The following is a 144179-nucleotide window of genomic DNA, read 5'->3' on the forward strand; positions in this document are numbered from 1 at the left end:
TGTAATGAGGCCCACTGTCTCTTAGTTGTAGTCACAGTCTCTAAGGCCCTTATCAGGGGTTGGGCGGAGCAGTAAAAATGCAGCTGTAATGCTATAACTGCTACATTACCGCTCCACATGATCCGGTGTTTGGCCGGAAAGTGGGAGGTTTACCTCCACGTTCTACCCATTTTCGGCGCTATTAGTGCAACACTAATTGCGCCGGCGCTAATAGTGCCATTACTGTCCTATGGACTGTACAAAAAGAGGGGAGTAACAGCCTTACTGCAACTCGAGATCCGGCGCTAATAGTGCCATTACTGTCCTATGGACTGTACAAAAAGAGGGGAGTAACAGCCTTACTGCAACTCGGGATCCGGCGGTAATAGTGCCATTACTGTCCTATGGACTGTACAAAAAGAGGGGAGTAACATCCTTACTGCAACTCGGGATCCAGCGCTAATAGTGCCATTACTGTCCTATGGACTGTACAAAAAGAGGGGAGTAACAGCCTGCAACTCAGGATCCGGTGCTAATAGTGCCATTACTGTCCTATGGACTATGGACTGTACAAAAAGAGGGGAGTAACAGCCTTACTGCAACTCGGGATCCGGCGCTAATAGTGCCATTACTGTCCTATGGACTGTACAAAAAGAGGGGAGTAACAGCCTTACTGAAACTCAGGATCCAGCGCTAATAGTGCCATTACTGTCCTATGGACTATGGACTGTACAAAAAAAAGGGAGTAACAGCCTTACTGCAACTCGGGATCCAGCGCTAATAGTGCCATTACTGTCCTATGGACTGTACAAAAAGAGTGGAGTAACAGCCTTACTGCAACTCGGGATCCGGCGCTAATAGTGCCATTACTGTCCTATGGACTGTACAAAAAGAGGGGAGTACCAGCCTTACTGCAACTCGGGATCCGGTGCTAATAGTGCCAATCTGAGTTGCAGTAATGCTATCTGCATTGGTGGTATCCCGGCGCAATTACCACCGGGATACCGCCAAGGCTGTGATGATGCCGTAAAAGTGCTAGTCATAGTCTCTCGGTCTGCATCACAGTCTCTCAGTCCTAGTCATAGTCGCTCAGTCCTACTCAATATCTCTGCCCCCTAATCATAGTCTCTGACTCCTATGCAACGTCTCTCAGTCCTTGTCACAATCTCTCAATCCCTCATTCCTAGTCTTAATCCCAGTCTCTCAGTTTTAGCCAAAGTCCCATTCTCTCAGTCACAGTCACAGTCCCTCCGCCCTAGACTAGTCAAAGTCTCTCAGCCCACGTCCTAGTCACAGTCCCTCAGTCCTAGTTACTCTCAGTCCTAGTCACAGTCCCAAAGCCTGAGAGTAGTCACAGTCTTTCAGCCCTAGCGCTAGTCACAGTGTCTCATCCATAGCCACACTCACAGTCCTAGTAAGACTCCAGTACTAGTCAAAGTCTCTCAGTGCTTCTTCCAGTCACTCTTTCAGTTTGATCCCTGGTCGCATCTTTTCAATTCCAGTCTTAGCCTCAGTCTCAGCCCTAGTCGTAGCCGCTCAGTCCTAATTAGTGTCTCAGACTTAGTTATAGTCACTGGGTCTCATTACAAGTTTGCCGGTCCGGAAATAACGTGCTGGTAATAATGTTAACCAGCGTGCATCTGAAGTGGTAACTGTGGGTGGCCAGATTTAACTGTACGTCTGACACCCCACCAGCTATAATTGCCTGTATTACCGGCACTGGTAATACAGGTAATGCACTGGGGCTACTGGTGCCGATAATACTGGCAATTCACCCCATGCAGTCCTAGGGGACTCCATAGAATGGTGATTTACCGTCCTCGCCGGCACCTATAATCTGCAAGCAATCCTGGCAGACCAAGTGCCGGTAACGGTATTACTTGTTTAGTCGGATCCAACCTGATTTACCGGCAGGATACCACCAAACTTGTATTGAGGCCCAGTTACTCTGTCCGTTATCTCTAGTCATAATCACAGTCAGGCCACCCTAGGCTTAGTCACAGTCTTTCTCAGTATTATTTCTAGTCAATGTTACTCAGCCCTAGTAACAGTCACAGGCATTCAGCCCTAGTCGCTGTATCTCAGTTCTAGTCACAGGCCTCTATCATAACCGTGGCAGTATCCCCGCAGTAAATCTGCGGGGATACCATAAACGGCAATTGCATTACCGCAACTCGGTCTGGCGCAATTAGTGCTGGATACCGAGTTGTGGCGGGTAAGTCCCCATTCCCATTGGGTTCATTGGACTCAATGGGTTAGTCGGAGTGCAATTAGCGCAGCGGTAATAGTGCCACAAATGGGCGGAAAGTGCCAATATTAATATCCAGCAGAAAGCTGGAGGTAAATCTCCCACTTTCCATCTAAACTTGGCATTTGGCTGAGTGGTAATGCAGAGGTAATAGCATTATCACCACATTTTCGCTGCTCTGGCCAACCTGTGATGACCCAGACAGTCTCTTAAACCTAGTTCAAGTCACTGGGCCCCATTACGAGGAGCAAGGTAAAAACGGGGTCATTACCGGCATGGAGGAACTAGCGGGTCCGTGCTCGTATGACGCCACTAATAGCGGGTGATTACGAGTGCGCAAGCATGCGTAAGCCCCCATGCCGGTAATGGCCATACCGGCATGCCGCTAAAGGCCCGCCAACCCCCCGATAGCGCAATCACGGGACCCGCCGATACTGCCTCCGCCTAGGAGGAACCCCGTAATACTGACCCGGTAATAACAGCATGCAAATACCGGGCTAGTAATACCGGACCAGGAAGTAACATCATCACGTCGGAATGGGAAATGCACCGGCAGCCATCTTTCAAAACACAATCCATTGCAATCCTCCCAAACCACCAGTTGTGTTCAGGAGAGACCAGTGCCAATCCCTTCACCATGTCAAAGGCTACCCGGAAAACAACCCCCCGCCTGCTCAAAAAGCATTTTTCAGATGAAGAACTTAACATGCTGGCAGACACCCTTGCCGCACATGCAGACGAGATCAACCTGCAGAACCTGAAGAGGGAGGTGCAGCAGCGCAAATAGGAGATCTGGGAGGACGTAGCCCGCAAGGTCTCGGCAGTCGGCACCACCCCACGGAGAGTGAAGGACTGCAAACAGAAGTGGGATGACCTCCGCCTCCGGGTTCGGAATATCCTGGCCAGCAACAGGAGGGAGGCCATGGCTACAGACGGGGGTCCCCACTCACCTGCCAAACTGTCACGCTGGGAGGAGACTGCAAGCACGTTTATTCAGATGGAGTCCATCGAGGGATTTGGGGAGATTGAGATGGGTGCCGCTACATCTGCAGATGGAGGTGAGTGACCCTGCATATCCCTGTAGGGGAATCCATGACGTAGCACAAGTGATGTGGAAGAGAGTCTAGACAAGGCAATGCATGTGCCAACACACACACCAACATATCCTTATGCAGATGGAGGGCCAAACCCCGCCACACTGAAATGCATGCTGAGTGCCAATCCCATTACCAACACACAGCCATCACACACGGACCGTGCCCATGTAATGCATCACACAAACCCCAAAACAACGGCATGCCACCTGCTATGCATCAAACGCCAAAATGCCCCCTTCATACCACCCTGTGTGACACACCTGTAAGATATGAATGCATGATAAATTAAATACTGCACAGCACCATATGATGCATCTAGCATGTAACACCATCACTGATGGCCTGCATCTCTTCTACCCCCCCAGGCACCGATGGAGAAGATGCCAGCGAGGATCCAACCGCAAGGGCATCCACGTCCTGGCCAAAGACAACGGCCACCGACAACACCACCTCCGGGGCAGCCTTGCAGCCCACACCAACACCAAGGCCGTCTGACACCGTGGACACTGAGCTGCATACACCAGTGGAAGGCGAAGCTGTTGACCCACGGAGCAACACTAATACCACTGAGGAGTATGTGGACCAGGATGGACTGACCCATGTGCCATGTCCACCCCCAACCCCACACTCAGCTCTCACCCACCTGCAGCAGTGTGGATCCCTTGCTGCATGACTTTGACCTCAGCAGCCTCCCCAAGCACAGCACTGCCATTGCAGGCCCGGTCACAGCACCCTCGACCACTGCTGCTCCCACCAACAACTTTGAGGAACGGCTAGCGACGGTGGAGGCCAGACAGGACTCTATGTTGGACCTTCTCAGACAATATGTCACCAATGGGGAGGACACGAGGCGTGCGATAGCCCAGGCCATAGCGGGGACCACAGCCGCCATAGCGGCAAACACTGCCGCCATCAATGCCTCGGCATCGTTAATGAGAGACAGTCTGGGGGCCATCACCCAGGTCCTCACTTCCATCCTGCTGCACATGCAGCAGCCACAACCCGCACCAGCCGTGGAAATCCTCACGGCTTCCACCCCATCCACCACACCCGCTTCCTCTGCCCCCACTTCCTCTGCAGCCTCCAGCCCTGTGCGTCTAACAAGACGTAGTGCCAGGCACTCTGAAATGCTGCCCCCGGACATCAAGCAAGAAATCCAGGAAATAGTGTGGGAGAACTATGGGAGTGGCTCAGGTGGTGTTGACAGTGAATGGGTGAATTAGGAGGAGTTCACTGGGGGGTTTTGGGAGTACACTGGGGTTTTTAGGAGTTCACTGCGGGGTTTTGGGAGTACATTGGGGGAGTGGGGAGGGGGATTGAACATTTCTGCTGCTCATATCAATACACCCATTGTGTGAAAAATCATTCAATGCCTGGACATTGTTCATTTCGTGTGTATGCTTTTAATTAATGACGGTGCACAGTGCCCAACTCCCCACATTCCCTGTGTGCATGTCCACATGGACCCAGTGTACTATGTGTCACTGACACATATCTATCGACGTCCCTGTGGGTCAGAAGTATTTGTCAATCAGTGATTGGCGTACTGCATGGCCATCCTGTGCATCATGTACTGGCAGGGGTGCTGCTTCCCCTCCATCTTCATCCTCATTATACTCACCCGGTGCATGCATGTCAATGTCCGGTGGCAGTGGTACATTTCTCTGTACGCACATGTTGTGCAGCATGACACAGGCCATGGTGATCTTTGCAACCTTCTCAGGTGCATAAAGGAGTGCTCCACCAGACCTGCTCAGGCAGCGGAATCGCGCCTTCAACAGGCCAAAGGTCTGCTCAATCACGACACCCCCCCTTTCCCACCCAGGTGGAGTATGCATCCCCCCATTCCCACCCAGATGCAGTAGATGCTACTGAAGTGGTGTGGGTCTAAGGTCTGTTATTTGAGAAGTGGGAGCACCCAGGAATGTTTTAAATTGGCTGGGATAGTGCCGGATGTGAAGGAGGCATTGATTAATTTAGAAATAAATGGTGAGAGGTCTCTGGCAGCATCTTTTATTAACTGTGCTGGGCAAGTATCGCCCTTGCAGTTAGATGGTTTGAGTGAAAGAATGATTTTTTCTACTTCTAGTGGGGATGTTTTGGAGAAGTGAAATTTGTTGTTTGCCTCTGGTGGGATACTATGTGTAGAGGTATTAGGTGAGTGCTGAAGGTTGAGCATATCTTTTTTTTGTTGTATTTTGGTTTGAAGTGTATTAATTTTATTTGCTAGCGCATTTTGAATATCTGTGCACCAAGTCTTATCCTTGGTAACTAAGTCTGATGTGGCTATTGGTGACTCTAATTCCTTCAGTATGGCGAAGAGTTCTCTCATGCTGGAATTAGAGTTGGTGATACGTTCATCATAGGAATTCTTTTTGGCAAGGTTTACTTCTTTTTTAAAGTGAGAGGAGATGGAGGATAGTTTTGCTTTATTTTCGATAGAGGGACATAGTCTCCAGGAATGTTCACTTTTTCTTTTTAGGAGTCGTAAGTCTCTCAATTGGGGAGTGAACCATTTGTTAAGGTGTGCTTTAGGTTTGCTTTTTCTAAGTTTGAGCGGGGCGATTTTGTCCAGTGTGTTGAGCATAATCTTGTTATATTCTTCAACTAGAGTACTAGGGTCTAGATTGTCAGATAGAGCGTTTAACGTGGGTAGGATGGCGGGGATGACTTTTTCCGCTGTAATACTCTTTTTGTTTCTGGTTAGACAAGGCGGTGCTAACAATGGGACCGTCGGAGAGGGTCTGGCTGTAGATAGGTTAAAGGTTACGAGAGAGTGATCTGTCCATGATTGGGGAGAGATGGAAGTGATAGAGGCTGTGCAGTTGTAATCTGCTATCCAGTCTAGTGTTCTCCCTTTGGAGTGAGTGGGTCTGTTGACTTTCTGAAACAGGCCTGATGCATTGATGGTATTGGCTATGTCCAAGGCTTGTTTGTCCATAGGGTCATTAAAGCCAAGGTTAAAATCTCCTAATAATAGAAGCTGGGAGGTAGGTTTAAGGTTGTTGGTAATCAGGCTATGCAAGTCCTCGTCGAAGGTACCGAGAGGACGTGGGGGTCTATAAATTAGGTGGATGGTGAGGGTTTGTATGTTATTTATCTGGAATTTGACCGAGATATTTTCACAGGATTGTAGGTTTTGAGGAGGGGATGTTCTGAGAGAGAGGCTCAATTTGGAGATGATGGCAATTCCACCACCTCGTGTGCCATCCCTATCTTGTCTTGTTATAGTGTAGCCTTCTGGAATGGCTAGCATTAGCGATGGTCCAGCTGCGTTATGTAGCCAGGTCTCGGTTACTGCCAGGAAGTCCAGATTGTGTTCTGTAATGAGGTCGGCTATGTCAAGGGCATGGGCGACAAGGGATCTCGCATTAAGGAGTGCTCCTTTGAGTACTAGCGTCTCTTTGGGCATGTTTGCTAGGCTAAGGGTAGTTAAGTTGTTATCTGAGGTCTTGAACTTTTGTGTTTTGATTGCAGTGACATTTGTTGTTGCTGTCTGGTGTGGTTTATGTGGGTAATTTGTTTTTAGGTTGGTTGATGGTAAGGTTCTTCTAGGTGGTTCATAAAGTTGTGTGAGTCTTGCGCGAAGTTTAAGATTTCTGTCTAGTAAGGTGCGTGGGAGGGAGGTGAAGGTTTCACCTCTGGTACTAATGTTATTTGGTGGAGAGTTGGTAGGGTTATTAGTCGCTATGTTGGGCAACTTATGTAGGGCCGGGTCTGATATCGAGGCAGGAGATGCCGTAAGGTGTTCTTGGGTCATGGTGATAAATCTTAGAGTAACAGCTATAATGCTGTAGTGTAATAATGGATGCAGCATTTTTAGTGAGTCCAGATATGTGCACGTGGGTGCTTAGGACTATAGGCAGGGTGGGGCGTTCACTAACAAGGCACAAATGGATGTTCAGTGGCAAGGTGCATTTGGGCGTTCAGTAGCGAGACACATATAGGCTGGGTGGGGCGTTCACTAACAAGGCACAAATGGGCAATTCAGTAGCAAGGCACAACTGGGCTAGGTGAGGCATTCACTAACAAGGCACAAATGGGCAATTCGGTAGCAAGGCACAACTGGGCTAGGTGAGACATTCACTAACAAGGCATATGTAGGTTAGGTGACGCATTCACTAGTAAAGCATACCTAGGGCGCAACAAGGTCCAACACAAGGCTCAGCATAGGTTAAATGTGGTCGAATGGCGACCATAGGGCACAACACAGGGCTCGGCATAGGGCACAACACAAGGCTCAGCAAAGGTTAAATGTGGTCGAATGGCGACCATAGGGCACAACACAGGGCTCAGCATAGGGCACAACACAAGGCTCAGCAAAGGTTAAATGTGGTCGAATGGCGACCATAGGGCACAACACAGGGCTCAGCATAGGGCACAACACAGGGCTCAGCAAAGGTTAAATGTGGTCGAATGGCGACCATGGGGCACAACACAGGGCTCAGCAAAGGTTAAATGTGGTCGAATGGCGACCATAGGGCACAACACAGGGCTCAGCAAAGGTTAAATGTGGTTGAATGGCGACCATAGGGCACAACACAGGGCTCAGCATAGGGCACAACACAGGGCTCAGCAAAGGTTAAATGTGGTTGAATGGCGACCATAGGGCACAACACAGGGCTCAGCAAAGGTTAAATGTGGTCGAATGGCGACCATAGGGCACAACACAGGGCTCAGCAAAGGTTAAATGTGGTTGAATGGCGACCATAGGGCACAACACAGGGCTCAGCATAGGGCACAACACAGGGCTCAGCATAGGTCAAAGGGAGACTGGACCTGACCATGGGGCACAATATGTGATACTATGGAAGAGCAGATCACTTAGAGAAATCACAGTAGCAGAAATGCAGTGCGTCAGCCGATGGGTGGGGTGTACTATGGAAGTTGTGAAATTAGTCTTGGGCGGGGATGCAGGGACAATCAGGCAGCTCATGCAAGGATACTATTGAACGTTTGCTTATAAGTTTACCTTCGTGCTGTGAGCCTTATTTGCAGGTGTTTGCAGATGCATGCTCCGAGACTGGATGGTAAAAGCAGCGAGGGCATGCGGAGAACGGGCGGTTTGAGTTCCTGATGCGATTCTAGTTCTGTCTATAGGTGTTTTCTGGGGACGCTCAATACCGCTCCAGGCCACTAACAGGCGCAAACAGGGCCTTTATACGGCCTTCATGCAGGCCGCCGGCTCATCCACCTGCCGGCGGAAGCCCAATGCAAAATAAGGGCCAGATCGAGGCTGGCCCAAGTGAACTCCTCCTAATTCACCCATTCACCGCCAACACCATCTGAGCCACTCCCATAGTTCTCCAACACTATTTCCTGGACTTCTTGATGTCCGGGGTCAGCATTTCAGAGTGCCTGGCACTACGTCTTGTTAGACTCACAGGGCTGGAGGGTGCAGAGGAAGTGGGGGCAGAGGAAGTGGGTGTGGTGGATGGGGTGGAAGCCGTGGGGATTTCCACGGCTGGTGCGGGTTGTGGCTGCTGCATGTGCAGCAGGATGGAAGTGAGGACCTGCGTGATGGCCCCCAGACTGTCTATCATCAACGATGCCGAGGCATTGACGGCGGCATTGTGTGCCGCTATGGCGGCGTGGTACCCGCTATGGCCTGGGCTATCACACGCCTCGTGTCCTCCCCATCGGCGACATATTGTCTGAGCAGGTCCAACATAGAGTCCTGTCTGGCCTCCACCGTCACTAGCCGTGCCTCAAGGTTGTTGGTGGGAGCAGAGGTGGTCAAGGGTGCTGTGATAGGGCCTGCAATGGCAGTGCTCTGCTCGGGGAGGCTGCTGAGGTCAGAGTCATGCAGCAAGGGATCCGCACTGATGCAGGTGGGTGAGGGCTGAGTGTGGGGTTTGTGGGGTGGACACGGGGCTTGGGGAGTGTGGACATAGCACATGGGTCAGTCCATCCTGGTCCACATACTCCTCCTCTGTGGTATTAGTGTTGCTCAGTGGGTCAACAGCTTCGCCTTCCACTGGTGTAGGCAGTTCAGTGTCCACGGTGTCAGGCGGCCTGGGTGTTGGTGTGGGCTGCAAGGCTGCCCCGGAGGTGGTGTTGTCGGTGGCCGTTGTCTTTGGCCGGGACGTGGATGCCCTTGCGGTTGGATCCTCGCTGGCATCTTCTCCATCGGTGCCTGGGGGGGTAGAAGAGATGCAGGCCATCAGTTATGGTGTTACATGCTAGATGCATCATATGGTGCTATGGAGTATTTAATTTATCATGCATTCATATCTTACAGGTGTGTCACACAGGGTGGTATGAAGGGGGCATTTTGGCGTTTGATGCATAGCAGGTGGCATGCCGTTGTGTTGGGGTTTGTGTGATGCATTACATGGGCACGGTCCGTGTGTGTTAGCTGTGTGTTGGTAATGGGATTGGCACTCAGCATGCATTTCAGTGTGACAGGGTTTGGCCCTCCATCTGCATAAGGATATGTTGATGTGTGTGTTGGCACATGCATTGCCTTGCCTAGACTCTCTTCCACATCACTTATGCTATGTCATGGATTCCCCTACAGGGATATGCAGGGTCACTCACCTCCATCTGCAGATGTAGCAGCACCCGTCTCCATCTCCCCAAATCCCTTGATGGACTCCATCTGAATAAACGTGCTTGCAGTCTCCTCCCAGAGTGACAGTTTGGCAGGTGAGTGGGGACCCCCGCCTGTAGCCATAGCCTCCCTCCTGTTGCTGGCCAGGATATTCCGAACCCTGAGGCCGAGGTCATCTCTCCTCTTTTTGCAGTCCTTCACTGTCCGTGGGGTGGTGCCGACTGCCGACACCTTGCAGGCTACCTCCTCCCAGAACTCCTTTTTGCGCTTCTGCACCTCCATCTTCAGGTTCTGCAGGTTGATCTCATCTGCATGTGCGGCAAGGGTGTCTGCCAGCATGTTAAGTTCTTCATCTGAAAAACCCTTTTGGGGGGATTGCAATGGATTGTGTTTTTAAAGATGGCCGCCGGTGCATTTCCCGTTCTGACGCGATGACGTTATTTCCGGGTCTGGTATTATGAGCCTGGTATTTGCATGCTGTTATTACCAGGTCAGTATTAAGGGGTTCCTCCTAGGCGGAGGCGGTATCGGTGGGTCCCGTGATGGCGCTATTGGGAGGTTGGTGGGCCTTTACCGGCATGCCGGTATGGCCATTACCGGCATGGGGGTTCGCGCATGCTCGCACCCTGGTAATCACTCGCTATTAGCGGCGTTATACGAGCACGGACCCGCTAGTTCCTCCATGCCAGTAACGACCCCGTTTTTACTGCGCTCCTCGTAATGAGGCTCACAGTCTCTAAACCCTTGTCTTAGTCACGGTCTCTAGGTCCTAGTCACAGTCTCTCAGTCTTAGTCACATTTTAACAGACTCTTAGTTTTTGTCAGAGACTTGCAGTCCTAGTCCTCGCCACAGTCTCTCTGTCTATGTGGATGAAAATGGCCAGACACACGAATGAGGTCAGCGGTGTTAAAATGATTCTGGGGGCATAACAACTCAGTTGAATGAAAAGGATATGAGCAATGTAGGTAATGAGGGGACAAAGTGGATGTGTGTTGCTGGGCTTCGGCTTTGGCACTGGATGATGGAAGTAGGCCTTAGATCAACTAACGGCAGAATTAGGGAAGATATTTGTTATAATGGCGCGTGTTGTGCGTGACTCTGTGAGGTCACAGTGGCCCTGGTGGAACGCGTGTGTATTCAGAGTGCGTGGAGTAATGGTTGGGAGTTGATGGTGAGAGGTGGCCTCAAGTGGTGTCGGGAACACGGTGTTTGTGACTGTCTCGTGTCCTACCCGTCCTACCCTGTGAACCCGGGTGATTACCGAGCCAAGGGGCAATAAAGCTTACCTTACAACTTAGCTTACGGAGGACCCTTCTTCTTCCATTACGACACTTGCGATGAGGATTTTTAAAGGACGGTCCAGAAGTCATCGCTGCTGTGGGGGGTGCAGCTAATTCTGGACACCGCCCGCTGTGAGTTCCTCACACCCAGGAAAAGGAACAGAGAGGTGGCCAAGGAAAAAGTAGAGGAGGCTAGGGAAAAGTAGAGGAGGCCTAGGAAGAGGAGAGGAGGCCAAAGATAAGGAGGGTACAGGCATTCCCATCTGTGGTGGTATGGCATGGCCAAGAAGAGAGGTGCGGAAAAGTTAGTGCGCAGGCCATGGAGACCCGGTGGTTTGCTCGCCACGCAGTGGGGGAACAAGAATGTGAGCAGTATGGGAGAGTGCGACATGGTGCTGGAAGTATCCACTGGAGGTGCATTGTCCTTTTCTCATGCTTTGGGGCGTATGGAGGGGTGTTCCTCACCACCAATGGATGACCTGCATGTCCCTACAGAGCAGTTTGGAGAACTGGTGATGTCAGCGACGGGGAAGGCAACAACGTTAGCCCACGTGAATGGCCGTTGGTGCATCGGCTGCCGTTACCCTACACACAGCGCAGTGGAGGTGACGGCACACAGAGTTCCGTGTTCCGGTGGGCATGTTGGTCAGAGCGACGGAGAGTGCATTTTGGTTTCAAATGTTCATGCTCAGAGGTGCCCTACGGGAGGCAAAATGTTCCGTGCCCGGAGTTGACGTAAATTATAATAATGACTTGGAGAGGTAGGTGGCTGTTGGGCCTGTTTAATTTCTGTTTGTCTATGTCTGTTTGTGGCCCGTAGCATGTGTGTTTAGGATTGCCGTTACCCGGGTGGGGGAGCTGTTGAGAGGCCATTGTGGTGTTTCCTGTGGTGTGTGTGTGTGTTGTGGCCTCATCTTTCTAGGTCCTAGGTTTGATTGTGTATTTAATGAGGTTGCAGGTTTTCAGCAAAATAGGCTTAATTGGGTGGACATGGGGGTCGGGTTATGCCTTGTTTTGGGCATAACATTAAGGTCAGGGTTCTGAAAATGAAACTGTGGGCGGAAAATTAAGGTCGGGGTTCCAAAAATGATATTTCGGAGGAACATTAAGGTCGGGGTTCCGAAAATGACATTTGGGCGGAACTTTAAGGTCGGGGTTTCGAAAACGGAATGTGACGTGGACATGTGGGTTGAAAAGTCTCACGTGTGGGGTGACATGGACATGAAGGTTCCTATTAGGAATGTATTGTGGACATCATTTGATGAATATTCATGTTCCTGTGCAGACAAACTTTATGTTTAGAATGCTCATCTTTACAGTGAACGTAGTGTGGGTTACTGTGTTATGCTATTATTTGCATCCTGCTTACGCAAAATTTGTTGAGTGCGTAGTGTGCAGCATTTTGGTGGGAGGTGTGTCAAGGACTGCGGCTATTATGTAGTGTTCCGAGCACCGCCCAAGGGTCAACATTTAAGTTGTGTAGAGTGCAGTGAACGCATTGTTGTGAGTTAGATCACTAATTAAGAGGTAATTAGTGTTGTGAGGTTTGGGGTTATTTATGCTGGGTTCAATAGGTGCATTTGCTTTCATGGGACCAATTGAATTGTCAGGTCAAGTCATGAGCAACAGTTGGTTATGCATGCTGTGGTCAGCAGGTGCATAGTAGAGACCGGTTAGGGGCCGGGTCTTTTGCCAACTTGGAGCTGGTGTTATGCATGATGGGGTCAGCAAGTGCATGGTGCAGACCGGTGGGTGGCCGGCGTCTTTTGGCAATCAGAGTGTTGTTGGCATTTAGGCATTTGTTTTGCATATGTTTTAAAAGGGAATTTTGCGGTTTGGAAATTAGTTGTACGTATTATGCATTTGTTCTCCACTGTAGTGGAGGTGTGTCAACAGGTTATTTCCTTTCAAGGTGCATGGGATATACCAATGAGTTGTGTGGTGTTTGGGGTGTGTGGTGTGGAGTGTGTTACTAATATGCCAGGGAGTTTTGCGGATGTTGTGACTTGTGCTGTTGGTTGGTTTTGAGTTGTGACTTGCGTTGTTGGGGGGTTTTGGGCCGATGGTTTGATTGTGCTGTGTGTGCTCATGGCGAGCGAGTTAGTGCTTGGGCGTGGCAGACCCAAGGCCTTGGGGGGCAGCCCAGGGTGGAAGGAGTTGGGTGCTCTGTTGGTCTGGTTGGTTAGGTACGTTTGCTCGTAGTGGGTTGCGGAACGCTCAGGTGTGGCGGGCCTGGGATCTTGAGGGGCAGCTCAAGACAGGTGGTTGTGCATTTTTTGGGTTTCTTGTCGATCCGGGGTTGATTGTTGTGAATTTATTGGACACTTTTTCCATGTCAGTGGGTGCGTCCTAGTTGTTTTCTATGTGGTGTGTAGGATGGGTGTGGGGTTCGCAGTTGAACATTGTTTGTGGTGTTAGGTTTCCGTTTGTAGCCAAATATAGGTAGTCTTAGATCTACCATGTTGTGGGGTTCCTGGCAGTTTGTGTGGTCCGGTTTTGGTTTGGGGAAGGATGTATTTGTACTTCCCTTTGTACTTCAGCTTTACCTACGTAGTTGGCCACTAGGTGGTAGGGTTGGAATGTTAGTCCTGTGATTATGAATGCAGCTTTGCGGGTCATAGCTTCATTTTTGGTGTTGTGTATAATGTGTAACAGAGGGGGAAGTGATATAATGGCACATGTTGTGTGTGGGTCTGCGAGGTCACAGTGGCCCTGGTGGAACGCAATGTGTATTCAGAGTGCGTAGAGTGACAGTTGGGACTTGTTGGTGAGAGGTGGCCACAAGGTGTGTGGGGAACCCACTGTCTGGTGTTTGTGACTGTCTCGTGTCCTCCCCGTCCTACCCCGTGAACTTGAGTGACTACCGAGCCAAGAGACAATAAAGCTTACCTTACAACTTACCTTACGTTACAACTTACCTTACGGAGGACGCTTCTTCTTCCATTATGACAATATTCCGTGTGTGATTACTTTTAGAAGCACAAGAGGGAGTTCAACCCTAGACTACTTTCTTGTATCCGTTAACATGTTAAGTCTGGTTAAGAATTTTCAATTAAGGGAAGAGTTATATAGTGACCATTATGCTCTCGAGTTGCTAATTTAAAAGGTTACCAATTTGACACATTACAGAGACTGTTTGTGAAGGGGTAATACTACCGAAAGACTGCGATGGAACGATTCAACAAGAGCCATGGTGGGGAGAAATATTATGAAAGATCATATGGCTCTCTTCGAGGCATTGTTGAATCCTGTTACTAACCCAGTGGTAACAGTTCAAACTTTTTTACGCAGCTGATCGGAAATAGCCGAGATGGATTTATGGGGTGACATTTGTCCAAGGCTTCGCTCTGACCTGTAACTATGAGCCTCGAGGCATTACCTGACTTGGTAATGCCCCCTCGGTTCTGGGATTATTGCTTAATGCTAGTCCTAATACCTCATTGTGTGTGGTGACTGCAATGAGATCTTACATCCCCTTCCTGTCAAAAATTCCAATGTATGTTTTAAAACAACTAGGTCCCATCTGCAGTTTGCCAACTTTGTATCCAAACTAAGCCTGATTGACAGTTGGCGCATAGGTCATCCCTTTGACCTGGATTATGCATTTCCTTCTCTGCCTCATAATTCCTTTTCAAGAATTGATAATATTTTTATATCCAAATCCTTGACTATTTGCCTTTTGGATGCCAAAATAAAACCCATTACCCTGTCTGATCATGCTCCAGTTCACATTCAACTTTCTAATCTACACGACGATAATAAACGTAACAGATGTAGATTTAATTCAACACTCCTAAAAGACAATCATTTCACTAAATTTATTCGGCAGCAACATTCTCATTTCTTCTGTGAAAATATTAGTATAGATAGATCTATAGATAATAACTGGTATTGTTATAAAGCGGAATAAAGAGGACATATTGTATCATTTACTGCTAATAAAAGGACAAAAATTAAACAAGAAACAGATGATATTATGAAATCAATTAAGTCTTCAGAATATGAGTACATACGCTCCATCTCTATCCCTACCTTTCATAAAATCACTAAAGAATGCAATATAATAATTTGGCCACACAATTCTCATGTACCAACCTCTCAGAGTACAAATCTGAAATCTATCAATTCTCAAATAAATCTAGTAAGTCACTAGCATCTTACCTTAAATTGAAAAGAGATAAGGCTAAGATCACTCATTAAAGACCACAATGGCAATAGAACTTTTAACGATAAAGAAATGTTAAATGTCTTCTCAAATTTCTATAAAAAATTATAATCTTCTGATACTATGCCCAATAATACTCATGCATCTGATTTTTTAGGACATATACATCATAGCTCATATGTTAATACCAATCGTCAGACACTAAATGCTCCCATGACGGCAGGTCAAATATATAAAGCCATTAAATACCTCAATAAAGGGAAAGCTCCTATCCCAGGTGGTCTTACAATCAGCTTGTTTGCCCACTTTAAAGATCTGCTGGTACCTAACCTTAATGACCTGTATTCTTCCTCTACTTCAAATGGGAAAACAAAACGGTCCTTTACGGAAGCAAAGCTTATTGTCTTCCCTAAAACCAATAAAGAGGCCGAATTGGGTCAAAATGACAGACCCATTGCCTTTATTAATACTGATGGCAAAATGTTTGACAAAATTGGTGCTAATAGACTCATCCCCTTTCTCCCAGATCTGATAAAAAATGACCAGGTAGGTTATGTCAGTGGATGATTGTCATTAGCCAATATTCGATTCTTTACTAACATTCTTAATCTCATTCAGAAATCTGCGAATCCATATCCTGCTATTGCAAGTGACCCCGAAAAGGATTTCGAGAGTGTTGAGTGGAATTACATGTTTGAAGCTCTGAAGTGATATGACATTCCTGATCCTTTTATAAGTATGATCAAAGTACTGCACTCTAATCCAAAAACGTTTGTTTTTATTTATGGTCATGTGTCATCCTTCTTCTCTCTTCATAGAGGAACCCGGCAGGGATGTCCCCTTTCTCTCCTTTTTATTTTGGCACTAGAACCCTTCCTTGAAGCAATTAGACAAGATGATAATATAACTGCAATTCACTTTGGAGGCATTAAAATTCAAACTGCTGCATTTGCTGATGACGTATTACTGCTGTTGCACATAACAGATATGTGTCTACACCAGTTGCTCCTTATTGTCACACAATTCTCCCTTGCATCAGGCTACAAACTTAACACAGATAAATCACAAACACTACCACTTAACATACACTGCACCAAACAGCATATCTCAGGCTCCTGAATGAAGTGGTGTCCTGCAGGCATTAAATATCTGGGTATCCATATAAGATCTTCTATCAAACGTATACCCAAATATAACACAGCAAATATCCTAAGTAGAGATAAGGAGCTTACTAACTCATGGTCCCTCCTCCTCTTATCTTTGTGGGGTAGACTTGAATCTATTAAAATGATGATTTCTGCGATTATACTTTATTTTCTATATATACTTTCCATTCCCTTTCCTGGCTCATTTTTTAAATAGCGAGACTCCTGCATTCTCAAATTCCTTTGGGGGAAAAGTCGATGTCAAATCTCGCTAAGCAAGCTTAACAAGCTTAGAATTGAGGGAGGTGTAGGGTTACAAGACTTCAGGGAATGCCATATGGCCTTTGTTTTGAGACAATCACAATTGTGATTTTTTCCTGCCAATCCTTGTGTGCCTAATTGGCCTCCTATAGAGAGAGCGATGGTTCCTCCCATTCTCTTGTAGAGTGCCTTTAACAGTACAAGAATTAATGTTTCTATTATGTATCTGAGGTCCCATTGATTACTAAAATATATCAGTTTACCTCACAATATATATGGTTGAACCTCCTTAAGATTAATAAGAGAATTTTGTGTTGGAAACCTTGGCTCTCTTGTGGTATTAAATATGTGGGACAGATGTTTAATTAAGGAACTCCTCTTACCTTTGATGAGACAATTGTCAAATACCATGTTTCGATGTCACTTATGCAATAATACTTAGGTTTGATTAATACTATTATGGAAAACTTTGCTTTATTAACATGTAATGTGGAGGATTGCCATGCTGAAAGAGCCAAACACCTGCCCAACCCAATGTTTACAGCCTCTTGGCTCTATAAGATATGTTTATCCATTCCAACAATTGTTCATCCATTTAATTGCCTAATTGCTTGGAAACTAGAGTGTTCCCTGGCTGACTCTCTAACAGCATGACCATCTGTTAAGCGGAAACCTGTGCAGTTCCCTCTGGGACCACTGCAAAAGATTTAGGCCTACAGGTGTTTGGCAGTAAACCCACGTGGTAGCTGTCTGTACCACACAGATTCACCTGGTAGCTGTGGCTGAGCAGTCAGACTTCTCTCAAGAAAAGTTAGGCAGTATGTGGAGTATACAAAATAGGGCAATATACACAGTAGAACAAGCAAACACGGAACAGAGCTTGAGTGTAAAGATATACAGGTATTTATTTATAACAACACATCTATAGAAAACACTCTGGCACTAATACGGCAAACAACTTCAATTACAATTACTATGAGTAAATCAATCCCCCTAACAATAGTTCGACAAGTCTAGGTTCAACGGCACTACTTATTTGCAGACAGAGGTGAATGCTTTAACCTAGATGGCACTCTAGTATTCGTTAGGACGGGAGAGAAAAGGCAGGGTATGAAATGAACTCGATACCAACACTTTTACGAACAAATGCAAGGTAAGTAAGGCAGGGTCTACTGTAGATCGCAAAGTTCAGAGGCCAGGCCCAGTCGGAGAGAGGCAAGGCGATGTGTCCCAAAAAGTATCACAGTGGAAATGCACTTCGAGTCTTTGGCGCAAATTGTCACAGAAAGATTGGACCAGTTCAGAACAGAAAGTTAAGAAGGCTTGGAGGCGACCCAATGGAGAGGCGAGGATTAAGACACCTCACGCTAACCGACACAAGGGAAACCAGGCGGACACGTACCTTGTATGTGGAGAGGCAGCTCCGGCGGGGGCAGTTGTTCCTGGTGTTGGATGCACGTCGGGCTTTGCCAAGAGAAGAGATGATCTCGTTGTCGAAGGAAAGTTGAAGATCGTTGCACCACCAGGGAAGAGACCGGCCGCGGAGTGCTCGTCACAAGGCACCACCTTTTGGTTGCGGTACGGGCTAGTGGCTATCCGGTTGCCGGGGTGCTCAGCACAGGCAATTCGACCACTACGCCCTGGAAGCGAAGAAAAAGCAAAGGGGACTGGTTGTTCACACCAGTCAGGGGAAGAAGACTCTCCAGCCAGGAGATCTCCTCTGTCGTTGGGAAGTGGTGAGTCGGGTTAGCAGGGCTCCACCAGAGGGCTCATCTTTACCCTCGTTGGATTCTTAGGTCCTGTGGCGACTTATGAAGATCCAGTCCCAAAAGCCCTGCTTTTATGCAGAAAACCCACATTCATTCAGCCTAGCTGTCAATCAAAACACGCTAAGTGGTGAGCGGGGTGGCTCAGTTGGCAAGGCAACTCAGTCCAGGGTGCCTAAACCCCCTCCCACACCCCCTGTGGTACCCAGACAGAATGGCACCACTTTGGAGGGCCTCTGTGCAGAAGCCCGCCAAAAGTGGAACAAAGGGCTCAACCTTTGGTTTAGGAGTCACAGAGACGAACACAGATGCCATTTTAAAAACACGAGTTCTGGCAGAAAATACCAACCGATAGATTTATTTAAGATAAATAAACCGGTGGTATGTTAGAGATTAACGAGAAAAAGTATTAACCTCCAACAATGGGAAGAATCCCATAGGAATATATTCGGGGTCGAATATAACAAGTAGTTTCCACTGCCACCAGCCAAAACTCGACGAGGGGGGACGGGACAGTGCCCCCTCGAATAACAGCCCCAGGGGTAATCGAATTACCCCTACTAGTACGTCCACAATAGGAAGGTTTGTACTAGTTCTGTTAGTAAATTTAGGTCTAGTAAAGCCAATGGTGACTTTACATGCCCTGGGAGACAGTAGTCAGTCCCAGGGTACGGAGTCTATGGTGGGGATCCTCTAGGACGCCCCAGTGTTACGGCACGGAGGGTGTGGTGTAACACACATAGAAAAACATATGAGACCCTATGGAGTAAAAGACCCCATAGCCCATAGAACACATTGGCCCTCATTACGACCCTGGCGGAAATCGAAAAACGATGGCGGAAATGCAATACCGCCATCGAATAGCGCTCGGTGCGACTATGACCCGTCACCGCAAAGTACGATGCCATTAGCGACACCGTAGTGAACGCCAACGCTAACTGCACCAAGTACGCGCGCGCGCGCCATGCCAAACCGTAAATACCACCATGGCGCAAGGGTACGCGAATTCCGACCCTAGCGGACATGTACCTAACGCCATCAAGCACGGCGGAAAGTACCATTCCGCCATGGTGAGAAGTACGGCATCGCGAATCAACCGTAAACGGCCCCACTGAGTGCCTGTACACCGCTCCCTGCCCACATAGTACAACTCCCCGTAGGTGCAATGAAGTCACAATGCAACCAGTGAAATGTACAAGTCACCCATGCATGCCAACGAACAAAAGAATCTCAAGAGGGGCCAATGGGAGCCGCAGGGCACAGATGGCACGAATACAGAAGCCATTCCAATGGACATGACCACAGTCCCCCACCAAGAAACGCACGCAAACACAGGCACCTGTGACCAGCAATATTCCGAAAATCACATAATTCCACCAGTCCACCTGGCTGACCGGCATCTGTTACACAAAACCTAATCCCCCGCCCCTGAGCATGACATCATTCAAACAGTCATATTGGCAGCCCTCATCCCTGACCTCACTGGGCTGCGTAGGCAAACGCGCCCAGCACAGTACCACGCAACTATACTCCGAAGCTGGAACCCAATGCAGATCTCCTCACAATACATCGCTCCCCAAATAGGAATATGCCACATCACTTGCAAAGAAGAACGCTACACGGCCCACATCAGAATAGAAAGTTAATGCACAACAAATTCACCAAGCCCATACAGCCATTAGGCCATGAACTCCAAAACACATTTCACCATTGTGGGCTGCATCCGCAAGAAATGACCAGCTACTTCTTGTGTGACGCCCTGTTCCTTCATGGTACACAGAGCCACATTCACGTACGAAAAGGCAACATGGAAGCGCACAGAACCGCAGGTCGTCCCATCGCTTTCTGCATTGCTGTGGGTTGCGGGGTGCGGTCCCCACCGCACTTACCCGCTGTGCCACCAGGGCCCATATGGCCTTCTTGTTCGCAAGTGCCGTCCTGGTCATTTGCGTGGAGAAGACGGCGGCGGCATTCTCCTGGAGGGTCTCTGTAAGCACGGTGAGTTCCTCACGGGAGAAGTGGACCTGCCGCTTGCGGTCGCACGCTTTCTTCGCTGCTTTTCCCATTTTTCTTGGTTTCGCTAGGGTGGATGACGGGTTGGGATGTGTCTCAGGGTAGTGTTTTTAGTGGTTGTGTGGATTTTGTGGTTTTATAGGTGTACGGCGTGTTGTTTCCCGTTCCGGGCCCATGTTTTTACTTCCGTTTCCGTATATTTCCGGTCACCGTACTTTCCGGTTGGCGCTCACTGCGGTGTCCGCTAAGATGGGTGGCGGTATTGCACCTAGGGCGCCGTACGGCGGCGGTGTGGGCCGTTTTGGGGTCATTTCCGCCATCGCGGACTTTGCACTTCCGCCATGCCGTGGTGCTCGTGCCCGATGGGTCGGAATGGGCCGCACTTTGCTCCATCGTGCAATGGCGGAAACGCTATTTACGCTGTGGCGGTCCGGTCAGTCACTTTCCGCCAGGGTCGTAATGAGGGCCATTGACATTCAAAGGAATTAACCACATTCATGTCCAAGAGTGGGAGAAAAAGAGTCTCACTCTTGGCAGGATGGAAAAAAACAAACTCCAGAAAGCCAGCAAAGCTGCTGGGGGACTCACTAGGTTAGGAAATTCAGCCTAAACAGAGAATTCTCCCTAACACTCGCCCCCCCAGACTAAGGGACAGGAGGATTTAATCCACTCCTGGATGAATCTCATACCTCTAGTCGATGACATACATCCTAGAGATACCATCAGCATTTTGGTGGTGACACCCTGACCTGTGCTCAATGGTGAAATCAAACCCTTGCAGGCAGATCGACCATCTCAGTAGTTTTGGGTTTTCCCCTTTCCTTTTCATTAACCATCTCAAGGGTTGGTGGTCAGTCTGAATGACAAAAGTAGAACCATACAAGTATGGCCTAAACTTCTTCAGAGGCCACACGATAGCAAAGCATTCTCTTTCGATTGTTGCCCACCTTGTTTCAGGTACCTTCAGCTTGCGGCTGATGAAGCAAACGGGGTGCTCCCTACCTTTCCCATCCAGTTGACTGAGTACGGCACCTATTCCTACATTTGAAGCATCTGTCTGCACAATGAAAGTTTGGTGGTAATCAGGAGCTCTGAGTACTGGGGCTTGGCAAAGAGCCTTTTTCAGGTTTTGAAAAGCCTGATTGCACTCCTCGTTCCGTCTAACCTTTTTAGGAAATTTGGGAGAGGAGATGACATTCAGTGGAGAAGCTATGGTCCCATAGTTCTCAATGAAATTCCTGTAATACCCAGTGAGGCCTAGGAAGGCTCTCTCTTGGGTCTGAGTAGTAGGTGTTGTCCAATTTTGCACAGCTTCAATCTTACTGAGCAAAGGCCTTATTTCTCCACCTCCTACCTCATGTCCAAGATAGACGACCTTACTCTGTCCAATTTGGCATTTACTCGCCTTTATGGTCAGATTGGCTCGTCCAAGAGCCTGCAAAACATCTCTCAGGTGGGTTACATGTTCTTCCCAGGAATTGCTGAACACTGCAATGTCATCCAAGTTTGCCATGCAGAAGTCCTCCATCCCATTCAGAACCTGGTTTACCATCCGTTGAAATGTAGCAGGTGCATTCTTCAATCCGAAAGGCATTACTTTAAACTGGTATAAGCCAACGGGGGTAGAAAATGCAGTTTTCTCCTTGGCATGGTCTGTCAGGGCTATTTGCCAATAGCCTGACGTCAAGTTAAATGTGCTGAGGAACTGGGCGGCGCCAAGTTTATCCACCAACTCATCTGTTCTTGGCAAAGGGTGGCTATCAGTCTTGGTGACTGCATTAAGAGCTCTATAATCCACACAGAATCTAAGTTCTTTAGATCCGGCCTTTGGTACTAACACAACTGGGCTAGACCATGGACTAGTAGAGGGCTCTATTACCACGAGATCAAGCATCTTGCTGACCTCACCTTTGATGTGGGTTTGTACGTTTTCTGACATTTGGTATCCTCTGCTTTTGACTGGCAGACAGTCACCAGTGAGTATGTCATGCTGGCCCCAAGGGGTCAAGCCTGGTGAGAACGAGAACAGAGAAGCAAACTGATTCAACATAGATTTGCACTCTTTTTGTTGCTCGGGTGTCAGATTTGAAGAGAGATTTACTCCTTCAATTTTTTCGTTTAAAGGTAAGCCTCTGAGGAGATCCGGAAGAGCTTCACTCTCTTCTTCTTCCTCTGATGATGCTAGAAGCAACGCTCCTACATCAGGTCTCGAGACATACGCTTTGAGTCGGTAGGTGTGGAAGATTGTCGGAGCCTCCTGGGGATTGCCCAAGTCCACCAGATAGTTGACCTCTCCGAGTTTACCCACAACTCTGAAGGGTCCCATCCATTTGTCTTGCAAGGCCCTCTGCCTTGTTGGGATCATAACGAGAACGAGCTGGTCTTGAGCGAACTCAACCATGTTAGCCTTTTGATCGTGCCAGTGCTTGACCAATGCTTGTCCAGCTTTCAAGTTATCGCTTGATTCCGTCATCATGTGCGACATTCTCCTCCGGAGACCTATCACGTAGTCAGTCACTCTGACTGGCTTGGGGGAAGGAGCACTCTCCAACCCCTCCTTAATCAGGGCCAATGGACCTCTGACGGGATGACCATAGAGAAGCTCGAAGGGAGAGTAACCTACTCCCTCCTGAGGGACTTCTCTATAAGCAAAGAGAAGGCATGGCAATAGAAGGTCCCACTTACGCTTAAGGGGTTCTTCTAAAGCACCTATCATGCTCTTCATGGTTCGGATGAACCGTTCTACCAACCCATTGGTTTGGGGGTGGTAGACTGTTGAGAACTTGTAAGTAACTCCACGGGTTTTCCACATGGCTTTCATGTAGTGGGACATGCAGTTTGACCCCCTGTCAGAGATTACTTCCTTAGGAAACCCGACCCCAGTAAAAATACCAAGGAGGGCCTTAGCCACAGCCGGAGCTGTAACAGTCCTCATAGGAATTGCCTCAGGATACCTAGTAGCATGGTCTACTACAACAAGTATAAACCTGTTGCCTGAGGAGGTTGGAGGATCAAGGGGACCAACAATGTCAATCCCTATTCTCTCAAATGGGACTCCCAAAACTGGGAGAGGCACTAAAGGTGCCACATTCTTGGAGCCAACCTTACCAGAGGTCTGGCAGGTGTGGCAGCTCCTGCAGTGTTTTTCTACTTCGGCCCCCATCTTTGGCCAATAAAAGTAGAGAGAGAGCCTTTCCTTAGTCTTCTTGAAACTCAAGTGACCAGCCAAAGGAATCTTGTGGGCTAACTGCAAGAACTGTGGTCTGTTCTCTTGGAGTAATACAAGTTGTTTGTAGTCTCCAGGTGCAGACTCGGTCGGTTCACTGTAGAAGAGGCCATCTTCCCAGTGCAACGTGTATTTCCCAGGCTCTTGCCCTTCAGCCTGAGCTTCTGCCTGTGGCGAAGACCTTCCAGAGTTGGACATTCTCTCTGTCCCTTACTGAAGTCTGCCCTGCTGGGTCCACCTTCTGCCAGTAAAGACTGCAGCTCAGGATGGTCAACAGGATCCAGATCTCCAATGAGTTCCTGGCCTTCCATTAGCTCTTCTTCAGAGTCTAATTCTACCACACAGGGTTGTACCTCCCTCTCAGCCTCAGATGGAGGGGGAGTTACGGGTGTAACTTTGGACAACCGCAGGGAAGTCCTTGTGGGCTGCACTGAAATGCTGGCTGCTGGTTTCGGTATAGAAGTCTTAGGTTTCCCTTTCGCTTCTGATTTCTTGGAGACAGCAGCTGACAATTCCAGTGGAGCAGGAGTGATTTTTTTCTTCATCATCTCCTGGAGAGTAACTCGCATGGTTCTCTCCCTTGCAGGTCTGGTTAGCTCCTGTAACCGTTTACTAGGAGGTCTGGGGGTATGAGACACAACTCAGAGAGTTTTTAAATCGTTACCCAACAGAACTCGTACCTCACTTTGTATGCTGACAGGTATCTTCACAGTCATGTCATTACACTGGATGAGAACTGGTAATTGGGGAAGCATCTGCACAGGCCCTCCAGCTAACTTCGTGAGGCGTTTGGGTGCCTTAGCAACATCCTCAGCCTGAAAAAAAGATTTATCCACCACAGTTATGCTGGCTCCAGTGTCCCTAATGGCAGGAGTCTCCTGGCCATTCACCTGGACACTGTCCTTATAATACTATTTAGTATTATCTGGGATAGAATTATAGACATCTAAATTCTGTTGTTCCCACAAACCCAGAGACACTAAAGAAACACTGGCTGAGACTCCAATGGGTTCATCAGCCAGCAGTAGAAAGTTTCCACTTGCCATTTGGACTTCCTCCTCTGGAGCGAAGGCTAAGGAGACAAGCTGGACCCCTGAAGGTTTGCCCTTGCATCTGGGATCTCCTTTCACATGGTCAGTAGAGCCACAAACAAAGCATTTTCCAAATGCTTTCTGGAATGGTGGCTTGTTCTGGACTCCCTCTGGTTTGGCACCAGAAGGTACACTATTCTGCTGTGGTTTTCCTTGTGGCTTACCCTTATGGTTTTGTTTGGGGCCCTCTTTGGAATTCGAGTTATTAAAATTCTCTTTTGAGTCTTTTTTAGGCTGTTTTCCCTCATCCTTTTTCTGAGTTGCCCCAGAATCCTTATGAGTAGCCCTGTTGGCAACCCACAAGTCAGCAGCCTTAGCTAGCTTCCTGGAATCCAATTCCTTCGAATCAGCCATGTGCTGTCTGAGCTCAGGAGAACAGGCATCATAAATAGACTCCAACATAAAAAGATTCTTCATACCCTCATAAGTGTTCACCTTGTAACCCTTAATCCATCCCTCTAAGTTTTTCAACCCTTCACTCACCCAGGTAGCCCAAGTGGTACCATCATGCTTTTTGCGGGATCTAAACCTCTTAAGATACTGGGAAGGGGTCTTCCCAAATCTAGCTATCAAAGCTAGTTTCACACTTTCATACTCTTTCCTATCCTCCTCCCCCAACTCCATTACCACATCAGTTGCAACAGGGGGAGCCTAGAGAACAACCAGGTAAGTAGCTCATTACCTATGATGTTCTGGAGCCCATGATTGTACTCAAACAAACTCAGCCAATCCAACACATCCAACTTTGGTTCATACATACCAATTAATTCCTTAGGCATCCGGGGTCTTTCGGGACTGGAACTTCTAGAGGAGCCAGAGACAGAAGCAGTTTCGACAGACAACTTTTTCATTTCTAACTCATGCTTGAACTCCATTTCTCTGAGCCTAAGAATTTGTTGCATTTCTTGGTGTTTCTGTTCAGTTTGAGCAGTAATCCTTCTGAATTCCAAGTCTATTTTCATTTTTTCTTGTTCAAGGACTTGAGGACTCAGTGTGGGACCTGCTATAGGCCCAGTAGGTACAGCTTTTAAGGCAGACAGAGGAGCAGGGGAGACAGTTTCATTAGCCTCTCCTTCCTCTTCAGCCTCTTTATCACTATCATCAGAACTTTGATTTAGATCAACACCATTACTGTTATCTACATTTGCTGGAGAAGTTGGTTCCTCTGAACCAGTACCCAGACTTTGGTTTTCCAGCAATCTTGCTATTAGTTCTATTTTCTTGCCTTTTACAGAAAGATTCTCTTGTCTACAGCGAGCTCTCAAACTCTCAGTATTTTCACCTGACAAGGACTCTTGACTGTAAACTTCCATAGCAGACATGTTTTTAGAAAGTTACTTTTTAGTGCTAAGCTTTGTGGTTAGTTATCCTAAAGTGTTGAAAAGCACTCTAAACTGTATACTCGATATGAATCCCACCGCTGTACACCAGTGTTAGGCAGAAACCTGTGCAGTTGCCTCTGGGACCACTGCAAAAAGTTTAAGTCTACAGGAGTTAGCAGTAAACCCAATTGGTAGCAGTCTGCACCACCCAGATTTACTTGGTAGCTGTGGCTGAGCAGTCAGACTTCTCTCAAGACGAGTTAGGCCGTATTTGGAGTATACAGGATAGGGCAATTTACACAGTAGAACAAGCAGACACTGATCATAGCTTGGGTGTAAAGATATATAATTATTTATTTAAAAACACATCTATGGAAAACACACTGGCACTAATATGGCAAGCAACTTCAATCACAGTTACTATAAGTATATATCACTCCCATAACAATATTTCGACAAGTCTAGGTTCAACGTCACCACTTATTTGCAGACAGAGGTGAATGCTTTAACCTAGATGGCACTCTAGTATTCGTTAGAAAGGGATAGAAAAAGGCAGGGTATGAAACCAACTCAGTACCAACACTTTTACAAAACAAATGCAAGGCAAGCAAGGCAGGGTCTACTGTAAATCACAAAGTTCAGAGGCCAGGCCCACTCGGAGAGAGGCAAGGCTGTATTTCCCAAAAGTACCACAGTGGAAATGCACTTCAAGTCTTTGTAGCAAAATGTCATAGAAAGGTTGGACCAGTTTAGAACAAAAGTTTAAGAAGATCTGGAGGCGACCCAATGGAAAGGTAAGGATTTAAGACACCTCACGCTAACCGTTTCAAGGGAAGCCAGGCGGACACAGTACCTTGAGAGTGAAGAGGCAGCTCCGACAGGGGCAGTTGTTCCTGGTGGTGGATGCAAGTCGGGGCATTTGCCAGAAGATGAGACGATCTCGTCATCGAGGAAAGTTGAAGATCGTTGCACCACCAGGGAAGAGACCAGCCGCGGAGTGCTCAATCACAAGGCACCACCTTTTGGTCGCGGTACAGTGGTTAGTGGCTATCCGGTTGCCAGGGTGCTCAGCACGGGCAATTCGACCACTAGACGTCCTGGAAGCGAAGAAAAAGCAAGGGACTGGTTGTTCCCACCAGTCAGGGGAAGAAGACTCTCCAGCAGGGAGATCTCCTCTGTCGCTGGGAAATGGTGAGTCGGTTCAGCAGGGCTCCACCGGAGGTGTCATTGTTGCAGGTCAGCTCAGCTTTACCCTCGTCGGATTCTTAGGTCCTGTGGCGACTTCTGAAGATCCAGTCCCAAAAGCCCTGCTTTTATGCAAAAACCCCCATTCATTCAGCCTAGCTGTCAATCAAACATGCTAAGTGGTGAACGGGGCGGCTCACCACTCGGGCCAATCACACCAGAGTGCGACTTGAGTTGGCAAGGCAACTCAGTCCAAGGTGCCTAATCCCCCTCCCACACCCCTTGTGGTACCCAGACAGAATGGCACCACTCTGGAGGGCTTCTGTGCAGAAGCCCGCCAAAAGTGGAACAAAGGGCTCAACCTTTGGTTCGGAGTTACAGAGGCGAACACATACGCCATTTTAAAAACCGAGTTCTGGCAGAAAATACCAACCGGTGGATTTATTTAAGACAAATAAACCGGCGGTATGTTAGAGACTAATGGGAAAAAGTATTAGCCTCGAACAATGGGACAAATCCCATAGGAATATATTTGTGGTCGAATATAAAAAGTAGTATCCACTGCCACCAGCCAAAACTCGACGAAGGGACGGGACAGTGCCCCCTCGAACAACAGACCCAGGGGTAATCGAATTACCCCTACCAGTACGTCCACAATAGGATGGTTTGTACTCGTTCTGTTAGTAAATTTAGGTCTAGTAAAGCCAATGGGGATTTTACATGCCCTGGGAGACAGTAGTCAGTCCCAGGGTATGGAGTCTATGGTGGGGATCCTCTAGGACACCCCAGTGTTACGGCACGGAGGATGCGGTGTGTAACACACATAGCAAAACATATGAGGCCCTATGGAGTAAAAGACCCCATAGCCCATAGAACACATTGATATTCAAAGAAATTAACCACAATCATGTCCAAGAGTGGGAGGAAAAGAGTCTCACTCTTGGCAGGATGAAAAAACAAACTCCAGAAATCCAGCAAAGCTGCTGGGGGACTCACTAGGTTAGGAAATTCAGCCTAAACAGAGAATTCTCCCTAACATGCACCACCATGCACCAACAGGGAGGCCCTGTCCCAGGCCCGTCCGCAGGTAGGGGAGAGTGCCATATCACCTGCCCCTCCACTACCTGCGGGCGAGGGGTCCCGCGACTGTATGGGATCCATCCTTTGGGTGTCGCGTTGCGCACAAGTGACATTTGTGATAACGTGCATGCTTCCTGGGGAGACCACGTACGCCATCACGAAGAGCTGCGTGGCAACGTGGCACAGTTGGGAGGGGCCATGGTCGGTGGGTTCCTACATGTGTCGCGCACTCTGGCGGCATTCTCCTCCTCTGTGGAGACTATGCGCCAGTCCTTCTCCCTGCCGTCTTCCGGCCCAGATTCCACCAGGGCCCCGTGTGGACCTGGCCTGACCAACACAGCCAGCTTGGTGGAGATTCCATCCCTGCCACAGTCGGGAGTCGGCGGTCCAGCAGGGGTGGATACCCCAACAACTGGAGACCAGCAGATGGAGGATGTACAGGCACCATCGGACAGGGCACATGGACAGCAGCAGCAGGAGCAGGCTCTAGGTGGGAGCAATGATGGCTCAGGGCCATCGACATCAGGGGGGCAGGCATCAGCCAGAGCGCAGGAGGACCCTGGAATGGATGTGTCTTCCATGTGGCTGCCGTTGGGCCAGCGTATAGATGCGGAGCGGCGGCGGTCGGATGAGGCGTGGCTCACCATGGTCAGGGCGGAATTCTCCATGCGTCGGGCGTTGAGGCGGGCAGAGTGCCTCGAGGCGACTCGCAGGGAGTTGGAACAGGCCATGAGTGCCTCCCTACGAGACCTCGGGGCCAGGGCAGCGGCCTGCCTCCGGGACATCGACATTGAGTTCGATGATGCCCTGGCCCGGGACACCACAGAGTGAGCCGCTGTACTTGCCCGCCGCCATTGTATATAGTTAGATAGTTAGTGTTAGGTTTCCTTTCCTTTTTTTGGTTGCGCTTGGACAATTCACCACATTTTTGTATATAGTTTTTTATTAGGTAGTATTTTTGGTAGGTTTCATTTCATCAGTTGGGCTCATGGACCCTGGATTGTTCATCTGTACATAGTTCACCATTGGATTATTCTCATTTTTTTTTTCACCATGGAGCAATGGTTTTCACTTTCTTTTTTCCCTTGGATTTGCTTTGTTGGACTGTGACTTTGGACACCATTTCTTTTGGATTTCTTTGGATTATGATTTCTTGTTTTTTATTCTATTACGGACATGCAGCCTTTCTTTAATTATTCCCATTGTTGTGTGTTTTCTTTTGATTACATTCATGTTGTGTTTAATACATTTTTTTCTTCATACTTCGATGTGTGGTATTATTACATTGGTTTCATGCATGTCATGATATGAGTTTTCACTTTCACTTGCACCCATTGTGTGTGTGACAGACGTGTTCAGTAACATACTTGCCTTTGGGGTTGTATCATGTAATTACCTTTTCTATGTGGGTGGATGCAATACTTGGTTGGGTCTTTGGGCTGCGGAGGCTGGCCATAAGGGCCATGATTGAGGATCGTCATGACGTGGGGGCAGCGGGACATGAGTGGGACATGAGTGGGGGCCTGCTGGCAGGTGCCCTGCACTGCTGGGGGGTGGGAGTGCAGGGGGACATGAGTGGGGGCCTGCTGGCAGGTGCCCTGAACTGCTGGGGGGTGGGGGTGCAGGTGGACATGAGTGGGACATGAGTGGGGGCCTGCTGGCAGGTGCCCCGCACTGCTGGGGGGTGGGGTGGAGGGGGACATGAGTGGGACATGAGTGGGGGCCTGCTGGCAGGTGCCCCGCACTGCTGGGGGGTGGAGGTGCAGGGGGACATGAGTGGGGGCCTGCTGGCAGGTGACCCGCACTTCTGGGGGGTGGGGGTGCAGGGGGACATGAGTGGGACATGACTGGGGGCCTGCTGGCAACTGCCCCTGACTCTGGGGGTGGGGGTGCAGGGGGACATGAGTGGGACATGAGTGGGGGCCTGCTGGCAGGTGCCCCGCAATGCTGGGGGGTGGGGGTGCTGTGGGACATGAGTTGGTGATCAGTAGTGCAAGCTGACATGTGGCTTGGCTGGGGGGCATGCCCATGGTGGATGGGCTGCCTGCGGGACATGACCATGGGTGCAGGGTAGTCCCCTGTGGTGTGGGCTGCCTGCAGGGCCGTGGAGGGTGTAGAGGGAACACCTAGGAGGACCCACACTGCCAATTCACGTGTAGGACTCCCCGCTCACCCCAATAATACACGTACCCCACTCGCACAGGGCCAATCGCATGTGAAACTTCCCACGCACCCCTGTAATACACGTACCCCACTCGCACAGGGCCAATCGCGTGTGAAACTTCCCGCGCACCCCAGTAATACACGTACCCCACTCGCACAGGCCCTTTCCCGTGTGAAACTTCCCGCGAACCCCATAATACACGTACCCCACTCGCACAGGGCCAATCGCGTGTGAAACTTCCCGCGAACCCCAGTAATACACGTACCCCACTCGCACAGGCCCTTTCGTGTGTGAAACTTACCGCGAACCCCAGTAATACACATACCCTACTCGCACAGGCCCTTTCGTGTGTGAAACTTCCCGCGCACCCCAGTAATACACGTACCCCACTCGCACAGGCCCTTTCGCGTGTGAAGCTTCCCGCGCACCCAAGTATTACACGTACCCCACTCACACAGGGCCAATCATGTGTGAAACTTCCCGCGCACCCCAGTAATACACGTACCCCACTCGCACAGGCCCTTTCGCATGTGAAACTTCCTGCGAACCCCAGTAATACACGTACCCCACTCGCACAGGCCCTTTCGCGTGTGAAACTTCCCGCGCACCCTAGTAATACACGTATCCCACTCGCACAGGCCCTTTCGCGTGTGAAACTTCCCGCGAACCCCAGTAATACACGTACTCCACTCGCACAGGCCCTTTCGCGTGTGAAACTTCCCACGCACCCTAGTAATACACGTTCCCCGCTTGCCGTGCTGGTACAGGGTTAGCGCAGCCCTTTGCGCTGGATTGGGGATTTTGATGGCTTTTCCCTGCACGAGGGGCGTTCTTGGGGGCATAACTGGCGCTGCTGTAGGGTCGCTGCACCACTGTGCGCCACGGCTGGTTTTGGTAGCTAAAATCCATGAATACGCTGTGCGCGGAAATGGATTTTAGCGTACGTGGCTGGCGCAGAGATTTGCACGCACACACTGTGCGCCGGCCATGTGCGCCACTTGTGCGCTTAATTTTATGAATTACCCCCTTATTCTCTTCAAAAGTGGACTCTCAAAATGACAATTGTTGGAGTTGTTTATGCGCTCAAGGTTCTTTCAAACTTTGGGAAATGGTTTGGAAAACTCTTAAAGGTATTTTTCACATACAACAAGTGCTTTTCCTTCATCTTCCTTGGGAGCACCATTGTACAACCTATGATGCTTAACACTAATTGTTACCTGCTTGACCTCCTAATTGTAAAAGCTATCCAAACAATGACATCTAACTGGAAAAATGTCAAGCGTCTACATTGTAAAATATGGTGGAACTCGGTATGTAACATCCATAGAATGGAAAAATGCAATGCTACGTCTCCACTTTTATTATTAAATCATGTGTCAAAATGGCAGTCATTTGTGGGATACTCAAAAAATGCTTCTGTTAATTGATAGGAAGAAACTATAACCTATCGTCTTCCTAGTTCCTGGATAGCATCATCCCCTTATCCTGTGTTTATGTTTGTCCTGTGTGTCTTTGTCTGTGTAAAATCTATATTATGTCATTTATATATCTATTTATTTTCAATTGCATTTTATGCATTAGGATATATCATATATGTGACGTCATATAAAGCTCTCATAATGTTAAAACATGTTTTGGGTGTATTGCTCATCTGTATTAATTATATACTAGTTGTGTGTTCATATATTCATTGTACAAGTCTTGTATGCCTACTGATGTTAATAAAAAATATTTTAAAAAAAGAAATTTCAACTAAGCTGCAGTGCGCTGGAAAAACGTGTATAGTCAGTCAAGACCAAATATCCAAAGGCAGAAGTTGCATTAAATAAATACTGTTGTTAAACCTGTTATCAGTGTTGTATACCAGCCAAGAAAAGCGAACACATTTAATTAATGACATGTCTGGAGAGCGGGAGTGGTCCTCCCAGTGCTTCATGGATACTTTCTGCTGCACGTAGTTTCCTGGAAGGAGAAGGTTGGGTGTGTTTAGTCACCGTCTGAAGGGCATGGCTGTGGAAGCTCTTGCTGGTCTTGACTAATGGCAATGGAACTTTTCCCATAAAACTTCCCTGTCCCCTTCCATGTAATGCTTGAAGAGGACACGCAGTCCATATGACGACTAAAGTTATTGGCTGGCCTCTGGGCTGAGGAATTGCGTTCAGGATGGAACCGCCTAAACCAGGGGTCTGCAGCCATCGGCTCTCCAGATGTTTTGGACTACAACTCCCACCAAATATAGCTAAGGGTCCTAAATTCATAGAACTTCCCATACACATGGCATTATTAGGTGGTTACGGTCAAAACGCATTGTGATTAATCCTGGAGTACCAGCATGATAGGGATGCAAATGGTCAGGGCGGCAGAGCAAGAGCGAGGAGTTCATGGGCAAAAGGCCCAGGAGTCGTTTGAGCTAGCATCAGTGGCGTAGTCAGAAAGGCAAGCCAACACCCCCCTATTTGGTGCCCAGTAAAACCCTCCCAGCCTCCCGCCGGTGCCCTATTATCTGCCCCACCCCCCCCTGCCGACACCAAAAGCTGCCTCTGCCAATGGCTGCCATACAGGGGCTGTTCTGTCTCGAAACCGCCTCTGGGTCTCATTACGAGTAGGGCAGTAAGGGATACCGGGTACCGGTAAGGAGACCGGTACCGGTAATTCCTTACTGCCCTACTACGAGTTCCCTTAGCGGGTCCCTCCTTTGACGCCTGGTCTGACCAAGCGTTATGGACGGGACCCGTTAAGGGACGTTAGAGCCAATAACGGTACCGCAAATTGCGGTACCGTTATTAGCTACTTCCCCATTCCCATTGAGCCCTATGAGGACTCAAATGGGAATGGGGAATGGTTTTTTCAATGGACACTTACCAGTCCCGCAAAGGTCAGACTACAACGGTAAATCCCCATTGAACGAGACCGGTGCCGGTACCGTTATTGGCAAATAGCGCCATGACTACCTCCAATCTCGGAATGAGGCCTTCTGTGTGGGTAAATGCTGGCTGACTACTGGATATTGATCCCAGATATCGAAAAATGCACTAAAATGAGAGTTCATGAGAATATTTATACAATGTACTGGGGACAAGGGCAAAAAGACAACCCAGCCTCTATTCTTATTTATCGAGCAGGAATAGACAGCTGTTGCTATTATAACTGCGATAATAGAGAAGATTATTATGAAAATATATCTAATACCTAAGGTTAGGTTAGTTTAGTTTAGTTTATTTATTTGTAAAGCGCACCAAGCCCAAAGGCATCTGAGCGCTATGGTTACAAGTTACAGAAGATACAAAACATGGAATACAGCAGTATGTTACATAAGAGTTACAAATATACAAGAAACATCAATAGAATGATACAGAGTATGTACATCAGACAAGTATTTATATAGATTTGTGCATATCTAGTAATGGTTATACGACCGAATTGAAGTCTTGCACATGGAGGCATACTTTGACCTTTTTCCGGAATTGGAGGTAGGGGGAGAACATTCCATTTCTTAGCCGCGAGGACAGGGAAGCTAACCCCCCCCGCTCGTTGTTGCTTCAAGCGTGGGATGTTGACGCAGTGCGTCTGGACTGTTCTGGTAGGCCGTGTTGTAGTGTGACGGGAGATAGTATTGGACAATTAAATGGGAGCCTGGTTAGATAAGCACTTATGGGTGAGGGACAAGGTTTTGAGTGCCATTATTTGATTAATATCAAGCCATTTTATTGTGTGTCTGGTTTCAGTGATATGTTGTTTCCTTGGGATGTTCAGGGCCGCTCTAATAGCGTTGTTTTGCATAACTTGCATTTTGTTGGGTTTCTTTTGTGAGGTGCCAAGATAGAGTGCATTACAATAGTCGAGCTTAGAGAGGACAAGGGCTCTTGCTATTGTGATGCAGTTGGCTGTAGTCAGGTAGGGTCGGCAGGCCGTGATGAGCTTGCAAGTGTGGGCGGAGGAGGAAGCCATGGCGTGCTTCGTCTTGTTGAGGTTAGTACGGAATCAATGTAGATTCCTAATGTTTTCACAACATTAGCGACTTTAATTATATTACCGTCAATATTGAATGAGGTGTATAGAACATCTAATTTGTTCAAGTTGGCAGGCAAGCCCCATCAGGAACAGCTCTGTCTTATCGTCCTTAAGACAGAGCCCAAGCTTCGCCATCCGGGCTTGTATAATGAGGTAAATGTCATTAAGCATCTTACTCTCTGCAATATAGTCACCAGTGAAGGGGATGACTATCTGGGTGTCATCCGCATAGTTGGTGTAAGTGACACCCAGATATTCCAGCTCATCAAAAGGAGGTTTGGTGAACACATGGTGAAACAAACAAACATTGTAGAGAGTAGGAGACACGCAAGCCCCTTGAGGAACCCTGCATGTAACTGGAGTAGGTGTGGCAGAGGCTGAGGGTGCAGAGACCCTCATGGATCTGTTGTTGAGGAAACACTCAATCCAAGCATTCGCTTGGTCAGAGAAGTGTGCAGCAGATGAGAGGTGTTTACATAAGATTGTATGGTTCACCAGATCAAATGCCGCTGATAAGTCTAGTAAGAGAAGTAAGGCCAGTTTTCCCTTGTCTTTCAATGTCTGGATTTGAGACTTAAGGTTGGTTAGCGCTGTTTCTGTCCCATGTCTGGGTCTGAATCCTGATTGTCTAAGGCCTAGCAAACTGTTGGATTCAAGGTACTGATGTATCTGCAGATAGGCTGCTCGGTCCAGTAGTTTTAACAGAAATGGAACTGTCAAAATGGGTCTTTAGTTAGATGGATTGTTAGGGTCTAATGTTTTTTTTTTTTAACCTGTAGTCCCCAGATGTTAGGTCTTGCATGTACTTTGAGACAACTTGCAAGAAATGTATGAAACTCCTTTGTGGTTTTTGTACATATCACAGTGCTTCAGCAGCAACTTGCTTGCAGAGACGAGAGATAAGAGAAGGGGTGATGAGAAGCAGAACATTTTGAATAGCTATGGGCACCGCTTGTGGCATGCATGCATGGCAGTATCACAGATTTCTGTTTATCTTTTTTTTTGTCGTATTAGCTAATGAGGAGCTGTTTCATTAAACGGGTGCAAATCAGGCACAGGAAGCAGTCAAGTTATTTCTTCCTGCCACTCACTCACAAAGTAACAGACATGGTTTCTCTGGACTAGTCCTAGTAACTGTCTCTCAGTCATAGTCACAGTCTCTCAATCCTAGTCACAGTCTGTCAGTCCTTGTTACTGTCTCTTAGTTATAGTCACAGTCACAGGGGGTCACTACAACCCTGGCAGTAGGGGGTTAACGGGGCCGGTTAAGCTGCCGGCCCTGTTAACCCCCTACCGCCTCATTACGAGTACAAAACAAAACAGCAAATAGCGGCATGGGTACCTCCAAGGTTGTAATTACTTCCCCAGTCTCTAAGGCCCTCATCAGGGGTTGGGTGGAGCAGTAAAAATGCAGCGGTAACACTATTACTGCTGCATTACTGCTCCACCTAATCCCGAGTTTGGCCCGAAAGTGGGAGGTTTGCCTCCCCTTTCTGCCCATTTTTGGCGCTATTAGTGCAACACTAATTGTACCAGTGCTAATAGTGCCATACCTATCCTTTGGACTCTAATAAAAGATTGGAGTAAGAGCCTTACCGCAGCTCGATTTTTTACACTAACAGTGCCGTTCCGAGTTGCAGTAACGCTATCTGCATTGGTGGCATCCCTGCGCAATTACCGCAAAATGCCCCCAAATACAATTGCATGATCGCAACTCGGTCCATTGCAATTAGCGCTGGAGAACGAGTTGCAGGGGGGTGCTAAGTCCCCATTCCCATTGCGTCCATGCAGAACAGGAGCAACTCCACAGAATCGAAAAGGGACAACCTTATGTTAGGAAGAATCCTGTACAGTACCCTTAGGGACCACTACACACAATTAACAGGCCGATTCATGGAAATAATGTGCGCGGAAAAACCGGCGCACGCGTGCGAAAACGTGCGATTCGCAGTGGCACAGAAAAAATCGCAGAAAATCGCACAGAAAACAGCGCACATCCATTCATGGAAGCACGGGCACGCGCGAAATGTGGGATGTGCGCTGAGAAAGTGCGCGGCGCACGCTGGCGCACGCTGGCGCATAGGTCATCGAACGCTGTGCGATAAGGCCACAGCGAATTCGCACATAGCGCGGCGCACAGAACAAAAGTAGGCGTAACACGGGGCGTCACCCGCAGAATGGGGAACAACTCGTGAAAATGTGGGCGTCACGGGGGAAGTACAGGAGGCAAGTGCGCAGAACGCCCACACGCTCGCCTACAACACGTATTCATGGAATCGAATAGGGAAAAACAGCGCACGGCCAAAGACGCGCACAGGCCCATAGATGTCCGCCACACGAAAGCAGGCGGTAGCGTCCCTGCGCAGGAAAAAAATGTGCGCCACTGTCAGGAATTGGAGGCTGTGGAAGCGCTGGAAGCTTTGATCACGCTCCAGTCCTCACCCAAGATGGCCGCCGATCGATCACTCTCCAGTCCTCACCCAAGATGGCCGCCGATCTCACCCAAGATGGCCGCCGATCTCACCCAAGATGGCCGCCGACCCTTTATAGGCTGACTCCTCCCACAAACCGACGCGTTGTATCTGTTTACCAGCGCTCGGTTCGTGTGGAGATTCTCTCGTGAAATTCATCCGTTCCGGCTTCCTATTTTCGCCTTCTGTGTGATTCCCTTCTGTATTCCTCAGCCCAAATTCTACTGCACTATACGCGGTATCGGCTTGCTTTGGGCCGTGCCGTGCTTACTTACTCTTGCCTTTATTCTTTGAGCACTTTTGGTCTTTTCAATTCTTGTAGGTACCGGGGGTATATTGCTACCGGTGCCGTCACTCTGTTTTTGCGAGCTAGCCTTGCTCACTGGGACCTTAAGGAGCATTTCTAAACTGGTGAGTGGGTTTCTTTCTATACTTCTTCCTTCTTCCTAATGGTTCGTCTTCGCGGTCTGCTTTGTATGGGTTCTTTCATTCTTTACCTACTTATCCTTTCTAATACTTTTCTCTGTCATTCTGTTTAGTCTTAACCACTGGTTCTAGTAGCTTCTTATATCTCCTGTTCTATTATTCCACTTCTCCTGGATACACTGAGCATTCATCAGCGGAGGAGTTTGTTCTCAAGTCTATCGGACTTCCTTGCCTGCTGCAAATGGAACTTTCATAATTGGAAGAGAGGAGTTCTAATTGCCACCCAGCAGAACCCAATTGGGAACAGGGTTTTTTCTGCCTTAGTGCTTTTTCCCTGAATCTAGGACTGGCCCCCTGGGGATCCCCGCGGTCAGGGATTATCTCTGCCAAGGTGGCCTCCGGAGGGGACAGACCCTATCTGTACGATAAAAAGGCCCGAGCACCAAAGGACAAGACTCCCACAAGGAAGAGGGATCAGAAGAGATCAGAGGCTACTCTTACAGAACCCATTCCGGAAGAAACAGGTGAGGAGTTGGGGGAGGAAGCTTCGGTATCTGACAGAATACAACGCCCAAGATCCTTCATGGCGTCGCTCGAGCAGTATCAGGAGTTGGTGGCTGCTCTGCAGAACCTTACTATGGAGGTGCAGGCCCTGCGAACAGAGAACGTAGCCCTCCGACAGCAAGTGGTGCTACATCGGGATGATCGCGGGGACCTGCCTACGATGCCCTTTTCCTTTGGCAAATACAACGGACATCCAGGAGATCTGAAGGAATTCCTTGACGCTTGCAGGGTGTATTTCGCCTTCCGACCTCACGCCTTTGAGACAGCCAGATCAAAGGTTGGGTTCATTATAGCCAATCTTACCGGAAATGCTCTTTCATGGGCTACACCCATTGTCACCCGAAACGATCCCCTTCTGAGTGATTATGACCGTTTTACGGAACTTTTCAGTGAAAGGTTTGATAGGCCAGAAATATTCTATTCATCCTTGGAAGCAATCCTAGACATCAAACAAGGAAATACAGACGTCCAAACCTATTTAACTCGCTTCCAGAGGCTAGCAGCCAAGGCAGATTGGCCTGATTCCGCCCAGCAAACCATCTACAGAAGAGGTCTCCAGGACGAGATCAAAGATGAACTAGCCAGAGCAGCCCGTCCTGCATCTTTTCAGGAGCTAGTGACATTGTCCCTTCAGATTGAATCTCGTCTGCAAGAAAGAAGATCTGAGAGAAGAAGAAACCGAAGCTTCTCACAACCTAACCCTACTCCTCCACCTAGGGCCAACCCTGCTATAGATGAGCCTATGCAGATTGGAGCTGCCCGTGGTCCTCTGACGCCAGAAGAAAGAAGAAGGAGGAGAGAGGCAGGTCTATGCATGTACTGTGGCTCTTCGACACATTTGTTGAGAGAATGCACTGAAGTCCCTCCTCGTCGACAGGGAAACTTCCGCCCCCGATCTTTAGCAAGGGAAGTCTCGGGGGAGGTAACAAGCACCCTTGCAGCTACACAAGAGCAGTGAATACCCCGGAAGATAACAGTTTAATGGTGTTCAGAGTGGACCTATGGTTAACAGAAGAAGCTCCCACAGAGGTGTTCGCCATGTTGGATTGTGGAGCAGCGGGAAACTTCATCGACTCCAAGTGGGCTACAGAGCACTTGGTACCCGCCAAAACCAAGATCACCCCGATTCCGGTAGAAGGGGTTGATGGTAGACCCTTGTCTTCCGGACCCATCACATTGGAAACTGTTCCATTAAGGGTGAGGTTAGGTCAACATGAAGAGTTCCTGGTGTTTGATCAGATCCGAGCTGCTCATTTTCCATTGGTATTAGGGATTCCTTGGTTAAGAAGACACAACCCTCACATAGATTGGACTGCAAACCGAGTTTCTTTCAATTCTAAGTTCTGTGAAAAACACTGTATGACCTTGTGTAACGCTCCCCACACCATAGACCGCAGGAGAAGTATCCAGAAGCCAGTCACAGTGGCCTCAGTACCCTTACATTACCAGGACTTTTCAGAGGTATTCATGGACATAATTCCTAGACAACTACCACCCCATAGAACAGAGGATTGCTGTATCGATCTAATACCGGAAGCAGTAGTACCGTTCGGAAGAATGTACCCTTTGTCACTACCGGAAAGGAAGGCGTTAAGAGAGTATCTAGATGCAAATTTGCAGAACGGACTCATTCAAGAATCCAAATCTTCATGTGGGGCCTCCCTTTTCTTCATTCCAAAAAAGGACTCGACAGAACTTCGTCCTTGTATAGACTACAGGGGTCTCAACAAGGTCACTGTCCGGGATAGATATCCCATGCCCTTGATTCGGGACGTCTTGGAGGCTGTACAAGGGGCTGAGTACTTCACGAAGCTTGACCTGAGAGGCGCCTATCACCTCTTGCGAATCAGACAAGGAGACGAGTGGAAGACGGCTTTTCGCACCCCATTCGGGCTCTATGAATATTGTGTGATGCCCTTTGGCCTAGTAAACGCACCAGCCGTCTTCCAAAGGTACATGGACAAGGTTTTCGCTGACATGCTGTTTGTGTCGGTAGTGGTGTACCTGGACGACATCCTGATCTACTCCAAGTCCTTGTCTGAGCACAGATCATTGGTCCGACTAGTTTTACAACGTTTGCAGTCTCACTATCTGCTAGTAAAACCAGAGAAGTGTTCATTTGAATCCAAGAGGGTGTCCTACTTGGGTTTCGTATTGTCCAAGGAAGGCGTTGAAATGGATGCTAATAAGGTAAAGGCCATAAGAAACTGGAAAGATCCTACCAACATCAAGGAACTGCAAGGGTTTCTAGGCTTGGCAAATTTTTATAGGAGGTTCATTCCCAATTATTCCAAAAAAGTACTCCCTCTGACCTCCTTGTTGAAGAAGGGTGTTAGATTTGCTTTTGACGGCGAACCTCGAAAAGCATTCGACTTTTTAAAGGATTGCTTTTCTACAGCACCCATCTTGGTTCAACCAGATCAGACTAAGCCCTTTATTCTGGAAACTGATGCTTCTACGGGGGCAGTAGGGGCAGTATTACTTCAAGAGGCAGAAGACAGCTATGAACATCCGATCGCATACTATTCCAAGACTTTAACTAGTAGTGAGCGAAACTACTCGGTTATCGAAAAGGAACTTTTGGCAATAAAGCTGGCCTGCCAAGAATGGAGACACCTCCTGCAAGGAGCCACACATCCTTTCACTATTCGAACTGACCACCGCAACCTACGGGTCTTACAACAATTGGAATGTTCCAACGCCAGACATGCCAGATGGGCGTATTTTTTCCTACAATACGACTTCATGATGACTTACATACCAGGCACAGAAAACAAGAAGGCAGACGCCTTATCTAGAAGCCTAGGAGATCCATCCGGATCCTATATAGGACATGAACTGGTTTTACCACATCTCACTGTGTTGGCTTCTACGGTTTCGTTTCTTCAAGATCTAATCCCTCATTATCAGACGTGTGCGGAATTTCCGCTATCTACTAAACAGGAAAAGGACGGGTTGTTTTATCATGAAGGAGCCCTCTATATCCCCACAAAGAAGCTGCAAGAACAGATACTTTCTTGGTGTCATGACACCCCCCTGACAGGGCATTCTGGTATTAGGAAGACTTTTGATTTGGTCCGGAGAGGATTCTGGTGGCCTACCCTACGAAGGGATGTAGGTCAGTATGTCTCTACCTGTTCAATATGTGCTTCCAACAAACATCAAACAGGAAAACCTCTGGGGTTATTACACCAACACTCCTTACCGGATCGCCCATGGGAACACTTATCCACTGACTTTATTGTGGATCTGCCTCCTTCATACGGAATGACCACGATCATGGTGACGGTTGATTCCTTTAGCAAGCTGGCACATTTCTCCGCCTTCAAGCAAGTGCCTTCGGCCTCAGAGATGGCTGCAACATTTCTCCAAGACATAGTCCGTCTACATGGTCTACCTAAGACCATAGTTTCGGACAGAGGACCACAATTTACCTCAAAATTTTGGTCTTCCCTCTGCCAGGTTCTCGGGATTCATAAGGCTCTTTCCTCAGGATACCATCCTCAAAGCAACGGCCAAACTGAGAGACTCAATGCCAATCTAGAGCAGTATCTCAGGTGTTTTTGTAGTCCCCAGCAGGAAGAATGGTATCGCTTTCTCCCGCAAGCGGAATTCGCCTACAACAACTCACTTCACACCTCGATCCAGATGAGTCCTTTCTATTGTACCTATGGCTACCATCCTCAACACCTGCCCGGGCTCAGTCCGCCTTCAACCAAGATTCCAACTCTGGATACGATTCTACAGGACTTGCAAGAAGCTCACAAACTCGCTAAGGAGGCACACCAAGCAAGTCAACTTTCACAAAAGAGATGGGCCGACAAAGGTCGGAGAGCCCATCCCAGCTGGAAGGTGGGACAATTAGTCTGGTTATCCACCAGATTCCTACCCAAGTGGGTTCATAGGGGGAAGTTCTCCTCTCGTTTCCTTGGGCCATTTTCCATCATACAACAAATCAATCCAGTTGCTTATAAACTCAGGATGCCAGAATACCTCAGAAGGATACATCCTGTCTTTCATGTCTCCCTTCTCAAAGAACATAAGGAGGATCCTTTCAAGAGACCTGTAATCCGTACACGAGCCCGAGTGAAACCAACACCTGAAGAATACGAGGTGTCTCATCTGGTGGATTCTAAGTACCGCAAAGGGCGGTTGTACTATCTGGTCCATTGGAAGAACTATCCAGTAGCAGAGAGGACGTGGGAACCTGTGGGTCATTTACACGCCCCGCGTCTGGTGCAGAAGTTCCATCAACTCCATCCGGGCAAACCCGGGGGCGCCCCGAGAAAGAGGGGGTATACTGTCAGGAATTGGAGGCTGTGGAAGCGCTGGAAGCTTTGATCACGCTCCAGTCCTCACCCAAGATGGCCGCCGATCGATCACTCTCCAGTCCTCACCCAAGATGGCCGCCGATCTCACCCAAGATGGCCGCCGATCTCACCCAAGATGGCCGCCGACCCTTTATAGGCTGACTCCTCCCACAAACCGACGCGTTGTATCTGTTTACCAGCGCTCGGTTCGTGTGGAGATTCTCTCGTGAAATTCATCCGTTCCGGCTTCCTATTTTCGCCTTCTGTGTGATTCCCTTCTGTATTCCTCAGCCCAAATTCTACTGCACTATACGCGGTATCGGCTTGCTTTGGGCCGTGCCGTGCTTACTTACTCTTGCCTTTATTCTTTGAGCACTTTTGGTCTTTTCAATTCTTGTAGGTACCGGGGGTATATTGCTACCGGTGCCGTCACTCTGTTTTTGCGAGCTAGCCTTGCTCACTGGGACCTTAAGGAGCATTTCTAAACTGGTGAGTGGGTTTCTTTCTATACTTCTTCCTTCTTCCTAATGGTTCGTCTTCGCGGTCTGCTTTGTATGGGTTCTTTCATTCTTTACCTACTTATCCTTTCTAATACTTTTCTCTGTCATTCTGTTTAGTCTTAACCACTGGTTCTAGTAGCTTCTTATATCTCCTGTTCTATTATTCCACTTCTCCTGGATACACTGAGCATTCATCAGCGGAGGAGTTTGTTCTCAAGTCTATCGGACTTCCTTGCCTGCTGCAAATGGAACTTTCATAATTGGAAGAGAGGAGTTCTAATTGCCACCCAGCAGAACCCAATTGGGAACAGGGTTTTTTCTGCCTTAGTGCTTTTTCCCTGAATCTAGGACTGGCCCCCTGGGGATCCCCGCGGTCAGGGATTATCTCTGCCAAGGTGGCCTCCGGAGGGGACAGACCCTATCTGTACGATAAAAAGGCCCGAGCACCAAAGGACAAGACTCCCACAAGGAAGAGGGATCAGAAGAGATCAGAGGCTACTCTTACAGAACCCATTCCGGAAGAAACAGGTGAGGAGTTGGGGGAGGAAGCTTCGGTATCTGACAGCCAAAGTCCTACACGCGCGAGAAGGCACACACGCGATCGGGCCTGGGGGAGCGTGTGCGTGTATTTCAGGGGTGCGCGTGAAGTCCCACACGCGATTGGCCTGGGCGCGTGTATTTCAGGGGCTCGCGGGTGTTTTCACACGCGATTGTCCTGGGCGCGTGTATTTCAGGGGTGTGCGAGAAGATTCACACGCGATCGGGCCTGGGGGAGCGTGTGCGTGTATTCCAGGGGCTCGCGGGTGTTTTCACACGCGATTGTCCTGGGCGCGTGTATTTCAGGGGTGCGCGAGAAGATTCACACGCGATCGGGCCTGGGGGAGCGTGTGCGTGTATTTCAGGGGCTCGCGGGTGTTTAAACACACAATTGTCCTGGGCGCGTGTATTTCAGTGGTGCGCGAGAAGATTCACACGCGATCGGGCCTGGGGGAGCGTGTGCGTGTTTTTCAGGGGCTCGCGGGTGTTTTCACACGCGATTGTCCTGGGCGCGTGTATTGCAGGGGTGCGCAAGAAGATTCACACGCGATCGGGCCTGGGGGAGCGTGTGCGTGTATTTCAGGGGCTCGCGGGTGTTTTCACATGCGATTGTCCAGGGCGCGTGTATTTCAGGGGTGTGCGAGAAGATTCACACGCGATCGGGCCTGGGGGAGCGTGTGCGTGTATTTCAGGGGCTCGCGGGTGTTTTCACACGCGATTGTCCTGGGCGCGTGTATTTCAGGGGTGCGCGAGAAGTTTCACACGCGTTTTGGCTGGGTGCGTGTATTCCAGGGGTGCGCGCGAAGTCTCACACGCGTTTTGGCTGTGTGCGTGTATTCCAGTGGTGCGCGAGAAGTACCACACGCGTATTGGTTGGGTACGCAAATCCATTGGACCAAAGGCCCTTACAGCGCAGGCGCGTCTGTGACGTGAACTGCACGTCCTAGTATCAGCACTTGTAATAGGTCCTTAGCACGTATACGCGGAAGTGACGTTGGACGTGTGGTCCGGTTTAAAAGGTACGTGTAGGACGTCATTTCCTTGTACGTGCTTATCGTGGAGAGCGAGTGGGTGAAATCTGTACTTCTTGTCGGTTCACACGCGAATTACTTCACAGCGTTTCGAGTTCGTATTCCCTGTTACCTCTGTCAGATTTTATTTTTTTCTCTTTTTCTCTGGACCTGTTCCCTCAGACAGCGTTCACTTCTCCTGTAGTCCTGTCTCCTCAGACAGCGTACAATTCTTCTTTTGCCAGAAGTGTTGCCAACGCGTGCGCGCGCACGTGCGTGTACTTCACGCACTTTTTCCAGGCAGACGGTGAGTTGCGCACCTATTTTCCAACAGTGCTTGCCCCGTGTGTCGCGTACCCCTTCAGAGATCATTGTAGGCTGCGTGTGACACGCATACGTTCATTATTGTGTTTCTGGGTGCCACAGCGTAGTGCGTGTTTTTGTTTACACGCACGTGGTCTACGAGGGGTCGCTTGCACGTCATTTTCTGTTATTGGAGTGCCTGTGCATTGCGTGACCCATCATCTTTCCCCAGGGGTTCCATTCAGCCTTGCAAGTGCACTAGGGTACGAATACCATCTAGTACCCTACCCCTTTGACCCCCAATTGCCCAGGACAATACTTCCCTGCTACTCCCATACGCACAGCTACATCAGTGCCATGTCTGGGAGGCGAGCAAGAGGTAAGGGTGGCAAAGGTGGCCGACCCTCAAGAGGTGGGCGTAGTGGGCGCGGTAGGGGACGTGGCCGGGATTTGCAGGCTACCCCTAGCACCCCACGTGTGGAGGACCAGTCAGGGAGACCCATGCCCCCCCCCATGGTTGAGGAAAACGTGGCTGACACCATCGATGCTCAGACCTTGTTGGACCCGTCCATTGTGGCACCTGACCTGGCACAGGCTGACTCCGAGACTCATTTCCAGGTCCACAAGTCTAGGCCACGGGTGGCCGTGCCAGTCAGTGTCACCAGGCCACGTGTATCAGGGGCAGCCATGTCATCTGCTGCCCCAAGTAGGCGGGGTGGGAAGGCTGCAGGGGCAGCTGCAGCTCCGTCCACCCCAGCTCTGAGTCTCCCAGCCAGGACAGTGTTGGTCCCAGTCCGTCAGTCTGAGGTTCCCCCTGCCACTATCACACTCGAGCTAATGCCTGCAGGAAGTCAGATGGTCAGTGTGCCATTGCACACTACGACACAGTCCACCGGTGCTCCTGCCCCGAGTGGCCAGAGCGGCATATGCCACTCACAGTCCCCACCACCATACAAGAGGAAGAGGAAGAGTGCACGTGCACTACAGGCTGATGCCCCAGACACGGCTACACAGTCCGGCACGCCGAGGAAGCCTAGCTTCAATGATGCTGAACTGAATCAACTTGTGCAGTATGTGTCCGATCATGACGCCGAAATGTTGAGCACTCCAGGGTCTAGGATCACACCTGCTCGCCGTCAGGCACACTGGCAGGCCGTCGCGGACAGCATAAGTTCCCGTGGGTTTATGAGGCGCACAGCTACCGAGTGCTTCAAGCGATGGAATGACCTGAAGCGCAGGGCAAAAAGTAAGCTGGCCTCAAGTCATGCCACAACTCTGGTGACTGGAGGTGGGTCTCCAGTAGAGGACATTGAGCTCACTCCACATGAGAATGTCGCTGGGACCTACGTCACAGAGGAGCAGATCCAAGGTGTGGGAGAACTTCCAGATTACGAGGCATTGTCCGGTGAGTGCACATGCATGTGTGTGTGATCCATGTGTACGTTGCATGTGGGAGGGGTCCAGGGTGGGTGCCAGGTCAGGGTGTGTGTGCCTGAGTGGTTTGGGTCACCCATGTGCTTCATCCAATGCATTTTGCCCCCCGGGATTTGGGTATTGCAGTGTCCCTTCTGGCCACAGCAGGCATTTGCCACTATATTGCGCCAGTTGACCTTGAAGTGGCAACATGCAACAACATTGTTCCGTATTTCGCTGTGCACGTTCTGGCTGATTGTAGGAATACCCCCAGTTCTATTGCACATCACTCTGCCCTATTCTCACAAATATGACATGCCTATGGTACATGCCAACTGTGGGATGGCACTGCTAGCCAGCATGCATCTGATGTGTTGCCCTTACATCTTGGTGTCATCAGTGTCTGACATTTACCTCCCCTTCCAAATCAGTGACAGTGCATGCATGTGAGGGACATAGTCATGTGGGACATGTGTCTATCAAGTACATTTCCTGTAGCTTGTCTGGCCTATTTGTGTGCCATGGTGCTAATGCCTGTTTCCATTTTCTGTCTTTCATGTTTTTTCAGAGGATGACGCACTTGATGCTGTTGAGGGTGAGGAGATGGTGCTCACCCAGGAGGGATCTCTGACACGTCCGAGCACGAGTGGGGGACGTGGTGTGTTGGTGGGTGAGAACCCACTCTTGCTGCAGGGCATTCTGTCCAGGGCTGTATATGGGTGCACCTCCCCAGAACTCTTTTCAAGTGTTGATTCGGATGAGACCCATGTGGATTCGCAGGTATGTGTTCATGGAAGGGATACTGTTCTGTGTGACCCACCTGCACCAGGGGTAGAGCCCACAATGGGGATGTCAGTGTTGGTAGGTGCGCCTGTGGTGGTTACGGATGCAGGGCCACACTCCGCAACATCTGATCCTGTTCCTGGGCCAGCAGATCAGAGGGGAAATGCAGTCCTGCAGCCTCAGGCAGTGCCGACACAGCGAGGCGCAGTTCGCCTTGCCCCAGACAGGTGTGGTGCCCGCCAACGCGGTGGCCGTCCGCCACCTGGCAATACCGTATGGGAGCAATCCATATATGGTATGGCCAATGTTAAGACGGATTTCTGAACTCTGTCCTGGTGGCGCAGAAGTTCAGAAGGCCAACCTAATTACTTGGAACAGGGTAACCTCTGGACGAGCCAGACCAATCAAGGTAGCGATCGCGGTGGTCAAGACTAGGTCTCAAGAGGGGTGAGGGTGACTGAAAGCCCGCAATGAGCACACAAAGCAAGAGCGCTTACAAACTACTCCAAACAGTTGTTATATCAAAAATATATACACATTTATTTTAAGGCCTTTAAAATAATGACCGTAGCGAGAAAATCACAATATCACAATACTAAGCCAACACATACCATATCAACACAATATATATACAAATACGACAGTCGCAAGCGTTATATGCACGAAATGTGTAGTCCACCTGAAAGGGAAGGAAAAAAATGCTTTAGACTCAGTTCGCCTACAGAGGCACCTAACTAGATGGAAGTCCGAGCCCTGCGAAGAGTGGAGCCTTGTGCTCAAAGTACCTGCACACGCTGGTGCCAACGGGCAAAAGGAGAAGCTCTTCGGAGGAAGTCAGGCAGTTCGGGTTAGTGCACAACAGAAGAAGAACAGGTTCCGCGACTCAAGCGCAGCCTCCACAGTGAGCAGAAGCAGAGCGCGAGTACGGACAAAAGGGTGCTGTTTTTACACAGCGGGGAAAAGCAATGGGCTACTGCAGGAGGGCGACCAGATCCTAGCTATACTACTCACCGGTCCCCGATGCAAGCAGACCCAGGCTTCTCCACGTTAGTTTCAGCAGCTGGCAGGTTCAGAAGAGCCGGGAATGCCTTGTCGTCGTGTAGAGAAAAAAGACGTCCCAATCGAAGAAACCTGCACAGTTTTGTCACTACAGCAGGGCAACGGAGCGGCCGTGTGTATCTGAGCCAAATGTACACTACTCACTTCAGACTTGGGAACGCCAAGTGTACGAAGCGTGTGAGAGTGACAAGGACTCCAAATACTACACAACCTGGCGGCGGTGACAGAGCAGGACTCCCGTGTAAGCTGGTCAGTCAACTGGATGGCCCAGAGACGCTTCCGAAGGCTTACTGGCAGGAGATGATGAAGTCGCCGAGAATAGCTGGTCCTGCTATTCCAAAGGTCGAAGCACCAGTACAGGCCTTCTGGTTCGATCAAAGGAGGAAAGGGTTTCACAGGACGACAGCAGTGCAAAGGAGGAGTCCTTCAGCGGGTCACCAGCGATTCCTCGGTCCAGCCTCTTGGTTGCAGGATACTTGGCTCCTGTATTCCTTCGTTCGTGAGAACTCAGGAGATCGACATGGTAGTGGTGTTTCCAGCCCCCTCTTATCCACGGTTCCCTTCGCGCCAAAACAGAGGGGAGCCAATGGGAGAACCGCTCATCAACACACACACCATTCGTGGACCAATCACGGACCACGGTGGTCCCAGGCATTCACACCACCCTAGACTCTCTGGCACCCAGGATGTGTATTGGGACCAGACATCCCAGCCCACACCCTGGAGGCACACAAAAGACATGTAGAAGCCCGCGAACGCATCTGTGTTTCGCGGGAAAGTACATGCCCAAATAAGGAAGGGCCCGGGTCGCTCGACCTGGGGAAGGTGAAGGGAGCAAGACGGTCAGTGGACAGGACAAAGGAGCCTCGTGGTCTGGCCATTTTGGGAGCCAGGCCACCATTTTGGGTTCAGCGCGAAAAACGTGCTCAGAACGCCAAAAGGAGCTCAAAATACACAAAACGATCGCTGCCACCATTCCAGTCCCTGAATGACTTGCACCGATCAAATACAATCCTAAACGAGTATCTAGGGCCTGTAGAAGGCTAGAGACCCAAGAGAGTGGTAATTTAGCTTACAGTGCCCTCTTGTGTCATGTTGCACGAAAGCCGCAACATGATAAAAGAAACTACGGGAAACAGCGTTCCCCGGTACTGACTGTCTTAAGGGCATGTCAGTTTCCCCGTAAGAAAGGAGCGAAAGCCCAGAGGAGTGCGGCAGAAGGCTGCAATTCTCTGGCAAAGTCAAGAACAAGGTGAAAAACAACAGCAAAAAGTTTAGGGGTTGCCACATGGAAGGAAAATTACCTACAATTACGAAATCTTTCCTAACACTCGCCCCTCCCAGACTATGGACAGGGGGAACTAATCCACCCCTGGATGAGTCTCTTGTTCAGGTCGGTTAAACATTCTGGACAACCCATCAGCATTGCTATGTTGGACACCTGGCCTATGCTCAATAGTGAAGTCGAAGCCTTGTAGACTTATGGACCACCTAAGCAACTTTGGATTCTCCCCCTTCATGTTCATTAGCCACTTTAACGGCTTATGGTCAGTTTGCACAGTGAAGTGGGTCCCATAGAGGTAGGGCCTCAGCTTCCTTAGGGCCCACACAACAGAGAAACATTCTTTCTCTACCGTGGACCATCTGAGCTCTCTGTCCTTAAGCTGGCGACTAATAAAACCGATAGGGTGTTCCTTACCCTTCTCATCTACTTGTGATAGTACAGCTCCTATCCCAGTGTCAGAGGCGTCCGTCTGCACGATAAAAGGTCTTTGATAATCAGGGGCCCTGAGGACAGGGGCCTGGCACAAGGAGTCTTTTAAGCCATTGAAGGCCTTCTCACACTCGTCGGTCCAAGTTACCTTCTTGGGTTTCTTCGGAGTTGTGAGGGCAGTCAGAGGGGCAGCTATGGTGCCATAGTCTGCCACAAAATTGCGGTAATACCCCGTGAGTCCTAAGAAGGCTCTCACTTGGGTTTGCGTAGTGGGGGTAGGCCAGTTTTGTACTGCTTGTACTTTACTGGGTAGAGGCTGTATCCTCCCTCCACCTACTTCATGTCCAAGGTAAACCACTGAGCCTTGTCCAATCTGGCATTTACTAGCCTTTATGGTCAAGTGGGCTTTCTGAAGAGCCTGGAGCACAATCCCGAGGTGTTTCACGTGGTCTTCCCAGGTGGCACTGAAAACTGCGATATCGTCCAGATATGCAAGACAGAATTCGTCCAACCCATTCAACACATGATTCACAAGCCTCTGGAAAGTGGCAGGTGCATTCTTCAACCCGAACGGCATTACCCGGAATTGGTAAAGGCCGTCTGGAGTAGAAAATGCTGTCTTCTCCTTGGCATGTTCTGCTAAAGCTATTTGCCAATAGCCAGCAGTGAGGTCAAACGTGCTGAGGTACTTGGAGGCACCCAAAGTATCCACCAGCTCATCTGTTCGAGGCAAGGGGTGTGCATCTGTCTTGGTGACAGCATTCAGAGCCCTGTAATCCACGCAGAACCTCAATTCAGAAGTGCCTGCCTTTGGAACCAAAACCACAGGGCTGGACCAAGGACTACTAGAGGGTTCAATCACCCCAAGGTCTAACATCTTGTTGACCTCGGTCTTAATATAAGACCGTACTTTGTCTGACATCCTGTATCCCCTACTTTTGGTAGGTACACTGTCTCCTGTGTCAATGTTATGTTTGCACACAGGTGTCAAACCAGGGGACTGTGAAAACAGGGGGGAAAACTGCCTAAGCAAACTTTTCACCTCCGCCTGCTGATCAGAAGTCAGGTGAGGGGCCACTCGGACACCCTCAATGGAGCTATCTGAAGGACCGCTTTGGAACAGGTCGGGGAGAGGTTCAGACTCCTCTTCCTCAACGTCTGAAGCCAGTAGCAGTGCTGCGATTTCGACTCTTGGGACGAAAGCCTTCAGCCTATTCACGTGAAACACTTTTGGAGCCTGTCCAGGCCTTCCAAGGTCCACTAAATAGTTAACCTCACCCAGGGGCTCCACCACTGTGTAAGGGCCTGACCATTTGTCCTGTAAAGCTCGAGGCCTTATGGGATTCATGATCAGGACTTGCTGACCAGGTGTAAAGTTGATGAGGGAAGCTTTCTGGTCGTACCAATGTTTCACCAGCGCTTGCCCTGCATTCAATTTATCACTAGCCAAGCCCATCAGAAGTACCATCCGTTTTCTGAGCACTAGCACATAATCAACTACGTTGGTAGTAACAGGGGGAGTGGGCATCTCCCATCCCTCTTTGACGATGGCTAAGGGTCCCCGTACGGGATGACCGAACAGAAGTTCGAAGGGGCTGAAGCCAACACCCTCCTGTGGTACCTCTCGGTAGGCAAACAGTAAGCATGGTAAAAGAAGATCCCATTTTCTTCTCTGGAGCTCCTCCAGAGCCCCAATCATGCTCTTTAACGTTCTGTTGAAACGTTCCACCAGACCATTGGCCTGGGGGTGGTATGCAGAAGAGAACTTGTAGGTGACCCCACATTCTTTCCACATAGCCTGCATATACTTCGACATAAAGTTGCTGCCACGATCTGACACAACTTCTTTAGGGAAGCCAACCCTAGTAAATATGCCGAGTAAAGCTTTTGCAACTGACTTGGCAGTTACAGTCTTCAATGGGATGGCCTCAGGATACCTGGTTACATGGTCGACCAGCACCAGGATAAACCTATTGCCCGAGGATGTTTGCGGGTCAAGGGGACCAACGATGTCGATCCCTACCCTTTCAAATGGTACCCCCACAACTGGGAGCGGTACCAACGGAGCTTGGATTGTCGCGCCAACCTTACCAGACAACTGGCAGGAGGCACAACTCCTGCAGTGACTTTCTACTTGCACCCCCATCTTGGGCCAGTAGAAGTGCATGGATAACCTTTGCTTGGTCCTCTTCATACCAAGGTGACCAGCAAGGGGAACTTCATGCGCCAACTGCAGGAGGAAGGGCCTAACAGCAAGGGGAACCACCAACCTCCTATGGTCTCCTTCTGTAGACTCTGTGGGCTCACTATACAGGAGTCCACCTTCCCAATAAATCCTATGCGTCCCAGGAGGTTCACCCTCAAGCTGGGAGCAGGCCTGTCTCCTTAGGCATCCAGAGATGGGCACTCACGTTGGCCTTTACTGAATTCGTCCCTATAAGGACCTCCTTCAACTAACAAGTCTTTTAGTTCAGGATGATCGTTGGGGTCGAATACTTCAGGCATCGCCACCTCCTCGTCAGGCCCGGGCGATTGACCAACTTCCTCCACCGCAGTGGTAGGCGAGCTCGGGGGAATATTCTCTTTCCCTCGTCTTGACTTGTTGACTCCTTTCGCCTTGGGTTTCCCCTTTGGCTGGGGCGGCGTATTGGACTTGGCCAATGCCGCCCGTGCTTGAGACCGTGTGTAGGGTCTTTCGGCAGTGTCTCCTACGAGCCCTAAAGCTCTGAGATCATTACCTAACAAGACCTTTCCCGGGACGTTTCTCTGAATGCTCACTGGAATCCTGACTGCTGTACCATTTAAAGTAAGATTTACAGGTATTACTGGAAACATACGGAGGGGGCCGTCAGCCAACTTAGTGGGCATCAGAGTAGCTCTGGCAACTTCCTCTGAGTCTACCAAGGTAGAATCCACTACAGTTCGACTGCACCCACTATCCCTAAGAGCTGGAGTATCTACTCCATTGATCAGCACACTGTCTTTAAAGTAGTGCTTGGTATTATCCGGAATCCTAGCATAAGCCTCTGCGACTTTAGGCTCCCAGGAACCCAGGGACACTAAAACTACCTCAGCCTCTATTCCGCTGGGAAATGAGTCTGAGGAGAAGGATGCTCCTGTAATCTCTTCTTCCTTGTAGGAGGAGAAGGCCAGATTAGCGGAGTGGACCCCCAAAGGTCTAACCTTACACCGGGGATCCCCCTTCACATGGTCAGTTGCTCCACAAGCAAAACAAGATCCATTGGGTCTGTTTACATAGGGAGGCTTATTGTAACCAGAGTTCTGTTTCGGAGGCTGACCTCCACTACCCTGTGAGTTCTCTTGTGTCTTACCCTTGTTTTTCTTTTTGTGGCCCTTATGGGAAGAAGATTTAGCAGATTCCCCACCCTCCATATCTTTGGACTTTTTCCCTTCCTCCTGCTTACCAGGATGAGTTTTGTCCTTATGGGACATTCGATGTGACACCCATAAGTCTGCTGCAATGGCCAGCTTCTTAGGATCTATCTCCTTCGAATCGGCCAAATGCTGCTTAAGCTCCAGGGAAGAAGAAGCAAAAATGTGTTCCAGCATGACAAGATTTATCATGCCTTCGAAGGTAGAAACCTTATAACCTTCGACCCAGCCAGTTAAGTTCTTCAAGGATTCAGTGACATAAGATACCCAAGTACCACCTTCCTTTTTCTTATACTCTCTGAAACGCTTCAAATATTGGGCCGGAGTCTTCCCAAACTTTAAAATGAGAGTTTGCTTTAACATTGCGAAATCAGCTCGCTCAGCCTTCGACATTTCCATGATGGCACTACAGCCAGAATGGGGCAGTCTACTGAGTAACCAGGCAATCTTATCAGCATTTTCAACTTGTTGAACTTCGCATGCATACTCAAACGCATTCAGCCAGTCCATAATGTCATTCCTTTCTTCATACACACTGAGCAGATCTTTCGGAAACCGTGGATGAGAGGAGGCCCCAGACCCATGTCCAGGACCCTTGGACCCATTTGCAACCTGAAGCTTGGCCAGTTCCAACTGGTGATCCCTGTCTTTTTGTTTTTCTGCCTGTTCGATTTTTAGTTTGGCTATGCTGAATTCAAGCTCCTGCTGCCTAAACCGCAGCTCTTGCTTCTTGAATTCAAGCATAGTCTCCCCATCAGCACTGGCAGAGGAAACATTAGACAGCTCGTCCTCCCTGTCCTCGTGGTCGCGGTGGAACAGTGCAGCGGCAGAACCGTCGGTTCTACCAGTGAGAGCAGCCCCACCACCTTCCGCACTGTCCTCAGAAGTTATAGCGTCAAGCTGCGCTTCTTGCCACGCCACGATTCTCTGGATCATTTCCAATTTAGTGCCTTGAGAGGAAACACCTCTCTCCGCACACATCTTTTTTAGTGTTTCTGATTTAGAAGCATTTAAAGTTAACAAGGTACTTGTTTCCATACTGTTTGATAGGACTATGGCCTTTTTAAAGTTATACTACAACAATTCACTACGTGTACTGGTTGGAATAACCTGAAATGCCTTAGTTCGAGCGCAACACTGGATACCTTCAGTCGTATCCCACCGCTGTACACCAATTTGTTAAGACGGATTTCTGAACTCTGTCCTGGTGGCGCAGAAGTTCAGAAGGCCAACCTAATTACTTGGAACAGGGTAACCTCTGGACGAGCCAGACCAATCAAGGTAGCGATCGCGGCGGTCAAGACTAGGTCTCAAGAGGGGTGAGGGTGACTGAAAGCCCGCAATGAGCACACAAAGCAAGAGCGCTTACAAACTACTCCAAACAGTTGTTATATCAAAAATATATACACATTGTTTTTAAGGCCTTTAAAATAATGACCGTAGCGAGAAAATCACAATATCACAATACTAAGCCAACACATACCATATCAACACAATATATATACAAATACGACAGTCGCAAGCGTTATATGCACGAAATGTGTAGTCCACCTGAAAGGGAAGGAAAACAGGCAGTGCGATAATGCTTTAGACTCAGTTCGCCTTCAGAGGCACCTAACTAGATGGAAGTCCGAGCCCTGCGAAGAGTGGAGCCTTGTGCTCAAAGTACCTGCACACGCTGGTGCCAACGGGCAAAAGGAGAAGCTCTTCGGAGGAAGTCAGGCAGTTCGGGCTAGTGCACAACAGAAGAAGAACAGGTTCCGCGACTCAAGCGCAGCCTCCACAGTGAGCAGAAGCAGAGCGCGAGTACGGACAAAATGGTGCTGTTCTTACACAACGGGGAAAAGCAATGGGCTACTGCAGGAGGGCGACCAGATCCTAGCTATACTACTCACCGGTCCCCGATGCAAGCAGACCCAGGCTTCTCCACGTTAGTTTCAGCAGCTGGCAGGTTCAGAAGAGCCGGGAATGCCTCGTCGTCGTGTAGAGAAAAAAGACGTCCCAATCGAAGAAACCTGCACAGTTTTTTCACCACAGCAGGGCAACGGAGCGGCCATGTGTATCTGAGCCGAATGTTCCCTACTCACTTCAGACTTGGGAACGCCAAGTGTACGAAGCGTGTGAGAGTGACAAGGACTCTAAATACTACACAACCTGGCGGTGGTGACAGAGCAGGACTCCCGTGTAAGCTGGTCAGTCAACTGGATGGCCCAGAGACGCATCCGAAGGCTTACTGGCAGGAGATGATGAAGTCGCCGAGAATAGCTGGTCCTGCTATTCCAAAGGTCGAAGCACCAGTACAGGCCTTCTGGTTCGATCAAAGGAGGAAAGGGTTTCACAGGACGACAGCAGTGCAAAGGAGGAGTCCTTCAGCGGGTCACCAGCGATTCCTCGGTCCAGCCTCTTGGTTGCAGGATACTTGGCTCCTGTTGTAACGCTCACCTGATTCCCGTAGAGGCGCCGGTCTTGACTAGGCGTATACCGTATCTTCAAAGGTGATGTGTAACACACGGCTGGCTCTTTGGGCTGGACCTCTGTGCACTGTATGTCTGACTCGAAGGGTAAGATGTCCGCAGATAGAAAGTATGGGATTAATGAACTGGGTTATAGAATGTCTCTCTCTTCTTCCCTTTCTCTTCTCCTATAGAACCCCAAAGGTTAACGCTCTCACCTTAGGTAAGTGAACGCCGTGCTCTCCATCTGCCTCGGGGCAGGGTGCTGTAACCAGTTTCTTCACTGGATCTGGGGAGCAGGCTTCTTGACTTCAGAGGACTGCTGTCCGTCGTTTACTGCACGAACGGTAAGTTTCGAGTAATTCTAATGTCTTTAAAAGTCTTTAGTAATGATGTCTCTTGTTTTGCAGGGTTCCGGCGATGGCGGATGACGGGCTGAAGTGAGTTGAAGATGGAGCCCGTGTGATGAATAGAAGCGCCTGGAAGCACGTAAGTAAGCGCTTGTTGCCTGCTTCACGATGCGCTCAAACTGTCTTTTTATTTTGCAGGTACAAGTTCGGAGCGGCTGCAGGGTGCCGGAATACCCACTGGGTTAGATGTGGAAAGGAGTAATGGCACGTGAGTATTAAAGTTCCCCAATGTCTTTAAACGCACCTTGTTTTGTCTTTCAGATGCGGGATGCAGCGCCGAAGGCCTCCGGAGCGTGCGAAGAGTTGGTAAGCTTTTGTCTTTCAGATGCCGGAATGCAGCGCGAGGCGTTGGTGACAGCCGATGGACCAGGTAAGTGAAGCGCTGTCACTGAAGACCGTAATGCTAACCTGTTCTTTCTTGTCTTTATAGGTGTTGCTGAAGACTGGATTCAGGATGGTAAGCCTTTTCCCTTAGGCCCAGGATCAGATGCAGAAGACACGATGAGCGTTCTGCTGCAGAGGATGCAGAATAATGCAAAGCAAGATTCATCCATCGGGTGTGGTTTAAATAGCCTCCTGTAGTGCTTAGGTATCTCCTTCCACAGCCACGCCTAGGTAAGAAAAGAGTTCCTGCTTTCCAGAAGAGTTCCAGTGTTCTGAACCTAGGGAGTGGCTCCTGCCCCACCCAACAGGAAAAGTAGTTCCAAACAGAAGAGGATCAGAGGCTCAACTGGCAGGCAAGTAAGCAGCATGGTCTGCTGCAGGTAAGTCCACCCAAGCATTACGAGCCCGGCGCTTCCAGCGCTGGGACTGGGCATATTTATGAGCCTGGTGCCACTGGCGCCAGGACTGGGTCCAAAAGGTCCCAATTGGGACTGGTTGGCACTCGGAACCTGGGTTATGGATCTGCTTCCAAGGGAGTTGGGAAAACCCTGACCTTTTGGAAGCAGAGATCATGACAGTACCCCCCCTCAAGGCCCCTCCCAAACCCGGCTTCTCCGGGGGTTTTGGCTTGTCAGGAAATGTTCGGTGAAATCTTTTGATTAGGCGAGGAGCGTGGACATATTCAGCAGGTTCCCAGGATCTCTCTTGGGGGCCGTAGCCTTTCCAGTCAATTAGGTAAAATAGTTTAGATTTGGAGATCTTGGAGTCCAGAATGCTTTTGACTTCAAACTCGAGTTCTCCATCAACTAGGATGGGTTTTGGAGATTTAGTTAGTCGGGTTTGAGGTTGCACGGGTTTTAATAGAGAGACGTGGAAGACCGGATGTATCTTCATGTGCGGGGGCAAGTCCAACTTGACCGCTACTGGGTTTACAATGGTAGTGATGGAATAGGGACCAAGGTATCTTGGGTTGAATGTGCGTGGCCCTTTTAGAGGTAGATATTTGGTGGATAACCAGACTTGATCCCCTACTTGATATTGAGGGGCTTCCTTCCGATGTTGATCTGCTCCTTTCTTGTATTGTTCTTTAGCCCTTTGAAGGTGAGAAACAGCTTCCTTAAAGGCTTGGGTGATTGTAGAATGCAGGTAGTCTACTGCTGGTGTTTCAAGATCTTGGAGGGGATCCAACTCCGAGGTTCGAGGGTGACTGCCATATAAAAGAAAAAACGGGGTTTTCCCAGTTCCCGAATGGACAGAGTTATTGTAGGCATATTCGGCTATCCAAAGGATGTCTTTCCAAGTTTTTTCAGTGTGTTGCAGCATGCAGCGTAAATACTGTTCCAGAGTTTGATTGGTCCTCTCGGTTTGTCCGTCGGTCTGAGGGTGGTGACTGGTCGATAGTCTCACATCAATTTGAGCCGACCGACAGCAACTTCGCCAAAAATGAGAAATAAATTGACTACCTCGATCCGAAATTAGAACCGAAGGAAAACCGTGCAGTCGGACGATGTTTTCGAGAAATTCTCGGGCCAGAGTTGCTGCTGTTGGCAAGCCTTTGAGCGGAATGAAATGCGCCATCTTGGAGAATAAGTCCACGATTACTAGAATCGTATTGTATCCGGAGCATGGAGGTAGATCGGTGATGAAGTCCATAGAAAGCGTATGCCAAGGGCGAGGTGGGATGTCAATAGGGTGTAAGAGGCCTGCTGGTCTTTCCTTTTGACTCTTGTTTTGGGCGCATACTCCACAGGACATTATAAAGTCTCTGATATCTTTTTTCCAAGACGGCCACCAGAAGTAGCGCTTGATCTTTTCTGAGGTCTTGGCCATACCGGGATGTCCTTCCATTAAAGAATCGTGATAACAAGAGATTACTTTTTTCTGTAAATCTGTGCTGGGCAGGTATAATCGTTCTTGGAAATACAATAAGTTGTCCTTTACTGCAAAGTCCTTACCCTGCAGATGCCAATTCTGTATGTCTGCTGGAGTTACAAGTTGCCTGGCTTTATCCTTAACTTCCTCTATGGATTGTGTGGCGATTACACCCAGAATTCTTTGTTCGGGAATGATTGGTACAGGTTTAGGGTTGATCAAGTGTTCTTCCACTCCCATCCGAGAAAGGGCATCAGCTTTACCGTTTTTTGTACCAGGTCGATAGGTAATTATGAAGTCAAACTCGGCAAAGAATAATGCCCAACGGAGTTGTCTAGAGGATTGGGCTTTTGCGGTTTTCAAATATTGCAGGTTTCGGTGATCCGTAATCACAGTAACGGTGTGTCGGCCCCCAGCAGATAATGCCGCCAGCCTTAAAGGCAGACTTGATAGCCAGAAGTTCCTTGTCAGTAATCGTGTAATTGATTTCAGGAGGCGAGAATTTGCGGGACCAAAATGCCACGGGATGCAACTGATTGGTTACCGGGTCCTTTTGTGATAGAACTGCCCCCATGGCAAGGCTTGAAGCATCAGTTTCCACGATGTAGGGGAGTTCGGGGCGAGGGTGTTTTAAGATTGGTGCAGAGATAAATTTAGTCTTCAAATCCTGGAAAGCTTGTTCCGCCTCGGTAGACCATTCAAAACGTTTGTTTTTCTTTAACAAGGCAGTGATGGGCTGGACTATTCGAGAAAATTCGGGGATAAACCTGCGGTAAAAGTTAGCGAAGCCTAAAATGCTTTGCACACCTTTTACGGAGGATGGTGATGGCCATTTGCGAACTGCATCGACCTTCTTTGAATCCATACGCACTCCGCTAGGTGATAATATGAATCCCAAGAATTCAACTTCAGTCACGTTGAAAACACATTTTTCCAACTTAGCGAAAAGTTTGTGTTGACGCAATCTTTCGAGGACCATTTTCACGTGTTTCCGATGTTCAGATTCCAATGAAGAATAAACGAGGATGTTGTCAATGTAAACAATAACACACACATCTATGAGCTCTCTGAGGACATCGTTCATAAAATATTGAAAGGCGGCCGGGGCATTGCAAAGTCCGAAGGGCATGACCTGATATTCAAATAGCCCATATTTGATGCGGAAGGCCGTCTTCCATTCATCGCCCTCTTTTACTCGTACCAAGTGGTAGGCTCCTCTAAGATCCAGCTTTGTATATATGCATGCTTTTCTGACTTGGTCCAGGAGTTCAGGGATCAAAGGTAACGGATATCTATTCTTGACGGTGATCTGGTTCAGGGAGCGATAATCTATACAAGTTCTAAGGTCTCCTTCCTTTTTTGGAACGAAGAACAAAGCTGAAGAAGCAGGGGACTTGGAAGGACGAATAAACCCATTTGCCAGGTATTGATCCAGGTATTGTTGAAGGTGAAGGTTCTCAGGCTCGGTGAGGGCATAAATTCTACTACAAGGAGGAGTAGATCCAGGTATCAGGTCTATCTGGCAGTCATAAGACCTATGAGGAGGTAGAGAGTTAGCCTGATCCTTCCGGAAAACATCTTGGTATTCTAGGTATTCGGGAGGTAACTGGGGAGTCTCTGAAGAAATTGCTGCCAGTGCAACACCAGGTGGAGGGTGACAAGTAGAGACACATTCTGGAAACTGGACCGTTCTTGCTCGCCAATCGATCAGAGGATTGTGTTTCTCTAACTAAGGTATTCCTAGAATAATCTGAAACTGAGGAGCCTTGATCACATCGAACACGATCTTCTCATGGTGTCCATCTTGACTTACTAGCGTCACTTCTTGAGTGGTATGCGTTACTGGTCCGGAGGCTATCTCCGTTCCATCCACCGTAGTAATGACGTCCTTTACAGCCTTGGGACAAAGAGTTAGATTCATCCTCAAAACCATTTCATGATCCACATAATTGCCGATGGCACCGCTATCGACGTAAGCTTCAATTGCATGTAATCGATCCGGATTATCAGGGCTAATGAGGACCATAGGTATCACGAAATGCGAGGTCACGGAACTGGTTTTCACGCTCAGCAAGAGGACCTCTATTCTTGTCGGGCGAGGTAGTTTCCCTGCTCAGAGTTTGTAATTTTGGTAACTGCAGCTCCTACTGCCTTCTTGGCAGGTTTCACCGGACAGTATCGAAGAAAGTGCCCTGAGTTTCCGCAATAGAGGCATAATTGCAACTGTTTTCTCCTTTCCCGCTCCTTTTATGTTAGAGGACCTTTCAGGCCCCCTATTTGCATGGGTTCCCCAGAGTCTACTCCTTTGGAAGGAGTTGGCGGTTTGGAAAATACTCGAGCATCAAACTTGGAACGATCGGCCTTCCTGTTCTGCAGTCTGTGATCTATTTGAACGACTAAGTCTATATAGTCCGAACAATCTTGTGGGGGATTCACTACTTGGGCTAACACATCTTTGAGCTCTCCACGTAGACCTCTATAAAACAGCGTAATCCTTTTGTCCTCAGGCCATTGAGTTTCCACTATCAGTCTGTTGAAAGACGCAATATAAGCCAAAAGGTCTTGATTACCTTGTCGCAGCGAAAGAAGCTCATTGTCCAAGGCCTGCCCCTTTGAATGTCTTGCGAACAGTTTTTCCATACTGAGCTGAAAAGCTTGAAAATCATGGAGGACCGGATCATCTTGATTTACTAGAGGGATCGACCAGTCTGCCGCATTGCCACTAAGGTACGAAAGCACGAAAAGCTACTTTAGCTTGATCAGTTGGAAAGGCTGCTGGCCGGCATAAGAAATGCAACCGGCACTGATTGATAAATACTGCAAACCTCTTTGGGTCACCAGAAAATCGTTCGGGCGGAGCCAGAGGTACATTCCCAGGTAGGTTGATCTGCACTGGATTCATAGAGGATGTAGAAGGAAGATTTCCCCCAGATGCGGGTAACGGGGTCTGTCCGGCTTGTGACTGTAGCAATTGTCTAGCGAGATCATCTGTTCGCTCCTTGGAAATAATCAGTTCCCTTCTTAAAGCGTTCGTTTCCTGACGGGCTGCATGCACTTCTGCCCTTAGTTCCCCAAGTAACTGGGCTAGCTGGTCGGTATCCGAGGTTTCCATAGCGCCTGGACGGGAGTTTTGCGGTAGGCTTTGCGTTCTGTAACGCTCACCTGATTCCCGTAGAGGCGCCGGTCTTGACTAGGCGTATACCGTATCTTCAAAGGTGATGTGTAACACACGGCTGGCTCTTTGGGCTGGACCTCTGTGCACTGTATGTCTGACTCGAAGGGTAAGATGTCTGCAGATAGAAAGTATGGGATTAATGAACTGGGTTATAGAATGTCTCTCTCTTCTTCCCTTTCTCTTCTCCTGTAGAACCCCAAAGGTTAACGCTCTCACCTTAGGTAAGTGAACGCCGTGCTCTCCATCTGCCTCGGGGCAGGGTGCTGTAACCAGTTTCTTCAATGGATAAGGGGAGCAGGCCTCTTGACTTCAGAGGACTGCTGTCCGTCGTTTACTGCATGAACGGTAAGTTTCGAGTAATTCTAATGTCTTTAAAAGTCTTTAGTAATGATGTCTCTTGTTTTGCAGGGTTCCGGCGATGGCGGATGATGGGCTGAAGTGAGTTGAAGATGGAGCCCGTGTGATGAATAGAAGCGCCTGGAAGCACGTAAGTAAGCGCTTGTTGCCTGCTTCACGATGCGCTCAAACTGTCTTTTTATTTTGCAGGTACAAGTTCGGAGCGGCTGCAGGGTGCCGGAATACCCACTGGGTTAGATGTGGAAAGGAGTAATGGCACGTGAGTATTAAAGTTCCCCAATGTCTTTAAACGCACCTTGTTTTGTCTTTCAGATGCGGGATGCAGCGCCGAAGGCCTCCGGAGCGTGCGAAGAGTTGGTAAGCTTTTGTCTTTCAGATGCCGGAATGCAGTGCGAAGACCTCCGGAGCGCACAAAGAGTAGGTAAGCCTTTGTCTTTCAGATGCCGGAATGCAGCGCGAGGCGTTGGTGACAGCCGATGGACCAGGTAAGTGAAGCGCTGTCACTGAAGACCGTAATGCTAACCTGTTCTTTCTTGTCTTTATAGGTGTTGCTGAAGACTGGATTCAGGATGGTAAGCCTTTTCCCTTAGGCCCAGGATCAGATGCAGAAGACACGATGAGCGTTCTGCCGCAGAGGATGCAGAATAACGCAAAGCAAGATTCATCCATCGGGTGTGGTTTAAATAGCCTCCTGTAGTGCTTAGGTGTCTCCTTCCACAGCCACGCCTAGGTAAGAAAAGAGTTCCTGCTTTCCAGAAGAGTTCCAGTGTTCTGAACCTAGGGAGTGGCTCCTGCCCCACCCAACAGGAAAAGTAGTTCCAAACAGAAGAGGATCAGAGGCTCAACTGGCAGGCAAGTAAGCAGCATGGTCTGCTGCAGGTAAGTCCACCCAAGCATTATGAGCCCGGCGCTTCCAGCGCTGGGACTGGGCATATTTATGAGCCTGGTGCCACTGGCGCCAGGACTGGGTCCAAAAGGTCCCAATTGGGACTGGTTGGCAGTCGGAACCTGGGTTATGGATCTGCTTCCAAGGGAGTTGGGAAAACCCTGACCTTTTGGAAGCAGAGATCATGACACCTGTATTCCTTCATTCGTGAGAACTCAGGAGATCGACATGGTAGTGGTGTTTCCAGCCCCCTCTTATCCACGGTTCCCTTCGCGCCAAAACGGAGGGGAGCCAATGGGAGATCCGCTCATTAACACACACACCATTCGTGGACCAATCACGGACCACGGTGGTCCCAGGCATTCACACCACCCTAGACTCTCTGGCACCCAGGATGTGTATTGGGACCAGACATCCCAGCCCACACCCTGGAGGCACACAAAAGACATGTAGAAGCCTGCGAACGCATCTGTGTTTCGCGGGAAAGTACATGCCCAAATAAGGAAGAGCCCAGGTCGCTCGACCTGGGGAAGGTGAAGGTAGCAAGACGGTCAGTGGACAGGACAAAGGAGCCTCGTGGTCTGGCCATTTTGGGAGCCAGGCCACCATTTTGGGTTCAGCGCGAAAAACGCGCTCAGAACGCCAAAAGGAGCTCAAAATACACAAAACGATCGCTGCCACCATTCCAGTCCCTGAATGACTTGCACCGATCAAATACAATCCTAAACGAGTATCTAGGGCCTGTAGAAGGCTAGAGACCCAAGAGAGCGGTAACTTAGCTTACAGTGCCCTCTTGTGTCATGTTGCACGAAAGCCGCAACATGATAAAAGAAACTACGGGAAACAGCGTTCCCCGGTACTGACTGTCTTAAGGGCATGTCAGTTTCCCCGTAAGAAAGGAGCGAAAGCCCAGAGGAGTGCGGCAGAAGGCTGCACTTCTCTGGCAAAGTCAAGAACAAGGTGAAAAACAACAGCAAAAAGTTTAGGGGTTGCCACATGGAAGGAAAATTACCTACAATTACGAAATCTTTCCTAACAGCCAACCAACAGGCAGCATCATCAGAAATGATTGCTCAAGCCATGGACAGGGTGGCCACTTCCATTGTCCCCCCAGAAAGGCAGAGGGAGCTACTTGAGCAGGCAACAGCCTCCATTTGCCAATCAGTAAGGGAGGACATGTTGGCGTCCAACAGGGACAGACAGGCGGCCCTGGACAATCTGAGGGAATCAATTTCTCTAGATGCCCAGGGACAGAGGGAAGCCCTGAGGGGGGAGGTCCAGCACCTCAGGCAGTCTCTACTGGACCTTGAGGCTTCCACTCTCACCAGGACAGAACAGCTGCTGGTGCGCGTCACCCGTACGCTCTCGGCAGAGATGCAGGCAACTCGTGCGGAGATCCGGGCAACACGTCGGGTGTTGCATGGGGATCTCTGCACCATATCCCTCCAGAACGAGGCCTTCAACACCCGCATGCTTGCTGCAATGGAGGACCACACCAGGGCTTTGCGTGGGCTGCCTCCCATTGCACCACCACCTCCTGTGACAGCAGCAGAGGTCGAGGAGAGCGAATCCAGCAGTGATTCTCCCACAAATTAGTAGCCGTGCAGGCCATGAGCCCATGGAGGTGTTTTATTTTCGCAACATTCACCCAGGTGGCTGTTGGTGAGCATCCTGTCCTCGGACCTCCTGGGTGGCCTCCCCCACCCCCCCTGACCCCCACATGGCCATTTTTGATTTTTGCTTTTTGATTTTTGAGGTGCAGTGTGTTGCCTTGTGTGGCTCCCGTGGGCTTCCACTGTGTTCCGTTGGGCACATGCAGGCTTGTCCTGAGTTTGGGTTAGATGCTTGGGTTTGTGAGACACACACCCCTCCTGCTTCCCGTTTCCATGGGCTTGCAAAGGTTGTGCCCAAGTGACAGTGAATTACACAGTGACGTTGGACTCCCATGAGCTATGTGGCCAGTCTGTAGTCAATACTGTGTATACATTCCTAGTGCAAATTGTAGTAGTATTGTACACTGCATGGTGTATTGATGTGTGCTTGTGCTTCCATGTCTCCCTCCTAATTTGCAGGATCAGTCCTCATGTCTTCACAAGCCCGTCTACTTTGGAGATGGAGTTCATGTTGTTAGCAGTGCACTCGCAGATGTGGCTGGCACCAACACTGTACAGTAAGAGGTGGTCGATGTGCTGGCATCATCAGGTTGTAGGTCAACGTATCCTTTAGTATTTGGTCATGTTTGTTGTTATTTGTACATGTATGTGGGCATACTGTGTGTGGGCAATTTCCATTTGGGACACTGTACTCTGTGGCACTTGTGTAATGTTTGGGGTATGAATTTGTTTGCTCTCACATTGCATGACATGCCATGGTGGAGATGAGTGTGGGCCTGTTGGCAGGTGCCCCTCACTGCTGGGGGGCGGGGGTGCAGGGGGACATGGATGGGGGCCTGGGGGGGAGGTGTTGGGTGACATGGCACTGTTGTCATGTACTATCTTTGATGGTGGTAGTGATATTGGCATCATTGAAGTGTGTCTTTTGATGACACAGCATTGGTGGTGTTTGTGTAGGTAGGGTGGCACACAATGGTACACTTCCAGTTGTACAGTCTCAGGCTGGTATGGTTGTGACAGGTGACTCTCCATTGAGGCATCATCTTTGTCAGAATGAGTCATCATTGATTGTCAGCTGGTATGTGCCAGGGCTGTGCCCACTCCACAGCGGTGTGATTTTATGTGAAGTAATCAGCCACCAGCTGCGTGCGGGCTGCCTCCCCCGTGCCCTTTCCCCTCCCATGCGCAGCGGGCGTGCATGTGGTTGGGGATGTGGGGGCACCACCATGTCCACGGCCAGGCCCCGGCGTGTTGCAACGTTGTGCAGGACACATGCTGCCACTATGATCCTGCACACTACTGGGGGAGCGTATAACAGCTGCCCGCCAGAACGGTCAAGGGAGCGAAAGCGTGACTTGAGCACTCCGAATGTGCGCTCCACTATGCCCCGGGTTGCAATGTGGGCTGTGTTGTATCTTACCTGGGGTGGCGTGGTGGGGTTCCGAATTGGCGTCATCATGTGGGTGCTGAGAGGGTAGGCACTGTCCCCTGGGGAGGTGGTGATGGGTATCATTAGTGGGGTTGTGACATTACTCAGTATCTGACATGCATGCACGCGCAGTGGCATTCATACTCACCGAGCAGCCATGTATCGCCATGCCGCCAAGCCTCTATGTCCCGGTTTAGGGTGGACATTCTGTAGATGAAGCTGTCGTGGGTTGAGCCTGGATAGTTTGCATATACTGAGGTGATGATTCCCTTGGCATCACATACTACCTGGACGTTGATGGAATGCCAGTGCTTGCGGTTTCTGTAGATGTGCTCAATTGCCCTGGGGGGACGTAGAGCCACATGGGTGCAATCAATGGCGCCTAGCACTTTGGGGAATTGTGCCACCCTGTAGTATTCCTGTGCGGCAGCCTGCCTTTCTGCAGGTGTTCTGGGCAGGTATATGTGCCTGCGGACTGATGGGCGTGCAGTGATGATGGCCAAGACCTGGTGTAGGCAACGTGACTGGGTGGCCTGTGACACCCCCCCACTATGGCACTTGTCCGCTGAAATGATCCAGTGGCCAAGAAGTGCAGTACATTGAGGACCTTCTCCAGGGGGCTGAGGGCTTGGGAGCAAAGGGTGGGTGATGTGAGGTCATCCTCCCACTCACTGACCAGGTTGAGTATGATGTGAGGTGGAAACCTGTACCTCCCATACACCTGGTCATCAGGCATCCCAAAAAGGCTGGTTCTGGGTGTGAAAATTCTGGCCCGGACTATCCTCCTCCTCCTGCGATATCCCACGGCCACTGCTGCTAGGAACGGTATATTCATCCTGGCGTCTGAGCTTGTTTGTTGTTTGCGCGCACTTTTATGCTGTGCGGGTCAACGTACGCCTGCTTCCTGCTGGCGTACGTGCTTCCGGATTGGCCACGTTCGATTCCATGAATACGTGTTGTAGGCGAGCGTGTAGGACTTCCCGCGCACCCCTGAGATACACGCGCCCAGGCTAATCGCGTGTGGAACTTCTCGCGCACCCCTGGAATACACGCACACGCTCCCCCCAGGCCCGATCGCGTGTGGAAGCACCCGCGAGCCCCTGAAATACATGCACACGCTCCCCCAGGCCCGATCGCGTGTGAATCTTCTCGCGCACCCCTGAAATACACGCGCCCAGGACAATCGCGTGTGGAACTTCTCGCGCACCCCTGGAATACACGCACACGCTCCCCCCAGGCCCGATCGCGTGTGGAAGCACCCTCGAGCCCCTGGAATACACGCACACGCTCCACCCAGGCCCGATCGCGTGTGGAAGCACCCGCGAGCCCCTGGAATACACGCACACGCTCCCCCCAGGCCCGATCGCGTGTGGAAGCACCCGCGAGCCCTTGTAATGCACGCGCCCAGGCCTAACGCGTGTGTAACTTCTCGCGCACCCCTGAAATACACACGCCCAGGCTAATCGCGTGTGGAACTTCTAGCGCACCCCTGGAATACACGCACACGCTCCCCCCAGGCCCGATCGCTTGTGGAAGCACCCGCGAGCCCCTGTAATGCACGCGCCCAGGCCTAACGCGTGTGTAACTTCTCGCGCACCCCTGAAATACACGCGCCCAGGCTAATCGCGTGTGGAACTTCTCGCGCACCCCTGGAATACACGCACACGCACCCCCCAGGCCCGATCGCGTGTGGAAGCACCCGCGAGCCCCTGAAATACACGCACACGCTCCCCCAGGCCTGATCACGTGTGAATCTTCTCGCGCACCCCTGAAATACACGCGCCCAGGACAATCGCGTGTGGAACTTCTCGCGCACCCCTGGAATACATGCACACGCTCCCCCCAGGCCCGATCGCGTGTGGAAGCACCCACGAGCCCCTGGAATACACGCGCCCAGGCCAATCGCGTGTGGAACTTCTCGCGCACCCCTGAATTACACGCACACGCTCCCCCCAGGCCCGATCGCGTGTGGGAGCACCCGCGAGCCCCTGAAATGCACGCGCCCAGGCCTAACGCGTGTGTAACTTCTCACGCACCCCTGAAATACACACGCCAAGGCTAATCGCGTGTAGAACTTCTCGCGCTCCCCTGTAATACACGCACCCAGCCCATTCGCGTGTAGAATTACTCGCGCTCCCCTGTAATACACGCACCCAGGCCAATCGCGTGTGGAACTTCTCGCGCACCCCTGAATTACACGCACAGGCTCCCCCAGGTCGCGTGTGTTGCTTCTCGCACTGGTACAGGGTTGGTGCAGCCCTTTGCGATGGTTTTGCGATCTTGATGGCTTTTCCTTGCGCAAGGGCGTTCTTGGGGGCGTAACTGGCGCTGCTGCAGGGTCGCTGCGATACTCTGCGCCACAGCTTGTTTTGGAGGATTAATCCATGAATACGATGTGCGCTGAAATGGATTTTATCGCACGCGGCTGCCGCAGACATTCGCACGGGAACACTCTGCGCCAGCCGCGTGCGATACTTTTGACTGTATTTCCATGAATCGGCCTGTATGACTACAGGTGGTAATACAAGTTCACCTTTGGTACAAGCCTGTACTACTATGTTAAAGTGGTAGCAGTAGCGGAGCAGCCAGGCTTATCTCAAGAGTATGTGAGCAGTTGCAGGGATTACACAAAGGGACCACAATTACTGTGACTCAAGCAAACACTGACCCAAGGTTTTAGGTAAAAAATATAAGTACATTTATTGTTAAACCATCTGTAAAGCACAACACTTCCATAAATTCAAAACTACACGAAAATACACGACAAACAACTAATTCTCTTGGCACAGAATAACTCAAGATAAGTACCTTATGTTTTGGCGGACCGGTGTTGTGAAACAAAAGACGTTACTGGGAATACACTTGTTTTTTTTTTTGACAGCTCGGTCATATTAAAGAAACGCATATCCGCGGTAAGAAATGTTACCGGGGCAAAAACACACTTAGCACCTGGGCTACCCAGAGAGAGTTGGGGCAAAAATCATAGGCGATACTTTTTTGTCAAGGCAGACAGAATCAGAGAACACTCGCTGACAGAAATACAAAAGTCAATAGGCCGGGGCCAGTGTCAAGTGGAACCGGGTTCCTGTTGTCGAGGATCACACAGTCAGACCGTTCAAGATTCAACGTCGCCAGGAGTACTTGGCTATTGTCAACAGAGGAAGCAAGTTATATGAGGGAAGGAAGACAAGGGCAAGGGCAAGCCTAGTTCCTCGAAGCAGAACACAGTACCTTATTCAAGGAAGAAGCTGGTACCACGGCAGTTGTTCCTGGTAGTTTCCTGCAGACCCACGGTTCCTGGTGCTTCGGTCGTGGAGATAAGAAGGAGGACGTCTGGAGGGGTATGCACCAAACAGGGATGAAGCCAGCAGCAGCGACGGTGAATAAAAGCTGCGCTCCTTTAGAAACAGGAGATGCTCTTCAGATGGCTATCCGGACCACTACAGCAGTGTGCAGCGATTTTGACCACGAAGAGGATCCTCTGGCTGTGGAAGATGAGCTGGTTGACCCCACCAGGCTCAAGGGAAGAAGACCCCAGACTGGATCTTCTCTGGTCGTCGAAGGGTAGATAGATCAGGACTGCAGCAGGGCTTCACCGGGACGGGGTAGTTGTAGCAGCCGTCTTCTCCACTTCTCTTCGGTTCCTTGTAGTTCCAGTGGCGACTCTGACTTCCAGCCGAAGAGTCCTGCCTTTTATGCGAAAATCCCCCATTCACACAGCCTGGGTGTCACTCACGCATCAGGGGGGTTGTCCAGCCCGGACAACCACCTCAGCCAATCATGGCAAAATGCGACTTGGGTTTCTTTGGATAGGGGGTGACTACACCCCTCCCTCACATTCAGTCCACCTAAACACACAGGCACCCAGAGGAGGGATTCTTCGTAGAAACCCGCCAAAAGACGGTCAACAAAGAAGGCAAACCTGGTTTGCCGTGCAAAGTAAAACACAACAAGTACGTTAACAGAAAGAAATGGCGAATAAACCCGACCGGAGCCAAAAGAAAGAGTATTTGGTCAGGCGGGTTTATGTTTGAGGCTAATATAATAGCCTAAAACAATACCACGTTTATATAGTATAATCGCGGTAGAAAAGTTAGGGTAGATACCACTGTCACCAGCCAAGTATAAATGTTAAAAGAGCAAAACAGTGCTCGAGGAGGGACAGATAAAAAGGGCTAAGGATTAACCCTTTCCAATACTCTACGTAAGATGGGGTGTACTGGATCTGTGGTTATTTTGACAATGTAAAGTTAATGGCTACTTTACCCTTTTCTGGGGGACTGTAGTCAGCCCCTGAAATGGAGTCGGTGGGAAGTCTCAAAGACAACCCTGTGTCACTGCACTGAAGGTGCTGTGTAACACGCAAAAGAAGGGGGCTACTGAAGTGGTGTGCTCCAGAGTCCACAATCACAAAAACAGATGAGATACACATGGCAAAACACAGTTAAGAGTGGGGGAAAAGCTCACACTCTTACCAAGTGGTAAAAAGTAAACTCCAGAAATCCAGCAAAGCTGCTGAGGGACTCACTAGGTAAGGGAAATTAGCCATTGAATGAGAATTCTCCCTAACACTGCCCCCCCAGATTAAGGGATTTAATCCACTCCTGGATGGTTCTCATACCTCTAGTCGGTTATAAACATCCTAGAGAGACCATCAGCATTTTGGTGGTGACTTCCTGCTCTGTGCTCAATGGAAAAATCAAAGCCTTGTAGGTAGATTGACCATCTGAGTAGTTTGGGGTTTTCCCCTTTCATTTGCATCAGCCATCTCAAGGGTTGGTGGTCAGTCTGAATGAGTAAGGTAGATCCATACAGGTATGGTCTAAACCTCCTCAGTGACCACACAATAGCAAAACATTCACGTTCTATTGTTGCCCACCTTGTCTCAGGATCCTTTAACTTCCTGCTGATGAAACAAATGGGATGTTTTCTACCTTTCTCATCCAGTGGACTAAGGACTGCACCTATACCTACATTAGAAGCATCAGTGTGTACAATGAAGGGTTGGTGGTAGTCAGGAGCTCTTAGGACTGGAGCTTGACTTCAGACCTTCAAAGGTTTGATTGCACTCCTCATTCCACTTGACCTTTTTAGGAAATTTGGGAGAGGAGATGACATTCAAGGGAGAAGCTATGGTCCCATAGTTCTCTATGAAGTTCCTGTAATACCCAGTGAGACCTAAGAAGGCTCTCACTTGGGTTTGAGTAGTAGGGGTGGCCCAGTTTTGTACAGCTTGTTCTTTGCTAGGCAATGGCCTTATTTCACCTCCTCCTACCTCATGTCCAAGGTAGACCACTGTACTCTGACCAATTTGACATTTGCTTGCCTTTATGGTCAGATGGGCATGTTCCAGAGTCTGCAATACATATCCTAGGTGTTCAATATGTTTTTTCCATGTAGGGATGAACACTGCAATGTTATCCAAGTATGCCATGCAGAAGTCCTCCATCCCATTCGGAAATTGATTGACCATCCTCTGAAATGTAGCACGTGCATTCTTTAGTCCAAAAGGCATTACCTTGAATTGGTAGAGGCTAGCTGGGCTGTAGAATGCAGTTTTCTCCTTGGCATGGTCTGTCAGGGCTATTTGCCAATAGCCTGACGTTGGGTCAAATGTGCTGAGATACTTGGCTGCACCGTGTTTGTCCACCAGCTCATCTGTCCTGGGCAAAGGGTGGGCATCAGTCTTAGTGACTGCATTTAGAGCTCTATAGTCCATGCAGAATCTTAACTCCTTGGATCCTGCCTTTGGTACAAGCACAACTTGGCTAGACCATGGGCTAGTAGAGGGCTCTATAATCCCAAGATCAAGCATCTTGTTGACCTCATTCCTTATATGGGTTCTTACATTGTCTGACATTCTGTACCCCCTGCTTTTGACAGGCAAAAAGTCACCAGTGAGTATATCATGCTGGCCCCAAGGGTTTAAGCCTGGTGAAAGTTAGAACAGGGAGGCAAACTGATTCAACAGTAATTTGCACTCATCCTGCTAGTCAGATGTGAGACTGGAAGAGAGATTAACTCCTTCCACTTGCTCATCTAAAGGTAAGCCTCTGAGGGGGTCAGGCAGAGGTTCACTCTACTCCTCCTCCTGAGCTGAAGCTAAAAGCAAAGCTCCTATGTCAGGTCTAGAGACATAAGCCTTCAAACGGTTGGTGTGAAAGACTCTAGGGGCCTCCTTAGGATTGCCTAAATCCACCAGATAGTTAACCTCTCCAAGTTTACCCACAACTTTGAAGGGCCCTATCCATTTGTCCTGCAAGGCCCTCTGCCTTGTGGGGACCATAACAAGAACAAGCTGGTCTTGAGTAAACTCAACCATGTTAGCCTTCTGGTCATGCCAATGCTTGACCAGATCCTGACCAGCCTTCAAGTTATCACTTGCCTCTGCCATCATGTGTGACATTCTCCTCCAGAGACCTATCACATAGTCAGTCACTCTGACTGGCTTGGGGGGAGGAGCACTCTCCAACCCCTCCTTAATCAGGGCCAATTGACCTCTGACTGGATGGCCATAGAGAAGTTCAAAGGGACTGTAACCTACTCCCTCCTGAGGGACTTCTCTATATGCAAAGAGAAGGCATGGCAGTAGAAGGTCCCACTTTCTTTTAAGGGGTTCTTCTAAAGCACCTATCATGCTCTTCATAGTCCTGGTAAACCTCTCTTCCAATCCATTGGTTTGGGGATGGTAGGAAGTTCAGAACTTGTAGGTGACTCCACAGGATTTCCACATGGCTTGCATGTAGTGGGACATAAAATGTGATGCCCTGTGAGATATCACCTTCTTAGGAAAACCTACTCTGGTAAAAATACCAAGTAGGGCCTTAGCCACAGCCGGAGCTGTAACAGTTCTCATAGGTATTGCTTCAGGATACCTAGTGGCATGGTCCACTACAACCAGGATAAACCTGTTGCCTGAAGATGTGGGAGGATCAAGGGGACCAACAATGTCAATCTCTACCCTCTCAAAAGGATCTCCCACCACTGGGAGAGGCACCAAGGGCGCCACATTCTTGGCTCCACTCTTGCCAGAGGTTTGGCAAGTGTGGCAGCTCCTGCAGAATGTGTCTACTTCTGAACCCATCTTAGGCCAGTAGAAGTAAAGAGAGAGCCTTTCCTTGGTCTTCTTAAAACTTAAGTGACCAGCCAAAGGTATCTCGTGGGCTAACTGCAGGAACTGGAGTCGGTTCACTAGAGGTACTACAAGTCTTTTGCAGTCTCCAGGGGTTGACTCAATCAGTTCACTGTAGAAGAGGCCATCTTCCCAGTGTAACCTATACTTTCCATGCTCTTTCCCATCGAGCTGAGAAGCTGCCTGTAGGCAAAGACCTTCAAGAGTAGGACACCTCTCTTTGTCCTCTGCTGAAGTCTGCCCTGTTGGGTCCACATTCTGCCAGTAAAGACTGCAGTTCAGGATGCTCAACAGGGTCAAGATCTCCAACCAGGGTAATATCTTCTTCTAGATCTGATTCCTCAGTATCTAGTTGAACCATACAGGGTTGAACCTCACACTCAGCCTCAGTTGGTGGAGGAGTCACAGATGTGACTTTGGACAGTCTTGGAGATGTCCTTCTGGGCACAGAAGTGCTTGCTGGTTTCTTGCTGGTAGACTAGGGTTTCTCCTTTGTCTTTTCCTGCCCTGCAATGGCAGTAAGTAAGTCCTGTGGACTTGGGGTGATAGTTTTCTCTATCATTTTCCCAGGAGAGCCTCTCAAGGTTCTCTCCCTTGCAGACCTTGTGAGTTCCTGCTTCCTTCTGCTGGTGGGCCTGGGGGTACTAGACACAACTTCGAGAGTTTTAAGGTCATTACCCAGCAGGACCCTTCCAGATATGTTATTTTGCACACTTACAGGTATCCTGACAATCATGTCATTACACTGGATGAGAGCTGGTAACTGGGGAACCATTTGCACAGGGCCTCCAGCTAACTTGGTTAAGTGTTTGGGTGCCTTAGCAACATCCTCCACCTTGAAGAAACATTCATCAACCACAGTTATGATGGCTCCAGTGTCTCTGATGGCAGGGGTTTCCTGACCATTCACAAGAACACTATCTTTGTAATACTCTTTAGTATTATCTGGGATTGAGTTATAGACATCTAAGTTCTGTTGTTCCCAAAGACCCAAGGAAGCTAAAGAAACACTAGCTGAGACTCTCATGGGGTCATCAGCTAGTAACTGAAAGTTCCCACTGGCTATAGGTTCCCTATAGGTGGACCCCTGAAGGTTTACCCTTACATCTGGGATCCCCTTTCACATGGTCAGTTGACCCACAAGCAAAGCATTTTCCAAATGCTTTCTGGAATGGGGGTTTGTTCTGACCTCCATCTGGTTTGGGCCCAGATGGTACACTAGCCTCATTCGGTTTCCCTTGTGGCTTACCCTGGTTATGTTTGTGGCCCTCTTTTGGATTGGAATTATTGTAATTCTCTTTGTTGTCTTTCTTTGACAGCTTTCTCTCTTCCTTTTTCTGAGTTGCCCAGAATCCTTGTAAGTAGCCCTGTTGGCAACCCACAAGTCAGCAGCCTTCGCTAACTTCTTAGGATCTATCTCCTTTGAATCAGCCAAGTACTGTCTAAGATCAGGGGAGCAGACATCAAAAATAGACTCCAACATTACAACATTCCTCAAACTTTCATAAGTGTTCACTTTGTAACCCTTAACCCAACCATCTAAGTTTTTCAAACATTCACACACCCAGGTAGCCCAATGGGTACCATCATGCTTTTTGAGGGTTCTAAACCTCTTAAGATAATGGGAAGGGGTCCTCCCAAATCTAGCTATTAATGCTAGCTTCACACACTCATAATCCTGTTTATCCTCCTCCCCAACTCCATTACAGCATCACTTGCAAAAGGGGGGAGCCTAGAGAAAAGCCAGGGAATCAACTGATTCCCTGAGATACCTTGAATCCCATGATTGTACTCAAACGTTGCTAACCAATCCAAAACATCAAGTTTAGTCTCATACATACCAATCATTTCTTTTGGCATACGGGGTCTCTTAGGGCTGGAAGACCTAGAAGACTCTGGGAGAGAAGCATTTTCTAAAGACAATTTCTTCATTTCTAGTTCATGGTTCAGCTCCATTTCTCTGAGCCTTTACTCTTGATGTTTCATGGCAGTTTGTGCATCAATACGTTTCACTTCCAATTCAAGTCTCATTTTCTCAAGTGCAATAAACTCAGGAGTAAGTGTAGGACCTGTGGGGGTCCCTGTGGACAGAGGTTGTGCATTCTGAGCAGGTAAGGGAGTTGTAGGGTTTCCTAACAAGGACTCATCTACTTCTTCTAACTCAACATTCTCAGAATCAGAAACATCATTATCCACATTTGCTGGGGGGGTCAAGGGGGGGGGGGGGGTGTAGGCCCTTCTGACCCACTCGCCAGACGTTGTTTTCCCATTAGATCTGCAACCAGTTCAGATTTTTTTCCTTTACCAGAGAGATTCCTTTCTCTACGCATGGTTCTCAGAACCTCAGCAGTATAGTTTAAGAGACCCTCTTCACTATAGTTTTCCATATTTGACATGATTTCTTTAGTTAACAGAATTAGTGGTGTTTAGCCTTGTGGTTAGTTGAACCCAAGCAATAACAGCACTCTAAGTGTAATCACTCTACTTCCAAATCCCACCACTGCCACCAGTGTTAGGCAGAATCCTGTGCAGTGCCCTTAGGGACCACTACACACAATTAAGACTATAAGTGGTAATACAAGTTCACCTTTGGTAGAAGCCTGTACTACTATGTTAAAGTGGTAGCAGTAGCGGAGCAGCCAGGCTTATCTCAAGAGTATATGAGCAGTAGAAGAGATTACACAAAGGGACCACAATTACTGTGACTCAAGCAAACACTGACTCAAGGTTTTAGGTAAAAAATATAAGTACATTTATTTTTAAACCATCTGTAAAACACAACAATTCTATAAATTCAAAACCACACATAAAATACACTACAAACAAACAATTCTCTTGGTACAGAATAACTCAAGGTAAGTACCTTATGTTTTGGCGGACTGGTGTTGTGAAACAAAAGACGTTACTGGGAATACATATGCAACCACTTTTTTTGACAGCTCGGTCGTATTAAAGAAACGCGTATCCGCGGTAAGAAATGTTACCGGGGCAAACACACACTTCGCACCTGGGACAACCAGAGAGAGATGAGTGCAAAAATCATAGGCAATACTTTTGTCAAGGCAGACAGAATCAGAGAACACTCGCTGACAGAAATACAAAAGTCAATAGGCAGGGGCCAGTGGCAAGTGGACAGGTGTACTTGGCAATTGTCAACAGAGGACGCAAAAGTTATAAGAGGGAAGGAAGACAAGGGCAAGCCTTGGAGGAGGAGAAAAGGGATTCACCCTAGTTCCTCGAAGCAGAACAACCAGGAAGGAAGAAGCTGCTGCCACGGCAGTTGTTCCTGGTAGTTTCCTGCAGACCCACAGTTCCTGGTGCTTCGGTCGTGGAGATGAGGGGTCTGCACCACTCAGGGATGAATTCAGCAGCAGCAACAGTGAATAAAAGGTGCGCTCCTTTAAAAACAGGAGAGGCTTTTCAGATGGCTATCCGGACCACTACAGCAGTGGGCAGTGACTTCGACCACGGAGAGGATCCTCTGGCTGTGGAAGATGAGCTGGTTGATCCCACCAGGCTCAAGGGAAGAAGACTCCGGACTGGATCTTCTCTGGTCGTCGAAGGGTAGATAGCTCAGGACTGCGGCAGAGCTTCTCTGGGACGGGGTAGTTGCAGCAGCCATCTTCTCTGCTTCTCTTCAGTTCCTTGGAGTTCCAGTGGCAACTCTGACTTCCAGACCAAGAGTCCTGCCTTTTATGCGAAAATCCCCCATTTACACAGCCTGGCTGTCACTCACGCAGCAGGGGGGTTGTCCAGCACGGACAACCACCTCAGCCAATCATGGCAAAGTGCGACTTGGGTTTCCTAGGATACCCTGTTCAGGGGGTGACTACACCCTTCCCTCACATTCAGCCCACCTCGACACCCATGCGCCCAGAGGAGGGCTTCTTGGCAGAAGCCCACCAAAAGACGGTGAACAAAGGAAAACACAAGAAGGACTTTAACAGCAATAAATGGCAAATAAACCTGACCGGAGCCAAAAGAAAGAGTATTTGGTCAAGCAGGTTTATGTTGGAGGCTAATATAATAGCCTAAAAAAATACCACGTTTATATAGTATAATCGTGGAATAAAAGTTAGGGTAGATACCACTGCCACCAGCCAAGTCTAAATGTTAAAAGAGCAAAACAATGTTCCAGGAGGGACAGATAAAAAATGGCTAGGGATTAACCCTTTCCAATACTCCATGTAAGATGGGGTGAGCTGGATCTGTGGTTATTTTGACTATGTAAAGTTAATGGCAACTTTACCCTTTTCTGGGGACAGTAGTCAGCCCCAGAAATGGATTTGGTGGGAAGTCTCAAAGACAACCCTGTGTCACTGCACTGAAGGTGCTGTGTAACATACAAAAGAGTGGGGCTAGTGAAGTGGTGTGCTCCAGAGTCCACAATCACAAAAACAGATGAGATACACATGGCAAAACACAGGTAATAGTGGGGGAAAAGATCACACTCTTACCAAGTGGAAAAAAGTAAACTCCAGAAATCCAGCAAAGCTGCTGAGGGACTCACTAGGTCAGGGAAATTAGCCATTGAATGAGAATTCTCCCTAACACCTTACAGCCCTCTCTTCTCTCCAATCACAGGTTACAGCATCTTCCCATCTTTGATTAGCATTATTAGGGGTTTTACAGACAATCTTCCAAAGATCTTTAGTTTCTTCCCTCCTTGGATTAGACCCCCTTGATTCTTAACTCCGTTATCAGAACTCTATCTGATTATGGCCTCAGACCAATCTGTCTCAGAACATGTCTGGCAGAAAGTGTGCCGTTACCAGCCCGAAGCTTGCAAAAGCCACTAGTCTCGCTGCCCATGTTCCCTCACATTCCATTAACAGGTGCTAATACCGCTGAACTATTAGTGTCGTGATAAAAGTGATCTTAGTAACAGTTTTTCAGACCCTAGCCTTAGTCATAGTCCTAGTCCTAGCCCTCATTTTAGCCACAGTTTCTCTGTCCTTGGCCTAGTTACAGTCTCTTAGTTCTCAACACGGTCTCCAAGTCCTATTCCTTTTCACAATCAATCAGCCTTAATTCTGGTCACAGTCTCTCAGCCCCAGCTCTAGTCACAGTTTCCCAGTCCTAGTCACAGCATCTCATACTTAGTATTAGTCAAAGGGCCTCATTACGAGTCTGGCAGTAACTGCAGCGGTAAAACCACCTGGTTACCGCCCGACTCTTATTACCATTCCGCCTCCGTGATTCCCGGAATTACCAGGGCATTACAGCCCTGGTTCCCGGGAATTCCGGAGGCGGAATTTGGTAAATCCCCATTCCCATTGAGAACCATAGGACTCAATGGGAATGGGGAAGTAGGAACACCGGCACCATCTCGTGATGGTGCTGGTGTTTCCACGTCCGCCTGCAGGACTCGAGATCGGGCGGTCCGGAATTAACAGTGACGGCGGGATTACCGCCACTGTTAATTACGGACCGCCCGACCTGTAATGAGGCCCAATGTCTGTTATCCCCAGTCATAATCACAGTCTCCCCCCCCAGAGTTAGGAACAGTCAGTCTCTCAGTATTAGTCCTAGTCAAAGTCACTCAGCCCTATTAACAGTCACAGGCTTTCAGCCCTAGTTACAGTATCTCAGTTCTAGTCACACTCTCTTAAACCTAGTCAAAGTCATAGTCTCTCAGTCTTAGTCACAGACATGCAAGCCTAGTAATAGTTTCAGTCCTAGTTAATCCCTAATCTAATGTTAGCCACAGTCTCTCAGCCATAGTACACATCACAGTCTCTTGGTCCAAGTCAAAGCCTATAAGCCCTAGATCTAGTCACAGACTCAGTGTTAGTACAAGTCTTAATCCTATTCTTAGCCACACGCTCCCCTTCCTAGTCCCAGTTATAGTCTCTCAGTTGTAGCCACTGTCTTGCAAACCTAGTCAATGTCTCTCTATCCTAGTCCTTGTCACAATCTTAATCCTAGTAACAGTTTTTCAGACCTAGCCCTAGACACATGTTTTCAGTCAGTGTTAATGTCGCAGATACAGTCCTAGTCAATGTCTCTTAGACCAAGTCCTAATTATAGTCTCTCCAGTGTAGTTCTAGCTACAGTGTCTCAGTCCTCATCACATTCTCTCAGACCTAGTCCCAGTCGCAGTCTCAGTTATAGTACAATTCCAAGCCAGAGTCCTAGTCACAGTCACTCAGCCCTTGTCTTAGTCATGGTCTCTAAATCTTAGTCACAGTCTCTAGATCCTAGGCACAGTCTCTCAACCTTGGTACCAGGGACATTCCCTCAGTCCTAGTCACATTCCAACAGACTCTTAGTACTCATCAGAGATTTGGAGTCCTAGTCCTAGCCACAGACTCTCCGTCCATGCAGGTCAGTCTCTTAGTTTGGTTCTTAATCTCAGTCTCCCAGCATTATCCTAATCCCAGTCTCAGTCCTATTACAAGTATCACCCCTAGTCATATTTACAGTCTCTCAGTGCTAGTCATGATCTCTCAGCCCTAGTCCTAGTCACAGTCTTAGACCGAGTCGTATTCTTAGCCACATTCTCTCACTCGTTGTCCCATTCAGTCAGACATTTAGTCACAGTCTCTCAGCACAAATCCTAGTCACAGTCTCAGTCCTGGTAAAAGTCCTAACCCTTGTCCTATTTACAGTCTCTCAGTTGTCATCACAATCTCTCATCCTTAGTCCTATTCACAGTCATTCAGCCCTAGTTCTAGTCACAGTCTCAGTCTGAGTGCAAGTCCTAGCCCTAGTCTTAGTTACAGTCCCTCTATCCTAATCGCAATATCTCATCACTAGTCCTATTGACAGTCAATCAGCCCTATTTGTAATCACAGTCTCAGTCTGAGTGCAGGTCCTAGCCCTAGTCTTAGTTACAGTGCCTTTATCCTAATCACAATCTCTGATCCCTAGTCCTATTCACAGTCATTCAGCCCTAGTTCTAGTCACAGTCTCAGTCTGAGTGCAAGTCCTAGCCCTAGTCTTAGTTACAGTCCCTCTATCCTAATCACAATCTCCGATCCCTAGTCCTATTCACAGTCATTCAGCCCTAGTTCTAGTCACAGTCTCAGTCTGAGTGCAAGCCCTAGCCCTATTCTGAGTTACAGTCCCTCTATCCTAATCACAATCTCTTATCCCTAGTCCTATTCACAGTCATTCAGCCCTATTTCTAGTTACAGTCTCAATCTGAGTGCAAGTCCTAGCCCTAGTCTTAGTTAAAGTCCCTCTATCCTAATCACAATCTCTGATCCCTAGACCTATTCACAGTCATTCAGCCCTATTTCTAGTCAGAGTCTCAGTCTGAGTGCAAGTCCTAGCCCTAGTGTTAGTTTCAGTCCCTCTATCCTAATCACAATCTCTGATCCCGAGTCCTATTCACAGTCATTCAGCCCTATTTCTAGTCAGTCTCAGTCTGAGTGCAAGTCCTAGCCCTAGTCTTAGTTACAGTCCCTCTATCCTAATCACACTCTCTCATCCCTAGTCCTATTCACAGTAATTCCGCCCTAGTTCTAGTCACAGTCTCAGTCTGAGTGCAAGTCCTAGCCCTAGTCTTAGTTACAGTCCCTCTATCCTAATCATAATCTCTGATCCCTAGTCCTATTCACAGTCATTCAGCCCTAGTTCTAGTCAGAGTCTCAGTCTGAGTGCAAGTCCTAGCCCTAGTGTTAGTTACAGTCCCTCTATCCTAATCACAATCTCTGATCCCTAGTCCTATTCACAGTCATTCAGCCCTATTTCTAGTCAGAGTCTCAGTCTGAGTGCAAGTCCTAGCCCTAGTCTTAGTTACAGTCCCTCTTTCCTAATCATAATCTCTGATCCCTAGTCCTATTCACAGTCATTCAGCCCTATTTCTAGTCAGAGTCTCAGTCTGAGTGCAAGTCCTAGCCCTAGTGTTAGTTTCAGTCCCTCTATCCTAATCACAATCTCTGATCCCTAGTCCTATTCACAGTCATTCAGCCCTATTTCTAGTCAGAGTCTCAGTCTGAGTGCAAGTCCTAGCCCTAGTCTTAGTTACAGTCCCTCTATCCTAATCACACTCTCTCATCCCTAGTCCTATTCACAGTCATTCCGCCCTAGTTCTAGTCACAGTCTCAGTCTGAGTGCAAGTCCTAGCCCTAGTCTTAGTTACAGTCCCTCTATCCTAATCATAATCTCTGATCCCTAGTCATATTCACAGTCATTCAGCCCTAGTTCTAGTCAGAGTCTCAGTCTGAGTGCAAGTCCTAGCCCTAGTGTTAGTTACAGTCCCTCTATCCTAATCACAATCTCTGATCTCTAGTCCTATTCACAGTCATTCAGCCCTATTTCTAGTCAGAGTCTCAGTCTGAGTGCAAGTCCTAGCCCTAGTCTTAGTTACAGTCCCTCTATCCTAATCACAATCTCTGATCCCTAGTCCTATTCACAGTCATTCAGCCCTATTTCTAGTCAGAGTCTCAGTCTGAGTGCAAGTCCTAGCCCTAGTCTTAGTTACAGTCCCTCTATCCTAATCACACTCTCTCATCCCTAGTCCTATTCACAGTCATTCCGCCCTAGTTCTAGTCACAGTCTCAGTCTGAGTGCAAGTCCTAGCCATAGTCTTAGTTACAGTCCCTCTATCCTAATCACAATCTCTGATCCCTAGTCCTATTCACAGTCATTCAGCCCTATTTCTAGTCCGAGTCTCAGTCTGAGTGCAAGTCCTAGCCCTAGTCTTAGTTACAGTCCCTCTATCCTAATCACACTCTCTCATCCCTAGTCCTATTCACAGTCATTCCACCCTAGTTCTAGTCACAGTCTCAGTCTGAGTGCAAGTCCTAGCCCTAGTCTTAGTTACAGTCCCTCTATCCTAATCATAATCTCTGATCCCTAGTCCTATTCACAGTCATTCAGCCCTAGTTCTAGTCAGAGTCTCAGTCTGAGTGCAAGTCCTAGCCCTAGTGTTAGTTTCAGTCCCTCTATCCTAATCACAATCTCTGATCCCTAGTCCTATTCACAGTCATTCAGCCCTATTTCTAGTCCGAGTCTCAGTCTGAGTGCAAGTCCTAGCCCTAGTCTTAGTTACAGTCCCTCTATCCTAATCGCAATCTCTCATCCCTAGTCCTATTGACAGTCAATCAGCCCTATTTGTAATCACAGTCTCAGTCTGAGTGCAGGTCCTAGCCCTAGTCTTAGTTACAGTCCCTCTATCCTAATCACAATCTCTGATCCCTAGTCCTAGTCACAGTCATTCAGCCCTAGGTCTAGTCACAGTCTCAGTCTGAGTGCAAGTCCTAGCCCTAGTCTTAGTTACAGTCCCTCTATCCTAATCACAATCTCCGATCCCTAGTCCTATTCACAGTCATTCAGCCCTAGTTCTAGTCACAGTCTCAGTCTGAGTGCAAGCCCTAGCCCTAGTCTGAGTTACAGTCCCTCTATCCTAATCATAATCTCTGATCCCTAGTCCTATTCACAGTCATTCAGCCCTATTTCTAGTCAGAGTCTCAGTCTGAGTGCAAGTCCTAGCCCTAGTCTTAGTTACAGTCCCTCTATCCTAATCACAATCTCTGATCCCTAGTCCTATTCACAGTCATTCAGCCCTATTTCTAGTCAGAGTCTCAGTCTGAGTGCAAGTCCTAGCCCTAGTCTTAGTTACAGTCCCTCTATCCTAATCACACTCTCTCATCCCTAGTCCTATTCACAGTCATTCCGCCCTAGTTCTAGTCACAGTCTCAGTCTGAGTGCAAGTCCTAGCCATAGTCTTAGTTACAGTCCCTCTATCCTAATCACAATCTCTGATCCCTAGTCCTATTCACAGTCATTCAGCCCTATTTCTAGTCCGAGTCTCAGTCTGAGTGCAAGTCCTAGCCCTAGTCTTAGTTACAGTCCCTCTATCCTAATCACACTCTCTCATCCCTAGTCCTATTCACAGTCATTCCACCCTAGTTCTAGTCACAGTCTCAGTCTGAGTGCAAGTCCTAGAACTAGTCTTAGTTACAGTCCCTCTATCCTAATCATAATCTCTGATCCCTAGTCCTATTCACAGTCATTCAGCCCTAGTTCTAGTCAGAGTCTCAGTCTGAGTGCAAGTCCTAGCCCTAGTGTTAGTTTCAGTCCCTCTATCCTAATCACAATCTCTGATCCCTAGTCCTATTCACAGTCATTCAGCCCTATTTCTAGTCCGAGTCTCAGTCTGAGTGCAAGTCCTAGCCCTAGTCTTAGTTACAGTCCCTCTATCCTAATCGCAATCTCTCATCCCTAGTCCTATTGACAGTCAATCAGCCCTATTTGTAATCACAGTCTCAGTCTGAGTGCAGGTCCTAGCCCTAGTCTTAGTTACAGTCCCTCTATCCTAATCACAATCTCTGATCCCTAGTCCTATTCACAGTCATTCAGCCCTAGGTCTAGTCACAGTCTCAGTCTGAGTGCAAGTCCTAGCCCTAGTCTTAGTTACAGTCCCTCTATCCTAATCACAATCTCCGATCCCTAGTCCTATTCACAGTCATTCAGCCCTAGTTCTAGTCACAGTCTCAGTCTGAGTGCAAGCCCTAGCCCTAGTCTGAGTTACAGTCCCTCTATCCTAATCACAATCTCTTATCCCTAGTCCTATTCACAGTCATTCAGCCCTATTTCTAGTTACAGTCTCAATCTGAGTGCAAGTCCTAGCCCTAGTCTTAGTTAAAGTCCCTCTATCCTAATCACAATCTCTGATCCCTAGACCTATTCACAGTCATTCAGCCCTATTTCTAGTCAGAGTCTCAGTCTGAGTGCAAGTCCTAGCCCTAGTGTTAGTTTCAGTCCCTCTATCCTAATCACAATCTCTGATCCCTAGTCCTATTCACAGTCATTCAGCCCTATTTCTAGTCAGAGTCTCAGTCTGAGTGCAAGTCCTAGCCCTAGTCTTAGTTACAGTCCCTCTATCCTAATCACACTCTCTCATCCCTAGTCCTATTCACAGTCATTCCGCCCTAGTTCTAGTCACAGTCTCAGTCTGAGTGCAAGTCCTAGCCCTAGTCTTAGTTACAGTCCCTCTATCCTAATCATAATCTCTGATCCCTAGTCCTATTCACAGTCATTCAGCCCTAGTTCTAGTCAGAGTCTCAGTCTGAGTGCAAGTCCTAGCCCTAGTGTTAGTTACAGTCCCTCTATCCTAATCACAATCTCTGATCCCTAGTCCTATTCACAGTCATTCAGCCCTATTTCTAGTCAGAGTCTCAGTCTGAGTGCAAGTCCTAGCCCTAGTCTTAGTTACAGTCCCTCTTTCCTAATCATAATCTCTGATCCCTAGTCCTATTCACAGTCATTCAGCCCTATTTCTAGTCAGAGTCTCAGTCTGAGTGCAAGTCCTAGCCCTAGTGTTAGTTTAAGTCCCTCTATCCTAATCACAATCTCTGATCCCTAGTCCTATTCACAGTCATTCAGCCCTATTTCTAGTCAGAGTCTCAGTCTGAGTGCAAGTCCTAGCCCTAGTCTTAGTTACAGTCCCTCTATCCTAATCACACTCTCTCATCCCTAGTCCTATTCACAGTCATTCTGCCCTAATTCTAGTCACAGTCTCAGTCTGAGTGCAAGTCCTAGCCCTAGTCTTAGTTACAGTCCCTCTATCCTAATCATAATCTCTGATCCCTAGTCATATTCACAGTCATTCAGCCCTAGTTCTAGTCAGAGTCTCAGTCTGAGTGCAAGTCCTAGCCCTAGTGTTAGTTACAGTCCCTCTATCCTAATCACAATCTCTGATCTCTAGTCCTATTCACAGTCATTCAGCCCTATTTCTAGTCAGAGTCTCAGTCTGAGTGCAAGTCCTAGCCCTAGTCTTAGTTACAGTCCCTCTATCCTAATCACAATCTCTGATCCCTAGTCCTATTCACAGTCATTCAGCCCTATTTCTAGTCAGAGTCTCAGTCTGAGTGCAAGTCCTAGCACTAGTCTTAGTTACAGTCCCTCTATCCTAATCACAATCTCTGATCCCTAGTCCTATTCACAGTCATTCAGCCCTATTGCTAGTCAGAGTCTCAGTCTGAGTGCAAGTCCTAGCCCTAGTCTTAGTTACAGTCCCTCTATCCTAATCACACTCTCTCATCCCTAGTCCTATTCACAGTCATTCCGCCCTAGTTCTAGTCACAGTCTCAGTCTGAGTGCAAGTCCTAGCCCTAGTCTTAGTTACAGTCCCTCTATCCTAATCACAATCTCTGATCCCTATTCCTATTCACAGTCATTCAGCCCTATTTCTAGTCCGAGTCTCAGTCTGAGTGCAAGTCCTAGCGCTAGTCTTAGTTACAGTCCCTCTATCCTAATCACACTCTCTCATCCCTAGTCCTATTCACAGTCATTCCGCCCTAGTTCTAGTCACAGTCTCAGTCTGAGTGCAAGTCCTAGCCCTAGTCTTAGTTACAGTCCCTCTATCCTAATCATAATCTCTGATCCCTAGTCCTATTCACAGTCATTCAGCCCTAGTTCTAGTAAGAGTCTCAGTCTGAGTGCAAGTCCTAGCCCTAGTGTTAGTTTCAGTCCCTCTATCCTAATCACAATCTCTGATCCCTAGTCCTATTCACAGTCATTCAGCCCTATTTCTAGTCCGAGTCTCAGTCTGAGTGCAAGTCCTAGCCCTAGTCTTAGTTACAGTCCCTCTATCCTAATCACACTCTCTCATCCCTAGTCCTATTCACAGTCATTCAGCCCTATTTCTAGTCAGAGTCTCAGTCTGAGTGCAAGTCCTAGCCCTAGTCTTAGTTACAGTCCCTCTATCCTAATCACACTCTCTCATCCCCAGTCCTATTCACAGTCATTTCGCCCTAGTTCTAGTCACAGTCTCAGTCTGAGTGCAAGTCCTAGTCCTAGTCTTAGTTACAGTCCCTCTATCCTAATCATAATCTCTGATCCCTAGTCCTATTCACAGTCATTCAGCCCTAGTTCTAGTCAGAGTCTCAGTCTGAGTGCAAGTCCTAGCCCTAGTGTTAGTTTCAGTCCCTCTATCCTAATCACAATCTCTGATCAATAGTCCTATTCACAGTCATTCAGCCCTATTTCTAGTCCGAGTCTCAGTCTGAGTGCAAGTTCTAGCCCTAGTATTAGTTACAGTCCCTCTATCCTAATCACACTCTCTCATCCCTAGTCCTATTCACAGTCATTCAGCCCTAGTTCTAGTCAGAGTCTCAGTCTGAGTGCAAGTCCTAGCCCTAGTCTTAGTTACAGTCCCTCTTTCCTAATCACGATATATCAGCCTTAGTCCTAGTCAAAGTCTCTCAGCCTTATTCCTTCACGAGTTGGCGGTAGCCCTAAAAATGCGGTAGTAATGATAATACCGCTGCATTTCAGTGCTGGCCTGATCACAAGTTGGGCGCTAAATGGGCAGTGTCGCCTCCAGCTTTTTTCTGGAGGCGAAAATCCCATTTAGCACCCCATTTTCAGCGCAATTACAGCTGGCTGTATTAGCATGTGGTATTTGCAATGAAAATGCCCAATTGGGTCCAATGCACCCAATGGGAAATGGGGATTTACCGTTAACGCCCAACCCTTGAACCGGCGCTAATGTGGTGGTGCAAATGCAATTAAAGTTGGGCAGTATTACCGCCGGAATACCGCCCAACTCATGATGATGCCCACAGTCTAAGTATTCTCCCTAGTCATAGCCACAGTATCTCAACTCTAGCCCTAGTCACAGTCTCCCAGTCCTAGTACTACCTGCAGTCTCTCTGTGTCCTTGTCCCAGTCAATCTCTTAGTTTGGATCTTAGTCACAGTGTTTCAGCCAAATCCTACTCACAGTCTCAGTCCTAGTACAAGTCCTGGGCCTAGTCCTAGTGGCTGTCTCTCAGTCCTAGTCCAGGTCCTTGAGTCCTAGCCCTATTTGCAGTATCAGTCCTAGCATGAATCCTATCACTTGTTCTATTTACAGTCCCTCTGTCCTATTCACAATCTCTCACCCCTAGTCCAAGTCATATTTTGTGTCTTAGCCCAAGCCTTAGCCAGTGTCTCTCAACCCTAGTCCAAGTCACGGTCTCCCAGTCCTAGTGCTACCAACACTCACTCAGTCCTTTTCTCAGGCAGTCTCTTAGTTTGACTATTAGTCACAGTCTGTCAGCCCTAGTCATAGTCACAGTCTCTCAGCCCTAGTCACAATCTCAGTCTTAGCCCTAGTCATAGCCAAAGTCTTACACCCCAATTCCTAGGCACAGTCTCCCAGTCCTAGAACAACCCACAGTCTCTCAGGCCTAGTCCTAGTCGTTGTCTCTGTCCTAGTACAAGTCCTAGCCCTTGTTATATTTAAAGTCCCTCCGTCCTCGTCACAATCTCTCACCTTAGTCTGGGTCACACTCTGAGTCTTAGCCCTGGTCTTAGGTAGAGTATCTCAACCCTAGGCCTAGTCATAGTCTCCTAGTGCTAGTGCTACCAAGTCCTTGTCCCAGTCAGTCTCTTAGTTTGAGTGTTAGTCACAATCTCTCAGCCCTACTCTTAGCCAGACTCTCAGTCTTATTACAAGCCCCGGCCCTAGTCTTATTTACAGTCTTTCAGTTTTAGTCATTGGGCCTCATTACACGGTAGGCGCTAAAAAATGTGATTTACCGTCATGGCGCCATTAGCGTGTCCGCCATCGTAGGAGACCGCTAATAGCGTTACATTACGAGTTAGCGGACACGCGCATAGGGCCATGACGGTAAATGACCCCACCGCCATGGCGGAAAAGCACCTTACCGGCTCCGACCAAAGTGCTGATAGCACCTCCGCCCTCATGCTGCACGCTATTAGCGGCCACCGCTGTTAGCGGTCACTGCTATTAGCGGTCACTGCTATTAGCGGTCACCGTAAAACACCGGAACCGGAAATAGCGTCATCGCACCGGAACGGGAAAGAGCCCGGCGGCCATCTTTAAAAACACAATCCATTGCCATCCCCTGCACTCAGGACCTGCAGCAACACCACGACTGGCAAAACCACATCCCAGAAGAACAAACAATGCCCAAGGCCCTAAAGAAAGCCGATGCGCGCCAGCGCAAAGAACGCTTCTCAAACGAGGAATTGAAAATGCTGGCAGACACCCTGGCTGCAAATGCAGACGTAGTGTTCGCTAGCGACATGCGGCGCCCGGCACTCCTGAGAAAAAAGGAAATCTGGGCTGAGGTGGCGCAGAAAGTCAGTGCGGTGGGCTCCACCCCCCGCACCGTAAAGGACGTGCGCAAGCGGTGGGATGATCTGCGCCTCCGTGTACACAGCATTTTATCGGCCAACAGGAATCTGGCCATGGGCACAGGAGGCGGAGGTGGATCCCCGATGAAGATGCAGGAGTGGGAGGAGACATGTGCCAGCACCATTGGCATAGAATCCATCGAGGGAGTGGGCCGAATGGAGTGTGGTGTGGCAACAACGTCAGACGGAGGTGAGTGACCACGCAAGACACAGCAATGCCAAGCATGAGTCCCTCCCCTAAATGTGAATTGGGAATCAGCTAATGGATGGGGTCATCACACACACATGTACACAACCCTGCATATATGCCCTGCACATCCCCACACAACCACATGCATGCAGCACCTCACACACGTGTCACCCTGACACATGTCCGGATGACCCACCCATCTGGCCAACAACCTGCAGGCCCAAAGTAGATGTCCAAATCCAAAGAACTGCAGCAACAACAACATATGCATGATGCACGTTGACCCATCACTGATGTTATCCCTGTCTTGCTCCCCCACAGGGTCACAATCTGACAGTGAGGAGCTGGACGCTGCAACGCAGGCCCCACCACCCAAAAAGCAGGCCAAGGGAAAGGATGCAGGCACCAGGCCCAGTACATCGAGGGGCACTGGGATATCTGGAGTGGCCCAGCGTTCAAAAGCCACCCACGCAACGACCACACCAAGGGTCGAAATGCCATCCGACACTGCGGCAGCACCCCCACCACCCACCCCCACCACTCAGGAGCCAGTGCCAGAAGGCACGCCGTCCGCAGCCAATAGCTCCGTTGGGGAAGCAGCAGCCACGGCACCTATGAGTGATGTGGACGACCCATGTCCGACACCGGAAGGGCAGCGTACACCCAGCCCCCAGCTGTCCCCACTCCACAGCCCATGCAACACATCCAATGGCAACATCCATGAGGTGCATGCCGGAGATGCAATGGATGGGACATTCAGTCCCGTGGCGAGCTCACCTGATGTCGGCCACATGCAGCAAGCTGCGCCGAGGAGTAACAGGGGCAGGGCCGCAGACGACACCATGAGCCTGATACGCCAGCGCCAGGAGGAGCTCAATGCCCTGGTTGCCCGGCAAGTGAGCGAGGCTGCCTCGACCAGGGAGGAGATCCGGGTGTTGTCAAGGGACATGAAAGCTGCCATGGACAGCAACACGACGCGCCTATGTGAGGAGATGGCCGCTGTGAGGCAGGTCCTAACGCGCATTGCTGAGGCGATGGAGAGCATGCGTCACTCACAGGGAGCAGATCAACCAGCCACGCCCTCGTCTACTAGCTCCGACCAGACAACCATCCTGCGCAGGTCCAGCCGGTCCTTGCGGCGGTCAGACTCACAACCCCCCAATGGTGGTAGTGGAGGAGGGAAGTAGGGCCAGCCTGTCCCTGTTGACACTTGGGAACTAATGCTGCACTGATGTGCACACCATGTTCGGTGGAGTTGTGGGGGGAGGGGGGTGAGGGTGTACGGTGGAGTTGTGGGGGGAGGGGGGTGAGGGTGTTTGGGGGAGTTGTGGGGGGAGGGGGTGAGGGTGTTTGGGGGAGTTGTGGGGGGAGGGGGGTGAGGGTGTTTGGGGGAGTTGTGGGGGGAGGGGGGTGAGGGTGTTTGGGGGAGTTGTGGGGGCAGGGGGGTGAGGGTTGTTGGGGTGGAGGGTACATGCACGTTTGAATGTCATAATGCTCAATACAGACGTAATGGCATGGATAATCACATGACTGGACATTGATAATTGCGTATGTGTGTTTTATTGTTGAAGGGTGCACTGTGATTATGTCCTCCATACACCCCGTGCCCTGAGCTGAACACCAATTGCACCCTCCTAATCCATGTGCATCAGAAACAATGGTCTATCAGGTGCTGCCGCACAGCACGTCCCTCATGGGCATCGCCACCTGCATGACCTGCAGCCCCCTCTCCTCCATCCTCATCCCCGTCATCATCCTCAGACGGTGGTCGCAGTTCTATGTCAGGGGGCATTGGCACATTCCGTCTGATGCACATATTATGAAGCATGACACATGCCATGGTGATCTTGGCCACCTTCTCATGCCCGTACTGGAGTGCCCCGCCCGACCTGCTGAGGCACCGGAAGCGTTCCTTCAATAGGCCGAATGTCTGCTCGATCACCACGCGGGTACGGGTGTGTGCATGATTGTAGTCCTCTTCGTGCCTGTTCTGTGGGTTCCGCACAGGGGTAAGGAGCCACCTCTTCAGGGGATAACCTGCATCACCTGCATGGGTGCAACAATGGGTATGTGTAAGTGTCAACATGATGTGGAGCGTGCACATATCACACAACCAAACATTGCATATTCAATGACATCCACTGATCCAAGCACGCATGGCAATCAGGGTAACTGCAATGTGGGAAGGTGAGGTGGTCCTTGCAAGTGGACATGCACCATGCATGCATACAGCAGGGATTGCCATGTCCCGCCAGAGTTTAAGTGATTTGTGTTTCCTGGCCCTGGCAACGTTAGTGCCACACTGCTAGTACACTGCCATTCCTTAGTTGATGTCCCCATGCTGTTTGATGGCAATTCTGTGGTGGGGTACGGGTGTGCCTCACCACAATGGCTACAGGGGATCCATTTGTAAGCACTCATGTGCGCGGACCATTTCTGATGTTGTTCAGCGTACATTTCAGTTGTGATTTTGATATGCATGTTGCTGATTTGTGTAATGGGGGAATGGTGTGTTGTGCGGTGTGCATGTTGTTTGGAATGGCCTGTTTGGCGTAATGGATTGATATGTTTGCCGTGGCACTCACTTCCGGCATGTGGTTTTGTCTCTGGTCCATTGTGGGCTGCCTCACTGTACAGTGATGCAAATATGCATGTCCATTCTTCTCATGACACAAGTTCACGCCCAGTTGGAGTATGCATCTCCCCCCCCCCATTCACGGCCAGTTGGAGTATGCATCTCCCCCCCCCACTCACAATCCACATCACACTGACATGTGGTCGGCCTGCTACTCACCAAGTAGCCACGAACGTTGTCCAGCATGTCGCTCCATGTATCGTGGTATTGTCGAGTTCCGCAGGACCATTGCATCATGGGTTGAACCGGGATATCGGGCACAGCAATGTGTGATGATCTTATTGGAGTCACATACCACTTGGACGTTGATGGAGTGGTATTGCTTTCTGTTACGGTACACTACCTCATTGGCATGTGGGACCACCAGTTCTACATGGGTACAGTCGATGGCCCCGATGCAACTTGGGATGCCTGCCAGTGAATGGAAGCCAACTTTGGTGTTGGAGATCTCCTGGGCAGTCCGTGGCATGTATATGTGTTGACTTGTGTGCTGCAGGAGGGCATCGAGCACCTGGTTCAGTGTGCGTGAGAATACTGGTTGTGATATGCCATGCATCTGACCTACCGTATGCTGGTAGGTGCCTGTGGCCAAGAAGTGGAGCACTGTTACTACCTTCAGTAGAGGGGGGATGGTAGTACGGATGTCAATGAGACTCACAATGTCGTTGTATATCATGTCTACTATGGTGGTGATGGTATCCCAGTCCAGACGGTACAGGGTGTGTATCTGCTCAGGGGTTAGGTTGACTGGACTGGCTCTGATCCTGGGAATTGGTGGCTGCCTCTGTGGTATCACTAGGTGCACTGGTGGTGCTTGCTGCGCCTGTCTTGCCCTCCTCCTCCTCCTGTGTCTCCTCTGTGCTGCCTGTTGTTGTAGCTGCTGCACAGCAATCATGTCCTCTAGCCCATGTAATGCTGCTAGTATTGCATCCATCTTGGTGTGGGAATGGGTGTGGGGAGGGGTGTGGTGTGCTCTTTTGTGCTGCCAGTCTCCATTGCCTCCACCTGTGCTGATTTTGTCCACCTGTGGCAGGTGGGAACTCTGCTGTGCTCTTTTAACGTGTGGGTCGCGATGCCGGTATTAGCGCCTTGCCGGTAAGGGTTCTTTGGGTCTACTACATGCCGGTATTGCCATGTACGCATGGCTCGTGATGCCATGATATTAGCGCTATGCCGCTATTTCCGGTCTGAGGGGACGCGCGCTCACGGTCTTGCCGCTAATAGTGCCACCGTACTTTGCGGTGCCGCTAATAGCGGTATGTCCGGGTCGTGATTGGGGAGGGGATTTACCGATACCGGTAATCCCTTACCGGTAACGGTATGTCCCTACCGCCTACCGTGTAATGAGGCCCATTGTCTCTCAGCCCTAATCTTAACCAGACTCTCAGTCTTAGTACAAGTCCCGGCCCTAGTCTTATTTACAGTCTTTCAGTTTTAGTCATTGTCTCTCAGCCCTAATCTTAGCCAGACTCTCAGTCTTAGTACAAGTCCCGGCCCTAGTCTTATTTACAGTCTCTCAGTTTTAGTCATTGTCTCTCAGCCCTAATCTTAACCAGACTCTCAGTCTTAGTACAAGTCCCGGCCCTAGTCTTATTTACAGTCTCTCAGTTTTAGTCATTTTGTCCCTCAGCACTAATCCTGTTCACACTCTCTCAGTCTCAGTACTAGTTATGTTATTTTATGTTATGTGGCATTTGTATAGCACCTGCTGCCATTGGTATGGCCTCGAAGCACTGTGAGGATGAACGCCCTTGGGAAGACCGTAGTTAGAGGTTGAGAAGTGATGAAATTAGTTCTAAAATGCATGTGTGTATATGTAGCCAGAACTAAGGTAAGTAGGGTGTGGCTAGGTCTGTCCCCAACAGCAACTCATAATTATCAGGTGAGAGGACGGGTGATGTGGCAAATTGTCCGAAGGGTCAGAATAGTCAAAGGAGTCAAGGGAGTCAGACTATGTGAACGGCTGGACTGAGTTTTGCATGAGACTCCGCTGTTTTCTATTGAGGGTGGCACTCAGGTTGAGGGTGGTGTGTGTTTAGCGTTGGTGTAGTCAAACAGTGTGTCACAGAAGGATGTGGCTGTGTGGACTGAACGTCCCAGAGGGACACCATAGTATTCCTTCCGGGGAAGAAAAGACAGCGACATAATTATATTTAGTCATGCAGAGCGTATCATATAGGCCTGGATTACTAAGTGCTGTGCTAGATCACTACAGTTCTAGTGTGGTTAGATTCCAAGTGACATGGTTTAAACCAGTACCGTTTTGGTGAGGCCAAATCCAAAAGCAGCAGAGATCAAACCAGTGCAGTGTTTGGTGCGACTACATTCTAAGTTAGCAAGAACCAAATCAGTACAGCTCTAGTGTGGCTAAATATGGGATAGAGAAGACCTTTGTTGGGATTGAGTTTAGGGCCCTTTAGGAACGTGCATGTAGTGGGTGGGTTCATAAAGAATAACTCTGAGTCCAAATAACTGAACCAACTCAGAAGGATGGCAAAGTACTGTTTTATTAGCAATGATCTAAAACACGGAGTTACAATGAACAACAACGGACGTCCGCTCAATTTCTCTCAGCAATCTTTTTACACAACATAGGGCCTCATTCCGAGTTGGGCACAAAGGGATTACCGGCACCGGTGCCGGTAATCCCTTTGCGCCCTATTCTGAGTTCCCTTAGCAGGTCCCTTCCTTAACGCCTGGTCTGACCAGGTGTTAAGGACGGACCAGTTAAGGGACTTTAGAGCTAATAACGGTACCACAATTTGCGGTACCATTTTTAGCTACTTCCCCATTCCCATTTGAGCCCTATAGGGGCTCTATAGGGGCTCAAATGGGAATGGGGAATGGTTTGGTGAATGGGGACATACCGGTCCCTCCAAGGTCGGACTGGTCCGTTAAGTCCCCCTTTCACCAAACTGGAGCCATGACTACCTCCATACTCGGAATGAGGGCCATAGACTGTATACTAAAAATACATCAGAGGTGATGTCATACTACACAGTAAAAAAAACTACTTGGGATTGGGATAGGCTTAAGGGGAACATCTAGGTATACCATCTGTAGGAACAAGGATTGTAATTGGCTACCCACTGTCAGGTGGACTACATATGCCTACCTCTAAAACATGTCATCTTCAAACATATTAGGTATATGGTTTCTTACTGGCTTCTCAAACTATAAGGTCCTTTGTTATATGAGCCTCTACAATTAAGTGGCATGCCTGTGCCATGTCTGGAACATTAGGTTCACTTAGCAGCATGTAAACCCAGACCAAGGTGCAAGGATGTGATCCTGACTCTACCTCCCCACCCAATTAGCCCAACATCTCTCATCAACCATGCCTTCTACCATGAAGATTGTCTTTGAACTTGGCCTTGCAAAGTATCCTTGTCTCTGAGAATACATGGGAGTGCGGGCACTCACTATCGTTGTTCTATGACTCCGAGTTTGACTCTATTTTCATCCTTGGCTCACATGACAGGAGACCACGATTTGGTCCATTCTGCAGCATTTAAATATCTTAAATGAATTAAAGTTGGCACTCTCAGTGTTCTTTCTTTGCACCTTAACAAGAGATGATTCATCCCTTGCACATTCACTCCTTTCCAGAATAGATACCTGACCTTGGCTGCTTCAGTCTTGACTTCAGGCCAGACAGCCTCGCCATGCAGCTCCACAATTGAACTTATTCTTGCTGCAACATAGTTTTTCTCTTCCCTCTTCATAGGTACTGGCTTACTAAATAGGTGATACTGATGTCCAGCTTCTATACAATGGCGGCTTTGCCTGCATTCTATTCACTACATATAGCCAGCTTCTATGATGACTTAGTCTACTTGCGTTTCAGCGTCTGTATAATTATTGAACGGTTGATTCTCTGTAGCACAGTGTAATCTTCTTTTTCGTATTTAAGAGTTCACTTGATTCTTCACTCCATCATTAGTTTCTGTTTTATCCGTACATCTTCTTCAGTCAGTATCCTGAGACATCTTTCATAATCTCTTATGACGTCACAGGCTTCTTTCTTTGCTCTCTTCTCATATTCCTTCAGGGACCTTTCCCTGAAATTGTGGTCCTTTCGGGGATACATGCGATAAGGTTGTCTTAATGGGTATATTGTTTCGAACATACTTTGTGGTATTGGCACAACTGCTGGTGTCAAACACAGCACAATCTCGGGCTTCCAACATATGGGCAGTAGGAGGGCGGGGTTTACTGCAAAGGCATGCAGCTGCTCCTGTACAGGATGCATGTCCAGCTCCTATGTCCCCCAAAGTGATTTAGGTTGGAGAAAATATATTAAATGCATGCAGAAATGGATGTGTGTGCCTGCAGGGGGGTGAAACAGGTGAGGTATTGGTAATGTGTGGGGTGTGTGTGTAATAAATGGTTGAACCTTAAGTAAGCCCAGATATAGTGTCTGTGTGTGTGGGTTAGTAGAACATAGTTATGAAGCGACAATAAAGAATAACGTTGTCGGGGGAAATTCTGCCGGGGTCGGCCGAGCTGTCCGCGGACCTCCGGGCAGGGAGGCCCCAACTCCTCCCGTATATCCCAAAACCAACAGAGTATGAGACACACGCAAGAAGCAAGGTGGTTCTGCTGTTTATTATACAAACGGCAGGGATGGGTCAAGGAGCGTACGCGTCCGTCCTGACACACACACAATCGTGGGGCTCGCAGGCCCTTTTTACCTTAGTATGACGCGCTACTTGCGTCACCTTAGAAAGTTAGCAAAAAACCTATCGCCACTCTTAATTGGTTGCTCGAGTGGTAGGGTTAGTATAGCATACGTATAGAGAACGGTATTAGTGGTCAAGGGATAGTCAGGTGATATACTTGGGTTGTCCCTTCAATTTGATACATGAAAATTGTTACATGAAGACCCCTGAGGATTGGTCAATGTTAATGGCATCAGTGATAGGAGCCCCATGTTCTGATTGGTCCGCTCGCGAGCCTCCCAGTCTGGGACCATCGCTATTCCCAGCTCGCGGTCCACCTGTCATTAGCAACAATGTTTCACTAAGGTTATGTGTAGACAATGTGAGGCTTCATTCACATGCTGGTAGGCCGACTACTCCTACTGTTGCAGATGTCCATTGAATTGTATCAGCCTGTGTCTTGTAACAGGGCTTCAGGCGTCTCCTCCCTCCTTGCCTTGGCATCCTGTCAGGTTCGGCTTGGTCACGTGAGGTGGGACCGTGTTTGAGGCAGAATTCTGCACAATTAATATTGTTTTTCCACTGTGTGCCTGGTTTAATTTGCAGGTGTGCCTTTGATATCGGCTCGCGGCGAGCGAGGTTGCAACATCGTGTCCTTGATTGTCTGCTTTTCGGAATGTGAGTCTGCAACATTGAGACCTTGGCAGTCTGCTTTCGTTGGGCTCATTCTGCAGGATCAGCAACTTGACTCTTGTTCTTTTTAACGTTCATGGAAGCTCTTGCTTGCGGCCTACTTGGGCCTGGTGTATAGGTGGAACCATTTGGTGCACTGGCGCTTTAGGTTATGGTATCATATTGCCTTATCCCCAGTATTGTGTCTTCGTTATATTTCTCATTATGGCACCTGGTTTTAGAAGAAGCGTAAGCAAGCTCTTTAGATGAGTTCATTGTGCGTCTTGCGTTTCTGCGTTTTGAAAAAGCCTATGTAAAAATAATAAAGATGCACGTCCGTGGGTGTGTTCGTCACCTATGTCATAGCACTGAGTATGTTCTTCGTGTGGATTGGTGTGGGAGTGTCCAGTGTGCATGTTTGTTCAGGTGCGCTGATTGTTGACTAGGTCGTCATGGCATCTCTAACGATGTGTTGGTTTTAGTCGAGTTGATCCATGCCGCAGGTATCGGCATGGGCAGGGCGGGCTGCCGTGCAGATGGGTGGGCACATCCGTATGTTCTTGTACCAGGGTATTTGGTCGTCTGATAGATAGGCAAACTCTTCTTGTGGCGGGTGTCTAGGCCGTGACCCTCTAGGCCAAGCGCGAGAGGGGATTGGCGGGAGTTTCTGGTTCCGTTCTCCCACTTCAGTCCCCCCTCTGGTCGACTTGGCGACCACAAACATATCCTTTTCTTTATCTCCTCTCACTCTCCATATTTTAGTTATTCCTCCCAAATGTCCATAGTGGTTAACATGGTCTTCAAATGACCAATACATATATGCACAGGTTCCTCCGGGAGTGCAGTATACCCATTTCCCTATGTAGCTTCTTGGGTTTCTTGGGTTCTCGAGCTTCACAGATGGTGGGTCCAGGTGGTTGGTGATAATCTGGTTGCGCAACTTCTCTCTCTCCTTTATTATTGTGCCTGTGTGTTGGCCGTCATCTGCTGGCATCAAGGGGTGCATACCAACCATTTCGATCAACTCGTCTGTGGTGCGTGCCTTCCGGGCCTTTCAAAATCTTATTATGATCCAGCCAGAATAGTACATCCAACTATAATCTTCAGTTCATCTGACAGCCAAGATGGCATCCATGACCATAATATTGAAAACCAGCTCTTGTCCTTTTTCACACCTTTACTTTCATCCATCATTTTGGAGTGCATCTGGGCCAATTGTGAAACTGCTTCTGTCAGTGTACCATTGTCAGCATCGTTGGCAGGGATGAATGTGCAGCATGATTGTCCTATCTTTGCACAAACTCCTCCTTCCATGGCTGTGAGGAGGTCCAGTACATATCTGTTCTGAAGTGCTACCATCCTTACAGCTCGCAGTTCCTCTTTTATTGCGTTAAATCCATTCACTGTAGAATTGATAGTCATCATTAGTTCCCATCTAGTTATCTGGAGCCATTTTGCGTTTGCGTAAGCCTGCAGTCCCGGATGTATTATTGAGGAGAAGAACATTGCTGCTCTGCTGAATAGTCTGTGTTCTGGCGGAATTGAAGTGAGTGCCGTTTCCGACCTTCCCCATAGGTAATTTCCTGTCAGAGGTTCTCCTTGTCTTTTCCTTCTATTCAGGGCAGTATTATTGCCATTGTTCCTGTTCTCTGGCCCCTTCTGAGGTTGTACGGATCTCTTCTTCCTCTTGTTCCCTTCATCCATATTGGGGAAGTTCGCCACATTCACATGTTTCTGGGGTACCACTAGTGATGGTACATTGACGTGCACCATCGTGCATACACCATTCCACAGAGGGGGCAGTGTGTGGTATGCCTTTTCTCCACAGTCCCAGTAATGGTCCATTATCACTGCTGTTCCTGCTCCCCCCTCAGGTAACTCCATCACGCTTGCACAGTTGGTGTTGTATCCTACGTCCACCTCTCCTTTATGTTGGTAGCATACCTTAGGCGCAGTCAGCGGCAGTATTGTTACTGGGTCTTCATCCTGCTCTATCCACGTGAGCATGGGTACATACTTGATCCAAGTCGTCCAACATCTATGGTTGTGTTTATCAATAGTTGAAATATTTTCTCTTGTTACCATGTTGCTGCCAATCACTCCTATGTCCCATTTGTTGTTCATGTACACCTTCCCTGTTATTGTTACCAGTGGTCTTTCCCAACATCCTTGTCTACCAGGAACTTCAGTTGCGTACCAATCACATGGTAGATACTGTAGTGTTACTTTCTTTGTGTCTCCTTTTTCAGGACCACTTGTTATGTATCTGAATGCTTCAGCATGTAAACTGCTCTTGTGGTAACTCAAATAAGTCTTGAGGAAGTTGTTTTCATATGGATATGTGTCTCGTGTTTTCCACACCAGTTGCACAACTGTCCCTTGAAATCTTCCTTTCGTTTGGAACAGTGCCAGGTATATTATACATCGTGCTACCTTTTCATCTATTTCCGTAGCAACGAATGTTCGAGACGCGCTCATGGCGTATGGGATTAATGAACAAACGTAGCAGCTGTCTTTTGTTGTCTGCTTACCGATGCGGGTCATGTGTTGGTATCATATGTTGTTTGAGATGCGTGCTGAATCTTGTATGTAATTGTCAATACCTTTATTATCTGAGTATGTGCTGCGTTTAACTCTACTTTGCTTGTGTGCAATTTTACTAGTATCACCTGACGTAACACCTGTTGCAGCTGGGGGTGGGGGTGTATTAGGTTTGGGTACAGCAATAATATTGATAGCATAGCTGTTCTGCCATACAGAGGCAGCCAAAAATCCGGTGATCACCAAAATCCCTATCAGTTTTATTACAAATGCTAATTTCACCGGCATTTTTCTCTTACCTTGCTGCAGTCCGGCAGCATATTCTTGCGACGTTAAAGTTGCCCGCCTGAAAATTCTCAATATGCGTGTTATTAGTGTTAGTTGTTGTTTTAAGCTCTCCCTATCAAATAGTCATTCAGTGCCCAGGCAAATAGCTGTTCCCACGCCGATCTAAGCGATCAATCTCTTAGGGCAGGCAAGTATGGTTGGAGATGGGGCATTGAATGTTCTATGGCCAAGAGGAATGCTGTCTAGTAAACACGTACCCTCCTTCTTTTCAGGTACGTTGGCCTTTTTATTTCATATACAAATTGGTGTGACAATTCTTCTGGGTAATTATCGTCTGAGGGTACCATCTACTCCTGGGCAGTTCATTTGTTAGTTATCTATTTTCTTAGCAGTACAATAATACGCAGTTCCTGCATGTGCGAGAGAAAAGAAAAGAGAGCATTCACGTGTTTACATGTGTACGTGTGCAAGACAATGTCCTTCAGTTCAGTTATTACTGCAGTGGGGGTCGGGGGTCAATGGGCAGAGGGTTTGGGGCTCAACTGGCGGAAGTCTCTTTACTCTTTGAACGTGTGACCATGGGGTGGGCAGTATGGGGATCACCCCTTTCTTCTTCGGTGATTGTCTCTGGGGAATCTGGGGAGTGACAGGGTATGGGGACACTTAGGCCATTGTCTGTGGTAGAAGTCTCTTCCTCCGTTGATGATGCTGTTGTTGTCCTCCCAATGGACCTGTCGGTGGTGCTGGGGTGGGTCTGGAGTTTGTAGATCTTTACGTCGTGTAGGTGATTCCAGGCACGTTTGTCCTGTAGCTTTACTGCTCTCGTTGATACCTCTTCTACCATATGGGGGCCAGTGAAGCGTGGGCTGTTCCACTTTCTATTGAAATTGCGGAGTAGTACGTGGTCACCTTTAGGAACTTTGCACAGTCTTTCCTTTTCCAATTCTTTATCCGCGTCTTCTTGTTGATCGCTGTTAGACCCGCCCCGTGTGCGCTCGAGCTGTTGAGACACAAACACTACACTAGTAATCAAAGAAGACACATATTGGTACATTTCATCACCAAAAACAGTAGCAGTACTTTCGTGGTCCGTGAAGGCTCTTGATGTTGGCGTTAGAGGGAGGCGCATTTGGCGTCCGGTAACCACCTCATGAGGGGTGAGGTGGTGGTCGGACCCTGGTCTATTTCTTAGTTCAAATAGGGCTAGTGGGTGGCAATACAACCAACTCTTCTGTGTTGTTTGCTGTATTTTTGCAATTGCTTCCTTTAGTAGGCCATTCAGGCGTTCGCATATACCGTTGGCCTGCGGGTGGTATGCACATGCAAATTTATGCTTAATGTTCAGTAAGGATGTGATGTGCTGGAACATTTCGTTTGCGAAATGTGGGCCATTATCTGACCGCAGTACCTCGCACACTCCCCTCCTGGGGAAGACCTCCTTCACTAGGAATTTAGCTGCTCTGAATGCACCTGGGTGTGAACAGGGTCCTGCTTCAATCCACCTCGAGAATGGGCATACCACTACAATCATATACCTATTTCCTTGGCATACGTTGATCATATCGACATAGTCAATATGGAGATGCAGGAAAGGTCCCTCTGGCCGGGGTATAGTACCTTTTATCACCTTCAGAGTGTGACCGGCCGTAAACTGTTGGCATGTGAGACAGTTGCTGATAAAAGTTGACACATGGGAATTTAACTCGGGGCAGAACCAGTCTTCCCTAATACGTGATACTATTACTTCCTTGCCTGTGTGGGCTGGGTGGTGTAGTTGGCTCAGGGCAGTGGTCAATAGTGCCAGTGGCATTACAATCTTTCCAGTGTTACCTTGGCGCCATAGTGCGTCAGTTGGTGACATTGTGCATCCTCTTTTTACCCAGGTTTCCTTTTCTGCCATGGGTGCAGCCGCTTGTAGCTCCATTATCTGTGTAGCTGGGAGATGGGTGTACCCTTCTCTTATCAACATCTCCCTCGCTATTCCCCTCCCTCTCCCTCTTTCTGACTCTGGGGGGTTCCATATCTCGCCAAAATATGCAGCATACTTCGTGTGTGCGTCTGCTGCTGCATTCCCTCTTGAAACATGATCTTCTCCATTAGTATGTGCGGTACATTTGACCAAAGCTAATTCTTGGGGGTCATTTATTACTTCAATTAGTTCCGCTAATAGGAGAGCATGTTGCACTGGAGTGCCATCAGCCCTCCTAAATCCTCTTCTCCTCCATTTTGACAGCCCTGAGTGGACAGTGGACGTAACATATGCGCTGTCAGAGTATATGGTCACTCGTTTGTCAAAGCTTTCCTTCAACGCCAAGATCAATGCAACCAACTCTGCTGCTTGGGCAGAGTAATGCTGTGGTAGTTGTACACATTTCATCGCCACACACACCGGTACCTCCATCATTTTTACCACTGCTGCCCCGGTCCTCCTTATCCCATCCCTCTGGTCAATTGTTGATGACCCATCAATGAACAGGAGTTCACCTCCCTCTAGTGCGTTCTCTTCAACCTTTCTAGTACATGAGTACATTTCCGTGGTTTGCGTACAATCGTGTGCATAATCTCCTTCCTCAATTACCTCAGCTAAAAACCTTGCAGGGTTGACCGTGCTACATCTAACAATTGATAGTTCAGCTCTAGATAAGATGATCTCATAACCTGATGCCCTCTGCGTGGTTAGGGTGGACTTAGGTTTATTCAATATTGCAAATAGCGCATGTTCCACAAATAGTGTGGTTGGGCACCCTATGGTGATTGCTGATGCTTTCTCTACCGCAGAAGCAGCTGCGGCGAGACCTTGTTCGCAGGGGAAATGACCTAACATCACAGGATCTAGGTGGCCGCTGTAAAACGCTACTGGTTTGTAGCCCATGCTTGTTTTTTGAGCCAGCACTGCTTTCATTACTGCTGAGTCGCAATGTGAAAATATAAAGAATTGTCGCTCATAGTCTGGGGTGGCCAGTACTGGAGCAGTTGATATCGCATCTTTCAGTTCATTGAAAGCCTCTTTCATTTCCATTGTCCACCCCAACTTTTTCTCCCCTTTGTTAGCCTCTTTTAACCCCTCAAGCAGAGGTCCTATGTATGAGCGGTAATCAAATACCAATGCTCTACAGTAGTTGCACATACCTAGGAACTGCTGCAGTTCCCTCACTGTTTGTGGCAATGGTGTTTTGGAGATGGCCTGTGCTCTTTGTGGTGCAATCTTTCTTCCATGTTGGGATATGAGCTGACCAATGTAAAGTACCTGTTCCTGACAGTACTGTAACTTTTCCATGTCTACCTTGTAGCCTTTTTCAGCCAATATTGTCAGCATCTTTAATGAGTCCTCCCTGCATCTTCTTTCGTTTGTGCTGCAAATTATTATGTCGTCGACATACTGCAACACTGTGCTTTCCTCTTCAATGTTACCCAAATCCATCTGTATTACTCTGTTAAAGATTGAGGGTGATTCACAGTACCCTTGTGGCAGTCTGGTGTGTTTCCACTTAGTGTTTCTGTAAGTAAAGCTTGTCAGGTCTTGTGAGTCTGGGTGTAATGGTATTGAGAAAAAAGCATTTTTAAGGTCGATCACTGTAAATCGTGATGCCTCTGCTGGAATGCCACACAATATTGTGGCCAGTTTTGCGGCTATGGGGTATTCTGCCTCCACTATGTTGTTCAAGGGCCTGAGGTCCTGTATAAAGCGCCAAGACCCCCCTCTAGCTTTGCGCACCGGGTATACAGCCGTATTACATGGTGATTCTGAGGGGACCAATATGCCATTATTTATAAGGGCCGTTATTGTTTCATATATGCCCTCATCTGCCTCTTTTGATAGTGGGTTCTGTTTCACTCTGGGGAGTATTGTACCTTTTTTCAATTTTATTCTTACTCCCCCTATACTTTTTATGCACCCCACGTCATAGGGACTAGTAGTCCACAACGATGTTGGTACTTTTGCCATATCCTCCTTAAAGAAGGGAACTGGGGTGGATGTGGGTGCCTCAAGTGCCATTGCATTTTTTTGTGCCACTTGTTTGTACGTTACTCTTAGCCATATTTCTACACTCATCATAAACACCATTCCACCTTCCTCCTTTTCTTCTGAGAAGAGCTCCTCATCTGACACCTGGGTGAGTCTACATCCCTCTGCTAACGCTATCACTGCCCTCCATGCTCTTCCTTCTCTGTCTTGGGCATGTACTGCGATATAATCAGCAGTCGCTATAATGCTCTCTATGTCCACTGAAATCACCTTTCCTTCTGGTTCATTGGCTGGTGTCTCTGGCCTGAACAAATAAGCTGTCGGCCTCCTCCAAATCTTTCCTTCTATCCCAGGCATCCATGCAAATGCCATGTCTGTCCCATACTGGAATAGTTCACCATCTACTGGCTCAGCCCTAATCGCTGTCTGTCCGCAGTATGCTTGCATAAGCTGTCACTCTGTGAGCATGTTAATTCCTGGGGTAGAGCAAATTATGCCGTCCTCCGTAAAGGAGATCGTCATATTCAACCTGTTCATGATGTCTCTTCCCAATATATTTACTGGTGAGGCCCTAGAGTATAAAAGTGGAACTGACATGTCATGATCCCCTATTGATAAGGGGATGTTATCAGTAAAGGAACCAACCCCCTAGCCCCAGAGAATCCTTGGGTGTTCATGGCTTCGCCTGACATCTTAAATTTACCTTCCCTTATGCAAGACCGGGTCGCCCCGGTGTCAACAAGGAATGACAATTTTTTGTCACCTATCGTTACCTCTATGCGTGGCTCCTCCGCACTATTAGGTGTTACTGACAGGATGGGACACACCAAGGCCGTCTGTGGGCTGTCCTATTGAGGGTACAAAGATTGACCATTTCCTGTGTAAGGGTTGTGTCCCAGGACCGTTACCCTACCCAGTTGTGTTTGTTGTGCTTGGGGTTGTTGTGTTGTTGCTACCTGTTGTTGTGGCAGTGAGTATGTCTGTGGCTGTTGTTGTGTTACTAGTTGTTGCTGTTCATTTCCTTGTTGCAACGTCTGCTGTTGCTGTATGTCCTGTGTGGGCCCTAGTTGTCCTTGTTCGCTCCATGATGGTGTTCCTGGTCTCACTCTACACATTCGTGACATGTGCCCTACTAATCCACAAATCCAACACACCGGTGGTTCCCTATTCTGCCATGGAAATGTTCCTGTGTTGTCCTGGTAGACTGGTTGTCCGGTGGGGTAGGAATTTCTAAGTCCTCCCACTTGCTGTTGAGTGTTATATCTGTATCCTCTCCCTCTCATTATTCCTCCTCTTCCCCTGTTGTAGTTATAATACCCAGCTCCTGGCATTGAGTATCCACCTCCCATGTTGGTCGTGTATGGTTAGAGTGGCGGCACCTGTTGTATTACAGTCTGTGATGGTGGTATTTGGGAGGGATCTTGTGCAGCCACTACTTGTGTGGGGCTTTGGGTCATTGTTGCAGGTGTAGTTATTAGTGCCCCTTCCATTGTGTATTTAGTAAGCTTTTTCTGTACTAGTTTGGCCTCTTCCGTTTTCCTGTCCTCCTCCTTTTGTTTCATTTTTCCTTGCCATGTCCTACAATGATGCACTATTGTCAGCTGTATTTCTGGCCATGCTTTTGCTTCCATTCCCACTACTTTCTTCAGTTGTTTCTGAACTCCTTCTGGGAGCCCTTGTACTAATATATGATAGAATATTGCTGGTGTTTTGTCCCATTGTTCTCTAGTTTCCATGCGCCACTTCTCTTGAATTTCCAGGATATAATCAACAGGATCTTCGTTCTCACGCATCTTGTGTGAGGTAATTGCTCCTATGTCTGATGTGTCTGGGTACTGTACCCTCAGTGCCTGCCATAATGCATGTCTGCAGTTTGCGAATGGTGCCCCATCGTGCGATGTGTTCGTTATCGTCACACCAGTGAATCCCGCTCTCTTTCAAATGTCATCCGCTGCATCCCCTAATATAGATATTAGAAGGCCCGTCACATCCCCTACTGCCAGTTTCTGTCCTGCGGTATGCTTCTCCATTTCATATATCCATTTACCCGCACCTCCGCTTAATGATGGGAGCCTGCACTTTATATTTTCTTTGTCCACATGCTTCCAAGGGACATATTGTGGTCTAACCCCTCCCCTCTCCAGAAGTGGCATTAAGTTATGTCCCGTGTAACCCCGTGGGTTCCACAAAATTGAGTCCGTACACCCCTCCTCTTCTTCCTTCTCTCCTACGTCTTCAATTTCATCCGTGTTTTCCCTGCTCGTAACTCTTTCTCCTCCATCCTTTCCCCTTCTTCCATCATTTCCCGTATTTAATGTGAGCGTGTGTACTCGTCCTTCCTGCCTACGTCTGGGGAGGTCTCTAAGCCTACCTGCATAGGGTGTCACGTCGTTTGTGAAGGGCGCTAGCTTGGTTGTACGTAATGAGCGTGAGGTGGTTGAGCATGTAGGGTGTGATGATGACGTTGTGGCTCCATGTGTCTGCCTTTCTTTTATTCCTTGCTCTTCCTCCTCACTTCTCTCCAGTTCATCCTTTCTCCTACATATCCATGGGGAATCTGCATTGGTCCGGGTGGCGTATGGTTTATCTAAACTTTCCCTCTCACTATTTCTTCCATCCCTTTCCGTTCCTTCTTCTTCCTCACTACAAAAGTCATGTATAAATGGCAGTCCCCACTCTGTTTTTTGCCCCTTGATCGTGACTGTTCTTAAGTCTATTAGATCCGGATCTCCCTTTTCTTCTTTACCAACCGCTCCCCTTTGCGCTGATGTCGTTGCTACTTCTGTGTCTCTATATACATACCTCCTTTCCTCACTCTCCCCTCTCCTATCTTCTCTTCCTGTCATGACCACTGCTTCCAAGGAGTCAGGACCAACCCAACACCCTTGGAAGCAGGCTCATAACATATACCATCGGCGCCAGCCAGTCCCAATGGGGACCTTTTGGACCCTGTCCTGGCACCGGTGGTGCCAGGCTCATAAAATGGACCAGTCCCGGCACAGGAAGCGCCGGGCTCATAACAAGTGTGAAAGTGCTTGGGTGGACCTACCTGCAGCAGACCATGCTGCTTACTTACCAGCAGAATGATGTTTCATTCTCTTCTGGCAGGGACTACTTTTTCTTCTGGGTGGGGCAGGCACCACTCCCTGGATCATTGATGCTGGAATCCTTCTGGAAGCAGGAACTCTTTTTTCCTGGGCGAGGCTGAGGAAGGAGACACCTAAGCACTCCTGTGGGCTATTTAAACCACACCCGATTGGTGCAACGTGCTTCGCGTTATTCTGCATCTGCAGCAGGACGCTCACCGTGTCAGCTCCAGGGAATCTTCAGCTCCGGATCCTGTGAATAAGAAAATTACCTGCTGGAACCAATCTGCAGTCTTCAGCAACTCCTGTAAAAACAAAAGGCACAGGTTAGGCAAAAGCAAGGTTGGCGCTTTAACTTACCCGATCCATCGGCAGCATCCAAGGCGTTTTTTCTGCATTTCTCGTCCGGCATCGGGCCTGCAAAGACAAAGAACATTGGTTACTAACGCTTAGTTGCAAAACGACTTACCTGCATTACGCTCGCCTCAACTCTGCTCGCGCCGCATTCCATCACCTGTAAAGACAAAAAGAGACATTAAGGTGCACACTGCACAGCCCTAGAGCAGCCTTTCTTCTTACGTGCCATCCTATTCTCCATCTTCTTGCTTTATTCATTGCCACGAACCGGGAGGGCATCTTCTTTGGCATCGGCAGCAACTGAAAAGGAAAAAGACATAGACATTATAAGAGAGCAATCTAAAAAGAACTTTAATACTTACAAGTCACGCTCGTGCAGCAAACGGCGGCATCGCTCTCAAATCACCCTCTGCAATCAAGAGGCTGAACTCGAATCCAGTGAAGTAACTGGACCCAGCGCCCCTGCACAAGACGCAGGATGGAGAGCCCGGCATTCACCTATTTAAGGTGAGCGCGACTACAACCCAGTACCAAGGGGAGAGAGGGAGAGAGGGGCTTGGAACTTCTCCCAACCTTCCAGCCACTAAAACCTAGATTTTCTACTTGCAGACATCTCACCCTTCGGGTCAAATTTTGGGGGAAGAAGGGGCCTAATCCGGGAGCCAAACGAATCCTACGCCTAACGCTGAAGACGGTTTCACCGCCCAGTCAAGACCCGCGCCTCCGAGGGAATCAGGTGAGCGTTACAGAACGCGAAGACTTACCACATATTTCCCGCCCAGGCGCAATGGAAACTTCAGACACAGACCAATTGGCCCAGTTACTTGGGGAGTTGAGGGCAGAAGTACACGCAGCACGCCAGGAAACGAATGCCTTAAGGAGGGAGTTAGTGGTCTCTAAGGAACGAACAGACAACTTGGCTAGACAATTGCTGCAAGCCCAAGCGGGACAAACTCCTCTGCCTACTCCTAGTGGGGGTCATGCTTCAACGACTTCTAACAATCCGGTGCACATTAACCGACCAGGAAATGTACCTTTGGCTCCGCCCGAGCGCTTTTCAGGTGATCCGAAAAGATTTGCTGTGTTCATCAATCAGTGTCGCTTGCATTTTTTATGCAGACCCCCCGCTTTCCCAACGGACCAGGCTAAGGTGGCCTTCGTGCTCTCATATCTTAGTGGCAGCGCCGCAGATTGGTCTATTCCTTTAGTGACTCGAGATGACCCTGTTCTTCATAACTTCCAGGATTTCCAAGCTAGTATGGAAAAATTGTTTGCAAGACACTCGCAGGGACAGGCCCTGGACAATGAACTTCTTTCACTACGACAGGGCAATCAAGATCTTCTGGCCTACATTGCATCGTTCAACAGATTAGTGGTTGAAACCGGATGGCCTGAGGACAAGAGAATCACCCTTTTCTACAGAGGCCTGCGTGGAGAACTTAAAGACGTTCTGGCTCAGGTGGTGAATCCTCCACAAGACTGTTCCGAATACATCGACCTGGGGGTTCAATTGGATCATAGAATACAGAATCGTAAGGCCGATCGTTCCAGATTTGAAACTCGAGTTTTTTTTAGACCACAGAGTTCAGCTAAAGGAAATGATACCGTGGAACCCATGCAGATTGGGGTTGTGAAAGGACCTCTAACCCAAAAGGAAAGGGAAAGAAGAAGGCAATTGCAATTGTGCCTTTATTGCGGAAACTCTGGACACTTTCTTCGAGATTGCCCAGTGAAACCAAGGAAGAAGATAGTAGGAGCTTCTGATAAAGGTGCCGAAGGTTCTGAGTCGGAAAACGACCTCGCCCGACAAGTGTAGAGGTCCGCTTGCCGAGCGTTAAAACCAGTTCTTTGACCTCGCATTTCATCATGCCCATGGTCCTCGTGAGTCCAGAACAACCTAATTGTATGCATGCCCTTAAAGCATACATTGATAGTGGCGCAATCGGCAATTACGTGGACTGTGAATTGGCCGCCAGGATGAATCTATCTCTTTGTCCTAAGACGGTGAAAGACGTCATCACCACCGTGGATGGTACGGAAATAGCTTCCGGACCAGTAACTCACACCACCATGGAAGTGACATTGATAAGCCAAGATGGACATCAAGAGAAGATCGTGTTTGACGTGATCAAGGCTCCACAGTTTCAAGTTATCCTGGGAATCCCTTGGTTGGAGAAGCACAATCCTCAAATTGATTGGCGAGCAAAGACAATCCGGTTTCCTGAATGCGCTCCTACCTGTTATCCTCAGCCCCTTACTAAGCTGGCAGCAACTACTTTTGAGAATCCTCAACTGCCTCCAGAATACCGGGAATTTCAAGATGTCTTTCAGAAAGATCAAGCTAATTCTCTGCCTCCTCACAGATCCTACGACTGCCAGATAGACTTGATTCCGGGATCCACTCCTCCGTGCAGTCGAATTTATGCCCTCGCAGAACCTGAAAATCTTCACCTGAGGCAGTATTTGGACCAGTACCTGGCTAATGGATTTATCCGTCCTTCGAAGTCCCCAGCCTCCTCAGCTCTGTTCTTCGTTCCAAAAAAAGAGGGAGACCTAAGAACATGTATAGATTATCGTGCCCTAAACCAGATTACGATTAAGAACAGGTATCCGTTACCATTGATCCCTGAACTTCTTGACCAAGTTAAAAGTGCCTGTATCTACACAAAGCTGGACCTCAGAGGAGCTTACCATTTGGTGCGAATAAAAGAGGGCGATGAATGGAAGACGGCCTTTCGTACTAAATATGGACTGTTCGAGTACCAAGTAATGCCCTTTGGATTATGCAACGCACCGGCTGCCTTTCAGTATTTTATGAATGACGTCCTCAGAGAGCTCATTGACGTGTGTGTAGTTGTCTATATAGATGACATTCTGGTCTACTCGTCCTCTGAGGCGGAACATCGAAAACATGTCACAGCAGTACTGGAGAGGCTCCGTAAACACAGACTTTTTGCAAAGCTGGAGAAATGCGTTTTTCATGTCACTGAGGTCGAATTTTTAGGATTTATTTTGTCACCTAATGGAGTCCACATGGACTCAAGGAAAGTGGACGCTATCATTAAGCGGCCCTCACCAACGTCTGTGAAAGGTGTTCAAAGCATGTTAGGCTTCGCCAACTTTTATCGTAGGTTCATTCCAGATTTCTCTCGAGTAGTCCAACCCATTACATCCCTCCTTAGAAAAAATAAACGTTTCGAGTGGTCGACAGAGGCTGAACAAGCTTTTCAAGAACTAAAAACAAAATTCACCTCGGCTCCGGTTTTAAAACATCCTCGTCCGGAACTCCCCTATATCGTTGAGACCGATGCTTCCAGTCTCGCATTGGGAGCAGTGCTTTCGCAAAGAGACCCAGAGACAAACCAGTTACACCCAGCGGCATTTTGGTCCCGCAAATTTTCGGCTCCCGAAATCAACTATACCATTACAGATAAGGAACTTTTGGCTATTAAGTCCGCCTTTAAAGCCTGGCGGCATTATCTCCTGGGAGCCCGACACACAGTCACCGTCATTACGGATCATCATAATTTACAGTACCTTAAATCAGCCAAAGCTCAATCCTCTAGACAACTTCGCTGGGCACTATTTTTCGCCGAATTCGACTTTGTGATAACTTACCGACCTGGCAACAAGAATGGTAAAGCTGATGCCCTCTCCCGAATTGGAGTAGATGAACTCACGACCAATCCTGAACCCGTGCCCATAATTCCGGAACAGAGAATCCTGGGTTTGGTTAATGCACAATCCATTGAAGACATTGAAGTTACAGTTAAAAAACTTCTGACTCCAGCAGAGGTGCAAGACTGGCAACTCAAGGGAAAAGACTTCACTACGGATAAGAATTTACTATACTTTCGAGGAAGGTTATATCTACCTGGTACCGATTTACAAAAACAGGTGATCTCATGTTACCATGACTCCTTAATGGAAGGACATCCAGGTATTGCCAAAACGTCAGAAAAGATAAAAAGGCATTTTTGGTGGCCGTCTTGGAGAAAGGACATTAAGGATTTCATAAATTCCTGTGGTGTGTGCGCCCAAAGCAAAAGCCAGAAGGAGAAACCAGCAGGCCTCTTACAACCCCTAGACATTCCTCCACACCCGTGGCATACTCTCTCCATGGACTTCTTCACGGATTTACCACCATGCTCCGGATTTAATACAATTTTAGTAATTGTAGACCTATTCTCGAAAATGGCTCATTTTATCCCATTAAAAGGGTAACCCACAGCTTCAATTCTGGCCCGAGAGTTCCTCGAAAACATCGTTCGGTTGCACGGCTTTCCTTCAGTTTTAATCTCAGACAGAGGAAGTCAATTTATTTCCCACTTCTGGCGGAGTTGTTGTCGCCTAGCCCAAATTGATGTAAGACTTTCAACCAGCCATCATCCCCAGACCGACGGGCAGACCGAGAGGACCAACCAAACCCTGGAACAATATTTGCGCTGCATGTTACAACAATCGGAGAGTACTTGGAAAGACATTCTCTGGATTGCGGAGTACGCTTATAATAATTCAGTCCATGCTGGAACCGGAAAGACTCCTTTTTTTCTTTTATATGGAATCCACCCCCGCACCTCAAATCTTGATCCACCTCAGACTCTTGGGACCCCAGCTGTAGATCATCTGCATTCTACAATCACTCAAGCCTTTAAAGAGGCCACGTCTCACCTTAAGCGAGCCAAGGAACAATACAAGAAGTGTGCAGACCTACGTCGAAAGGAGGCCCCTCAATATCTTGTGGGAGATCAAGTCTGGCTATCAACCAAACATTTACCTCTCAAAGGACCGCGTACTTTCAATCCACGATACCTGGGACCTTACCCAATCACTGCCATAATAAATCCAGTAGCAGTTAAATTGGGTCTACCTGCCCATATGAAAATACATCCAGTTTTCCACGTTTCTCTACTGAAGCCCATGCAACCTGGAACCCGTTTGACGAAATCTCCAGACCCTATTCTTGTGGACGGAGAACTGGAATTCGAAATACAAGACATCCTAGACTCCAAGATTTCCAAATCAAAACTACTATCTGATTGACTGGAAAGGTTATGGCCCTCAGGAAAGATCTTGGAAACCGTCGGAACATGTTCATGCACCCCGTCTGGTTAAGAAGTTTCAACGAACTTTTCCTGATAAACCGAAACCCCCGGGGAAGACGAATTTGGGAGGGGCCTTGAGGGGGGGTGCTGTCATGACCACTGCTTCCAAGGAGTCAGGACCAACCCAACACCCTTGGAAGCAGGCTCATAACATATACCATCGCGCCAGCCAGTCCCAATGGGGACCTTTTGGACCCTGTCCTGGCACCGGTGGTGCCAGGCTCATAAAATGGACCAGTCCCGGCACAGGAAGCGCCGGGCTCATAACAAGTGTGAAAGTGCTTGGGTGGACCTACCTGCAGCAGACCATGCTGCTTACTTACCAGCAGAATGATGTTTCATTCTCTTCTGGCAGGGACTACTTTTTCTTCTGGGTGGGGCAGGCACCACTCCCTGGATCACTGATGCTGGAATCCTTCTGGAAGCAGGAACTCTTTTTTCCTGGGCGAGGCTGAGGAAGGAGACACCTAAGCACTCCTGTGGGCTATTTAAACCACACCCGATTGGTGCAACGTGCTTCGCGTTATTCTGCATCTGCAGCAGGACGCTCACCGTGTCAGCTCCAGGGAATCTTCAGCTCCGGATCCTGTGAATAAGAAAATTACCTGCTGGAACCAATCTGCAGTCTTCAGCAACTCCTGCAAAAACAAAAGGCACAGGTTAGGCAAAAGCAAGGTTGGCGCTTCAACTTACCCGATCCATCGGCAGCATCCAAGGCGTTTTTTCTGCATTTCTCGTCCGGCATCGGGCCTGCAAAGACAAAGAACATTGGTTACTAACGCTTAGTTGCAAAACGACTTACCTGCATTACGCTCGCCTCAACTCTGCTCGCGCCGCATTCCATCACCTGTAAAGACAAAAAGAGACATTAAGGTGCATTCTACAGCCCTAGAGCAGCCTTTCTTCTTACGTGCCATCCTATTCTCCATCTTCTTGCTTTATTCATTGCCACGAACCGGGAGGGCATCTTCTTTGGCATCGGCAGCAACTGAAAAGGAAAAAGACATAGACATTATAAGAGAGCAATCTAAAAAGAACTTTAATACTTACAAGTCACGCTCGTGCAGCAAACGGCGGCATCGCTCTCAAATCACCCTCTGCAATCAAGAGGCTGAACTCGAATCCAGTGAAGTAACTGGACCGAGCGCCCCTGCACAAGACGCAGGATGGAGAGCCCGGCATTCACCTATTTAAGGTGAGCGCGACTACAACCCAGTACCACGGGGAGAGAGGGAGAGAGGGGCTTGGAACTTCTCCCAACCTTCCAGCCACTAATACCTAGATTTTCTACTTGCAGACACCTCACCCTTCGGGTCAAATTTTCAGTGAAGAAGGGGCCTAATCCGGGAGCCAAACGAATCCTACGCCTAACGCTGAAGACGGTTTCACCACCCAGTCAAGACCCGCGCCTCCGAGGGATTCAGGTGAGCGTTACACTTCCCCCTTCATTTCTCTCCTCCATCTCTCTACGAATTTCCTCCCTTTTCCTCTTTAATTCCTCCATTACTTCACTACTCATCTTTTCCAATATCCTTTCATCCTCTTTCTTCCTTTCCCATCTCGCCCTCTCCCGTTCTAATATACTCTCTATCGTTCTCCCTTCTTCATATTTCCTAGTCGTTTCTGATAGTAACCTCTTCTTCCACATTGCCATTTCCTTTTCCTTCTCTTCTTCTTCCTTTTTCCTCTCTCTTAGTACTGCTCTTGATACCCTTTCTGCCGCTGCTTTTACCCTGTCGGCTTCTCTCCTTTGTTCCTCAGTTCGCTCCCTTATTCTTTCCAACTCGTTCTTACCTTCTTTCCTTTCACTTGCTCTCTCTCTTTCCTCCCTCTCGAGCCGTTTGATCAGTTCATTCTGCTCATCCCTTAACTCCGCTAGTCTTTCTTCCAAAACCCCTTCCTTTTTTCTTAACGGCTCTTCCCCGGTCACTTCACTCTCCCTGGTATTATCCTCGTCCATTTTCCATACTACCTCCTTCTCTTCTCCTGTTAATGAGCCTCGTAATTTCAATAGTATCTGCGCAGCTACCCACTCATCCTGTCCTATTGCCACAGTTTGCTCTTCTCCAGTCCTCCCCTTCTCTGCTGTCATCTTCCTATGGGCTGCATATGGTGTCGGGCTGTATGCTGGGTTCGAGTACCCCTCAGCCGCCCTTAATTGTCCTCTTTCTATTTCCCCTAGTTCTCTTAAAGGGTAGAGTCCCCCTCCCTCTGTTTTCACTACCTTTGCTAGGGGTATATTGTCGCTCTGTTCCTTTTTTATTTCATTTTCTTTTAAGTTGCTACTCTTTTCTCCTCCCTCTTGTCCGTTCCCTGTGTTCTTTGGGTCTTCACGCTCCTTTTCCCCATTCTCTCCTTCCTTCTTAATCTCTTTCTCTTCCGGTGTTTCCCCCATAGTGAACATTCCATTTGGTCCTGGTCGGGACCCTTGGAACATCCTCCATAAGTTAAACGCCTCCACGTGGTGTGCCAACTTCTTCCCCTTGTATGTGCTATGCAAATGATTTAATAGTGCCTGTTGGGTATATGGATCGAAGCTACCATTAGGCGGCCATGAGATTGTCATTTTGTTGTCCGTCCCCTGTGTCCATTCTATACTATACTTGATCAGTTTCTCCCTATGGGGTGATAGTGTTTTACATATGTGTTGTAGTGGGGTAGTGAGGGTGTTCCCCCACCCTCCCGATCCTGCCCCGTCTGACATAGTAGCGTTCCACTTGTTATCCTCCCCCTATTTGGTAGCTATTATCTTGCTAACACTTACAGTATGCAGCCTTATACCTTTACCAGGCCCCGTGAATTTGGGGACTTACGATAGTCCGCTAAGAAAATTATTAAAATATAGTATTTACATTTGTATATTCTCTCCTTTCTTTTCTTCCTTTACAGAACACCCCTACGGCCCCCTGCGGCCGAGGCGCACGTAGCCCCCTGCGGCTGCGTACCCCTTGTGACGTTCTTGTACAGTCGTCCTATTTCAGTTGCTCCTCCTCCCTCTTCTGCACTTGCAGTGGCCGGCGTTCTCTGTGCGCAGCCACGTCCCTTGTTTCGCCTTCCCTCGATCAACTCATTACCGTTTATCTCCGTTTCCACTCCCTTACCACAACTCTCTGTCCCACCGCGCTCAAACGAAAGATACTTGTGCTCGAGATATCCTATGAGAGCCCTACTGGTGACGTCACCGATTTCTTCAAATTACTAGTAAGTTCTTAATACACTTGCAATCTACCCCCGTTAACCCCACAGCTGTCTTCCTGTCACGCCTGGAACAAGGTAATCAACAATATATATATAATCGGACTGCGCACGCTGCGTCGCCTCGCGTGTGATACGCCCCTCGACAGGAGGGCTTAACCAGCCAAATATCTTCCGTATTAGGCAACCAACTAGCTACCGCCTACAGGGAAACGTCATCTACCTATCGAGTTTCTTGCTCGAACAATAGGGATCCTCATCTACTCATTGGTCGATAAATACCAAATCGTAGGAAACCACACACACACACCCTTACACGTAGTCGCGACCTAGGCCAATCAGTGTCTACGAGCGGCCGCACGTGATGTTTTCGTGCTCCGCCCCCCTCTCTCGCGTTACGCGTTACGTAGCCGACTGCTCTCGCACTCGTTCAGCTACCATTCATTTCATTGCCAACACTAAATTGTCAAACCGTCGCCGCGCACCTGTGCAACACCTCCCACCTCCCTTATTTAATTCCTCCCCCCTCCCTCACAATTTCACGTTGCTTGTTGTGTGTGGCATGCTCACCAAGTTCTCTTGATGCGGGGCCGCTCGACTGCGTGCACCCCTCCAAGCGGCTCGCCACCTCCCCTCGTCTGGACCACGTCTGGACACTCGCCAACCGCGGGCGGGATACTTCTCAACCGGCTCCCGAAGGCCAATATCCGGATTGCGCTGTCCGGTCGTCTCGCAGTTCCGCGATGGTCCTGTAGTCCTCAGAAGGGGGCAGCGACAGAGGGGGCCGCGCCGCCGGGCCTCCTCGCAACAGGGGTACTTGGAAAAATAAAATAAAAGCAGATCTTAAACAGATCTCAGCAGTGCCTCCAACTTGTCGGGGGGAAATTCTGCCGGGGTCGGCCGAGCCGTCCGCGGACCTCCGGGCAGGGAGGCCCCAACTCCTCCTGTATATCCCAAAACCAACAGAGTATGAGACACACGCAAGAAGCAAGGTGGTTCTGCTGTTTATTATACAAACGGCAGGGATGGGTCAAGGAGCGTACGCGTCCGTCCTGACACACACACAATCGTGGGGCTCGCAGGCCCTTTTTACCTTAGTATGACGCGCTACTTGCGTCACCTTAGAAAGTTATCAAAAAACCTATCGCCACTCTTAATTGGTTGCTCGAGTGGTAGGGTTAGTATAGCATACGTATAGAGAACGGTATTAGTGGTCAAGGGTTAGTCAGGTGATATACTTGGGTTGTCCCTTCAATTTGATACATGAAAATTGTTACATGAAGACCCCTGAGGATTGGTCAATGTTAATGGCGTCAGTGATAGGAGCCCCATGTTCTGATTGGTCCGCTCGCGAGCCTCCCAGTCTGGGACCATTGCTGTTCCCAGCTCGCGGTGCACCTGTCAATAGCAACAATGTTTCACTAAGGTTATGTGTAGACAATGTGAGGCTTCATTCACATGCTGGTAGGCCGACTACTCCTACTGTTGCAGATGTCCATTGAATTGTATCAGCCTGTGTCTTGTAACAGGGCTTCAGGCGTCTCCTCCCTCCTTGCCTTGGCATCCTGTCAGGTTCGGCTTGGTCACATGAGGTGGGACCGTGTTTGAGGCAGAATTCTGCACAATTAATATTGTTTTTCCACTGTGTGCCTGGTTTAATTTGCAGGTGTGCCTTTGATATCGGCTCGCGGCGAGCAAGGTTGCAACATCGTGTCCTTGATTGTCTGCTTTTCGGAATGTGAGTCTGCAACATTGCGCCCTTGGCAGTCTGCTTTCGTCGGGCTCATTCTGCAGGATCAGCAACTTGACTCTTGTTCTTTTTAACGTTCATGGAAGCTCTTGCTTGCGGCCTACTTGGGCCTGGTGCATAGGTGGAACCATTTGGTGCACAGGCGCTTTAGGTTATGGTATCATATTGCCTTATCCCCAGTATCGTGTCTTCGTTATATTTCTCATTATGGCACCTGTTTTTAGAAGAAGCCTAAGCAAGCTCTTTAGATGAGTTCATTGTGCGTCTTGCGTTTCTGCGTTTTGAAAAAGCCTATGTAAAAATAATAAAGATGCACGTCCATGGGTGTGTTCGTCACCTATGTCATAGCACTGAGTATGTTCTTCGTGTGGATTGGTGTGGGAGTGTCCAGTGTGCATGTTTGTTCAGGTGCGCTGATCGTTGACTAGGTCGTCATGGCATCTCTAACGATGTGTTGGTTTTAGTCGAGTTGATCCATGCCGCAGGTATCGGCATGGGCAGGGCGGGCTGCCGTGCAGATGGGTGAACACATCCGTATGTTCTTGTACCAGGGTATTTGGTCGTCTGGTAGATAGGCAAACTCTTCTCGTGGCGGGTGTCTAGGCCGTGACCCTCAAGGCCAAGCGCGAGAGGGGATTGGCGGGAGTTTCTGGTTTCATTCTTCCACTTCAACGTAACAGCAGGCCGAGTCCCCGCCAAAGGAACACTGAACCATATTAAAGAGAGGCCAAGTCTACCACAGGCCGCGGTCGAAGAAGCAGCACTCTATGGTAATGAGTCCCGAATCACTTTGCCTTCCCATTCTCCAGCAAGGGAGCTGACCAAGGGGGTCTTTAGTCCTGATGGAAAAACCATAATTGTATTGTGTTTCAGGCCTTCGAAAACCAGAAAGGAATGTGAATGGCTGAGCGCCTGTAGGGCTGCACCCGTCCCAAATGACAAACCCGCAGGAGCCGGGGCAGAGGTTCTGAGCTGCCAAAACAACCCAACCCAGTTTAGGGCACTAGAGCCCCCCAGGAAAATGGTCATCCTATTTGAACTGACAGATGCCCACAAACAGAACATCTAAATCCCTCACAATTTGGCTGATTAGTGTGGTCCTGGAAAGTATCTGGTGAAGCTCCATGGAGGTGCAGCAGCCAAGGGGAGATCACAGAGCAAGATGTCCTGTGATTTGTATTATGAGGTGCAAAGGGTGATGCCAACAAATACAGTTCTGCACCGGGGAGCCATGGCAGGGGCATCTGCACGCCTGGGATTATGAGAAGCGCTTCTTTGTTCTAGAGGACCAATTTGACCTAGAAGGTGTCCACTGAGCACAGGTGAACTACCAGGTGCACATCACATGATTTGGCCCATGGGGACAGTAACATTCTCAGATGCCCACCCATTATGCAAACAGAACCCAAAGGGCAGAGCAACAGACCACATGTTGAGGGGCCAGAATAGATTAGATGCAGCCAATCAGTCGAGGTACTATCGGAGACTTGTAGTCGGTATATAAGGGATAGCCAATGAGGGTGGGGAATGAATACCGTATACTGTGTGCATCACGAGTGATGACAATGTGCTTTCAAATGTCCTGTTTGCTTTGAACCAACCAGGGTTCTCCGTAGCATTTGAGTTCTACAGCACCCTCTGTCACATGTTCCTTTTTGTATACAAAATAAACCTTATTATCCTTGCAAAAGGTGCGCCACGCTTTTTTCCTCAGATGATTGTTTTTATCATGTCTGGTTTTCTGGTGGTGCGCCCTACAAATCTGGTGACCCTGACGTGATCCCAGACTCTCGGCAGAGCTGTAGTATTCCTGGCCGCACATCTGGAAGGGCCCCAGCCACCTGCAGCAACCATTCCCCTGTGCACAAACTGGAGAGGTTTACAGGAGCAGTGTTGCCAGAATTCTTGTCTGTTCTTTGGAGCGTGGCCCCACTCCTGGACTGTGCAGGCCGATGATCGAACCTCATGACAGAGGAATTTGGGAGAGGATGTAGATTTAAGTGCACCTTTTGCCGGAGAAAACAACATGGGTGTGGAGGAGCGTGACTGTTGGTGGATGTGTAGGAGAGTGTTTATGCAGTAACAGAGGAGTGGGTGTCGAGTAAGAAGATCACGTGGCATTCTGTTTCTGAGTTTTTTAGTTTTTTATTATTATTATATGGAGTAAAGAGGATTAAAGGAGTAACAGGATCCTCTCTGATTGGGGGATGAAGACAGCGCTGGGCCACTGAGAGGAAAAGTGAAATAAGGGTAGAGGCTCTGTATATATTGGGCCTGGGATCTCCTCACCCCAATATAAAGTGGGCGATGGAACAAAACTTTTTTTTTGCATTTATATTGTTATTATAGTGGTGTGGAGCAAGGAGGGGCCCTGGTTTATTGTGCAGGATTTTACGGAGCAGTTTGTAGTGACGGTGTGAGTGGTGTGTGCGAGAGAGCATGGGACATATTGAAACGGGACAGGTGCGAGGTGTGAACGGGTGGGGTATTGGAACGGGAAGTGGGCGGGGTAACAGGATGCCAATGTAGCGCTAGATCGGAACCTGAAGTACTAGAAAGGTCTTATATAACGATTGAGCCGGCCACACACTGGAGTATATGCATGCAGCCCTCCCATTGCATAAGGACATGATCATGAAATATCATCGGGAGTGGGTTGCCGAGACGAGGGAGGTATGTTCAAGCTATGGCCAGAACAGGTGACAAACAGCAAAGATGTTTAGGCCACATGTGCATTTTTCTAGCGGCAAAATATAAGGAGAAGAAACTGAAGAATAGGAAGGAAGTGTTGGAATTGTGGAAGATGACAGAGGATCTAGAAGATGTTTCCGCCTGGCCCTGTGAAGACAGCGGCTGGGCCACCTCTATTGTGTGCTCCAACCCAGACAACGCCCACCGTACTTAAAGCACTGCCCAGATCTAACCAGTACGATGGAGAGGACACCCAAAGTGTGACGGGCGTGTTCTTCTTCTGACTCTGTCGAGTACATTCTATACAGGGCTGAAAGAATGACAGTGGGATCCAATTGAATGCCAGCAAAACATAAACCATACACGTTGGAAAAAAGGCAGAAGAAAGGCATATCCATCCAGCTGGCGTAACAGCCCCACCACTGATAGAAGAGTCCTTCCAACTCTGAGGATATAGACCTGGAGGTTATGCTGGATTCACACCCAGAGGAGAGGCGCTGGCCAATTAGAAGGCTGCAACATGGGCTGAATGCGGAAGTAAATGCCTGCATTGTCTCCCGGCCCCCAGCACCTGTTGACCGTGTTCTCCATTGTCCCCTATTTAGCCACTTCTCCCAGCCCTGCACTTCCCCGCTCTCGACTCCCACCCCCAGTCTCACCCGCCTGTGCCCTTTTGCCCGTAGTAGCGTCTTCACCTTAAACGCATATGCCTTCCTCCTCGTTCCCATTCTTGACAATGAAAAGAGTAAAGGGACTGTTTTCCTTCTTGTTTCCTGTGGCGGCCATCTTGTTTAGTAATCGTGTAAGGTACATTGGGCACCCGCGTTAATCATGACTGCAATTTTCCTTAGCGACACAAACTAGATGAAAGCACCGGAGAGGCACTAGTAATAATAACACATGCATTTGGTGGTGGGCTGGGGTGGTATTGTGCCTGATCCCTGGCCAATGCCCTAATTCCACTTGGACCTATGTATGGGTTGGGCTAGCAGGGTGTTACTACCCTGCCGACCTCCCACTAGGGGAGGGTGATCACTGGAGGGGGGCGGCCACTTAGAACCAGTAAATCCCATATGAGCAGGGCCTGATTCACAGAAGCGTTGTATAATTGTGCAATCCCATATGAAGAGGGCCTGATTCACAGAAGCGTTGTATAATGGCGCAATCCCATATGACCAGGGCCTGTTTCACAAAAGTGTTGTATAATGCTGCAATCCCATATGAAGAGGGCCTGATTCACAGAAGCATTGTATAATGGCACAATCCCATATGACCAGGGCCTGTTTCACAAAAGTGTTGTATAATGCTGCAATCCCATATGAAGAGGGCCTGATTCACAGAAGCGTTGTATAATGGCGCAATCCCATATGAAGAGGGCCTGATTCACAGAAGCGTTGTATAATGGCGCAATCCCATATGAGCAGGGCCTGTTTCACAAAAGTGTTGTATAATGCTGCAATCCCATATGAAGAGGGCCTGATTCACAGAAGCGTTGTATAATGGCGCAATCCCATATGAAGAGGGCCTGATTCACAGGAGTGTTGTATAATGGCGCAATCCCATATGAAGAGGGCCTGATTCACAGAAGCGTTGTATAATGGTGCAAACCCACATGAAGAGGGCCTGATTCACAGAAGTGTTGTATAATGGCGCAATCCCATATGAAGAGGGCCTGATTCACAGAAGCATTGTATAATGGCGCAATCCCATATGAGCAGGGCCTGATTACTCCCCAGTCATCGCCACAGGCCCTGGCACGCTCTGCACTCTCATTACTGAGAGGGATTTTCTTTTGCACCCTGCACCAAAAGAAGGCAGATTCTATCTGAGCCACATGGGAATAATGTGCAATGCCCATTCCAGTTGGATACCCAGAAACAGACTCCATCGCGCACTTTGGGAACATCCTTAACGAGATGCTAATCTTTGTCATAACCCCGGGAGCGCCTAGAAACTTCAGTTAAGGTGTATTGTGCTATAGAAACATGTATGGTCAGACTTTGCCTATTGCAAATGGACAAAGCAGAGGGTGTCAATAAAACATTAAAGATGTTTACGGGTATCAGAGGTGGAACTGTTACAATTCAGCAGACAAATGTGTTGTTTGAAAACCTGTTCCAAAGAGTGTTGTTTACCAGCCCTGGGAAGAGGACATATTAAAATAATGACCTGTTTGGAGAGCGGGAGTGGTCCTCCCAGTCTTTCATGGATACTTTGTGCTGCACGCAGGTTCCTGGAAGGAGAAGGTTGGGTGTGTTTAGTCACCGTCTGAAGGGCATGGCTGTGGAAGCTCTTACCTGTCTTTCCTCATGTGAATTCAACTTTTCCCATAGAACTTCCCTGCCCCACTGCCACGCAACGCGTGCATGGTGGTGGCCACATTTAGCCGCTACTCCCATTTTAAGGTGGGTTCCATAATAAAGACATAAGACAGTATTTGGTGAAACATTTGATGATCCTGCTTGATCAGTCTTTACTTGTGCTTCTCTGCATTCTGCGGCATGCTCCAGAGGACTCAATTGGAGGATTCAATCATCTTGTCTGACCTGGAGCAATTGTTCAATGAAAGCAATTGGGAGACCTTGTGCAATGGGATTGACGGCACTCTCTTGGAGGTCCTGACCTTGGATTCCCAAAGGGTCACACCTATGCTGAACTACGCGGGACAGCAACAAGCTAATGTCTAGAAAGAAGATGACCATACTTATAGCGACCCGGACCTGCATCATGTTGTTCTCAAAACTCAAAGCCTCTAATGCTGTAGACAAGATGTCTATCTAAACCGTCTGTAGAGGAGCAGACCTACATATTCACAGGAGACCCTACTACCCACCTCTCCTGTATTGGAGCAATGAGACCATGCCCTGTCTAACCCCAGCTATTGTACCAATAATACAGCGAGCATATAGAAGACGATATCCATTAGGACGACAACATTGAATGTACCCTCAAGGTGATGATAGCCTGCAGGAAGAGCTCCCTGAAGGAATATGAGAAAGAGCTAAGGAAATGGACTGAAGAAAGAGTGCTTGACGTCCTGAAACACTAAATGAACAGAATGTATGGATCCTAGAGGGGAAATGACAAAGTAAAGAATCAAGTTAACCTTAAAAGTGTAAAAGAAGATTACATGGTACAAAGTGCTGCAGAAATCAGAAGTATAATGAATGTACAGATGCTGAAACGCAAGATAGATCAAGTCATCGTATATACTAGCTACAAGTAGTGGATAGAATGCAGGTGGAGCCGCCCTCGTGCAGACACTGGACATTGGTAACATGAAATAATAAGCCAAAGACCTGTGGAGAAAGAATGAAAGACTGTGTCGCAGTAGAATATCAGGTCATTGACGCTGCCTTGGGAGGATGTCTGACCTGAAGTCAAGAACTGAGAAGTCGAGGTCAGCCCTCTACGCTGAAGGAGAACGTGTATGCCGATGCTGAATCCTCTCACGTTTGGGTGCAAGAAAGAACACAAAGACTAGCCTAACAGATCGTATTAATATAAAGTGTTGGACGAGCCTATTTGCAAGGCTCACGGATCTGAAACCACATAGGTGGATTTACATCAGCATCTGACTCAGCACCACCGCCCTAGTGCACAAACGCATCCTTGCAAAATCCGAATGCGAGTGCACCCGTCACAGCGCCTTACACCCCGCCATTCCCTCCTCGCTATCACTATCCTCGCACTAGGCCTATGGACCATTAGGAATATGTCCCTCACTCACTTAGAACTCTCACCCTCACCACTCTGCAGCCAAACCACCTCTACCCCCCAACAGACCACCCAATTTAGCTTACACTCCAGCAAACTTGAAGGCCTCACTGTCATCCCTCAGAGGCTTCTCAGGCTCAGGACACGCGCCAAGCTGCACATCATTCACCGCAGCACCCCAACCCCTACCAACCTCAGAAACCTCAGACTCCCACACCTCCACACGGCCTGCGCACACACCACATGACATGACAGCCAACACGTCTCCAACACCCATTCTCAACTCCTATACCCCACACCCAGCTCCAAATTGGACCATCCACCTAATTACCTAGCCAGCACCTCACCCGGCCCTAACACTAGCTTACACTACCACCAACTACCCTAATCGTCCTATACCCAACTTAAATGCGCCCTCATCAACGCACTCTCCCTCTCAGCACAAGCTCTTGACTTCAACGACCTTAACATCTCCAATAATCTTGACATACTAGCTATCACTGAAACTTGGCTCCATGAAGCATCTGGCCCCTCTATAGCTCCCTCAAGGATATACTATTCAAAGACAGGACAGAAAGACATCCAAAGGTGGAGGCATAGCCCTCATCTTCAAAGACACCATGATCTTTAGACTCTGCAACAAACAATGAGATAACAACGCTGATCCCCTCGTCGCAAAACTGACACTCTCCCCCACTGTACCATCAATATCGTAATCACCAACAGGCCACCAGGCTCACCACCAGACTTCCAAGAGCACCTCCTCCAGACCATAGGGAATAACCTAAAAAACTCCACTAAAACCATTCTGCTCAGAGATTTCAACCTAGGCCTGCATGACCCAAAGGATAAAGCAGCCGGCTCACTAGCCAAAGAACTTTCCAACATAGGATTTGACCATAAAATCAACACCCCTACTCATTGCAAAGGCCGATCCATTGACTGTATTGTGGAGCACAATTGCTCCAAAACCATTACCAATATCTCTGCTCTCCATGGACAGACCACCATTGTATTATTTTCTCTATTCCTACCACTCCTACTCGCAAGCAACTCTCATATGTCCACCTGCCAAAGTCAGAAGTTCTAAAAAACAAACTAAAATTAACCAAGCACCGCTCCTTGACATCCCTGAACTTAAACCTCCATTTGCCAACGACCCGACTTCACTGGCTAAAACCTATACCCATGCCCTTACCCAGGCCATTGAGTCCATCGCTCCTCTAGAAGACAAAAAAGATATAAATCTACGCACTCTAACTCATGGTTCACAGAAGAACTATCCTTGCTGCGCACCAATAAACACAGAGCTTTAGCCAACTGGCAGTCCTCGCTTAATCAATCCACTCTCAAGGAATTCAAAGATATCTCATCCTCTTACAAAAAAGCCACATTCCTAGCTAAATCAGAATCATTCAACCAGCGAATTACCCAAGCAAACTCCAAATCAAAAGAAATATTCTCAATATTCAAAGACCTCATCACTCCTACCACAAACCCCGACAAAATCACCAAGACTGCATTAATTAACAAAGTTAAGTTGCTCCAAGAAAAAATACTAACACAGCGCAAAGCTCTGCCCAAACAGGATAGCCCACCCCCACCCACCCCTAACACTCAGCACACTCAAACACCGCTCTTCGTCTTCAGAGACGTCACTGAGTCAGAAGTTACAGACCTCCTTAAACACATTAAACCTTCCACATGCAAAGAGGATATTGTCCCCCGACTATCGTCAAAGACTCCCTGATCCCCATCATCACAGCATTCATCAATGTGTCACTTTCCTCTGGAACGGTTCCACAAAGCCTAAAGAAGCATGGGTTCGCCCACTCATAAAAAACCCACCCTTGACCCAGCTTTCTCCAACAACTACCGCCCCATCACCACCGTCCCCTTTCTTCTAAAAATCCTTGACAAAGCCGCCCACAACCAAATCCAACAATACTTGGAAGCCAACACCATTCTAGGCAGAAGACAATCAGGCTTTCGCAAGGGCCATGGCACAGAAATCGCCCTCCTAGATCTTAAGAACAAAATCACCAAAATAATGAATAATGGCAAACCCTCATGTCCTATCTACTTACACCTGGATGCTGGCTTATGTGCTGCTAATTGAACCGAATGTTCCAGGCTTGGCACAAGTGTGCCAAACCAATTGTATTATTCCATATAACAAAGGACCTTATAGCTTAAGAAACCAATGAAACACTCTGATTTGTCTCAAAATTACACGTATGAAGAGGCACGCATACGCTGTGCACCTGATATTGGACAGCCAATAACAAACCTAGCCCCTGATTGTATATGTAGTTGTGTCCCTTAACCAATCCCAACTCTTGATAGGTTTTTCACTATTGCCACGTACCGTGATGTCATTCTGATGCATAAAGAAGTATATAATAGTATTTTTTTGTGGAAATCTCTGATGTTCGTTGTACACTCCCTGTTTTACATATTTGCTAATTAAACAGCAACTTGCCATCTTCTTGGGTTTGTCCTCAAAATTATTCTGGTTTAATCCTATCCAACCACAAATGCACTTTCCAAGGGCCATAAACTCAGCTCTACTATAATGCAGTTCTTTCATTAGATTATACAATTGCGCTCCCTAATTGGTGATGACATTGAGATTGTTGACACCAGGGTAATGATTCTTACTAAGCTTGTGGTATGGTTTATTTTTATAACAACACCATTTTAGATCTCATCATGAAGGACAATGCTCAGCTGGGGAAACCTGAGTATTATTACACAATAATCAGAATCCCCTTAAAGGCCTCTACAGGATAGCAAGCTCCAAAAGGAAAATAAGGTATCAGTTTCCTTGCCGGTGACCCGGGTGTTATCAGCACAAAATGGGGGATTAGCCCCTCCCACGAGTTGGGATAGAGAGCGCCAAAAGAAAAATAAGGTATCAGTTTCCTTGCCGGTGGCCCGGGTGTTAACCACACAAAATGGGGGATTAGCCCCTCCCCCGAGTCGGGATAGAGAGCGCCAAAAGAAAAATAAGGTATCAGTTTCCTTGCCGGTGACCCGGTTATTAACAACACAAAATGGGGGATTAGCCCCTCCCCTGAGTCGGGATAGAGAGCGCCAAAAGAAAAATAAGGTATCAGTTTCCTTGCCAGTGACCCGGGTGTTAACAACACAAAATGGGGGATTAGCCCCTCCCCCGAGTCGGGATAGAGAGCGCCAAAAAAAGTTTCCTTGCCGGTGGCCCGGGTGATAACCACACAAAATGGGGGATTAGCCCCTCCCCCGAGTCAGGATAGAGAGCGCCAAAAGAAAAATAAGGTATCAGTTTCCTTGCCGGTGACCCGGGTGTTAACAACACAAAATGGGGGATTAGCCCCTCCCCCGAGTCGGGATAGAGAGCGCCAAAAGAAAAATAAGGTATCAGTTTCCTTGCCGGTGACCCGGGTGTTAACAACACAAAATGGGGGATTAGCCCCTCCCCCGAGTCGGGATAGAGAGCGCCAAAAGAAAAATAAGGTATCAGTTTCCTTGCCGGTGGCCCGGGTGTTAACCACACAAAATGGGGGATTAGCCCCTCCCCCGAGTCGGGATAGAGAGCGCCAAAAGAAAAATAAGGTATCAGTTTCCTTGCCGGTGACCCGGGTGTTAACAACACAAAATGGGGGATTAGCCCCTCCCCCGAGTCGGGATAGAGAGCTCCAAAAGAAAAATAAGGTATCAGTTTCCTTGCCGGTGACCCGGGTCTTAACAACACAAAATGGGGGTTTAGCCCCCTAGACACATCAAATCTGCATCTTACTGTTCACTTGAACCTCCCACCATTGACGTCGACTCCTCTGGAATTAGACATGTGAACTCCACTTCTCATCAGGAAAATAGTTCTGATGGCTCACTGAATTGTTGCCAGCGGCTACCTTCCATGCGACAACCTGGCAGTGTGCATAGGCCCCAGATGTTTCTTCTCTCTTCTGTCCTGGAACACTGGTGGGTTTACGCTCTACTCAGAGCCTGGCGGCCTATTTGACTTCATTCTCAGCTCTCGGTGGAGATACCACAAGGCACCTGGAATCCGGATGCTCTGGTAGTTGATGGTCGCCAAACTATGTCAATGACAGCTATGAGGGGACTTGAAGGAAGACCCCGGGGTGGCCTTATCTTGGACAGTATAAAGAGTGACCCCTTTTGGCCTTATTGCCTGACCACGGACAGCAAGCAACTTCAAATAGCACTATATCAGGTGTGGAAAGGAGTGTCTGCAACAGGGAAATTACATTGACCCGAGCCCTGTTGACCTTTGAGACTGCTGGCACGGTTCAACACACACCCACTTATTACCATAGGTTTTTAATCCGCCATTGATTTGAAATATGACTTGAAAATGAATTAATGATGGAAACAAATCTGTATGGTCTTAGTGCATATGGAAATGTAATGGATACATATATGAATGTGTTGTTTTAACAATATATTTTTTTTCTTTTTTTTCCTCATTATTTTTTTCATATTTTGTTTGTATTGTCCTATTGTTAATATGTAAATGTACTTTGAACTGTATATATATAAATAAAAAAATAAAAATAAATGCAGATCACCGAGGTGGCCTTATCGTCAGTGTTGATAACGGTCTCTCTATCACCAAGATACACTATTTTTTACCGGGAATTCCGTTGTAGTTTTGATCCAGCTGGCTACTCCTGATGGCTGCCCTACTCCCTGCCTCATTCATAATTGATAAGATCCGCCCACTGGCAAAGCTCATGGTGATATATTAAGAACCATGGCGACTTTGCTCGAACATTATGGCGACGCTGTCCCTTATAGCAGGGGATTTCAATGCAAGCATACCGGGTCATGATGTTCCCCTGCCATCCCTAAACTCACCACAAAGCGCCTTGGAAGCAAGACGACGTGGTCAACACAGGTTCGATCCCCGGGTCTGTGCTTAGTTAAGCGCATTATAAATAACTAATGATTAATGTTATACTTAAGCAGGGATACGAGCCTTGACTATTTCTTTTTAAATGATGTTATGTATCACTATGCGAGTTATATAGGGGGTCTTGCTAGAGTTGAAAGTGAGCACTTTCCTCGCCTTCTGTCCTTAAGATACTCCAACCCTGTTGATAGCAGTGAAGCCGTAGCTGACCTAGAAATACATCAGGGCTCGAATAGGCCCAGTTGGCATCTGGAGAATATTAATAAAGTCACTGATCTGATTGGTGAACTTGCGGCAGACCCCCGGTTATGACCTGCACTATTTCATCGGCTTCTTGCAGCGCTCCTGTGGCCACTAACTATTTGATGGACTTAGAACACCTAACAGGGGAACTGTGGCCCTCATTAGTAGTAAGACACAGGGTACTTCACCCTTAGGAATAACAGCCAGAAACCCGTTCATCGTAGACCTTTTGATTGAGACATTGCTCGGGTGAAAAAACTCCTGAGATGTGATCTGTGCCAACTCTCGAATCGTTCTTTGATTTGCAAAGACTATATTGAGGTTGTAAACTTAAGAAAAACTACTGTGGCTTAGACAATGCAGCTACTCTGCGGATAGAGGACATTGGCCAATTCTCGCACTGTGCTCTCACAGAAGTCATTTGAGGAATTCTTGGCATCTTCTTAATCAATCTCCCTATGCCACTTCTTTTCTTATTGGAGCTTCTCTTATCTCTTGGATCAGGCTCCTGTTACCAGCATAGGCAGTGCCCATGCAATGAGTGCTGCCCCAACCTCAGCATGTACCCGCGGACCCTGAAAATACCTGACCTGCTTAGAATCATAGTGAGCACTGAGTCCTCTTGTGCTGGTGGTCCCGAGAAACTCTCTAATCTCATATTAAAAAAAGAGACCCTGTTGGTGGGCTAACATTCTGTGTAGACGTTTCCTGCTTATTGCTAAGTCCAATACTTTGCCAGCTTCTGGACGGATAGCATTACAGTCCATGTCCACAAAAAAGGGTCGCATGCCAGTGAATTACAGGATCCTAGCTATCCATGACGTCTCCTCTAAAATCTTGGCATGAGTCTTGCTAGAGGAATTAAACACTTGGATAAACACCAATGGCTTCATCCCTGTAATCCAGACAGAGTTCAGGAAGTCGTCGGACACATTGGATAACATACTTGCCCTAGTGAGTGCTTACCCGGAAGCAGTCTGTAAATGTGTCCTTCACAGACTTTAGCTCTGCGTTTGACACAGTCTACAGAGGGCTTCTGTTGTGTAAACAAATTGGGTGCAACGTTCCTGTGGGGCTACAATGAAAGACTATGGCTCTGCATAAAAACACTACAGTTCGGCTTTGGCTCAATAGACAAAGCAAAGCAGCTAACTGGATCCCTGCTTGTATTGCTGCAAAGCAGGGCTTTCAATTTGAATCTATTGGAGCTCACCACAGATTTTTCGTCTTCTGCCGCTACCTTCTTCCCAGACTATTAACTGGCTAGGGTACGCCGATGACCTCAGGGCTTTCAGGAACACATTTTACTCAGTGAGTTTGCCAGTGTAACGGCCTAAAAATCAACAGCAGTATTTTGGCATATACATTTGGACAGTGCAATGTAATTCTATTAAGCCTGTGGTCGAGAAGCACGTTGGTGCCCTCAGAGACTTTTCATATAAACATGACGGCTTTTCTATCCTCTCAATCCTGAAAGATTTCAAAGCCACGTGTGTTCCAATATTATCCTCTGGGGCAGAAATGTTGCCCCACAAAATTGGTCGAAAGTTGGATCTACTTGAAAGTAAATCTCCTAAAGCCTTATTTCGGCTTCCTACTAGTGCTCCGGTACAGTACATTCTCTCTAAAGCTAGTTTATGCAGGATCAGCTCTGCTCCAGTTCCTTGTCATCTCAACTTCCATCAAAAATGTTTGGATGCCCGGTCTCATCTCTCATGGACTGGGAATGGATATGTGGCCTTTGCTCCGTACATGAAAGATAGAGTAATGGAGCAGTTATTGTACTCGGCCAATAAGTGGGCTCCAATGTTGGGCAATACCCCAGCTAATACAAGTCATCAAAATGTAGGCTCTGAAAAAATCCTCTCACTTCCTAACCACAAGTATCTCTGGAGCTTCCTGAAAGCAAACTGTGATCTAGTGACTTCTTGGGACGTCACTGGCCAGCATACTGGTATATGCATATCAATTCCTTTGTGCAGATTTTGTGTTGAGAAAATGTTATTATAAGCACTTAATTATGGCATGAAACCTTTCAGTTATTTACGCAGAAGGGCTTGGCTGGCATATGGCAATCGAAACGTTGAGACTACTAATTGCCTGGATCTCTGGGATCGCTAAATGTTGGGTAATGGCATGAATTGAATGTATCATGGCACTGAGCTATGGGATCCAATCTCGCAATTTATTGAGGAAATATATCTTGCCTGTTGGCTATATGCATTGTGGCTCTTTCTTTTTTTGCTTTTTTATATATCATAATCTATAACGGATGGCACGCAGTTTGTGCTTGATGCCAAGTAAGGAGATTACTTCATTAAAACGATTGTCGGCTTAGTGTTGTTCGTTGTCGGACCTCAACACATCAAATACCCCCCACTTTGAGAATACTTCATGGACACAATATTTGGCGGCAGATTTTGCATCGTTATGAGCACACGGGACAGCCTCAAGCCAACATGAGAAAAGACATGCCACAACTATAATGTACCTATAAGAGCTACATCGAGCCTACATATCGACTTAGTCAATATGCCAAAGACGGAAGGGCCCCTGCTGGTGTGATAATGTTGCCTTAACAGTTTTAAGTGTGTGCACTGCTGTACATTTCAGGCATGTTACACAGTTATTTACAAACACAGTTACCAATTCTTGCAGGTTAGGTGCAAACCATTGATTGTTAATCTCTGCAGTTATATGCTCTTTTGACACATGTGCTGGGTATTGAAACTGATCCAGCACTGGTTGGGCCTCTGGGCAATCACCAGTTTCCCTGTATTGTTCTGTCACCACACCAGGTCCATGGGTGACAGTGAGCAGCCCCTCTTTTTCCATAACTCCTGTTCTTGTTGGAGTGCACCGCCTGTAACTTTATCACTTGGACAATAGGCAATGCATTGAATTTGTCTACAAGTGTGAGGTTCAGCTTTTGCAGCAATGCCATCAAGGGCACGTATTCCTTTTTAAAAGGCTTCAACAGTGTTGTGTGTATTTGCCACTTCACAAAAAACTGTTGATGTCTTTTAGAAAGGAACAAACGCCCTTGATGGCATTGCTGCAAAGACACCTCTCGCTTCTTTTGCTGCAGAGTTGGCCCTATCTTAGTCATGTGAAATTACATCTGTGCCGTTGTTATGAGCGGCACATTTTACCATTGCCCGTTCTGCTGGGAGGGGCAGTACATCGATTTGATGGGACAATAACTCTAAATGTTTTACAGGGGAGCCATCGCTCCTCCAGTACCACCTCCTTTCCCATCGGGCCAATCTCAAATGCTCTGTTGATGTGACGTACGCTGAATCATGAAAACATGTTGACGGCATGCCCCTCTGACATATCCACGGTCATGATCAGAGCTGCCTGTGCTAAATAATGTATTGGCAGCCTCATCTGAGCCCACAACTGAAATTCTCCTCCATGAGAACAAACGACTGCCACACCCGTATGTCGACAGCCTGTGGTTGAATCTATCATGTATGACCCATCAACGAAGAGCATCTCTCCTCCTTCTATAGGCTCCTCATGTACTTTGGGGTCACGCCCTATCCTGTCCATATATCAGGCACAGTCATGCACATAGTCCCCTGCCTCTTCCAGCTGTGCTATGAATGTCGCGTGGTTGACAACCCGACACCTGACCGCCTCAATTAGTGAATTGGACAAAATTAATTCATACCCTGATGTTCTCTGAGTTGTTAACATGGACTTTGATTTTTCAAGTATCGCAAAAAGTGAATGATCCTCATAGAGCATGATGGGTAATTATGATCGTGGTTTATGATTAGTGAACAAAATCTATCTGATCATTCAGGCATGGATGGCCACCTGTGGCCTCTGCCTGATTGACGATAAAACAGAGCTACTGCTCCTAGGTTCTTCAGTCAACTTGAATAAATTCAACTGCGACTATGCCTCATTCAATATAGATGGGAATAACATCTCCATGGCTAAAGAGGTAAAAACTCTAGGTTTCTACCTTGACTCCATCTTAAACCTACATAAGCAAGTTAACGCTACAGCCTCGGCCACAGCCTATACTGGCAAACTGATAAGGGCCTGCAAACCGTTGTCCTCCACGGAAAGCTGTCTCACCCTAGCTAGAGCCTTTATCTTGCCTAAACTGGATTATTGTAATGGGCTCTACTTAGGTGCCAGTAAGATTGTGCTTAACAAACTTCAAATCATGCAAAACAATGCACTTAGGACAGCTCTGAGCATCTTAAGGAGAGAACACATCTCTGAAATAAGAAGACAGCATAAATGGCTATGTATCAGGGACAAGATCCAGGTGAAAAGCATGGCTCTCACATTCAAATCTGTGAATCATGCTGTCCTACCCCACCTAACTGAGAAATCCACCATGAGATCCTCTACACAGTTCACCAGATTGGCCAATACCTCATGCCTGTTAGTGCCAAGATACAGATTAAAAAAATTAGGGTGGAGTACTTTTCCCTGTCATGGCAGCCCAGTTATGCAACACACTCCCTCCCGCCCTTAAATTGACCCAGTCCTTCTCTAACTTCAGGAGAAATTCCTTCACCTGGCTATCTATGAAGAACCAATGGTGACATTGCAAGCCTAACTCCTTCAAGACCATTCCACGACACTCCACATCCTCCTCTCACCACATCCACTGCATAATGCTCAAGTTCCATTCTCAATGTATGAAATGTGTAACTGTTTACATGTCCTATGTATTTTCTTGCTCCTGGCTTTGTATCTGCCTTCAATTTACTTCACTGTAATTTGTAACTTGTAACTGACACATGCCTACTCTGTAACAAATAAGTGTAACTTGCTCTAATGCATCCAGATACCCCTGAGTTCGGCGTGCAATAGAAATAAATAAACAAACAAACAAACAAACCAACAAACAAACAAACTGCACAGACCACCGTTATTGTTGCTGATTTCTCGATGGCAAATGCTGCAGCGGCGAGTGCCTGTTTGCATGGGAAGTGGCCTTGCATTACTGGGTCTAGTAGAGCACTGTAGTAGACCAGTGGCTTGTGTCCTTGTGGCTTCATTTGAGTGAGGACAGCCGTCATCACTGTGCCATCAGAATGTGAAAACAGAAAGAATTCTTCTTTATATTTTGGGGTTGCTAAAACTGGTGCATGAGCTAATGCTTCCTTCTGTTCAGCGCAAAGCTCATTCATTTCAGATGTAGAATTTATGGGCCTTTTACCTTCTGTGCTTCTTTTAGTCCCTAAAGCAAAGGATTTGTATGCATGAGGAACAATCGAAGACCAAAGCCCTGCAATAATTGCACAGGCCAAAGGACTGCTGTATCTGTTTGACCATGCATTGCTGGGGGGTGCTGTGTATTGCTTCTGCTCTCTCTGGAGTGGTTCTCCTGCTGCTTACTAATATTATCTGTCCTAGGTGCACTACTTCTTTTTGGCAGGACTGCAATTTCTCCTTGCCTACCTTGTACCCCTTCCCTGCTAGCAATGTCAGAAGTGTAACTGAAGCTTTCCTGCACTGGCCCTCCATTGTGCTGCACACCAGAAGGGCATCCACATATTAGATGAAGGTGCTGTGCAGTTGCAAGTTACTTAGGTCCATCTGGATCACCCTATTGAACACACTAGGTGACTCATAATACCCTTGTATGATCTGGAATGGAACATACACCGTTGCTTCCTTGATAATACTAATAAAGTCACTTCCAAAGTCGAGAGCTGCGGGACCAGATAGTACATGCAATGCCCTTTTGAGGCAATCGCCTGAATGTTGGGCTAAGGTGCTGTATATTCCATTTCAATGGATTGGTAAATTTGGAAAAGTCCCTGATTCATGGAAAAAGAGTATTATACTACCAATATATAAAAAAGGTCCACGTAAAGATCCGGGAAACTACAGAATGTTAGCGATGCTTGATATCCCTGCAAACATTTTTGCAAATATATTGTTAACTGAGCTCAATCAATGGATTTCCAGCCGTGCGATACTTCCTGACAATCAGTCTGCATTTAGAGCAAAGTCATCCACATCTCACAATATAACTATTTTTGTTAGTGCAGTGGAATACTCCAGGAAGATTCGTAATTTGCCTATATATGTTGCCTATATAGATTTTTCTGTGGCTTTTGATATGGTTTCACGTATGAAATTATGGCACAAACTAAAAAAATGGGGAATTCCACATGCTTTGTGGTACATGATACAACCATTATATCAGGACACATCTGTCAGAGTGTGTCTAGATTTAAAAGGAAAACTGTCTGAAGATATGCCTACGATACGCGGTGTCAAACAAGGTTGCACTCTAGCAGCGACACTGTTTAATTTATATTTAGCAGACTTTCTAAGAAAAACAGGCCAAACCAATATTAATGATATTAAATTGGGCGTAGCGAGGCTGGGATGGCTTGGCTACACTGACGATCTCCTTCTATTAGACTATACTCCAAAAGGACTCCAAGCAAAACTGAATGAACTTGAAAGCTTTGCAGAAGCCAATGATGGAATCATTAACATTGATAAAGCTAAAATCGTGATGTTTGAGCATAAGATGATGAATAGAAATAAAAACCCAATATGGCTGATAGACAATAGACAGATTGAAGTTGTAAATGAATACAAATATGTGGGTATCATCATTGATAATAAACTTAAATGGAAAAAGCATTGGAATGACACCAAGAGGAAATGCATGATTGCTACGATGGCGTTAAGCACATTTATTGGATGTCAAGGGAATATCTCCATAAGTACTGTGATGAAACAGTATTCTGCAAAAATAGTAGCATGTTTGGTGTATGGTGCCTGAAATATGGGGATGTTATTTTAAAAATGAAATTGAGAAATTTGAAGCAAATATGTTAACATTTTTATTGAGGATGCCCAAAAATCTGCCATATGAGTCCACATTATTAGAATGCAATATGAATAGTGTCTATAGCCGGATCCAATTAATGATTGTTATGCTATATGTCAAATTGACTAGACTCAATAATGATACATTTGCAGTAAAACTAATGGACCAATGCATATGTGGTGAGAATAATGCTGTGTTTCCAACATTATATAGATGGAGAGTGGATTACCTCAAATGGACAGAGAAAGATACGTTCAGCTGGTTACTTCTGAGTATTGGTCAAGTAAAAAGAAAAATGAAAATAATGATAGATGAACTTGATTACGATCAAAGAATAATCAATCTGGCGACCAAATCAAATAGTAGATTCTTCCTCGATGATTTAACACTAAGAGAAATGAAACCCTCTTATCAAAATGCATATCCTGATTGTAATACCATCAGGTGGTATCTGAAGTTCAAATTGAATATATGTAATGTATTAATTATTCTTGGAGCAAAGACTGATATCCCTAAGAACTCAGATATTGTAGACTTTGCGGGTTAAACACACCAGAAACTGCTTATCACATATTATGTGAATGTGAACGTTTGACTTTTATATGTAATTCTCATCTCATGAAATATAATAAAATGTATAAATGTAACAATTTAGATATATGGCAAAGATTACTCGATGGCCATGACACGAATTTGATATTTTATATGATGAAATTTTATGTGACTATTTTAGATATTTTAACTGAGCTATCAAATGGAATTTATGTATTTTAATACAAAAATGTATATTATGTATGATAGATTTTGGATTTTACATGATTGATATGCAAAACTTTTTATGTTATAAGCATATAATTAATAAATAAATAAATAAATAATACCCTTATGGTAAACGAGTATGTTCGTGCCTCGTCCTGAGATAGGTGAACACAGTTAGATACTGTGAATCTGGATGCAATGGGATGGAAAAGGAAGCATTCTTCAAATCAATGAATGTGAAGCATGTCGCTTCTTTAGGTATGTTACATAATATTGTGGCTGGATTTGGTACGAGTTGAAACTCTGCTTCCACTATGTTGTTCAAGGGGCGGAGATCTTGAATGAATCTCCATACCCCACCTTTTGATTTCTTTATGGGATAAATGGCCATATTACATCAGGATTCTGACATCTTTATTATGCCCTGCCACCATAGTGCGAGGAGTGTGTCATATATAACCTTGCCTGCCTCACATGATATTGGGTATGGTTTAACCCATGGCAGAAATGCCCCTTCTTTCACTTTTATGCGGACCGTCCCATCTCTCTTCAACAACACTACTTCATAGTCCCTCTGGCACTGTTTTAAACTCTTCCCACAAGTGAGTTGGTGCTGTGCTCTCTATCTGCATCCTGTGGTGGACCTGTCTCTCCTCTATGTTTATCTGACATGGGATGTGTTAGGAAAGATTTCTTAATTGTGGGTAACTTTCCTTCCATGTGGCAACCCCTAAACTTTTTGCTGTTGTTTTCACCATGATCTAGACTTTGTCAGAGAAGTGCAGCCTTCTGCCGCACTCCTCTGGGCTTTCGCTCCATTCTTACGGGGAAACTGACATACCCTTAAGACAGTCAGTACCGGGAAACGTTGTTTTCCGTAGTTTCTTTATCATGTTGCAGCTTTCGCGCAACATGCCACAAGAGGGCACTGTAAGCTAAGTTACTGCTCTCTTTGGTCTCTAGTCTTCTACAGGCCCTAGGTACTCTCTTTGGATTGTTAATGAACAGTGCAAGTGAATCACGGACGGGACTGGTGGCAGCAATCGTTTCTTTGTGTTTTTGAGCTCCTTTTGGCGTTTAAGCGCGTTTCTCGCGCTTAGCCCAAAATGGTGGCCTGGCTCCCAAAATGGCCAGACCACGAGGCTCTTTGTCCTGCCCGCTGACCGTCTTGCCCCCTTCACCTTCCCCGGGTCGAGCCGACCCCGGGGCCTTCCTTATTTGGGCATGTACTTTCCCACGAAACACAGATGCTTTCGTGGGCTTCTACAGGCCTTGTGTGTTCCTCCAGGATGTGGGCTGGGATGTCTGATCCCAATACACATCCTGGGTGCCAGAGAGTCTAGTGTGTCGTGAAAGCCTGGGACCACCGTGGTCCGTGATAGGTCCACGTATGGTGTGAGTGTTTTGTGAGCAGATCTCCTATTGGGTCCTCTCCATTTTGGCACAAAGGGAACCGTGGATAAGAGGAGGCTGGAAACACCACTACCAGGTCGATCTCCTGAGTTCTCACGAACAAAGGAATACAGGAGCCAAGTACCCTGCAACCACGAGGCTGAACTGAGGAATCGCTGGTGACCCGCTGAAGGACTGCTCATCTGCACTGTTGTCGCTTTGTGAAACCCTTTCTACCTCTGATCGAACGAGAAGGCCTGTACTGGTACTTCAACCCTTGGAATAGTGGGAACAACTATTCTCGGCATCTTCACCATCTCCTGCACGTAAGCCTTCGGAAGTGTCTCTGGGCCATCCAGCAGACTGACCAGCCTACCCAGGAGTCTTGCTCTGTAACCTCCGTCAGGTTGTGTTGTAGTACGAGTCCTTGCCACTCTCACACGATTCGTACACTTGGCATTCCCAGGTCTGAAGTGAGCAGTGTACATTGGGCTGAAATACACACGCCGCTCCGTTGCCCTGCTGTGGTAACAAACTGTGCGGGTTCACTGCGTTTGAGACATCCTCAACTCTAACTTCTGCTGCTGCGGAATCTACACGACGCCGAGACGTCCCCTGCTCGTATCTGAACCTGCCAGCACCGAAACTGACGCGGAGAAGCCTGGGTCTGCCTGCATAGGGGACCGGTGAGTAGCATCGCTAGGAACGGGTCGCCCTCCTGCAGTAGCCCATAGCATTTCCCTGCTGTGTCAAACAGCACGCCTTTCCATACTCGCGCTCTGCTTCTGCCCACAGTGGAGGCTGCGCTTGAGTCGCGGAGCTCTGTTCATCTTCATTTGTTCACCGAACTGAACTGCCTGATCCCCTCGAGGAGACCCCCCTTTTGCCCATTGGCACCTGCGTGTGCAGGTACTTTTGAGCACAAGGCTCCACTCTTCGTAGGGCTCGGACTTCCTTCTAGTTAGGTGCATCTGAAGGCGGACTGGGTCTAACTATTATTCGCACTGCCTGTTTTCCTCCCCATCTAGGTGGTCTGCACATTTTGTGCGTCTAACTCGTTAGACTCGTTGGTAATTGTATATATATTGTATTTTATTGTGATGTGTTGGTTTACTTGAGTTTTATTGTGATTTCTCGCTACGGTCTATGTTACAAAGGCCTTGTAATAAATGTGTCTATATTTTTAATATAACACCTGCTTGGAGTCATTTGTAAGTGTTCTTGCTTTGTGTGCTCATTGCGGGCTTTCAGTCAACCTCACCCCTCTTGAGACCTAGTCTTGACCGCCACGATCGCTAACTTGATTGGTCTGGCTTGTCCAGAGGTTACTCTGTTCGAAGAAACTAGGCTGGCCTTCTCACCCTCTGCCCCTCCAGGACAGCGTTCAGAAATCCATCTTAACAAATTGGCGTACAGCGGTGGGATACGACTGAAGGTATCCAGTGTTGCACACGAGCGAAGGCATTTCAAGTTATTCCTACCAGGACACGTAGTGAATTGTCGTAGTATAACTTTTAAAGGCCATAGTCCTATCTAACAGTATGGAAACAAATACCTTGTTAACTTTAAATGCTTCTAAATCCAAAACATTGAAAAAGATGTGTGTGGAGAGAGGTGTCTCCTCTCAAGGCACCAAATTGGATATGATCCAAAGAATGGTGGCATGGCAAGAAGCGCAGCTTGACGCTATAACTTCTGAGGACAGTGCGGAAGGAGGTGGGGCTGCTCTCACTGGTAGAACCGACGGTTCTGCCGCTGCAATGGTCCACCGCGACCACGAGGACAGGGAGGATGAGATGTCTAATGTTTCCTCTGCCAGTGTTGATGGGGAGGCCATGCTTGAATTCAAGAAGCAAGAACTGCTGTTTAGGCAGAAGGAGCTTGATTTCAACATGACCGAACTAAAAATCGAACAGGCCGAAAAACAGAAAGACAGGGATCACCAGTTGGAACTGGCCAAGCTTCAGGTTGCAAATGGATCCAAGGGTCCTGGATATGGGTCTGGGGCCTCCTCTCATCTACGATTTCCGAAAGATCTGCTCAGTGTGTATGAGGAAAAGAATGACATTATGGACTGGCTGAATACGTTTTTGTATGCATGTGAAATTCAACAAGTTGACAATGCTGATAAGATTGCCTGGTTACTCAGCAGACTGCCCCATTCTGGCTGTAGTGCCATTATGGAAATGTCGAAGGCTGAGCGAGCGGATTTCGCAATGTTAAAGCAAACTCTCATTTTAAAGTGTGGAAAGACTCCTGCCCAATATTTAAAACGATTCCGAGAGTATAAGAAAAAAGAAGGTGGTACTTGGGTATCTTATGTAACCAAATCCTTAAAAAACTTGACTGGCTGGGTCGAAGGTTATAAGGTTTCTACCTTTGAAGGCATGATAAGTCTTGTCATGCTGGAACATATTTTTGCATCTTCTTCCCCGGAGCTTAAGCAGCATTTGGCCGATTCGAAGGAGATAGAGCCTAAGAAGCTAGTCATTGCCGCAGATTTATGGGTGTCACATCGAGTGTCCCATAAGGACAAAACTCATCCTGGTAAGCAGGAGGAAGGGAAAAAGTCCAAAGATAAGGAGGGTGGAGAATCTGATAAATCTTATTCTCAAAAGGGCCACAAAAAGAAAAATAAGGGTAAGACACAAGAGAACTCACAGGGTAGTGTAGGTCAGCCTCCGAAACAGAACTCTGGTTACAATAAGCCTCCCTATGTAAACAGACCCAATGGATCTTGTTTTGCTTGTGGAGCAACTGACCACGTGAAGGGGGATCCCCGGTGTAAAGTTAAACCTTTGGGGGTCCACTCCGCTAATCTGGCCTTCTCCTCCTACGAGGAAGAAGAGATTACAGGAGCATCCTTCTCCTCAGACTCCTTCCCCAGCGGGATAGAAGCTGAGGTAGTTTTAGTTTCCTTGGGTTCCTGGGAGCCTAAAGTCGTAGAGGCCTATGCTAGGATTCCAGATAATACCAAGCACTACTTTAAAGACAGTGTGCTGATCAATGGAGTAGATACTCCAGCTCTTAGGGATAGTGGGTGCAGTCGAACTGTAGTGGATTCTACCTTGGTAGACTCAGAGGAAGTTGCCAGAGCTACTCTGATGCCCACTAAGTTGGCTGATGGCCCAACTCGCATGTTTCCACTAATACCTGTAAATCTTACTTTAAATTGAACAGCAGTCAGGTTTCCAGTGAGCATTCAGAGAAACGTCCCAGGAAAGGTCTTGTTAGGAAATGATCTCAGAACTTTAGGGCTCGTAGGAGACACTGCCGACAGACCCTGCACACGGTCTCAAACACGGGCTGCATTGGCCAAGACCAATACGCCGCCCCAGCCGAAGGGGAAACCCAAGGCGAAAGGAGTAAGCAAGTCAAGACGAGGGAAAGAGAACATTCCCCCGAACTCGCCTACCACTGCGGTGGAGGAAGTTGGTCAATCGCCCGGACCTGGCGAGGAGGTGGCGATGCCTGAAGTATTTGACCCAAACGACCATCCTTAACTAAAAGACTTGTTAGTAGAAGGTGGTCCTGAGAGGGAAGAATTCAGTAAAGGCTAACGTGAGTGCCCATCTCTGGAAGGCCTAAGGAGACAGGCCTGCTCCCAGCTTGAGGGTGAACCTCCTAGGACGCATCAGATTTATTGGGAAGGTGGACTCCTGTATAGTGAGCCCACAGAGTCTACAGAAGGAGATCATAGGAGGTTGGTGGTTCCCCTTGCTGTAAGACCCTTCCTCCTGCAGCTGGCGCATGAAGTGCCCCTTGCTGGTCACCTTGGTATTAAGAGGAACAAGCAAAGGTTATCCATGCATTTCTACTGGCCCAAGATGGGGGTGCAAGTAGAAAGTCACTGCAGGAGTTGTGCCTCCTGCCAGTTATCTGGTAAGAGTGGCTCAACAATCCAAGCTCCATTGGTACCACTCCCAGTTGTGGGAATACCATTCGAAAGGGTAGGGATCGACATCGTTGGTCCCCTTGACCCACAGACATCCCCAGGCAATAGGTTTATCTTGGTGCTAGTCGACTATGCTACCAGATATCCTGAGGCCATCCCATTGAAAACTGTAACTGCCAAGTCAGTTGCAAAAGCGTTACTTGGCATCTTTACTAGGGTTGGCTTCCCTCAAGAAGTTGTGTCTGACAGAGGCAGCAACTTTATGTCAAAGTATATGCAGGGCATGTGGAAAGAATGTGTGGTCACCTACAAGTTCTCTTCTGCATACCACCCCAAGACCAATGGTCTGGTGGAACGTTTCAACAGAACTTTAAAAAGCATGATTGGGGCTCTGGAAGAACCTCATAGAAGAAAAGGGGATCTTCTTTTACCATGCTTACTGTTTGCCTACCGAGAGGTACCACAGGAGGGTGTTGGCTTCAGCCCCTTCGAACTTCTGTTTGGTCATCCTGTACGGGGACCCTTAGCCATAGTCAAAGAGGGATGGGAGATGCCCACTCACCCTGTTACTACTAACGTAGTAGATTCTGTGCTGGGGCTCAGAAAACGGATGGTACTTCTGATGGGCTTGGCTAGTGATAAATCGAAGGCAGGACAAGCGCTGGTGAAACATTGGTACAACCAGAAAGTTTCCCTCATCAACTTTACACCTGGTCAGCAAGTCCTGATCATGAATCCCATAAGGCCTCGAGCTTTACAGGACAAATGGTCAGGCCCTTACACAGTGGTGGAGCCCCTGGGTGAGGTCAACTATTTAGTGGACCTTGGAAGGCCTGGACAGGCTCCAAAAGTGTTCCACGTAAATAGGCTCAAGGCTTTCGTCCCAAGAGTCGAAATCGCAGCACTGCTACTGGCTTCAGATGTTGAGGAAGAGGAGTCTGAACCTCTCCCCGACCTGTTCCAAAGCGGTCCTTCAGATAGCTCCTTTGAGGGTGTCCGAGTGGCTCCTCACCTGACTTCTAATCAGCAGACTGAGGTGAAAGGTTAGCTTTGGCAGTTTTCCCCCCTGTTTTCACAGTCGCCTGGTTTGACACCTTGGTGCAAACATAACATAGACACAGGAGACAGTGTACCTGCCAAAAGTCGGGGATACAGGATGTCAGACAAAGTACGGCCTTACATTAAGACCGAGGTCCACAAGATGTTAGACCTTGAGGTGATTGAACCCTCTAGTAGTCCTTGGTCCAGCTCTGTGGTTTTGGTTCCAAAGGCCGGCACTTCTAAATTGAGGTTCTGCGTGGATTACAGGGCTCTGAATGCTGTCACCAAGACAGATGCACACCCCTTGCCTCGAACAGATGAGCTGGTGGATACTTTGGGTGCCTCCAAGTACCTCAGCACGTTTGACCTCGCTGCTGGCTATTGGCAAATAGCTTTAGCAGAACATGCCAAGGAGAAGACAACGTTTTCTACTCTAGACGGCCTTTACCAATTCAGGGTAATGCCGTTCGGATTGAAGAATGCACCTGCCACCTTCCAGAGGCTTGTGAATCATGTGTTGAATGGGTTGGACGCATTCTGTCTTGCATATCTGGATGATATAGCAGTTTTCAGTGCCACCTGGGAAGACCATGTGAAACACCTCAGGATTGTGCTCCAGGCCCTTCAAAAAGCACACTTGACCATAAAGGCTAGCAAATGCCAGTTTGGACAAGGCTCAGTGGTTTACCTTGGACAAGAAGTAGGTGGAGGGAGGATACAGCCTCTTCCCAGTAAAGTACAAGCAGTACAAGACTGGCCTACCCCCACTACACAGACCCAAGTGAGAGCCTTCTTAGGACTCACGGGGTACTACTGCAACTTCATGGCAGACTATGGCACCATAGCTGCTCCTCTGACTGCCCTCACAACTCCGAAGAAACCCAAGAAGGTAACTTGGACCGACGAGTGTGAGAAGGCCTTCAATGGCTTAAAAGACTCCTTGTGCCAGGCCCCTGTGCTCAGGGCCCCTGATTATCAAAGACCTTTTATCGTGCAGACGGATGGCTCTGACACTGGGATAGGAGCTGTACTATCACAAGTAGATGAGAAGGGTAAGGAACACCCTATCGGTTTTATTAGTCGCCAGCTTAAGGACAGAGAGCTCAGATGGTCCACGGTAGAGAAAGAATGTTTCTCTGTTGTGTGGGCCCTAAGGAAGCTGAGGCCCTACCTCTATGGGACCCACTTCACTGTGCAAACTGACCATAAGCCGTTAAAGTGGCTAATAAACATGAAGGGAGAGAATCCAAAGTTGCTTAGGTGGTCCATAAGTCTACAAGGCTTCGACTTCACTATTGAGCATAGGCCAGGTGTCCAACATAACAATGCTGATGGGTTGTCCAGAATGTTTAACCTACCTGAACAAGAGACTCATCCAGGGGTGGATTAGTTCCCCCTGTCCATAGTCTGGGAGGGGCAAGTGTTAGGAAAGATTTCTTAATTGTGGGTAATTTTCCTTCCATGTGGCAACCCCTAAACTTTTTGCTGTTGTTTTCACCGTGATCTAGACTTTGCCAGAGAAGTGCAGCCTTCTGCCGCACTCCTCTGGGCTTTCGCTCCATTCTTACGGGGAAACTGACATGCCCTTAAGACAGTCAGTACTGGGAAACATTGTTTTCCGTAGTTTCTTTATCATGTTGCAGCTTTCGCGCAACATGGCACAAGAGGGCACTGTAAGCTAAGTTACTGCTCTCTTGGGTCTCTAGTCTTCTACAGGCCCTAGATACTCTCTTTGGATTGTTAATGAACGGTGCAAGTGAATCACGGACGGGACTGGTGGCAGCGATCGTTTCTTTGTGTTTTTGAGCTCCTTTTGGCATTTAAGTGTGTTACTCGCGCCTAGCCCAAAATGGTGGCCTGGCTCCCAAAATGGCCAGACCACGAGGCTCTTTGTCCTGCCCACTGACCGTCTGGCCCCCTTCAACTTCCCCAGGTCGAGCCGACCCGGGGTCTTCCTTATTTGGGCATGTACTTTCCCACGAAACACAGATGCTTTCACAGGCTTCTACAGGCCTTGTGTGTGCCTCCAGGATGTGGGCTGGGATGTCTGGTCCCAATACACATCCTGGGTGCCAGAGAGTCTAGTGTGTCGTGAATGCCTGGGACCACTGTGGTCTGTGATAGGTCCACGTATGGTGTGAGTGTTTTGTGAGCAGATCTCCTATTGGGTCCCCTCCGTTTTGGCGCGAAGGGAACCGTGGATAAGAGGAGGCTGAAAACACCACTACCAGGTCGATCTCGTGAGTTCTCACGAACGAAGGAATACAGGAGCCAAGTATCCTGCAACCACAATGCTGAACCGAGGAATCGTTGGTGACCCACTGAAGGACTGCTCCTCTGCACTGCTGTCGCTTTGTGAAACCCTTTCTACCTC

The sequence above is a fragment of the Ambystoma mexicanum genome, chromosome 7q, assembly GCF_040938575.1.
Source record: "Ambystoma mexicanum isolate Mex_15411 chromosome 7q, UKY_AmexF1_1, whole genome shotgun sequence".
NCBI classification, from domain to species: Eukaryota; Metazoa; Chordata; class Amphibia; order Caudata; family Ambystomatidae; genus Ambystoma; species Ambystoma mexicanum.